General features: G+C 41.8%; 3 protein-coding genes and 2 long non-coding RNA genes across 5 annotated transcripts; 3 read left to right on the forward strand and 2 right to left on the reverse strand.

Annotated features, from left to right (window-relative positions):
* Positions 1 to 18,595: 18,595 nt before the first annotated feature.
* Positions 18,596 to 19,552, reverse strand: LOC133214969 (E3 ubiquitin-protein ligase ZNRF2-like). The gene has a single exon (XM_061358504.1). The coding sequence runs from the start codon at positions 19,549 to 19,551 to the stop codon at positions 18,973 to 18,975; it is 579 nt and encodes a 192-aa protein (XP_061214488.1). The 5' UTR covers position 19,552; the 3' UTR covers positions 18,596 to 18,972.
* A 4,502-nt stretch (positions 19,553 to 24,054) lies between these two features.
* On the forward strand, positions 24,055 to 45,694 carry CRTAP (cartilage associated protein). Its single transcript, XM_061358436.1, has 7 exons — positions 24,055 to 24,712; positions 28,427 to 28,576; positions 29,164 to 29,335; positions 31,422 to 31,550; positions 33,076 to 33,221; positions 35,969 to 36,052; positions 44,972 to 45,694. The coding sequence occupies exons 1-7, from the start codon at positions 24,251 to 24,253 to the stop codon at positions 45,029 to 45,031; spliced, it is 1,203 nt and encodes a 400-aa protein (XP_061214420.1). The 5' UTR covers positions 24,055 to 24,250; the 3' UTR covers positions 45,032 to 45,694.
* Positions 45,695 to 52,477: 6,783 nt separating this feature from the next.
* Positions 52,478 to 63,706, forward strand: LOC133214958 (uncharacterized). Its single transcript, XR_009726283.1, has 3 exons — positions 52,478 to 53,007; positions 60,425 to 60,539; positions 63,397 to 63,706. It is a non-coding gene; the product is annotated as an uncharacterized LOC133214958 (long non-coding RNA).
* On the reverse strand, positions 53,726 to 90,311 carry SUSD5 (sushi domain containing 5). The gene is made up of 5 exons (XM_061358435.1): positions 90,071 to 90,311; positions 81,832 to 82,009; positions 70,994 to 71,112; positions 64,247 to 64,435; positions 53,726 to 55,211 (listed from the first exon to the last, which is right to left on the reverse strand). Exons 1-5 carry the CDS (start codon positions 90,294 to 90,296, stop codon positions 53,932 to 53,934), a joined length of 1,992 nt encoding a protein of 663 aa, XP_061214419.1. The 5' UTR covers positions 90,297 to 90,311; the 3' UTR covers positions 53,726 to 53,931.
* Positions 90,312 to 92,563: 2,252 nt separating this feature from the next.
* LOC133214970 (uncharacterized) lies at positions 92,564 to 103,778 on the forward strand. Its single transcript, XR_009726289.1, has 3 exons — positions 92,564 to 93,968; positions 101,767 to 101,926; positions 103,278 to 103,778. It is a non-coding gene; the product is annotated as an uncharacterized LOC133214970 (long non-coding RNA).
* The last annotated feature ends 202 nt before the right edge of the window (positions 103,779 to 103,980 follow it).

Genomic DNA, 103,980 nt, shown 5'->3' on the forward strand with positions numbered 1-103,980 from the left:
AGCCTTTCCTGCATTATTATACACTATTTTTTTTCCTCTCTTCAGCTCTCAAAATAGCAGTCCTCCACAGAGGGCACCTATTTCTTAATTCTGCAGGGAAACATCCAACCTACGGACTAATGTTCTGCCATTCACTTGAAACTGCTGATAGCAGAGTAAGTATGTTTGCTTGTTTAGGTCTGTTGGGGTTTCTTTTCCTTTCTTTGTCCCCCAAGTAAAGGTATGACTTATGACTAAGGCCTGAGCTTAGCAGAAAAGTCCAGGCTGGAAAACATCATTCGTCCTGAGAATAAAGGGATTTTGTTTAAGGATTAACACTGTAAAAGTACTGACATCTCTGCTTATCATAAAGCAGCCTTTTGTTTTTAAATGTAAACTTCAGTTAGGAGAAGTTCACTCTGCACTGACCCCTCTATTCTTCCAACTTGAAAAGTATTTACCTTAGTGTAAGGACTGTTGCAGAAATGGGGCAAAGGGTTACAAAACGCCACTTCAGAAAGGTGCACACTGGAGTTAGATCACTCAATCTTTCAGTATTAACATACTTAAGTGTTTAACAGGAATTATGTATAGATTTCTATTAAAAAAAGTAAGAGCAGTTTCTTAAGTCTGAATGATACACCTTCATGTACTAAAATGACTAGTTTTGCAAAAGCTCCTATTTCTAAGACAGAACCTTTTAATCACATCTGGGGAGGCACCGTAGTGAAGAGAGCATGCAAAGTGCTAATAAGAGGAATAATAAAGATGAGATATCAACCGGTTAAGAGAAAGAACTGAACCCATAAAGAAATAACCTCCCAGCCAAGTCTTAACTATTGTCAGTAAAAGCTGAAGAAAATCAAGCTATTGACTTACATGCTTTAAACATATCAATCATGACAGTTTCATCTATATTTATGTTCTTTTGCCTCTATTAAGAGAGTACAGAGCACACGGATCATATTCTGCAAATTCTAATAGAACATCCGTAAGTCAGAAACAAGCCAAACTTTCAGATGACATGCCACATCATTCCTGCCACAGCAACTAAGTCAGCAATGTACTTCTTGCTTTTTCGTGGTTAAACTGCCACTGTTTGAACAGTTAAGACATATTTTGTGTTTCACTCACATTTTAAGTGACCTTTGTAGAAAACACACAGTAGCATTAGCTGGTTTTTACTGTTCACAACTGCTGCATTGATCTATCAGTTAAATTCTTGAGGAAATTGATTAGTTGCTCATTTTAAACACCAATGCTTGTAAGAGAAACATCCTATTTTCATTAACCGAAGCCTTACCTCATGAGACTCTACTGCAGATCCCAAACACAAGTGACCAAGCAGTTAAAACGTAAATAATAAAATAATACTAATATAAGTAATAAAATGCTCAGAAAAATAACAATAAATTTCTCTGGTTTGAAGGAAGAAAGCTCTCTAGAACAGTTCCTGAAGGCAGCATAAAGGATGCTGAAGCTTGAGCCTACAAGCCTCTCAGCTTATGTACGCGTTCATCCCTTCATCTTCCTTATGTCTCCTGGCAGCGCTACCTCCTTTGCTCTTGCTGTCTCTTCCTGCCTGTGAGTCAGCTGGTGGGGACCAGCCTAAGCAAGCAGGACTCTGAGCTTTCCCAGTGGGAAATTCCACAGCATGGCCACCAACAAAGGAGTGAGATTAAGCCAAGTATAAGTCATCAGCTCTGGTGAAAAGACAGAATTATTCAAGTTCTTCTATAGTAATCTCTATCAGTGTTAAAGACAGAGGAGAAATAAGCCACAGGCATGTAAAGGACAACCTCTGCCTCCCAGCTTTGTCATTTTATCAAGTAACTTTAAAACAAATAAATAAATAGATAATAAATAAATAAATTTGTATTTAGCTACATTTTCAGAAACTCCTAAAAACAGCTCCCAAAGGATGCCTGACATTCCCTTTGATCATCACAAAAGTACACCTCCTCTTTCTAGTGGAGACCTTGCCATACCTGCCCTTTGCAGCAGTTGTATCACATCAGAAATCAGCAAACTGGGAGATGTGCCAAAAAGAGAAACGTGCTTTTTTTTTGTTTTTTCCCTTGAGAAACAGCAATAGTCAATACAATTCCTGGCTTTGTGCAGCGAGAATGCCATTGAAACATCTAAACTTATGCCTTTGCTTTCCCGAACGGTGTAGACATTGTACCATTTGTTCTCTTAATCCGATAACCTACAACAACAGTTTCTCAGCAGAGCAACAGAAGACTAACAGCTGTCTAATCTTTCAGAGAGAGATTCCAGCTCTGGGTTGAAACATGAGTGAGTAAATGCTGAACAACCTCAGAAGACCATAGCCTGGCATGCTCTCTGTCTGATGCTTTCCACACAACATGGTGGACCAGACTGAAACCCCATTCTTGGTGTAAAACCAGTCTGTACCTAAAACTGTATCAAAATTGTCCAGAAGATGGTCTAAGATTAAAAAGCCAAACCCCCCTAAACCCCAAACCAAAACAGATGCAGTTGGAAGGGTTATGTCATATGCATGAGAATATAAATATTTTACACATGAGAATATGTTTTTAGGTCAACATGAAAATCACCCTTCTTCACTACTGCGGCGTTAGGACAATTTCTACTGACATCAGAGACATCCAAAAACTACTGAAAATTAAGCTCGTCATTAAGGGAGTTCATTGCACTTAACATCTGCACAATAACTTCCAGAGAGAAAAGTACAATTTGCAAGTCCTTCATCAGGTTTCTACCTGCAACAAAATTCATTTTAGACGCACTAAATCCTGAGACAGACTAAACCTGTCACTCAGTTAAACTAGAACCATACAGTGACAGCTTCAAGGGAAGAAAAGTTCATTTAGGCCCTTAGAAAAATAAACCAAGTGTTTCAGATGCATTTATGTCATTTCAGCATGTTACCTGACATATAGCATAGGTGGGATTATAAATCCTGCAGTATGCTATTGTTGCTCTTGTCCTAGCCTGGCATCTCAAAGTTGAGGGTGGTACCACACAGTAAATAAAGCAGCAAAACTTTGGGAATATATTCAAAGTACTAAAAAAGGACAGTCTTCTAATCGATTATATTCCAAAAAGGACAAGTATACACAAATCTGAGTCTTTAAAACAAATTTAGACAAAACTTCTAATCTCAAATGTATTACTAGGGACAGCTACAAAGCAAACATATTAATAGGGACAGCTACAGAGCTTTTTCTTTTTTTAAGGAGAAACAACTTGTACATAAGAATTTCATAAAAGATACAGGAACATCTTCTAAAGTACCAGTTATGACAACTTTTATTATCAATTCTTATTCCCTCAGGGACAGTATTACAGAAGGAAACTGGAAGTGAGGCAACAACAAAACCCCCACCTTTCATAAAGCTATTAGCTTTTGTCTTGCACTGGCTGATCTGTTCAAGTAGGTCTTAAATTCATTTAAATGTAAATGTACATGGCAGGTTCCATCCCCAACCGTGTCCAAACAAATTCCATCCCCATCCAAGCAAATATGAATCTTATTTTGTTCACTTCCCAATCTCTGTATGTTTCTGTAACTACTGAGGGACCAAACCGTTCTTATACCAAACCTAAGAGATCAGGATACCAGAGAAGTAACTTTCAGAATGTGACTTCAATAAAAGCCTTTGATGTATAAATAAAACCATGCTATATATCATCCCTGCAATGAAGCAAGTTTAAGGGGAAGGTAAAAGAAAGTGGAATGCAACCCTGGAAGTTACCCAACAGCTTGCCACAGTTCCCAGATATACAGCAGAGATCCAACCTAAGCAAAGCAAAGTTACCCATAAGTTAGGGACAACTGATTTGGAAACACAGCTTGTCCAGGATGCTGAGGAAGCTCTAATAGTAATACTGTTTAATGATGTTATTTCCTATTTTCATTTAGAAGTTGAAATTCATGTACTCCAACAACTGAAATAGCAAAACCAGGTTGGTTTTTTTCTGTTTTCCACCTGAAATTCACTTTATTTCTTCTAGGAGGGAGTAGCAAACTGAATGAAGCTGCCCACATTCTTACATAAGCTAGTGTAATGGTATGGTAGGATACCAAAAGGTCTTCAGCATAAAAAGGGAATAATGTTTATTTATGATTCCCACTCTTAAGGAAAATCCTGCAAGACATTTCTGAAAGCTAACAGTACGGAGGAAAAAAAGCACACAGTATCTTAAATAAACTGCATGTAACAACAGGGATAAAAATATTCAGACCACACAGCTCTCTGCAGCATAAGAAGAAAAAGGCCACAGAAGTATTTACAAATCCTGTTTTCACACTTGAATCAAAGTATTAGTGTGTTTTCTATCTTGGCTTTGAAAGCCATTAAGTGATATTAACTATTTACTTGTTTTGTTGGTTTTCCTCCAGAGAAAAGATGGATCTGCTCTTGTTACTTCAGCATTACTGATGCAAAACTACCCCTTTTCAAAAGTAAATCTGTCAGAATACCATCTTCTAGATTGTAACCTTTTGTCAAGAAAAAAACCAATATTATGTCTAAAGGTTAATCTTGCAGTGAACCTCCTACTGCTCAAGACGTCTTTCTAATACTAACTCAAAACATAACAGAAGTTTCTCCAGGTTTTTAGATATTTAAGGTCAAACATTTTCATCATCTAATTTTAAAAAGTGGTGTCACCTAGTGTCAAAGAAAACTGAACAGACAGTGTGATAACAGAACGTATCTGTATAATCTGCTTTTAATTCTACTTCCACTTACTGGAAGGAACCAAGCAGGGAAGTCCACTTGAAACTACAAGGCTAACAAGATTTTTAGCAGAAAATGACAGCTAGCTCCCAACAGTCCTTAAACCAAGGGAAAAACAGCAGAGATGAAATAAAGAACAAGGAAGCTAGCTTACCAATGTTGGGGAAAGCTGTGACACAAAAAAAGAACCTATTTTCTAGGATAAAAATAAAAGGGAGTAGATGAAGACTGAATTTCTGAAACCCAAATAATATTAAAAATTGAAAAGCACACACAGGAACTGTGGGTAGATGAGTCAGACGGTGCTACAAAAAGCCTTCTGAAAAAGTCTATCTGGTCTACTCAAGGCTGTCAAAGCTGCTGTGTACCACAAGGAATTGGGGCAAATGAGGGCCTATCACAAACTCTTGCTCTTTTCAGTATAACCCAGTAGCCCAAGCAGAAAGCTTTGGGCCAGCATGAAACTTCCTATTCTTGAAAGGTACCTTGGTTAATCTCCTGGATAAGAACCCAGCGCATCTCATCCCAACGGCACCTGGCAGGAGCAGCCGCCTGGAAGAGGCCTCATTTGAGCTGTCCAGGGTGCAGGTGCTGAACAGGTCCCTGCCCTGGCAGAGTCTTGCCTGGGGCTTGGGGTTCTCCTCTTTTTGGCTTCTGAAGAGTGTGCATTAAACCCTGAACGATTTATCCTTGATTATTAGGCTCTTGTTAATCCTGTTATTAAGTGCAGTTAGCCAAATATCACAGCAATGACACAAATAGATATATTAATACATTAAGTCTGTCTTCTGCAGCCAGGCCAGATTCAAGCCCTTTTAATAGTTTTTACTCTTGGTCTTCAGGCAAGATTCATAGCCTAAAGACACAAAGATACTAATTTCAGTTTGTGCAAACAAACAAAAAAGACCAACAAAAAAAATCAAAATCAAAACAACAAAACAACATCTAGCTGAAATCCCTGTTTGTACAGCACTAGTGCCAATTTGCATACACAGTCACAATTGTACTTCTATTTGCGATATGGAAAGGTTTTTCACAACCCAGTCAAATGCGTTGAGTTTTAAAGAATAGTTGCAGCTGGCTTTCTTGTTCATTTGGGAAGAAGCAGCTTCCAGATTATTATCTAACACAAACAGTAATACCAAACAAACATGAGTCTGTTTTTAAGGAATCCTGTTATCAATCTATCCTCCTGAATCTGGCTCAGCAGAAACAGCACCATAAGTTTTCTAAGGCAGTTACTTTATTGTTAAGTATTGTCTGCTTCAGTACCATCCTGGTCCTTTATTGCCATACTCATCTAATAAATTAGAGCTCTCTACAAGCCTGATTGAAAGTAAGTGGATATAAAACCTGAGAGATGCTAAACCATTAAGAGTGCAATAAATGCCCTTTCAGTTACATTTCAAGCTACATAACACTGCTGAAATTGTACATAATAGCTATAGAGTCAAGTACAATTTAAAAAGAAAAACAAGTCCTTTTGGAAATTTCTGCATTCAAAATTGGAAATCAGTTGTGAAACAGTAATTTGCTTATTAGGAAGTTCTCCAATACTAAAATTAGTTGTCAATATAAAATATCCAAGGAAATAGAAGTATTTCCATTAAGAAAGAATAAACAGATAAATAAGTAAATAGATTAACAGTTGTTTTCCAACACATCGTGTGAGAAAGGAAAATGCAGTGTTTAAGTGTTGAATACAACAATAACTGACTGTAAGAGCTGACAAAGCATCTTTTCTCTATACTTACCCCTCTACGAACAAGTAATTGTGGTGATATTCCTAATCCTCAGTTACAGGGTTCAACTGTTGTACCACTCCTTCCAGGGTTAGGAAAGCACCATTAAGATTAGCCTGCAGGTTAAGAGTTCCTGCAGAGGGCTATAAATCTAACAGTTTGAAGATATGAGTACTGAGATTACAGAAAGAGCTCCTTTCCTTCAGCAGACGAAGGAATCCTTGTCAGTAATATATGACAGCTCCTGACAAACAGCATTATGCTTTTCAAAGCACATCTGTGAGTATACCAAAAGATCTGCACACATGGCTCATTGATTTGAGTAAAGCTACCCTCATAGTGTTGCAGCTGTACCAGTAGCTTAAAAAGGTTCTACCTACATTTAATAATAACATACCTACGTTTATCATCACTGCCTGAAGGAGCACAGTATGTTAGAGAGAAACTACAGTAGGGGAAATAAATGCAAGAAAACCAAGGTACTGATGTGAAGCTTTTCTTCCTTTCCTATTTCTATACAAAATTTCATGTTTGAAATTGAATGACAAGTGTGTAATTTTGTAAATCTACAAATCTGTAGGGCATAAAGAGAAAACTGACAGGATCAGAATATTAACATTCACGTTCCATGCTTTAATGCTGTATGTACAGCACATTTACCCAGTTAGATCTTCAAGGAATAAACTAAATACATTTTCACTTGTGTGCACTTCAAAACACCTCTAACGAAAAGGAAAAATTACATCACAATTTTCAAGTTTGGGGAAATGCCAGTTAGAAAAAGTGGAGACAAAGAAATACCTAAAAATAGATACCCTAAGATAAAGAATTTAACCAAAATGGCCTCTATTCTCTTTGTATAAAGCTAATTATCTGTTTTACTGTGTTTCTCTTCAGTGTTACTCCATTAACAGCACAGATATAACTATTGCTAGATAAAACTAGGATAACTAAACTAAAATCCAAATGTAATACCCCAAATTATGTCCTCCTAGGAAGAGAAAAACATCCTAAAAAAAGACACAAAAAAAGGAGTATTTTTAAGAGCCAGGTGAATCAGTATTCCTATAGATATTTTTGTTTCCAATAGCACTTCAGTTACTAATACTGGTGTTGTGAGCAAGGTAACTCATACCCACTGAAAACAGCAAGAAGGCAGAAGAAAAAAAGGACAGGCTCCCTATAATCTATGCAAGCACAGCTTTAGTGTATCACAGAATCACAGTTTAAAAGCTCGGAAAACCACTGTATCAGCACACATATCCACATTCCCTACAGTCTTTTCCCCCCTCCTCTCTCTGCCTTACAAATCTGGCATCCTTTCCAAGGATTTCCTTTCAAGTGAACATTTCCTGGGGGGCTGATATTTCACTCATTTTAACTTTGCATCTTTGTGGATAGTGTCAGGCCAGCCACATGCTGAATACAATCATTTGGTTTTAAAGGTACTTCAAAGAATGGTTGCATGCTACAGCTACCAAAGCTTTACAATTCAGAATAGGCTGTCATGGGAGGCAACTGTTAAACAGCCCAGAAACAGTCCAAATCCATGATGGAAAAAGGATGCTACACCCTTATTCACTACCACACTACACCTGCCATTTTCATTAGTTAACTAGCAAACAGTTGGTGGAATGGCAGAGATGGAAGGAACAACTGTGAGCAGCATAATACAAGAATCACTTCTCCAGTACACTTCAACAGGGATCCACTTCATTTTTGGATGCTTTCGGCTACTTCTGGCTTTGCTGCTAAGTACATGTTTTTCCATCAATAAAATGCCAGGACAACATACAAAATCGGCATGCCAGTATTTTCACCATTAGATTGAAATTCAGCAAAAATTGAGGTCACTACTATCGATCCACTATTAATATCATGCAACAGCCACATATAGGCAACTATTTTACAGATAAAGGCTGTTCAGAGTATTATTTTCCAAGAGCTGACAGAACTTACAGAAACTGATTCCTACCAACTTTTCTAGCACTACTAAAAGCAAAGGCTGCAGCAGAGGTCCTGGAAAGTTTTTGCTCTTAGAAAGTAAAATGTAAAAGGTCAAATATTTAGCCAGTCATCAACAATATCTTGATTAAAGATTACAGCTAGCCAATCCCTAAAAGAGAATCAATACTGGCCAGAATGCTTTTGGTAGCCACTCCATGACCTCAGAGCATTTCTTCTGAATAAAGTTTTAAAGCAAAATGTAAAATCATCCATTACATTTAAAAGGTTGGTTTACCTGCACATCTGTAGAAGGAAGTCATATCTACCCACCCACCCCACTAGAAGGAACTCCTGCCTTCCAGCTCCAAGACACAGAATGGTTTGGGTTGGAAGGGATCTTCAAGATCATCCAGTTCCAGCCTCCTGCTATAGGCAGGGAACACCTTCGACTAGACCAGGTTGCTCAAAGCCCTGTCCAACCCGGTTTTGAGCACTGCCAGGGATGGGGCATCCACAGCCTCCCTGGCCAACCTGTTCTAGTGCCTCAGCACCTCACAGTGAAGAATTTCTTTCTTACATCCCTCTTCCAGTTTAAAGCCATTCCCCTTTGATCTGTCACTGCATGGCCTTGTAAAAAGTCCCTTTCCAGATTTCTTGTAGGCTCCCTTCAGGCACTGGAGCTGCTCTGAGGTCTCCCCTTCAGGAGCCTTCTCTTCTCCAGGCTGACCCAGCCCAGCTCTCTCAGCCTGGCTTCAGAGCAGAGCTGCTCCAGCCCTCGCAGCATCTCCATGGCCTCCTCTGGACTCACTCAAGCAGGTCCACATCCCTCTTATGTTGGGGGCCCCAGAGCTGGACACAACACTTCAGATGGAGACTCATGAGGGCAAAGCAGGGGCAGAGAATCCCCTCCCTCAACCTGCTGGTGACGCAGCCCAGGACACGAGTGGTTTCTGGGCTGCAAGCACACACTGACAACTAATGGTGGGCTTTTTGTGAACCCAGCCTGTGGCTGTGCTTGGACTGCCCCAACCCAGGTGTTCATCATTCCCTTTTGACTTCATCAGCCGAGTACAGCTGTTGTCTTTACAACTGGAGAGGCACAGCAGAGACACAAAGGAGAACAACCTGGGCTGAATATGTCATTTCTTATGCTTGCACAACATAAAGCACACTGTTTGCATTAGCCTTCTTATTTCTTTGTTTGCAGCAGAACTAGCCCGACATTTCCAAGGAACATTTCCTCCACTCCCTAGTTTTATGCTGTCACTGGATCTTGGTCTTATCAAGTGTGTGAAATCCAAAGTTTATTTTAGCACAGGGCTTATTATGCTGGCAATGGAATCTGTATTTCCTCCAAACCAAAAGCTATTTCAGTATTGTATTTTACTTCAAAAGCATTTTAAACACTTTGGTTTTTCACATCCATGGTTACAAAGCCACCCAGTATTATCTGTCTTTGAAAACGTTATCACTTACAAACCACACAACTTCATGGATATGAGACATCTGGATACAAACTAATCCAAGGCTGAGCTTTAGCAAACATACAATTAAAGCTAACTGAAAGCTAATGTAATTCAGTCCTTCAGAAGTGAGGCAATGCCTATACACTTGTCATTTAGTATCTAAATGTTAGTCATCTAGTGTCCTAATGTTAGGACAGCTGAATTAGATATTTAAAGGGCGTTTCTTTGATAGCATGCAGCCCTTTACATATGTGAATTTCATGCTGTTTTCATTCATTTCATGCTGTTCTAGAAGATCATTTCTCTTCAGCCAGCAACTCTTTACTGCACATGTGGAGCAGGTACCTTATTTCTTTACACAGCACTTCAAAAATATGGAAGTAGTTTTACAGTTATATTTTATTATTTTGGAGTTGTAATTTGTTAATAGAATAACAAAGCCTTAACAGAATGTTGGGTCTTTTTTATGTTAAACTCAAAGAATCTACTCATCATATATTCAGAACTACTCCCAGTAAACAAGCATCTTATTCCGCATTGATCTGACTACCTCTAACAACCATACCCACCATGCCCATGGATAAGGGGGGGAATAAACCAAGCCACTCAAACCAAACCTAGCTGGCCATTATGGCTGTAAAATCACAATACTGAAAACTTAAAAAGCTCTACAATAAATTTGCCTAGCTAATCCCCTATTTGGGCACTTCACACCCAAACTCAGTAATACTACCTTTCAGGACACTTCATCAAAATCACCTCTGAAAATGAATCATGCTTATCCAGTTTGAGAGACTATAGGAGCTGTGAGTCACTCACTGCACGAGCACAATATGCCTTCCAATATTCAGAATGCAGATGTGTGATTTTAAGCTCATTCTTCCCAAAGGATAGCTAAACGCCCAAGAAAATAGACAGCAAATCCTCAAGTCTGGCATCTTAGGCTACTCCAGTCATCCCTGATGATGCAGCAAAGACAATGAGAAGAAAGGGGCCCGCCTCACTGTGAAAACAGTTAAATGACCAGAGAGAACTGCATTTTACTACTGTCACTGTTCTTTTTATTCTAAAGACCACCCACCATTATCTCTCTGAAATGGGCTCAACTGATGATGCTCTGCTCTATTTGGTAGGGTCACAACATTATTGCAAAACAGGCAACATTTCTTCTTGATACTGTAACTTCAATCCGTATTTGTGCTTAGGAATCAGAGAGGATTGATGCTCTTTGGTTCGTAAGAAGTATCACTCTTATTGCTCCTGATAGCTGCAGGAAGTCAGGATTCAAAAGTGACACGATTTTCAGGGAACTACCTAGGCTTCTTGGCAAGGAGATAGTTTATTTTGTAAGTTTTCTGAAACACTATCACCAGATTGCTCCAAATTTCATTATAAGAGAAATTTATTAAGATGCTCAAAATACCCTCTGTGTGGTCAGTCTGCAGAAAGCACCTCTAAGGAGACCTTTCTTTTGTTGCATATGGAACACTGAACCAGTTTTAAATTGCTTTCATGGAGGCCACAACTGTTAGAGTACACTGTGATAGGTTTTATTATAGCAGTACAGAAGAACTGCATTTAAGTTGTGCTCAGTGCAGTTCAGCAAGAACCCATCCTTCAGTTTTGTGTCAAATTCAGTAATCCAAGACAAGTACATCTGTATTTTAATAAGACATTAAAGAAAGGGTCCCTCTCCTTTTCGCATTAAGCTCTGGCAACTTAAAACAAAACCATGGTAAGTGCCATGGTAACTCCATTTCAACTCGAGCAAATTCATATACACTACACTTTGTGAAAAGAATTCCAGGAGAATCATAACTAAAGTTTCATTTTTTCCCCCAGAATACCCAAATAGCCTTTATGTATGTTCAGACAGAGTGTTAGTATTGACATAATGTAATTTACTAGTATTTATATTACTCCAGATGCTCAACTAACCTCTCATATCTAAAAACTCCACCTCCAATTTTTAAAACCATAATGAAATTACAGTATAAATCAATCTGACATAGGGACTAATTATGGTAGCGCTATTAGGAAGTGTTTTGGAACACCACTAGTTTTAAAAGCCATTTACAGTTGAAATATTGATAAATAATTGCTTTATATAAATGACACTTCATATGGAGAGCCAAATAAATCGTAACAGCTCATTTTTTCTCGCTATTACTCTTAGGTGAATTCATTATAAGTCACTAGAAGACACACAAAGTGCATGCCAGATGAGAACTCTGTATTTATAGCACACTAAGTCAGTCGGCAAACAGAATCTACTAAAAATATCCACAACGGTATGCAGCACACCCACCCTATGGGGACTATTCACAGGCTGTGGTGGTCTGATTTTTAGACAGGGCAGACAAGGAAGATGAAAACACCCAGGTAGGTCAGCTCCGGAAGATGACTAAAAGTAACAGCATCAAATCCCACACAAGATCTTGGCTTTCTGCTTGGCAGGCAGGCACACATCCTGAGCCCTACAAGATTTTCCTGCATGCTTCCTGATCTCTCTGGTCAATGGTATGCAATTTCCATGCAGAAGACAGAAGCATGTCCTGAGTTAAAGTGAGAACCAGCCTCATTCTTTCTATGGCTTACACTCCCCTTTTTGCAAGCATCAGAAATCAGAAGCCTAATGAACAGAGCTCTGGATGAACCTGGAGGAATCCTTATGAAAGTTACAATGATCATGTACACAGAGGAAAGGTGGCCTTGGGAACATAGGTACTTGTTTAGGAAGCATCTAACCAAATAGTAGACAGCAAAACCACCTTCCTGGGTACTTGAGAAATGCTCTTTTAGTTTTATTCAGGTAATTGTAGGTTTTATACTAGTTGTTTTCTTATGACTGATGAGATACATGTCTTTAAAGATAGTCCAAAATACAGCACTCGGAGCACTCAGAGGTTTTTCACTATGACTTTTCATAGGCTGAACATCTGCAAGAACACATTCCATTACCTCAGTAAATGAACATGATCTGTAGAAATGACCATATGTCTCTCCTGAAACTAATTAAACTATTAATGAGCAGTACAGACACTGCAGAAAAATCCTGAAAATAACACAAACTGGGTTCCTGCATCTGCAAATAGCAGGGAAAACCTACCCAAAAAATTTTATGGCATTACTCAGAACTGAAAATTGTCAAGCAAGGCTACGGCAGCAAATCAAGAACATTTTACACAAGGTTTTCCACGAGCAGCTGGCAAGAACAGGAGAGGAGAACGTACCCAAACAGATGGGTAGGCAGCGTGTTTCAAAAATAGCTTTGAATTTCTAGCAGTGACAAAAGGTTTTCTTTACAAGACAAAGAAATTACTTGGGAGGTTGGTGGAGACTAGTCTGCAATTATGAGAGAGAACATGAGGAGAGAAACACTGCCGGGGTATCAGGGTTGGATAGATATTCAGTAGACATTAGGGGAAGGCCTTTGTTTGAACTGGCACTGCAAAGGCTCAATTGGGTATTATCACTTTCTTGATAGCCAAAAGAAATATTTATATATGCCATTACAATTAGGCTGTTTCCTTTCCTTTAGGCCATTAACTATTTACTTTTCTCCCCTAAATGCAGTGCTGCCATTCTCATTATTTGGCTTCTCCTAATGAAGGAGGAAAAGAAAAAGAAGCCCTTCAGAGATCCTCTATAACTCACCTCAGTCCTTATTCCAGTGCGCCAAGCCTCTCATCACCACGGAGACCTATCTCCAACTGAAGGAAATGAAACACGGCTCCAGGGGCTTCACAAGCTCTACTGAAGATCCAAATAGTTCTTCAGCTTTTTTGTCCCAACACTTAACAGTTGAGACTAAAAGCACTCTCCTGAGTGAGCTGGAGCGGGACTTTTTGCTGTTGTTTCCTATCACCTCCTTAGGAGAGTTTACATCTGTTGCCAACCTGGAACTGTATGCTGCCCACTGCATGTATGCAGGAACAATAGAAGAGCCCACTGAATGCAGGAACAGTAAGACCCTGGAAAGGGATTGTATTGCTCAAACCCACCTGTCAGAACAGCTCTTCAAACTCCTTGTCAATAGATTTGTCCTCGGACTGCTTTCCTAGCACAGTGAATTTTTCAATCTGCATTTTGGCTAATGGAATGGGAAAACGTACCTTCAGAGTTAGCAAAAGTAACTCCTCTTTCACTTTGGAATCAATTCACTGATACAACTGAAGAGAAAAAGCATCTGTCTCCCCCCCAGTCTATAGTTACTGTGAAGTTACATGTACGCATGCAGACATGTCTATATTTCTACCAGCTTTCAGACTTGTCTCCATTTTAACCTTTTTCTACGATCAGCAAACTGCAGCCAGCCTCTCATTGTTACCGCTCTCCTTTTTCCAAAGTGGACAAACATGGATATGATTGTGTTTCACTGGTGCAGACAAGCAAATAGGAACAAATCAGGACACCAGCGAGAGCCTCTTAGCTTTCCCTGTTCTGCACCTTGTAAGACCTAGGAGTTGCAACAGCAAAACTATCTGAAAATGCACAGCAATAGCAGTGTTATCCTCACCTGCTGGAAAGGGTCCATTCCTCTAGAAAAAGACAGAATTTGTATGGAAAAATTACAGTTTTTATTAGACTAAAGCCTTACACCCTTTTCTCACATTCTGAATGATTAGGAAGTAACTTAGAGAAATATTTATTGTATCAAAGGTTCACTGGCCTTCCTCAAATACAAAAAGAAGTCCAACTGCCAGGAGGAAAAGATACATCAAGTGGTACCAAGGCAGCCAGGCAAAAACCGCAATAGCAACAAAAACAAGATGCAGCTTTCTAGGCAGCTGGAGACATGTCTAGAAAAGTTATTTTCTGACACTTCATGTCATTCTTCTTCTGATTCCTGCTCCTCACAATCCATCAAGAAGTTAAAGGTTATAACCTGAGGCTTTCGTGAACTTTCCTCTATAGAATGAAGCATTCATTCATTCATTGCTTCTACCAGCTAGTATTACAGACAGATGCTATTATAGCGTACCTATCAGGTTCTACCCGTACTGTGTTATGTACATTCAGCAGCTGACGATAAATCCTGCACTGTAAAGTACTTCATAAAAAGTCTTATTTGACTTAAGAACCTAACAAACTTCCTTCTCCTCATAAAGTTGCACAGACAGAACTTAATCTCCAAATCATTATTCCAAGTCTTGACAGAGGCCTGAGAGTTGTCAACAGTTATATCTGACAACACTATATATTTAAAACCCTGTTTATAAAATTGCATATGACTGTATAGAACACAAGCTGAGATTCTGTTTATGCCTGTATGGTCCCCGCTCAATTAACATGGTTGAAGAGCTCATCTGGGAATTTAAAAGAGTCAATATGTGACATTTCTGATCTCTTCAGTTGGATTTTTACATATCCTTCCCTAACAGACCTTTAAAGACAAGAAAGAAAAATATTTAAAGACTTTATTCTCGTCTTACAACAATGTTTCCAAGACAAGATTTACATTTGAACAGCAGAAGTGCAATTGTATCAGTCTTCAGTACAGAAAGTCCTCAGTATGGACCTCAGTATCTCCCTGTTGGAGAGGGTCCAGCGGAGGGCCATAGAAATGATCAGAGGGATGCAGCATCTCTGTTATGATGAACAGCTGAGAGAGTTGGGGTTGTTCAGCCTGGAAGCAGGCTCTGGGGAGACCTTACTGTGGCCTTTCAGAACTTAAATGGGGCCTGTAAGAAAGACGGGGACTTTTTAGCAGGGCATGTTGTGACAGGATGAGGGGTAATGGTTCTGAACTAAAAGAGGGAGATTGAAGCTGGATGCGAGGAAGAAATTCTGTACAATGAGGGTGATAAAATCCTGGCACTGGTTGCCCAGAAGAGGTGGTGGATGTGCCATCCCTGGAGATGTTCAAGGCCAGCCTGGATGTGGTTCTGGGCAACCTGATCTAGTTGAAGATGTCCCTCCCTGCTCACTGCAGGGGGTTGGACTAGATGACCTTCGAAGGTCTCTTCTAACCCAAACTATTCTATGACCCTATGAAGAACAAGCTGCATTGTAACTACAGCCATAGCTTTGCTGCAGTGCTCACAGTCTACACAGGAATCTTCATTGCCTAACAATACAATGGAAAAACTAACTGTGGATCTCAGAGCTAACTCTTCTACACGCTGTTCTTAACAGAAGGTAAGAATATTTATTTTGGGGCTGGGAGAGAGGGGAAGTCCCATTGACCAAAGAACAGAACAAGGAAGCTACTCATCAAAATTCCTGATAACAGTGTTATCACCTTAAAGGAAGCTGGAACTCAGCACTGCCTTGCAAGAAAGCGTCTGAGCATCACGTCACACGCGGGTTTGGCCTCTGCATCTGGGAGTGCCATAAGATCTTAGGGAATTTTGATCTCACTCTGCTTAATGCTCCAAGCCTATTCCAGGCATGCCTGCAGCAAGTTAAACACTTCTTTTTTGGTTCTAATAATTCAGTGAATCGAGCTTTCCCTGAGGTAAGACATAAGGTTACACTGCAGAATTTGGTCTGTTATATGTTGATCATAAAGGTGCACTAGCCTGAAGAACATCAGACCCTCACAGTCAGGAAGTTAGTACTGTTCCTGTTAAAGGAACATAGAAAATAACTGACCATGGTATTTCCAATACATTAACATATATGTTATATTCTTGTTCAAATGGCATAATAACAAGCACAGTATGGATATAAGTATGTTACATTGGAGAATTAATATTTATACACTTTGGCATGCAAAGCTGCTCTGCAAAAGTGACAATAGAGTGTAATTCACTAATGGCAAATTAATTACAGTCATTTAACAAATGCAACACCCATGTGTCACTGACTGATGAAGCCAAGTAGTTTGCCTAAAAGCATAAATAGTTGGAGATTCAGTTCAACTTATGTTCTTCTTAGTCTTTTTTATTTTAATTTTCATCAAATTGTTATGCTAATCCTCAAAATTCATTGCAGTAGATTCCAAGATAAAAAGAAACAATTCGGCTAATTTGCAAGTTACAAAACAAGGGAGGGGACTTCAAACATGCTTATGATACTCATGCCAGATACCACACCTAGACAAGCCTGAGCAAGTTGCCACCAGGACAAAAACAATGCTTCAAGTTATTTTTCACCATGCTGATGCTACAAATGGATGATCTCCTGTGGAGCTACTTGCTCCAAGCATCGAGTTATTGCAAGGAATCAAGAAAACACAAATGTAGACAAGTGCCTACATTCAATGTGATGTGGAGTACATGATTCAATGACAACACAGAATATTTAAATTGAAAGAAAGAATAGTATCTCAAGTGAGGCCTTCTTCACAGGTGTTGCGGTATCATGATTAAACAGCTATTCATCCCAACAAGAAACACTAAGTTTTTTAGAACAGAAGCAGCAAATAGATTCGTTACCATCTTGTGACTACATAAGGTTAGTGTACTTTCAAACTTACAACTCATATTCCTAACATACAGCATTCCTTACTTGTCAGTAGATGAAGGGAGGATACACTCTTTTCCTGCACTCAGAACTTTCCATCATTCCAGCCTCTATGCTCTTTAATATGCCAATCTCAGAGATTTGCAAAAGACAAAATGTAGTCTAGTACAGCAATCAGTAGATTATTACATGCCAAAGGAAAGTATGAGCAAATTCAGAGTTACTCTGAAGCAGGCTTCCTGCATCTGAATACACAGTTTCCTCGGTTATTGATTCCCAGCACCACATTTACATTTAATCCAGTCTCTCCTGGCAGCCAGGAAGGTTGCAAGACAACCTTTAAACAAGAAGAAAAGTTTCACCTTTGAGCAATAATTGGCTACATGTTTTAATGATTCCCTTGTGCTTAGCACAAACTGCACAGTACTCCATGATAGGGCATCCTTTCATCACTAGGAGAAAGGCATGCATCTTTCTTCCCCCACAAACTACCTTGATGGTATAATGAGCAACCTTGCAACAAAGCACTCCTACTGAGCAGCTTGGCACTATGAGAAGAGTTATGTTTTCTTAAGGGCAAATATTCCTTCATAATAAAAAGGTCTGAGAGCTTTCTGTTAATGTTCAACCACTGTGCTGAGGTTTAGATCTAGGAAGTAATAGCTATGCTGTCTTTAGGTCAATGCACCAACAACATACAGGTGGCAGACCCTGAGAACAGAAACTTTGGGCACCCTGTGGTGGCCAGATTGGAGAACTCTGCTTTGGCCAAGAGCAGGATGTGTAACAGAAAAGAATACCTAGCATGGTACAAGATTCAGAAACACAGGAGTTTTACATTGGCTTCCTCTTTCCTAAAAGGAGAGCTTTTGGAGAAGTTGGTTAGTATTTAGACAGGTTCTATTATCAAGAGAATGAATCCATTAAAAAGTCACCTTGCACCTTAATGTTTGGTTTACATAAGCAGCAATGAATGAGCAGTACTGAAAGCACCTTGAAAGCAGTTGGCAACTTACAGGCAGATTTTCAACTTCAAGGTAAAATGCAAGTGCTGCACCAGCCCTATTCATCTCAGTATCACATGAGACACAAAAAACTATGACAATTTGGTCCACTTTTACTACTCCTCTTACAGGGCCTCAGCTTCTCAGTTAATTCAGAGTTTAGCTGCCTCAAGAGCACATCCTTAAGCCTACACCGATATTGCAAACCTGTACTTTAACGGCACGGACAGCTATCCGGCTGTATTCATCTCTTATGAGGGAGACAAAGAAACTTACTTTAACTTCTGGTTTTCTTAAACAGCTTCAAAAACCGAGAACCCGAGACCTTACAAAGAGGAACAAGCATCAACCACATGTTACATCAGTACCTAAAGAGGGGTTTGGTCCGATTTTAGAATAAACGGCGGAGACACATGATCCAATTAAATTCCAATTATGTAAGTAGTAGGCATGAGTACTTACACAGGCACTGATTACAGCTATCAGAGTCTAAAGTCGCCTGCCGGAGAGACTCTGCTTCCTCTTCGCCGTCCCGACCGCACTACCGCGGGGCTCGTTTCATTGTTAACCCCCCCCATCTTTCACAGCTCTCGCTACAGACAATAGGAGACACTGCCCTGAAAACCCCATCTCCAAACCGTGACCCCTCTCCAGCGAGACTGGAAGAGCCGCCGCTCTCAACAGTGATGACTCATTACCCGTCCCATTGGGTAGGAAGGAGCCCCCCCCAACCATCACCACTCCCCGCCCGCCCGAGCCCCCACCCCGCGGGCAGCGAACCCCTCCCGGGATGGCGCTTACCTCCGAACAGGTGCGGCGAGAGGTGAGCGGGCAGCGAGCCGATTACCAGCCGGGGCCCGCCGGAGGAGCCGCTGCCGCCCCCCGCGGGCCGCTCCCGGCCGCCCTCCTCCGGGGTGCTGCTGACCGAGTCCTGCGAGCCGTAGGGGCCGCTGCTGTGGGGGATGTTGAAGGAGGACTGCGCGGCCCGGGCCCCGGAGGCGGTGGCCCCCCCTAAGGACCTGCTTCGGGGGGCCGACCCCGCGGCGGCACCCCCCGCCACTGCCGTCGCCGCTCCTCCTGCCGCCGCCGCTGTCGCGCCGCCGGGAGCGGCATGAGGCGCCGCCGCCAGGTGCGCGTACCGCCCGCCAGCGCCCGCCGAGCGCCCGCCGGTCCCGTTAGCGCCGCCGCCGCTGCTGGAGGAAGGTAAATCCCCGCCCGAGTACGCCCGGGTGCGGCCATTGGCGGCCGTGGGACTGCTTTGCTTCGCGCCCATGGTCCTGCCGCCGCCTGGCGCTGCCCGGTGCCCTTCGCCGCCGCCTTCCCCGCGGCTCCCGGGGGTGGTGGAAGTCCGGCCCCGGCGAGGGCGATCCGAGGCGCGAGTCGCGCCGGGGAAGGGGGAGAGGGTGGGCCGGGAAAAGGGAACGGGTCGCTTGGTGGGTCGGTGTCGAGAAGGGAGAGCCGCCCGCCGAGATCCGGCTCAGCTGGCGGCCCCGGCGCGGCCGCTGCTCGCGGGTCTGGGGCGCCACCATGAGCTGCTCGGGACGGTGCTGGCTCCCTCCGCGCTGCCGCTCGGCCCTGCTGCCGCTGCCGCGCCCGCCGCCGCCGTGACCGCCGCCGCCATCCTCCGCCGCCGAGCCCTGTGGGGGTCACCGGCGGCAGCAGCGCCGCCGAGGCCGCCCGCTCGCCCGCGGCGCGTCGTGCCTGTGCCGAGGGAGGCGGGAGGGGGCGGTCACCTCCCCGCAGCCGCTCCTCTATGTGTCGCCATACTGGGGGCGGCACCGGCGGGCGGGACGGGGAGCGGTTACGGCGGCAGTGGCCCCCGCCTCTCCCTCCCACCCCCCGTCGACCGGCGGGGAAGCGGGCCCGGCGCCTCAGCCCGCTTCTCACGCAAGGTGCGGGCCGAGGCCGCCGCTGGGGCCGTCAGCGGGGGGGCTGGTACCGGAGCGCGGGGCCGAGGAGAGAACCTGCCGGTAGCGGAGGGTGGGGTTCGGCTGCCTGCGGGGAAGGAAGCCCGCGGCGTGCCGAGGGTCTCCCCGACGCGGCAGGCGTTAGGCGGTAATGCCGGCGGGCCGGGCGAGTGGGGCGGCCTTTGAGGGCGGCCGTTGGCGGTGGCCGGAGGCGGCGGCCCGCGGGGCCGGGCTCAGAGCTGGGCCCCGCCAGGTGTGGGAGCAGAGCGGGCAGGGGCGGGTGACCGAGTGCGGGGCGCTGCACCCGAGGCGGCCCGTTCCCTCCTGGTTTGCTGTTGTAGCTTCAGCAGAGCGCCCGGATGCCCGGACTCCGCCTCGGGCGGGCCACGCCACGCTCCGGCTGAGGGCGAAGGGCCCAACCCGCCGCGCCCTGAGCCTAGGCTTGGCTGGGTGCCCCGTAAGGGTTGCTCACCCCCGCCGGGAGCTTTATCGTGTAGCTCGGGTTTAGCCCTGGAGGTTTGCTGTGAGTCTCGGTTCTCGTGGTGTATGTGGGGAAGAAGCTGGATGAGAAGAATGAAAATCTCTTACATCTTAAGGTTCGATGTAGGAGAACCCCGTAGACCTTAGTCTCTTAGAGAAAAACTCCCATTATTATTGATGAACGCTTTAGCCAAGGATTGACTAACACTGAATGGTTTGGGTAGGAAAGGACCTTTTAAGAGTTCATCCAGTTCCAACCCCCTTCCACTAGACCAGGTTGCTCAGTTTATATGAGCATGAGTTTATAGGAGCACAATTCCTACCATGGGTCATCTGAGGTAAACTGCTTTCGTGTATGGATTGTTGTCTGCTTTACCATAAAGCAGTGCTATACACCATCTTGGGACTCCCTGTCACACCATCTAGGTAGGGATTCCAACTACCTGCATGCCTGTGTCACTATGGCATAGTACCTGAGCTATTTTATAATTAATACAATGAAACAGATCAAAACCTTAATATATGAAGTATTACGTAACACTTGTACTAGACATACTGCATGTACATGCCATTTATTGCATCTATGTTACATGTATTTTGTATATGTAATGTACAACTAACATATGCGTATGGTGTCTTTGATACTCATGTACATACCTGAAGAGGTACAGAGGCCTCCCTTTCCCCCTCCTTTCACCATCTCCATTTTACAACTACATGTTCTTGCTTTCTGGCATCAGTGCAGCTCACAGTTCAATCTGGAGGAAGAGGTTCTGGGTATGGCAGAGGAGGTGGCGAGCCCTAACTCTTCATTCTGACACCGCTTTTCCAGAGAGCTGAGATGCTTTGTGAAGAATCTGAATCCCATATAGAGGATGCTGCTGTAAATGGTTTCAGTAAGAGGCAGAGATTCCACAGCTGTCTCATGAACAGCTTGGTCTTTTGTGTGCTGGGCAGACAGCTGGGGTTGATAATCTGCCGTCCCAGGCTATGCCATCCCCACTTGTGAATTATAAGCTGCAGTCCCTGCTACAAGTGGTGTGTACCCCACAGTAGACAAAGCATTAGCACTTTCTAGTTCAGTTTCCTACAGAAAGAAAATCGGTGTGAATATGCTGTCTGCTCTACCACGGATACTTTTGAAACCCTTGCCCAGCTTCAGCCAAATCTCTCAAGAGACACAGTATAGAAAATGAGTGAAGAATATGTAGAAAATAGAGATCCTATTAATATTCCCACAGAAGGGAAAGTTAACATAGGAATTCCTATCTTGCAGGATTCCAGGAATCCACATGGGCAAAGGATGTTGCAAACATGACTCATACTTTCTGCTGCTCACAGAATGCCTGTGGCATGCTCAGCCCTATCGGCTCAGGTTTAGAGGGCAGAATGCTCAGTTTTATGGAGTTTTTAAAGTTCCACTACTGAGTACTGGTGGAATTTGTCAGCTGCTAGAATAAACAGCATTTCTAACATAGTACATTGCTACACAATGCGACAGTACTTCCTGCAGTTTCCTTATACACTGGATCTAAGAGCTGAGCAGGTATTAAATACAGATTATATTTGACTGGGAATAACCCTTTATTACATTTAGGATTAAATGATAAAACTCAGGGGTGGGGAAGCCCTCAAGACATCCAGTTATTCAGTCTTAGAAAATTACCTTTAACAGAGTATCTGATTTTTTCAGAAGTCACAACAACAGGACAGCCTGCATTCCCTTCTCAGAGGTCGTGGCTATGCCCAGTGCAGTGTTTCTTTGGGGAATGGGGCTTCAGTTTTTGTTTTGCATATAGGGCACATATTTGCAGCTTTCTTATTATCATGTATGACTCTAAACAGGACATGTACCTCAAAGAACACCCACATCTTCTGAGAAGCAGTGTGACATGCTTCTGAGGGCTTTCTTCCCTCTGTCTTTCCCAGTTCCTCCTAAAAATGGTCCAACTGAAATTCTTCTGCCTGTGGAAATCCGCTTTCTATAGCCAACAGAACAGTTAGGTTTTCAAGATAACATTTCTTCTAACAAGTGACTGTCTACCAGCTGTTAAGTCTTGTAGAGGCAAGTTCCTGGCACTGTAACCTCCACCCATTTGTTCCTTAGTCCACTCCAGAAGTAATCTGCATAACAATTTCAGTTGCCTCCCCAGCAGAGAAAATAACCAGTGGCAAGAGGAAATGGTGCAGGGAGAATCAACCTGACCACATCTCCACAGATCTCAAGGCCTTAGTGGAAAGCACATAGTTCTATGTAAAAAAATCACTCCTATAGGCCTCTATGGACAAATGCTGTTATTACTCCTGTAAAAGCACATCTTGGGAGTCTTATTCAGACTTAAATAAGCACAAAATAACCTTGATCTTTGTCCAGGATAGTGGAAAAATAATGGTTTAGACTGGCCAATATTCAGTGCTCCTTGTTACAGGCTGCGATACCTCCAGTTCTGGTTTCACTACCTTGTCCATCAGCAAGGGAAAATAATGAACTTGTTTCTTGACCAGTTTCCTTGCAATACCAGCTGGCAGGTGTGCCCTAAGCATAGAGATTAGCTGTAAATCCGTAATAATCACACTGTAAATCACACATTCTGGAAAAGGAATGCTGATAAATGTGACAGGGGGTCTGAATTTTGGTCAGCAGTGAGATATGCAAACAGATCTGCCCGCCTGACCCCTTCTGTAGGGGCTTCTACAAGGAAGCTTCTAGAAGCTTCTCACAGGAGACACCCACAAGGCTCCGGTGCAGGCAGTGTCAGCTGGCTCCATGACAGACCTGCCACCAACCGAGGCCGAGCCCATCGGTGTGCAGAGCCGCAGCCCATGGGAAGGACTCACATTGAAGGAGTTTGTCAAGAACACCTCCTCAGAAAAGCAGCAGGCTGATGAGAAGCAGCACCTGTGGCAGGTGAGCCTGTGGAGGTCGACCCGTCACAAAATGGCTGGCGGGCTTGCTCCTGCCCTTGCCACCGCAGGATACCACACGTTCCAGCCAGCTCAGGCTGGGGGATTTGTGGCTCCTCAGGAGGAAACCATCCTCCTGCTCCCCACCCGCCACCTCGCACCTCTGATCCGCGGTGGAATCCGCATTTCCCAGCCCGCTGGCTCGCACCAGAGCTGCTCCCGCTGCCGACCGCGCCCCTGGCGCCACAGGGAAAAGGCGGGAGACCTGCGCCTCTTGTCACTCCTGCGGCCGGCTCCCAGCTCGGGTGCGAGAGGGCTTTCAAAGGAAGACAACGAAATCCAGGGCAAGGAGGAGAGGGAGAAAGAAACCCAGCGGGAAGGGACAGCAGCAAGCGGGTAATGGGGGCGGCCCCCCACCAGTAATAACTAGGGCCAGCCCTGCTTAGCTTCCAAGGTGGAGCACCTTAAAAGCGGCGCAGCTGCAATCTCCTCCCCGCCAGGAGGGGCGCCAGCGGCAGCCTTAAACCTCCCGCCTCGGTCCCGCTTCGCCCACCACCGGCTTCCCCGGCTGGGGCCGGGCTGACTTCCCCTGAGCCATCCCCCCGGCTCCTCCCCTGGTCCCGCCGCTCTCCCCTTCCTGCAGCGGAGACGTGGTGGCCGCCGGGCGGCCGGAGCGCAGTGATGTGGCTGTGGCTGGCGTTGGCGGCGCTGCTGGCGGCGGCGGGCGCGCAGTACGAGCGCTACAGCTTTCGCAGCTTCCCGCGGGACGAGCTCATGCCGCTCGAGTCTGCCTACCGCTACGGCCTGGACCAGTACAGCACTGAGAACTGGCCCGAGAGCGTCAATTACCTGGAGGTCAGCATGAGGCTCTACCGCCTGCTGCGCGACAGTGAGGCCTTCTGCCACCGCAACTGCAGCCACGCCGCCGGGCAGCCCCCCGCTCTTGCGGCCGAGCCCGCCGCTGCCTCCGGGGGAGCTCTGGCCGAGCTGCGCCTCCTGTCCGGGGTGCTGCGGCGGGCGCAGTGTCTGAGGCGCTGCAAGCAGGGGCTGCCTGCGTTCCGGCAGGCCCAGCCCGGCCGCGACCTCCTCGAGGACTTCCAGCGCCGAGAGCCCTACAAGTACCTGCAGTTCGCCTACTTCAAGGTGAGGCCCTGCCCTTCGTCCCTCCTCATCTCCTGTATGCTGTGTTTCTGCTCTGCCTGCATCTCCCTAGAGTCTTGCCTGGTGCTCTGCCACTCTCTAGCCAAACCAAGTAAGCCAAACGGGCTTGGCAGTGTCGCGGTGGAGTGGGGGGGGACAGTGTGGACTGTCCATGCATAGCCTTATTGGATGTGGATACCTCATACACCCACTCGTGGCAAAGCCCCTGGCCCATTACCTGGCACTCCAAGCAGTTGCTCTGGGGTGTAGCCTCATGCCCCATCACCTCTTCCACATCAGTTTAGCGGCCTCCCAGTCCCTTCCCTTCTGGGACTCTGCACTTCATAGTCTTCTAGGTATGTTTTCAAGCCCCTTTCTCCCATGCACCTCGTGTAACCCACCATGGGACCAGTGTTTGCGTTGTGTGCCCCTCTGCTTGCCACATGCTGCTATCCAGCTCACTCTTCACCAGTTTTTCCCCAACTCATTCACCACATCACCTAGATTAGCCCCTCCAGTTCTTCCCAGACCTGCACCCACTAAACCCTGCCTACTTGCCCTGTAGTTGTTTTTTTTCTATGCCTGCCCCTCTTACCTTTCCATCTGCCTTAGTTTTCAAACCTGTGAACCCTTTTTTAGACCTTTCATGTCACTGCTCTGCTACTGCAAGCACTCTTTGCTGCTTTCTGTCCCTCAGCATGTCCATCTTCCTCACTTGCTTCCTTCTGGTCCAGGTGTTTCAAGTGCAGCAACTCCCAGCCTGTGACACACAGATAACCAGGTGCCTGTAAACAACGGTTTTGCTAGAGCCACAGGAAGGAGTAAAGGGAAAACTGGCTGCTGAAGTGTGACACTAATGCTAGCACTGGAATGGTGTTTACTTTTTGCTTCAGGGTTAGCCAAGGCTGGGGATACACACCTCTTTTAACAGGTTTCATCCCGTTCTTCTAGCTACTTGTCATCCTCCTGTCCAGGATCTGATTAACAGTTCTGTCCCTTCTTCTCACCTTCCTCTCCTGTTTTCTAAATCAATGTCTGTCCCTCATGCAATCCCCTTAGGTACTGCAGTTACTCACATTTCAAATAAATGGGATTTCTGGGGAGGGAAGAAAACAAGCTGAGTTTTGCTTAGATTGTTTTCTTTCAGGCAATAGCTCCCAACTTATCCCAGTATACGTTACATAGGGTTGTATGCTTGTGCATTGTTTTTGAGATTGCTGCTTGAAAGCACTCATCTGCTTAACACTCATCATCTGTGTTTTACTGGTAGGAGTGCTGTTTTCTTGTTAAAATATTCAGGGTTTTTTTTCCAAATCACACAAACAGATGTAGAGAAATGTGCTCTCATAAAATAGAAACAATATCCACATGCACAGTATCACACCAGTGTCATCTGTGAGTTTGAAACCATCCGTAAGATCGTACGGAAGAACTTTATACATTAAGGCCTCTGCACACGTAGAAGGTATCAAATAGGGGACATTTCTCTTGAATAGTAGAGTGGGCAGGCACTCCTCCCATTCTCAAAGCCATATAGGGATACCAAAATGACATCAGCACAGATGTTTCCATTTCGTGTCTGTCTTTAAACCATTCATTCCCCTCTTGTGGCACGTACAAAGCTTGCAATTTATGGATCACAGTAAAAATCATTCCTACATCCTGTTTCTGGTACAGTTAAGTAACTGGTGGGTAGGAATGTGAGAGGGGAATGGGAGAAACACCTCCCTCTCCCTTTAAACTCTTTTTCCATCCCATTTGCAGGCTTGAGAGCTGCAGTTCCGTGGGTTTCCCCTTTAGCGTTAGTTGTTCATGTTGCCTTTCCTGCTAGGTTGCAGTTCAGGTCTGAACCATTAGCGCTCACTGGGGGAGTTCTTAATGGGCTTGCTAGAGCTAAACTGCTATGTACAAGGGATTTTTTCCTTGATGGTGGTTTTCTCAAGAAAAGAATATCCCTTTCTCAACCCCCTAGTCCCCCAGCAGGTTTCTGTAGTATAGAAAGAAAGAAGAGGGAAATGCTTTATGTCATTTTTTAGAGTGACCATGTGTTTATTGAGGTATGTTCCAGAGTGAAACTTTGCCACGTCTTGGATCCTGGGAGCAGATCTTTGTATGCTGCTGCTTGCTCCTCTGGAGGGAGCTTTCTTGTAGTCACGGAGTTCACTTAGGAACGTGTTTCTGCACAACTTTTCTTTTTTGTAGTGGTGAAAATTGAAACCGAGAGCAAATTGCGGACTAAGCAAAACTGGGAGGCTTGTCAGCATACTGACAAGCAGGGTTAAAGCATAAAGCACAAGTGAAACCTGGTGTTTGACGAAAGTGCAGCTGAGATTTCCCATTGGGTTTAGCACTGTCTGGGATGACTGGAAGCACATAGTTTTGGGAGAGCCAGGAAGGGCAGCTGGCAGAGCTCCAGCGCTGGGAGGGACACTCATAGCGGCACCGCAGCAAGAGCTCATGTTAGGGTTGAAGTCGTTTCTTTCTGGTAGTTGTCTTTCAAGTTTCTTTCTGAAATGAAAGGGCACCTTTTATGGATGAAGACAGAAAGAAGGATGCACATGTATGCTTGTGATTCTTGCTCATGGTTTATACATACACTTCCAAAAGCTATTTTAGATGTGAGGTAGAACTCTGTATCACCTGCATCTCAGTGTGCTGAATTGCTTGATGTGGATCTTAGCTTGTAAGGGAAAAGGTTTTAACATTTCACAAATATTTAAGAGTTTTACTTCCTCACTCTTTCCAAATATGGGCATATGTACTATATAGTTTATAAAAATGTGTATCTATATGTAAACTAAAAAAATATAAATGCATGCACACAGAAGTACATACACATTTGGCACATGCAGTTGTAAGTAAGGAATGCATACTTCACAGAGTATTTCTAATGGGGTTTAAAAATGAGTACAGGAAATCACATTAGGACTCAATTATTGAGCAAGTCCCTGCTGTTTGCTCTAACTTTGTAACACCATCAGGAAGATAGATTACTGTAGTATTGTCTTGCGTGCCACTGGGCCAGTAAGCAATGTAAACATGGTAAAAACATGGTAAGTGATTACTCCTAGCCAGTATCCAGAGCTTAGCATCAGTAATTGCTGTGAGAGAAATCCCACACAGGACAAACAATCTAATGTGCCTTGTCAGCTTCCCTGTCATCTTTTAGCCTATTGACAGCATCCTGCAGCTCAGCCCCTGCTGTAGGAGGACCCCTGCAAGGGTGCATTGAGCCTCAAGAGACCAGTGGCAGCACCTACTGCACCCTGAGCTCTGCGCTGCAGCCTCCCCTCTTGTCAGTTCTGTCTGGTGCCACCACTGGGGCAGCTAGAGCAGAGCTCCCAGACCGGGCCCTGGTCCTGAGGCGAGTGCTCGCCATCCTGCTTGCCTGCCTGTATGAGCTGCCACGCCATGTCCTGTTCGCTGCACTCTTGGTCGCTCACGCTCCTTGGGCCGGGTTTTTACCCGCTGATAAGTTCATACAAATACACATGTTCACACAAAATGTTCATAGTGATGCAGCTAGGAGTAAAACAGGAAAAATTACATCAGTTTTACTGTACTGTTGCATCTGCTGAGACTGGTTTCAGTAGAAGTAAGTTTGGGAATACAGAGGCTGCAGGAAAGTTCATTGACAGAAACTTGGAAACTTTGAACTGTTTTTTTCCAATTAACCTTTTTTCCCCTGCCTTCCCTTCTCTCCCCATCCCTGTTTAGGCTAATAATCTTCCAAAAGCAATTGCAGCAGCTCACACATTTCTTCTGAAGCATCCAGACGATGAAATGATGCAAAGAAATATGGCCTACTATAAGAGCATACCTGATGCTGAGGAGCATATTAAAGACTTGGAGACAAAACCTTATGAGGTATGCTTTTTTATTCAGAGTCTGGTCTTTTGGAACTGTTCAGTTACTCCTCTTACTGTGTGAGATTCAAGAATATTTGCTCATGTGTTCTTAGTTCCTACTCTCCCTCTTCCTGTCTTCTCCATCATCTCTGCTCTGCCTGCTTGATGCAGTCAGTAATTCTCACTTCTCACACTTTTCACTGTTTCATAAATGAGTCATAGTGATTCATAGATAGTGGCACACCTGGAGGTCACTACTGGAGCTAAGCAGGGGCGTAGTTACTCAAATGTGGTAAAGTGGCAAAGCTTAAAATAAGCTGCACATTTGGTGTTAAATATTCAACTGAAAATGTCTGTCAAAACCTGTGCTTTAGATTCACACTCTTACTGCTGTCCAACAGGCTTTTATTTTGATCTGAAATAGAATTATGTACTCTGCTCTCTAGAAATACCTGGTAAAAGCTATTAATGTCTATATTGTCCTCACATTAATCAGATAACAGCTTCTATAGTAATTCAGACATACAGACACATTCTGTATTTGAATTTACACACCGATTTCCACAGATCAGTTACTTCTGGTTCTCATTCCTGTCAATTTTCCAGAATCTTTTTGTCAGGGCTGTGAGAGCATACAATGGTGACAACTGGAGAACATCTATCTCAGACATGGAACTGGCTCTTCCAGATTTCTTCAAAGCCTATGATGACTGTACAGCAGCCTGTGAAGGTTCCCGAGAGATCAAGGATTTTAAAGACTTCTATCTTTCCATTGCAGGTGAGCAGTTAGGTAATAATAAGGGAAGATGTCCCAAAGGTGCACTTCAGTTTATCTGTAGGATTGACTACCAGAGTCCGCTTTCTCCGTTTGCAGTGTGAAATGCACATGCTACACCATGCTCAGTTTGGGCCAACATGAGTTTATTAGATTCACTGAAAACTGCTTGAATTCTGGTTTGCTCTTTCCAGTAGGATAAAGGAGGGCTCTCAGCAAATCAGAATGGAGAGCTTTTACTTTAACATGGAAATTGAAGAGTGTGTCAGAATAACAGATGTGTAAGTAGTCAGAACTACTCCATCCAGGTAGCAACAGTTATCCAGACAGGTCTCTTGACAAACATTTCAGTGTCAGTTTGGCACCTTTGAGGCTCAGCGGTTAGCCTGCCTTCAAAATCTGCTTTGTGTTTTGTGTGTCACTGATCAGATGTATCTGCTTTCTCATAAACGTGACAAATTTCTGTTGCCTGTTTTTTCATCTTTTCCACAGCAGAGTTTTGTTAGCAGTTAAGATTTCTTTTTTCTTTAGTATGTAGATTAAAAAAATCAATTGCTTTGCAAAGGAAAAGAGATACCACCTTTTTTGATTGCTGTCAAATTGACACATACTCATTTCCTATGCTCTTCTGTATCAAAAGAAACAATTTCTTCAGTGTTCTGGGCTCAGTGTTGCTGTCAACATTGTGTGGAGAATGCTGGCATGCTTTATCAACAAACTTAAAAACATGAAAAATGCAACAGAATTCTGCTTTGCCAGAAGGAAAACCAGCCCAACTTTTTGTCCTAAAGCCATCAGATGTGTTGCTGAAGGAAGATTTGTGAAATACATAGATGCATAGATGTGAAGTGCAAGAGCAGTGCCACAGTTTCTTAGTGTGGAATTGGTACCTATCAGTACAGCTGACCTGGAACAGCTATTGCTGGCTGTTCCTTAAGCCATGCTTTACTCTTGGGCCAAGCAGACAGGTGCCTGAAACAGTAGATAAGGAGTGAAGGTCCAATCACATGTGGTAAAGCATGAAACACAGGCCTTCTTTCCCAGTGGTTCAGAGCCCTGACATCAGGATGACTCCAAAGCCAACAGTGTCCATGCTTACCTGTGATTGGCACTTGCTGTCATACTTCCTCTTCCTCCTTGGAAGGGAAGGACAATTCCCAGCAATAGTGGTGAGAAGGAAAAGTAGGAGATGCTGTGTGATGTCAGCATGGGCATACGCATACATTTCAAGTATTTTGTTCTTGACATGGGAAAATTCACATTTACTTGCACTGCCTGGGCAGAGCTGTGCTCTTGCTCCGGGGAGATGCATTCTGCCTTTGAGGCTTTTAATGCAGAAGAAGATGCAGCAAGAAAAGCTAACCAGAAGTATTTGGTGCTTGCACTAGGTACGTGTTTATCCCTGAGCAATGAGTTCTGTTTGGAAGCCAGCTGTTCTCATTGCATGGGATCACTTCACTGAGGGACTTGTGTTTCTAGCTTTATGTACTGGCTAGAATTGAATACTACTCTGTTTTGGGATTCCACTGTTCTTGTAAAAAATGGGCCTGGTAATTTCATGTTGCCAGTTTAGCTGGCTTCAGCATTCTTCGTGTTAGGAATTGTCAGAGGTAAAAACAGGGGAAAGGCCCTTTGCTGTTCTTTTGCTTTGGTCAGAGACTTGCCACATAAGCTTAGATAACTTGGTTTCACCTGCCCAATGTGGCTGACAGGGAAACTAAAGCTTTAAAATACTTTTGTTTGGTGGTATTGCCTAATGTGATCTGTCCTGAAACTGCTCGAAACTCTTTGTTGGCAGCCACAGACTGCCTGTAGGTGTCAGTGTAACCTAACTGCTAGGGCTCTGGAACTGCTGCTTTGGATCGTTTCAAGTCCAGACTGCCCAGATTTTTATGGAAGAGCTAAGTACCAGTGCTTGATACGTACCTCAGATGGAGCTGTAGATGCTCAGTAGTTCCAGGCAGCAAGATCCAGCTGCATAGAACCCAGGAGAGCATTATAAGGTGAAAAGTTAATGGGTACCTCGTGGGAGGGTTTATAATGATTCACTGTGCTCTGTTCACATCCTGTGTTATTTTCTTCCTTTCAGATCATTATATTGAAGTTCTTGCATGCAAAGTGCAGTGCGAGAGCAATCTGACACCCATTATTGGAGGCTTTGTTGTTGAGAAATTTGTGGCCACCATGTACCATTACTTACAGTTTGCTTATTATAAATGTAAGTAGTGATTTAATGTGCTGAAATAACATTGGGATGATGTGGGCAATTTCCATTCATAATTTTTTCCTCTAGTTATAATGCTTTACAATGTAAATAGTAGCCTTCAGAACCTGCATTTTAACCTGTTCTGGGACAGAAAGTCTTGAGTTGCTTGGCATCTTTTTCTCCCTCTATAACTGTAGTTAACAGACACGGGAGGGAGATAAACCTGATGTTTAGAGCCCATGGTCATAAAATTCTCCATGACAAAATAAATTGCTGAATGTAAGTCCCATAAGGATTTTGTCCAGGTCAGGCCCCCCTGTTTTAAGTTATGCATGGTTGTGGCTGGTCTCTGCTTGGGTGCTGGAAAAATGAGGTGGTCACAGTAAACGTCGTCTGATCCATTAGTACCATTTGTTCTTTATATGGTAAGTACTGCCAGCACAAGTTCTTTACACTTGTGTGTAAGTTTATATGAGCTTTTATCATTTTGTGTAAATGATAAATGCTCATATAAATTATAAACGTTCATAGTATGTATTTTAGATGTTTAAATGGTGCACCAATTCTTCTGCCTGTTTGAAGGAACTCAAGACATCTTAGGGTAGAGAGTGCCAGCCACTTCCATTGGAACATGTGCAGTGAAACAGACTGATTTTGTACATCTGTGTACAAAAATCGCATGGTTTGAGCCAAAAAGCCATAGGGGTCAAGCTGTCAAGCCTACGTGGTTTCTAAGCAGCTGAATGTATAGCTCTAGCATATTTTTTCTTAGGCTTATAACTTACTCAGAGAAAAGAAAGATTGTGATTCAAGGCAACACATTTAACATAACACGCTTCATTCTATTCAATAAATACTCAATTTTCAATTTACTATTCATCATTTCTTCCACAGAGAAACCTAGAGGGTATTTCATACCATTCTCTTCTCCCTAGTGGATTCTTATAGTCCCATTAAAAGGAGGCTTATGGGGCTACATGGGTTTTGAGCAAAAGTGGACCGCTTCACAGAAATTGTAGTGTTCTGGTGCTCAGTGATAACATACTTGATAGTGAAGTAACTCAGTGAATTTTGCAGTTTCTTGAGGGGCTACTTGCACTGTAAAGGACACATGTAGCACTTGCAGCTACTCCTGCAGGCTCCAGCATCAAAGGGAAGACACATTCAGCCATGTAGCATCAAGTTCTTCTGCTTATGTTGTTTGACTGCACATTTTACACATCCACTCTTCCATCTTTGTCAGTTCTTGTACAATGAAGTGGGTTGTTTTTTTTTGCTGGGGGGGTGGTGGAATATTTGGTTAGGATTTTCATAGAAAACCATCAGTTAAGTCCCTCATTTTGAATAACGTTTCAGAGCATGAAAATAATGTATCCTTTCTGGGAAGCAATTTTGTTGTGTTTTTTTTTTATATGCAGCTGGTGAGGAGATAGAAAATGGGTTCTATTTCCATCTGAGTTTTTCAGAGCTTGGATAATAGTAGGAATTTGGTCATTTACCTTAGCTGACTTTTCGTGTGTGTGTGTTTATTAATTAGCTAATGACATGAAGAATGCAGCTGCTTGTGCTGCTAGTTACCTTCTGTTTGACCAGAAAGATGAAGTAATGAAACAGAACATGGTCTACTATCAGTACCACAAAGACAAATGGGGACTTAAAGAGGAGGATTTTCAGCCCAGATCGGTAGGTGAATTAATCAATTTGCCTTCTAGACACATTCAGATGTTTTCCTGATGCTCAGTGGGTCAGAGGTTGGGAAAGTGGGAGTTATCTCTTGGTTCTGGAGTTAAGCACATGTTGTTTTATTAAAACTGCATAGAAAGTTGTACACAAAGATGTACTGTGTGATGTAGACAGTGAATGTCATAGTCTTTTGTGTTGGCATATATTACAGTAGGGTATATTATGCTGACAAGTAAATTCACAGTGGTACTTGTCTGACACATGCATATGTATATCTTTATCTACCTTGATGATTGAACCAGCTGCTCCCCAAAATTACAGATTGCTCCAGTAACATTCAGGCTTTTGGGTATCACTTCTTATTTGCCAACATGCCCACTTGCTTCTTATTTCAGGTTCTTTTGGTGTTGAAATGGTGTCTGGATACAGTAACCCCAGCTAAACTTACTTTCCACTTACTTTAGAACATAGTTAGGTGGATGAGGACGGAAAAAGGTCCAGGACCGTACTGCATCTAATTATCTCAGCTGGAATACTTGCTGCAAAGAGTCCACAGTAAACATCAGGCCAACCAGCAATGACTGTTATCTCTACATCCTTGCTTTATGTGTCTTTCTAGACTTGTATGTAACAACTTGCTAGATATGAGTGTGATTCTGAATTTATCTGATAAACCCCATATATTAAGATTCCATATAGTCCTAATTAAAACTACTATTCACTTTTTATGTGTGGAATATATGTAACCAGATTTTATAAACTGAATTGGGATTATACATAAAAGAAAATATTTTCCATGGCTTAAGGAGCAGCATTTGAGACTGCACAATTATTTTCTTATTTCACAATAAGATATGTAGGATATCATCAAGTGAAATATAGAGCTCTAGCTTCATGGCTGGCAACTGAACAGTGCCATTTTCAAATCAGGGTGTATTTAGCCCAACATACATTCATTCTTTTCCTGTAACTTGCAACTGGACTGAAATTCTTAATCCATCTTTCAGCACAGAAGAGAAAAATGCAATATAATGATGTGATCTAGATTTGCAAAATTATTCTAAAAACGGGTTTCCATGCTAGTCTTAAATTTCCATGCCCAAGGAAGTTTTACCGATAAAACTACTTTGCTGTGTTTCTGGACTCTGACAATCAAACTGGATTTTCTCATTACTAGGATTTATGTCATACAACTGAATTAACTGCTTTGTGACACCTGAGTGACTCGTTAGACATCAGTGGCGTGTGCTGACATAGTCATTAGCCATACATGTTCTTATAGCATGACTTCTCTATGGAAGAGTCATTTAAGTTAACCTAGCTGAAACAACAGCGAGCATCCCGCTGGGTAACATTCCAGTTGCCCTTCCGGTATTGCTTCTTCAGGCACCTCAGTCACTGAGATCTGCATTGGGCCAGAGGCCCTTGATTCTTAACGCTGTGTTGAACTCAGTACACACGTGCAGTGCTTAGGTGACTGACTTTATCTTTAGCAGCACTGCAGAGCAGCTCACATATGCACCTGATAAGTTGCACTGATTTGATAATGCTCCTTCCTCTCAGGCCAGGAAACTGAAGTCAGAAATACCACTGCATTTGAGTTAAATGGGTTTTATTTGTGGACAACTGTTATGTCCAGCACACCTATCTGCACACTGGAAACCCAGGTCTGCCTTGCAGGGCCAGCTGAGACGGAAGAAAGCAAAAATGCATTTGGTTCTTTCAGGCAGCAGCAGTGAGTCCGAGTTCAGAGCTGAAAGGGACCACTCCTTTGTCACTGCTTTTGGGACAAAACTGTGCTTTATAGCTGTATTGGAGACAATGTTTGGCAGGGGTGGGAGTAAGAGGTAGCAAAGTATAAAACTGCAGGCCACAGACAGATTTGGCATACATGTACAGATAGGGCAGAACAAGGGCCTTACATGTTAACTCTGAATGTTTCATTGATAACTTCTCAGGAGCTGAGGACTACAGATTGTTTTTAAATATAAAATATTAAATGCACACAGCTGTATTTTCTTCTGTATTGATCCATGGAACTAAGAACAGAAGTTGCTTGCTACGCAAATCACTTGTCATGAAAACCATAATGCCTCTGGTTTATTTTCACAGTGGTAACGGAGTGACAGCAGCATTTGGCTCTGACACTAAGCTTCACATGTTCTTGTGAAAGAGGAAGTTTACTGTTTTCCTTCCCAAAAAGAGTTAAAGGGGATGATCAAAGTAGATTACTGTTGGTATTCACAAATATGAGAGTAGGTGACTGAGCTAAACAGACAGGTCGGTGACCATACAGAATTTCCCTAGCCCAGAATCAGGCTGGGGTCAGCCATTATCATGCAAAATAGCTTAGTGTCTTTTTCTCAGAAATGCCTGCTGCCATATGCCAGAGCACAGGGAGACAGAAGCTTTCTCACATCCAAAGCCTGCTGGAACGCAGGCACAGGCTGCTGCTCCGCTCTGGCAGTCTCATTCCTTATCCTCAGACTTGCCAATGCTTTGAAACGTGAGAAAGAGGAGAGTGCTTTGTTCTTCTGACACTGATGGAGCTTGTGCTTTGAAAGGTCCACAGAAGACACTGGATACACTGCTTGCTGTTTTACTGTTTCCTTTAACAAACATTATAACCCCCCCTGGAGCTACCTTCTACTACGTCTGGGTCTGACTTTGCTGGGGTACCTTCAGGTGACATGTGATGGCGCTCCCCTGTCTTGCTACCCTAACATGGAAATTCTGTTTTTTGACAGGAGGCTGTTCGATATCACAACATAACCACACTCCAGTTGGAAATGTATGACTTTGCAAAGGAACATCTGATGGATGATGATGAGGTGAGTTTTCTAGAAAGGAAATCGTGGTCAAAAACCAGTAATCACATTAAAGTGAAGATGATACATAGATGGAATCTAAGGATTTAGGTACTATGGAAAAATCTTCTTGTAACCATGACCATTTTAGCATGATTTTTTTCTTTTGTAAATGGAATATAAGAAGCAAACCAGAACATCACATAGAGTTTAAAAAAATCTGGATGGTATTAACACGAAGGTAAATGTAACGCATTGAGCCCACAAAACAAAAATCCACCTTGCAAACTATAACACAAGGGGGCAGAGAAGTAGTGTGTATATATATTTTTTAATATATATTATATATATATTTAAACCTAATGTATTTTCTGTCTTTGGGGGGGGTTATTTGGGTTTGGGTTTTTTTGGTTGTTTCTGTCTGAAATGTTGTTTAAATTAGATTTAGAGATCCTTATAGTTTTGTCCAGAAGTAATCACCTAAATCTTAATCTTTGTCAAAAGGAAATCTTGACATCTGTTGGTTCTGTGTTTTGTTTTTTTTTCCTGCACAGTAACATTTTGCTCACCCAGTCTTGCTTCTAGAATGTTTGGAATTCCTGGGCAGATAACATAAAATTACTACTATTACTATTGTTACTATTGTTTTTTAGCAAGGAAAGTAGTTGAATTTTTGAGAGGGCATATCTTTGTCTCCCACAGCTGAAATGAAAATGTGGAGGCTTTGGATTGCCTTTTGTTTTGCTTTGTTTTCAGAATCATTCATTTAAAGGTTTGAAAAGACTCTTCAAATGATGGAATAGTTCGTTGTTGGCACTGGTGAAGAGCTATGCTCAGTTTGGCATGGGGCAGGGTACTTGTAATGATCACACCTGAGCTCTTTTTTAGTTAGAAAAGAGAAAGCTGGTTTATGTTAAAAAATGAAATCACCTTTGCAATTTTTATGTTATCCAGCACATAGGGAGACATAATATTTTATAACACAAAAGTAATAACATGTCTGTGCTGGCTTCAGTATGCTAGTGACCTGAAAACAAGTCTATACATAAGATTCCTTTGCAAGGTTACCAGACTTGAGGAAGACTTTCCATTGTGATAAAATTGTGAAAGACAGTTTAAAAAGCTTGTTATAAGGGTAAGTTTAGATGAGGACTGGTCTGTACAGATTTTCATCTGGGTGTGAAATACTTGAGCACTTTCTATATTCCCTTGTTGGTTTGTGCTTTGCCCATTATGTTGGACGTAAACGTAATTTGTAGTTCTTCTCTCATATCTGTTGCTTCAGAAGGCAGTGATGAGTAGTTAACGAAGTGGAGAAGCAGTCTGTTGTGAAGGCTTTCCCCATATGTTCTTAGAAGGACGATAGAAACAATCTTCAGCCTCAAGTACTGTGTTTTATATAGAATATATACTATTCTATATAAACAAGGAGTTATTTGCTGGCATTCGTTCCTGTAGCCAGTTTCACTGGTGCAGTTATAAATGACATTGCAATCTGCAGGAGGGAAGTACAGTGGAAACCTCAGTTAGACTTTTGGGGAAGTGACATTACACTGGATTAATTATTTGGGTTAAATAACCAAAATTATTGGGTCTGGTAGTGCCACAGATATCCCTACCCCACACTCTCATCATAATAGGAAAGTTAGCATTCTCCTCTCCCAAGGGAAAGCTTCTGTGCCCTCCCTTACTAGGGCTGAAGAACCTGGGAGGGATGGAGACTGTCCATGCCTCTGGCTTAGCTCTGGCTTTTGATAGTGAACTCATAAATCCCTGGCTACCAGAACTTGTCTTTGGCTGCAGGAGCCTTCCAGGGAGTCCAGACAGCAGGAATAGCACAAAGGTAAAAGTGCTACCTTCCAGTTTCTGCTGTATGGGCAGGACCTGGTAGCAGAAGTGGAATTTCTTGTTAATATTTCTTCTGGCACAGATGGAAAAGCTTATTCCGTTGGAATGCTGAAAACCGAAAAACCCAGATAAGGTGTTACAGTAAAAGCTTTATTAAAAGTTGTTAAGGATGAAGGCAACCTCTCTTTTTAATACACTGTTTATTTAAACCATGTGCATCTCTGGCTGTAGACCATACCTTTTGTGTGTCTCTGTGGTCCATGTTTGCTGTCTGTGAAGTTGCTTGTGGGCCAACAAGCCCATAAAATAATCTGCAGAAGAAAATAAATTGAGTGAAAATTGAGTGAAATTTGAGTGAAAATTGAGTGAAGCAAAAGGATTCATGTGGCAAAAAGGGTCTCTTCCTATGTGAATGTCATCATTCCCAAGTGGAGAATCTCACTTTGTTCAGACTTCTCAGTGCTCCCATATCATCCATGTGGCTTTTTAAATCCAATTAGCAAAGTGAGTGAGAACATGTGGCTTCTTCCAGTAATACATGGCAGTAATTGCAAAGGCTGGAACATGCAGTAATGATTTTTGCATGTGTCACTACAAGAAATACTGTCCCATTCATGTTACTTTATTAATGTTTTTCCACAAGGAAATGAAAAACTCCAGTTCAAGCATTTAACACAGCAGAGGTGACAGAGAGCATTAGTGCCAACTAGCTACAAATTACTTTTAAGACTTCAGAGTAATTATTATTAAATATCCTTACAGTTTTCCACTGTGAAGTTGAAAGAACATTACACAGAGTTGTCATCTTAGTTGGCCATGGCTTGTTAAGCTTTTGGATTCCTGTTCAGATGTGTAATTCACAAAGGCTCTAATAGATACAACTCCTGGTATTGCACAGATTTAAATAGCAAACGGAAATGCTGTTAAGAGCCAGATACTCAGCTAGTGTAGATATAACTTCAGCACTGCACTAATTGTATGAGACATGCTTCTGGCCCATAAAATCAGTGCTTTTGAGGACTTTTTTTTATTTTCAGGGGTAGCTACTTAGCTGTTCTAAATTGGATAAGAACCACAAGTATTTGGCTGAGATGTGCCTACAATGTGATTTTTCTTTCAGTACTTGATCAGTAGGTGAAAAACTGTTGGCAGCTTTGACCCACTTTATTTGCCATCTTGTTCTTTTTATTTGTATGTGATGTGTGTATCCATTTGTACAGTAGCTGAAATTCAGATGCTCCATTCTTGAGCGCGATGCGAAGGAAAGTTAAGCATTGAACTAATGTGACTGCTGGAAGGAGAACATGTGGAATAACATCAAAGCATGAGGGCCCAGTAGGCTACTTATAGCAAATAATGATCTGAATTCAACCTATTTTTCTGCTTGGGAATCACTAACACCATATTTTCAGCTTTATTAACTCATTTTTTTGCATACATTCAGATGATCTATACAAGTGTGCTTGTAATGGCAAGTTGTAACTGCAGACATGTAAACCCTGCCCTGCCTGCAATCTCAGACCAGCGCAGCTCCAATAGCACCACTACACTGAGAAGAGCTGGTGGCAGCCATTTCAGAGAGGGTTGGCAGCTAAGTGGCATTGTTATGGTCCTTGTTCAACATAAGGTTCTTTAGAGAAAGAAGGTGTTTTTTCTGTCATCATTTGCTAGTGGAGGTACTGCCTACATGGCTGGCCCTGCAGAACCTTCCTGCTTTCCCGTCTTGCTTCTTTACCGTTGGGTTTGTATCCTGGTCAAAGGTGTTCCTTCCATTTAAACCACCTTCCATGGGAAGCTGGCTCCATGATTGGGCTTAAATGGCAGGATGTCCCTAAGTTGTGACATTAGGAGGAATTTTTTACCTGCCCAGTTTTTCTTAAGCTTCTGCATGCAGCGTAAAGCAGGCAAGAGAGAGTAAATGGAGCTCAGAAACAAAGCCACTAGAAGGCTTCTGTTTTCAGTGCAGCGGGAGCAGTGTTGAAGTTGCTTTGAAACGGGGCTGACTCATGTTTTATAGGCATTATAAAAATGTTAAGAGGAAAGCGTATTTATTGGATTACTATAAAATACTATTGTAATAACTGCAGTGTGCTGCAGTCTCAGAGTGTATGGGAAGAGAGCAGTTACATGTTCAGACTGTATCCATAAAAATGAAATGGAAAAATATTTGAGAAAGCAGTTGACATACATGTAAAGAACAAATAAGCTCTTTTAATATTGAAGAAAACCTAAAAGCATGTGGCAGTGGGGCGCTGTGGACTAGGTATCTGAAAAATAAACAGGTTAAGGGCCAAATAATTTCTGTGCACAAAGAATTGAGGGATTTTTTTCTCCCTTTGCTAGAATGCAAGGAATGTCCAGCATGGTCTGTACTGCTCTTGGAAGATCTGGGAAGGCTTTGAGGTGGTTACAGTGAACTCTCATGTTTTAACTGAAGGTTAGATCAAGGAACTTTTTCTTAGTCGAAGGCTGAATAAACCTTTCAGGCTGAGCCATCTGTTGACACATGCCTTACGGTTATCCCAAAATAATGTGTGTGTCCCCAAAATATCACTGGCCAGAGGACTGTGGGGTGTGCACTTTATAAGCTCTACTGAGGCTTAGGGAGCACATACTCTCCATAGTTGCCCACATCAACCCTTTGTCTTCCCTCTTGCAGACGGGCTATTCCTCTTTGAACAAAATCTGTTGATTTTCATAATCTAACTCTTTGCCACTACTCCCATGAGTTATTCACATTAGTCCCTGGGACAGTTACAAGACAATTACTCATTAGTTACAGGGCAGCCCTGACCTCTCCTCATACATGTTACCCCTGCAGCCCTTTCCCCTACCACTGTCTTTTCACCCATGGCCCAATACATAAGGGAATCAAATCTGTTACTGTTGAACAACTTTCCAGTGACTAAGATCTTCCAATTGTAGCCAGATTTTAGTTTTTGCTGTGAAGGACAGCTGGGGGACATTTTGTGGGATGAATGTTCTCCTTCTAGATCATAAGGAAACAAAGATCCAGCCAGTTCTTGCTCTGTTTGTTGTCTCCCAAGGTACAGTTTGTTCAATGAGCTGGGATAAAGGCTGCTTCTTACTCATCCACTGATAATCACACATGGAGGGATGTCCATAGTAATACTTTTCTGTAGAATTTAATTAATTCTAGAACACTATTGTTTTAATATTTTCTGCTATTTCCCTATAAGTTTTTTTTTTTCCCCCATAAGTTTTCCAGTTCACCCTGAGAAAGGACAAGGACCCATGAATGATTGATGTTTTCTATGTAGAAAACAGTGCTTAGTCTTCCCAACTAACAGCAAAGCATCTGATCTGCCAGTACAGCTGCTAGTGCTTGCAACTGTATCTAAATGCTGCCATCAAAAGAAGAGTTGGTGCTGGACTGTCAGGCTCAAGTGGGCTATAACTGAGCCATGTGTTGGTAGCTTTTCCTCTTTGCTACTTATTTTAATAGCTGGCTAGGAGTCTCCAAAGTACAGAGGTTTCTTCTAAAAGGTTGTGTTTTGTGTGTGTGCATGCAGCATTTAACATTGCATAAGGAAGGGCTGGCAACAACTCCTGGCCCACTGTGTACCATGGTCTTGGATGCTCAGCTTGCAGTAGTAAGTGAGGACTTCTGCATTTTTCATCCTTTTAGCGCTTACTTTTTCAAGTGCTATAGCTTCATTTAATACACAGCTTCACTGGTACACCCGTATCAGTAGCCTGGGTTAGCTTATTCAGCATTGATCAAGAACTGTGTTTTAAAATCATACTTCATCATGAACCACCTACTCACTTACCCTCTGTAAAACCTGCTGGAATGACTTAACTGTGGTACAAAACTTGTTCTTTCTGTTTGTGCTCTGTTTAGCTGTTAATCTAAGCCAAGGCTGCTCAGTTTGCGTATCTGGCAGATAATTAGAGGCCCCAGTTGATCAGATCAGCTTCTCTGGTTCTTCCTACCACTCACACCAGTCTGGGAGCATTCCCCTTCTGCTGTTCGTTACCATGCCTCCCATATTTCAGGCTGTACCTGTCCCATCTTTCCCCATACATCCTTGCTGCGTCACTCCCACTTCCTTGGACTGGGAGAGAGAAGAAAAGGTGGGTAGCACAGAGAAGGGAGGTCATGGGGTGCTGGCAGAGCTGCTGTACCTGTAGCATGTACCCAGCTTCCAGTGAAAACCAGGAGGTGAAGACTGTGGACGGAGAGCCAGCTTGCTGATGAGGATGTGCTTCGCTGCAGCTGACCAGGCAGTCCCCACGTGCACACCGTTGTTGGCTGCCTATCTATCAGGCATGTACTGGGCTGGTGGCAAACCCTTCTCTTCCCCCAGCTTAGTCAGACTTCCCATACTGATTTACTAGCTACTGCCCAGACAGCTGCGTCATGCTTTGGGCCATATATTGCTCAACTCTGATTTACATCAGCACTGTGTCTGAGCAGCATATTTATGTAAGCTGCATTACTGGTGGTGGCTGTTGTCCTGTGTGGTAGCTGCAGCAACTGCATGTAAAATTTGATGTCCTTCCTATTAAGATAGGTAGGAGCCAAATAGCATTCCAGATAACGGGAGGAAATAATATCAGAGAATTATTTTGGGCTCCAGATCCGCAGGCCAGCATGAAGTTTATTAGATATCAGTGGGCAGGAGTGAACACCTTGGTAAACTCAGTCGTGCAGAATGCCTGATGCGGTGTCAAGTGAGCGCTAATGGGGCAAGGACAGTTGGTCGGTTTGGTCATAGCTGCTAGTGTGACAATGTGATCAGCTCTTCTGATATAGCCCTAGCACCTTTCATTAGGTTGCCAGCCGCACTGTGGACAACTTGCAATGTTTTACATTCTGGCTGAATGCACAGGCAAAAGTATTTTAACTGCAGGTTTTGCTTGTCTTTAACCTGGAGTTTTTGCCTTCTCAAATATAACCAGCATCCAGGCAATTACTCAGTTGCATTACAGCGTATTTTCTGTATGTATATTGTTTGGGCAGCTGTTTTTGTATGTTTGCCATATTTTAACCTCTCTTACTCCCCAGTATTTCTTGTTAGAGCACAACAGCTTCTGATATCCTTTCCCTCAGAGATCATTTTCAGGCTCTAGAGGTTTCAGAATTCAGTCAATTTTTAAGTATCCTTTTCCATTTAAAACATGGGCTTCTTACATGTTTCTGGATGTGAAAACTTACTAGAATTAAAAAACCTGAATTCTGTTTGCGATCTGTGCCTCCTGAAATACCCTATCTTACTGATTAATGTGGCAATAATGTGAATTGAATGAAGATTCCATATGGTTGAGTTACCAAAGATACGATATTGAAATCCCCATTGTCTTCCTTATACTTCCTTATTCTGGATCATCTAGTCAGATGTTTGTGCCTTTCACCCTGCCTTTCAGACTCTTTATTTTTTAAGGGTTGTCTTTGCACGTAGAACAAGGGCAAAAATCCTTCTTATTGTCTGTTATTCTTTCATTAAACTGTGATCCTGAGGTGTAAAGCAGTTAGTCTGAACCTAGATCTGGGACTCCTGCAGCAGACACCTGTATTCGCAGTCTCCTAACTCTCTTCAGAGTTAATGGGACCTGCCTGTCTGTAGTCCTTCAAGAGGCACACAAATGCTTGTGCCCAGTTTTAGGAGCTGTGCTATAAAACTGGACCAGAAGTTCCCTGTGCCTCTGTTTTCGTATCTTCCAACTGCTTGTATAGTGAGTGTTGGACCTAGTGGCTATTTTCTTCATGTCCATTTGTGAAGTGGTTTTGAGTTCTTTCCACGATCGGGCTCCTTGGGCAATCAAAATACTTCAAACAAAGGAAAACGTGCAGAAATGTCAAATTTCTGTTTTCCAATTGCCAGATTTCCTGCAACCAGTAAGACAAGTAGGGAATATGAAAGTGCTGGCATTTTTTCCCCATGGTTTTTATTGAATCGGATACTTAGATGTTCTGAACAAATTCAAAGCAAAAAGAAATTGCCATCTTTCAGGACTTGCTGTAACCACTTCATAAGCTGCAAAAACTCAGCAGTCTTTTGAGATGGAGCTGTGAAGCAGGGCACAAGAGCAGCAGTTATTTCAGACAGCTTGCCTCCCACTTTTATTTTTGCTTGCTTGGTTCTCATTATTTCTCTCCGTGCTAATCATGCTTCTGAAAAATGTGATGTTAGTGTTTTTAATCGCCATGACCATGATCCATTTGCTGTATAAAAAAAATAGACAATTCTCTGTTTCCTTGTATTGTTTTTACTGACAAGGGTTTTAATGCCCTTTCCTTACCAGAATAGAAAGAAAACTAACATTTTGGGTGTCTAACTACGTATCTGGAAGGTGCTGTCTTCCTAAGGAATACCTTTCTAGGCAAAAACATGCTGTAGCAATGACTGTAGCTCAGTTGACAGAGCAGTAAATTCCAGCTGGTGGGGTTGTATCATCCAAAGTACTCAGGCTTGACTGTAGTCATTTGGCTATGGTATAGGACATAGAACTACATAAGGAGTAGTTTAAAGTCAGATTGTTGTGTTGGTATCCTCTATTACCAGAGTGGAGCTAGTAAATACAATATTTTTCTGGTCTCAATCTATATCCAACATACCTGTTTCCAATGTGGAAGATATTCTGGTGTCTCTGGTTCTTTACATTTTTGTTTCAGGACATAAATGGTTAGAGCAGACAGATGCAAATTAGAGTTACAGTTCTACAAAGCAATTCAGCTTTGAATTTTGAAGCTTTCTAAAATCCTTTAATCTTTTATGGTATTTTAACGATTTCCCAATTTAACAGGTACTTTAAACATTTCCTCTTTTACTTTCTGAGTTTGAGAATTTCATTGTCTGTTTAAATACCTGAAAAAGTACAAGGGGATTTATTGTGAGTGTAACATTTCCTTCTTTTAAGATCTGTATGTCACTGCAAGTATTTGTGCTATACCTCTGTGGGCCATTTACCTGCATTTTACAGGCTTGTTGTGCTGGCTGCTGGATGAAGTGTGTTAAAAAATACTTAGAAACATTATTACAGTTTATGCTTTGGTTAAAATAGTTAAAGGTTTTCGCTGGTTTTGCAGCACATGGTTAACCTGTTCCTGTTAAATTTAATCCTTTCTAGGGTGAAGTTGTGGAATTCCTTGATGAGCTGCTAGAAGTAGAGGAAAAGAAGGAATCCTGATGAGTGAAATCACTATGAAGTACTTTATGAAAGTGAAGATTCACCATTGCTCCTTACTATTGTTTTTGGTCACCTGTAGTTCCAATTAGATATACCTCAAAGCTGCTCCTTTAAGCTCCACCTTACATCACAAGATCCACTCCTGAAAGATCACTTCCATACTGCACTGACTCTTCTGTGAGCGTGGCTTTTCACTGTGCATTTACAGAATTGGTGCATATGGGTTTTCCCCCTGAGCTTTCTTCCCATCACACAAACACAACAGAACTGACTGTATTTTCCAGGATAACACTAAGGTGCCTTATTTCAGTGATGTTCTACTGAGTTGTAACAGCACAGCTAAATTCCAAAGAACTTGTGGCAGGTTAGGAACCAGGGAAGACATAACAGTTCCTCTTGACTTTCTGAGCTATGCATTGTATTATTTATATATGTCTTTTTCTATGATGAAGAGTAAAGGGATACTGAATCCCAGTGCACCTGAGAGACATTGAGATACATTTACATAGCCAAAATAAGTTAACAAGGCACAACCAGTGATCTTGTATGAATTGCTTGAAGAATTCTGTATGCGGTGTTGCTCTTAAGAACTAAATTAAATTCCATGATGTGAAACTGAGGTCACTTAGAACTGAATAATAAAGAATTCCTTTTTCCTATGAATTCTTACTCTTTCTGTTGAAACAGCTTGTGGCTCCTGTGTGAAGTGGGGCCAGTCTTGTGTAAAATAATGGTGCTCAATGTATTTAGCATTCTTTTCCATAGAAAACAGTTTGCTTTTTTTTTGTTTTTCAGCCTGGTGGGACTGTCTGCGCAGTTCTCATCCAAAAGTAAGTACAGGTGGAGACTGAGGCAATTGAAGTGGAATACTTAGGCATTTGTATGTGAATTCCTGACATTTTTATTAACTATATGGTGGAGCCTAATACAGAACTATTTTGAATTCCCCAAAGATACTGTATTAGAGATGAGTAGTGAATTGGTGCAAAAGACTACTGAAGAGCAGAAATCCTGTTGACATAAGAGGAGGATCCAGGATTTCATCACTTGCTTTCCCCTTTCTTTTTTAAGGATCAAGTCCTGCAAGTGGCTTCATCCTGCTTACATCAAAGGGAGACAAGAGCATTCAGTGCTCCTCTGACTGAATCCTACTTCAGCAGAATGGAAGTGAGTTGCAAAACAAAAACCTGCTTTAGGGAGTAAAAGAGGCAAAACATGATCTGTACGACCTTGCTGAGTTGCTGCTGCTGTAGCTTATATATGTTGTGGAAGCATAGTGTCTACACTACTGAGTATCCGCAGAGAATAAGGGGGAATCTACAGGATCAGGTTTAGGTCTTCCAGCCCATGACAGCAATGAATAATTTTAATATGTTAGAAGTTGTGTATGAAAGGTGTTTGGAAAACCAGATTGGTTTTTAGCTGCTTTAATATAAATCCCAGTTCGCACACTGATGTGAATGGGCAGGCCGTTTTATTCTCAGGCTGAAAATCCATCAAGAGCCTTTTAACTTCAGGAGATTTACCCAGCTCCACTTGTGGTAACAAAACCAGAATCTGGCTTGCCCTGTGCCTTAATACAGAGTGAGTATCAGATTTCCTGGAGCTTTTCGTTCCACATAATATTAGCACTCCATTTATTGTAATTTTATGTAAGAATTTAACTTTGCTTTTCAAACATAACAAGCAGTTGATCATAACCTATCACATCCCCATGCAATACATGTATAGTAATACCCAGCTGGGGTAGCTTCTCCAGTTTGTCCCTAGTTTTCTGTTGTTGGAGGAGTGTTTGTGCTCAAGGGAGAGGTTGGTGCTCTGGAGGACTCTTACCCTCCTGCTTTCACAGAATCACAGGTTTCCAGGCTGCATAGGACAACTCCAGATTTTCCCCTCAGAAACCCAACTGTTTATGTTAAGGTCATATGCCCAAATAACTTCATCTTTAATACTCTTAACGTCCGAATCTAGAAATCCTGCCATTAAAGGGCATGGAGCTGGTTGGAGGTGGATGTATCTGTCTACACTGCCTTTATATTACAACGTTTTCCATTTACTTTTTTCTTATCACCATTTACCAAGCTGACTTAGGAGCTCTGCCAAGCACTGACTATTGTCTGTTTCTGTGGTGTCTCGGCTCTTGTGTGCTGTCTGTAGGTACTGCATTGCAAAACCTTAAAGACTCCTAAGAGAGGTGCCTGTAATGCAAGCTCCTAAGGTTTTCCATATCTATGCATCGTGGATGGAAATAATGTGTGCAAAAAGCTTATGATCAGATTCTGCCTGTTGGTGAAGCAAATGGCATAGACTACAGTAGGTACGCGATAACAGAAAATCAATTCTCTTAGGTTTGCCACCCAGAATTACTTCTTTCCTGTTAAAGAACCCCCTTTCCCTCTCCAGCACTAATTATTGAAGACTGCTGTGATATTTTTAAAGAACAAAGTATGTGGTAAAATAGTGTAACATTTTCATTCCACCGGTAAAATACTGAGCACCAGAATCAACCTCTTTTGTGATTCATTTAACTTCAATGAGTTACACTGGGGAGACATTTAGTGCCCATGAACCCTAATTTTTTCTCTTCATCAAACAGTTATTCAGCCATTGCAAGTCTCTTGGGTATTATCAATTTTCAGGTAAGCTTGTGATTCTGTCTTTAAGGCTTCCTTAGCTGATCTGTTTTCGTGTTCAGCCGTTTCCTCAGCTCTTGACCTTACAGCTAAAATCCCCTGCCATTGTGCCTGTTCAGGTGGGGATTTCATGATTGACTAGGGTGTCCATTAGCCAGTGATTTGTTTTTCTCAAGCCTACATTAGGTAAGCCTGATGTCCTTTACCATTCCACTTAAACTGAGAAGGCAGCCTATACTCTCGTGGCCTCCTGAAATGGCACCGTGATCCCTTTTTCATTTTGTTCAAGTGTCTGTGGATTTTTTCTGGCTTTTTTAATTTCCACTACACATGGTCCCAAGCCAGTTCAATCTTAATAAGTACAAGTTGTTCTCAAACCCTTCTTCTTTTCTAATGAGAAATAGCTCCTCTCCCAGTTCCTCGGTATTTATTGTGGCTTTTTTCAGCATTCTCAGGTTCTTTTAACTGATTTTTCTTTTGCTGCTGCTATTGTTAGAAGCCAACATTTACATGTGACTGCAATAAATCAGTGTCTTCCACTTCTCTGATCTGCCAGCTCTTCTTGGGAGGCTACAGGAGCATAGTTCTTGCCTCTCTTCTGCCACCCCAAATTCTCTCAGTTGTGAGTTGCCTGCTTCAGATGTTAGCAGCATCTGCAAAACCTGAGGAGATGTTCAGGTTTTGTCTCATTTCTCTTTTTTATAAGGCTTACAGTGTGATGCTGATGCTCAGGGAAGTGTCATTTTGTTGAAGCCAGTGTTTGTGTGACTTAGTTGAACGCAGCGTAGGTGGCATGTGTCTGCTGACCCTGGGCTGACCAATTCATACTGATCTCGGTAGTAGTGTTGCTTGTTACAGAGCCATACAGTTAATTTTCTTAGTAATTGCTCACATTTCCAGTAACAATGCTGGCTCCCTGGGTAGCTGATTTTGGCTTTTGATCCTCTGGCAGATGGCTAGCACAAGGGCCTGCACGCAATACAAGTCCAGTGCTTGGCCTCTTGATGGATGGGGTCCTGTGTGATGGGGAACTGCTGGAAAGCTGAAGGTCAAACTGAGTCAGAAATGCTGGTGCAGAGCTGGGTATTTGGTTATGTGAAAATCTTGACTGCTGCCTGTCAGGACAATCTTTTTTATGCAAGAACCAAAGCTTGGTCAAGGGAAGAGATTCACAGCTGGGAAATCAGTGTATCTGACAGACTGCCAAGTATACAGTCTTTCTCAAAGTAATACCTGCTCTTACTGATAGTAACTTTTCATGTATTACCAGATTCTTGCCTAATTCATCCTCATAAACACAAATATTGATTAAAAAAGGAAGAAGGGTGGTGGGTGATTTTTTCTCCCCAAAGTTTTAATTCTGTTCCCATAAAACAGCAATATAGGCTCCATACTTCAGTGTCTTGTCAATTCCAATAGCCAGTGAAGTCAGCTATGAAACCCAAATGCCTTTAGAATTATCAATTCTGGCAAATTCAGTGGGAATTTGAGTGTCTTGCTGGGCCCTTTCATTGCAGCAAATCTGCAAGCAGACCTTCACTGCTACTGTTGACAAGGCATGAGTAAAAAAGCAGATTGAAACTGCTCCATTTTCCAGAGCCCTACTCCTTTAGAATGCTAGGATATAAGCTCAAAACATACTTGGATGCTGTTCTCAATTCACCTGGAAAGCCCATCCGACCAAGGGGTGCCACTTCTTCCTACTTGCCGGAGTAAGTCAAGGTAGAATTAAAGGTGGGTCTCCCCAAGACAAGTAGTCCCCTCAAAATCCTATTGCATGTCCTGCTTTACGATGCTTTTTCTCAATAGACTGTTGCCAATAATACCCACTGTGTATCTTTGCTATGAATTATTGGTCTATATTGATAATGAACCAGACTCAGATAATCTTTGTTTTTAGAGTCTTCACGAAAAATGGTTTAAATAGCATGCAAATTGTACAGCTCTGGAAACGGAGTTGTGATTAGGCAAAGATTTGTTGGATTATAGAAGTACAAGTGTTTATTATGGCTGGTATTGAGAATAAACAGTTGCCTGCATATGCCTGCTACTATGGAAATATGTTTTTAAGTTCTAATGTGAGCTGTAAACCAAAGCTACTTCAGTTAAAAAAATTCAATACTTAAACTGTGGGGAGAGGTAGTCAGTGCCAGAGAAAACATTCCCATTTAATAATGTTTGAACATAGAGCTGTGATGCAGTTTGTAGCAAGGCAGTGAGAAAAAGCCACAACTAATCCTTCATTGCAGCTGTCTGAACTTTTGGTTGTCTGCCACGCTTTAAACAGCGACTTCTTTTTTCTGGCGACTCAAGACCTGAATGACCTAGTGTGGAGAGTTGAAGCTATATGAAATAAAGAAGGTAAGTAAGAAACAGCCATAGCAAGTTGGGTTGCACACCCCAGCAAATCAGGGGTTTGTGTCCTGAGTCCTTTCCAGTGCCTAGGAAAAACATTAAATAGATACCTTTTTATTTATTTACTTTTGGCAAGGAAATATTCCATGGTTTTAGACACCCATCCCTCCTCCCTCCCCTCTTCCCTCTCCTTAGAGTATCGATGAGCTATGGAAACTACCTTCTGCAGAGAGTTCTGAAGTTTTGAGTTTATAAATGCTAACCTTATCTGTAGAAAAGCTTTCTAAGTTGAGTTTTCTTTGATTGCTTTTAACCTTTTTCTTCCCTTTGGTGTGCATCATGGGTAGGCCTTCTAAGCAGCCTGAAGGAACTTTTCCCCTGATTAATTCTGTTGCAAAGGAATGGAACTTGCTTGCTTTCAAGTAGAAATATGGGGGTCAGAGGTGTAACTTTATGTGACTACTAGCTTTGAAGGAAACAATTGGGGGTTTCTGCCTTTTCCCCTTCTTACTGTCTGAAATCTTGCTCTTATTTATTCGAAGGGATTAAACATTTAAGCATTATCCTGAGCTAGTGGTAACCCTGTAGCGGTAAACCCTGTAGCTTTATAACTCAATTCATTTTTTGTTGCAAGTGATTTTTCCAGTGGTCCTCTTTCTGATCTTTCACAGTGACGTATTATGTCATATCATTGCATTGCAAATTGTTGGGTATAAAAAAAGTAAATTCTTTCCACTGAAGAAAAAAAATTATGCTGGCTTTTATGCCTATGGCAACAGATGCCCAACATAACAGTTTTTGAGGTAAAGTATGTAAAAAAGCAGCACAGCACAATAAACCCTCTATTGTCATCTAGCTGGCAAATGCAAGGGCAAGCACAGAAACTGAGGGTATTTTAGCCCAAGAATTTACATGGAATAAAATCCATGATCCCACAGTTTCTGTACACCTATTGGCTGCAAGGGCTTGAACCCCCAAACACTGCAAGTAGCTTCAGTGGTACAACTCACAGTGAATTCTCAGCCTGCCTGACAACAAATCTATGCAAGGCTCTGCCCAGACACAGCAAACCGCCTGATCTGTATGAAATGGGGTCTTATTTAATAGGTAGTTGCTAATACAGGAAAGGAAGAGAAAGAGATCATATGTCAGTCTAAACACCAGTGAGCCATTCTAGCCAGCCTCTTGTAATATGTGGCTTTCCTGGAAGAGGATGATACATAACTTCTGTATCACAGAGCAGCAGGTCAATGTCTTAATGAACGGATTTCACCATCACAAAATCACTCCCAGTATTTTCCCCTTTCCTTTTCCTAATTTCAGCCCATAGCTGGCCCTTTCAGCTCTTAATTCCTTTAATAAGTGACTCATCCCCTACTGTATTTTGACCTTATCTTCAGATTTTACTGTACTGTAACATTCACCATCCCTACTGTCCTTGATTAGCCAAGTTTCACACACAAAAGGAGATCTAAGTCAGATGTATCATTCGTGGGCTGTTTACCCCCATCTGTTTATTAGTTTCCCCAAACTCCCTGAATCATTCTGTTAATGTGAAAACCGTGAGTACAAACAGATGCTGCTCCAAAAGGGGGTAGATGGTATTCTGAAGCAGAACCATCCTGGCAGCCTAAGATGAACACTTTTCAGCTATATCTTAAACTGTCTCCTACAAGACTTATCCAAATGACAGACCTGTCTTTCCTTCATAAACATGTAGGCAAACTGGATGATTTTCACAAGAACATACACAAATGCTTACTTTCCCTTTTTTGTACTTTGATCTTTATTTAAATACCTCCAAAGCATTATATTAATGTACATTTTCTGCTGGTTCGTGAATAACAATTATTTCTAAGCCTCAAATAAGGTCCCTGTACAATTTGTGGGTTTAATTCTATTTTGAGCCTCGTTTTCACATGTTCAGTTCTTGAGCCAAAGAGCATTGACTTCTCATTTTGAATGATGCTATGCAGAGCTGTAACACATACTTGTATCTTTCAGTTAAACAGTATTTGTAATGGCTGTCCCCAGGTTTATTTTTCAGCATGTTCCCATAAGATTACAGATGGTATGTTTTAGTTGAGTTAATCTCTATAAAGTTGCATAGTGTGAAATCCATTGGTTTTTTGGATTTATTTAAATGTTACTGCATAAAAAAATAGTTTACAACAGAAATCCCAGGTTATTTCATAGTCTAGAATGCATTAAAAGCATAAAGTCGTGCATATGGCAGAGAACACAATATTTACAGATTTGTACAGTTTCTGTCCTTTATTTACTGTGGCTCTTGCCACTCTTACCACTCTGAGGTCAAATTCTCCATATGGCCATCATCTAAAAATGCTCTCTTTTCCTTAGCAGCACTGAGACTGATGCCTGTGTGTATGACGGGCCCAATTCTGCACTCCACTTCATAAAGTCTACCTTCCATGGAGTTTAAGATGGTTACCAGCACAGGTCAACTCCCCCCAGTCACCTTTTCTCACTCCAGTATTTTGGTGTGTTGAACTACCGGCATATTTTGGCTAAGGCTGTGCAATAGAGTGGCAAATGAATTTATTTCTGACCTGCAGGTTATTCACTTGCCAGTCTTTCTCCTGTTCATTCAGAAAGGTAAGGAAGAGCATTTCATACGAAACTCACCAGAACTATGTTAAGGGATTCTAGAAAACATCCTCTTCTCTCTCACTGTTTATTTTCAGGACTCTTGGGACATGCTGTTGGAAAAGCCTCTCTGTTTTTACACCAACACCCAGTCTAAAAGTCAAGTGTTTGCATTTATTAACTGGATGCAATTTCTCTCTTTCCCAGGTTTGCTTTATCTTTAAAACCACAACAAGCAGCATTCAAAATGGATACCCATGTCCCACAGCCAGTGTCCACCCCAGGCACCCCTCCAGCTGATGTAAGAGCAGAATGGAGAAAATCAGTCCTTCCACAGAGTTCACATGGCAGAAGTGTTCTGCATGGCTTCAGCTGTCAGAGGTACAACCAGCTGTGAGTTCAGTGTCCTGGTCAGTCAGTATTGTGTTCAGAAAAGCAGCTGACTTTATATAGGGTGTCCCTGGAAAGTGCTTCGTCACTGGCTCTGTAATAAGAGGCTATTCATTATAACACCTGGAATCAAAGGTGCTCTAATTCCTGTTGGTACTCAAGGAAGAATGGCACTTACTGCATTCTCTGAGTTCCAGGGAGACATCGTGATTCCTATAAAAAGATTAGTATAAGAATGGTACTTCTTCACTAAGGCTAAAATAACACCTTCCAGAAAACTAGTGTGATGATCCAACACTTGTGGCTTGTTAAGTTCACAACATTGAAGAAAAGTACCTTAGTAATCATTGCAGTACTGTCCGTTAAAGTACGGTAGCAAATGGTTTTCCATTTTAAGACACATCAGGTAATAATTTGTTATGATGGTTTATCCTGACCAGCTTGGGCAGGTTCTAAGAAAGGAACACCACCAAATGTATGGTCCCTCCAAAAACATCTTTCTCCCCTCCTTCCCTCTTTCTTTCCTTCTTCCGCTGAGAATAGACCAAGAAGGCCTGACCAGCCCTGCCATTACATTATAACCAGGTAACACAGAAATTAATCAATTAATTTATTATTAATAGGAGCAAAATGTAAAAGCGGAACAAACTGTAGATGTACTACCAAGCACATGGTGTCCTGTTGATACCTCCAGAAGACTCCTGTGATAAAAACATACAGATTCTTTAGCTCTTGAAAGGTCGAATGTGTTAAACTGATTTCAAAAGGATGAAATCTTTTCTATGTTCTTTTAGCATTCTTTTTTTCCTTCTGCTTTCTGCACTGCTGGATTTTAGCATCCATGAGTCGTGTGATCCTTCTAGCATCAGTATGTTTTCCTTCCAGTTCCTGGCATCTCTGCCCAAAGGCCCCTGGTTAGACTTTCTGCATTTCAATGTGCTGGTGGTGGTAGTGGTGGTAGCAGTGATGCCTGGGTTGACACCTTCCATTGAGTTTATAGACAGAATTTTTCTGCTGCCGTTTTTTGAAGAACCACACAGCCAGTACAGCTGCAACCAGTAACAAACAGAGAAGAATCACAATTACTGCTATGATTGCACCCTTACTGGACCTGGGACAATCCTCTGCCTCACACGGATCAGAAGTGGGGACGGGCTTTTCTCCAAGGCCCTGGGTGAGATTTTCTTGCTCAGCTAATTCCTGGGATGATGTGTCAGTAATGATATCTGGAGCTGGTGCAGTGGTTGCTATTTGTGCAGGGTAGGTGGTTGCTTCTTTTGGTTCTGCGTATGGAGTGTGATCAGAGGGGCTGACCATCACAGAGGTTTCTGACATGGATGTTTTTAAGCTGGTCATGTCAAACAGCATTGTTGTACCAGGCTCCTGAGTCACAGTTTCCAGAGATGTAGTTGCATGGTCCCATACAGTATCATCATAACCTCTGCTCGTGCTTAAGTTCTCCAGACCACTCACTGATGTAAGTAGCACTGGTGTCTCTTTGGTCCCTTCATCGTCTGCTTTTGTTGTTGCTGCCACAATCGGTGTTAAACCTTCCTCTGGAGCTGGGCTGCCATTGCCTGATTTTCTTACTTCAGCATGATTTGGTTGGTCAGTTGTGAGGACAACGTCATCTTCAGTTCCCATTGAACCATCAACTTTATCCCCTTCCTCTTCATCATCCTCTACCACTTCTTGCGTTACTGGATAGCCATCTAACCATGATTCATCAGTGATGGCAACTGCATCTATCTCTGCCTTTGTATCATTAGTTGTGAGAATGGGTCCAATGGGGAAATCCTCACTGTCGTAAAACATTTTGGCACCAGGTTCATCATAGGGTGCCTTCACTCCAATGTGGTTATCACCTTCAGAAAGCTGTGCTTTAGTGGAGTCATCTGTCTCTTTCTCTGATTCAGGCTCACTGAAAGCCTCTGATGGAAACCAAAACAAGTTTTTTTGGCTTAGGAGTGACACAGGGGATTCAGTTGGTGCCCTGCTTCCTTTTTCAGAAGTGTCTGTGTCCTGAGTAACACCTTTGGTACTTCCAATGCTTTCCTCTGAGCTTTTACTGAAGGAGAGCTGGTCTTGCTCCTGCTCTGTTTCCTCTTTGCCATTGATGTGTTCATTCTCAACAACGGGTATTGATCTGTCATCAGGAAAGTTATCTTCATAGTCAATGTGCGCCTCGGTTTCATCTAGAAACATTGAAAAAATCCAACACAAAAGACAACACTTAATTTCTCCAGAAGAGCACTGGGTTCATTCGTTACAAGAAGCCAAGAAGAAAGGTGCAATGAGGAGTGACTTCTAGACAGTAATTTTCATTCCATGTGAGCTCTTCAGAGCTGCCCAAGGAAGACCCCACCACCAGAGCTGATACTGAGTTTTGCTTATCTTTATCTGAAGGAAAGACGATGCACCCATGACTGCAAGGATAGAAAACTCCAGCACTTAAAGCCTAATGCCTAGAGATCAAGATAACATCATCTGCAGTCAACTTTCAGCTTCCAATTTTAAGAAACTTCATGTTACCAAAAAGGAAAGAGGAGAAAAAAAAACCAAAAACAAACTGGCAAACCCCCCCCCAAAACCTGAATGCAGCAGAGAGGCAGATTAATCTTAAAGTCTGAGTTTGATTTAGAAATACTCCCTATGCCTCACCAGACTTAACCACTCATAGCAAAATAGATTTAACTCAGAGTGTGAAACTGAAGGTTTGAATTTGAATGAGATAATGCACTGTAATTTATATTTCTTTCACTCCTCTAAAAGACCTTAGCTCAATGAAAAATTTTCCAAACCAGACAGGGTGGTTGATTTTCAGCTCACACAAGTTTTACTCCATAGAAGGTTGATGTAATTGCTGAGATTTATGCTGGCATTACAGGCCCTAGAAAATAGCGCCTTAGGATGTGGAAAATGAAACAGATGAATCATGGTGAGAATTTTTCTTTTCAAGAGAGTGTTTAACCTTTCATGAAGATGGTGAAGCAATAGACCTGGCATGACACGGAAACAAGAAATTAATAGGCAAAGCTGTATTACAAATCAGTGCATTCATAAAACCTTATCTTTTTTTGCCTTTTTACACTCCACCAACTTTGAATCACATTTTCATCTGGGGCCCACCTCAGTTTCCGAATGAGTCACATTCTCCTTGGAGACTGCTTCCCAGACTGCTGGCAGAGCCACATTTGGTCTGCTCTTAAGAAAGATTAGAAACGTTGTCAAACCAGTCTGACCAAAACCACTCAGTAGTGATACAGCTCACACCAGCTTGCTTTTTGCCAGAACAGCTTAAGCCAGGTGCCCGAACAGAATGAGTATTAGCAAAAGGTATTTTTCTTGGAATAGCATCCGGGTCTACCAGAAACCAAAGCAGTTACGCTGAGGAAACCAAAATGTGTGAGTTAATACCTCTGTGAAAGCTATCATGTTGGAGAACGGGATGTTCTCAGTAGGTCCTCTCAGCTCACAGCATGGGTGTAGGGTGAAACTTGTGCAAGGTACAACAGTACCAACAGCAGACTTCTCTCCTGCCTGGTTCTGCTGTCCTTATCTGCTTGTGTAATCCTCTAGATCCTCTCCATCCTTTCCAAAGCAGGAAAAAAACTTCATCTGGTGCAAAACCAACTTAACAGACAGGGGAATCCATCTCTTAGAAAGGAAACCTTCCTGGTAGAACTCTCACTTCTCTAATTCATCCTAAAATCTTTTCCAACATAATTTCAGGCTTTCATTACTGACTGGAGGGTCCCTCTGAATACCAAAACATTTTAGCAACATATTTTTGAAGCTCTGTGTGGCACTGGCCATCACTATGTAGCACTTACAATACCTGTAAAATGCTAGTCTCTCTTTGTCCCTTGTCTCATTTTCACTAAAGAATTTTTCTAATGGCATTCTCTTTGCATGGAAATGGTGCTTCAAGCTGTTTTGTCCTCTTATGCTAAAAGCTGGTATCTGGCATGCCTGCTTCACTGAAGTCCAGTGTCTCCTAGGACAACCTATAGAATATATATGTGCATTGGAACATTGTAATAGGAGAACTCACTATTTACCAGCTGTGATGGTCATGTTTTCCTTTTCTGAGATGACTCTTCAGCCATGTTTGTCTTCACCTGTACCTCTAGTTTTGCTACTCATTTACTTTTCAGACTACTACAGCAAGCCAGCTGAGAATGAAACAATGATTTTTACATTACGGCATTCTAGTGCATGCAGACACGTCCGTGAACAAAAATTACATTCATATGCTTGGGTTATTTCCTCCAGACAGTATTCTTTAGTTAGCAGTGTGAATGGGCAGCTAGTATTCATCTTATTTACCTGTATGAATCATTAGTGAATGCTTAATAACTGTAGTAAGATGGGGTTTATAGAATTTGAAGCTCTTTCCCTTTAGTGCTTCTCCTGCCATGTGCTTTTAGCCCTTCAGATGAAAGTCCTATGGAGGCACATCAGGAAAGAGAATGTGCTTCTAGGAAAACACAAGCCCTCAGTCTATCAGAACATATTGTTTGCTGAACCATCAATCAAATCTCCATCAAACCTGCTGTCTTTGGGCCTGATCCTGCATGTATAGAAATGAATTGGTGCTTTCTTAATGTTCAGCTGAGAAAAGAAAAAGCCCATTGTAGTCTAAAGAGAGCCCGAGATTGGAGCTCATTATGCACTGCTTGTCACTGCATAAGGGAGGCTTGTTCCTTCTGACAATCAGATTATGGCCCAAGTTGTAAAGCTGCTATAATGTATTTTCATACGCAATCTCCTGTATTTGTATAGTTTATAGCAAAGACTATCAACATAACTAATGTTTGTGTATGGGATGGCAGAATGAAAGCAACTATTGAGCTCTCTAACCATCAAAGGAAATACAGACCCCCTGAGTCTGAAGCTTTGATTTATATGATCCTGAATTGACTTACCCAGTAATAATACTCTATTCTTTCTTCTGGGCCTCCGACCTTCAGATAGGGTCTGGACTTAGTATTTAGTGATTCTGTGTTAGCATGAGAATATCTGAAGTCAGCCATGATCCAGAACAGATTGCACAACTTTTGCACTTCTTTTTGCTCACCTCCTCAGCACTTACCTGAGCTTTCCAGCTCCCTGAATTTTAGTCTCAGTACTGAAGAGCCACAACCAAACTAGATTCAGCTCCACCTCTTATCCAGATAGTTGTAATCTATACTTACATAGTTTTTAAAACTGCTAGCAACTGGTTTAAAAGTGTTTGCATCTTCTTTCCTATCCAGGCAGGTCTGTTTTTAAGAAGAGCCAGCACTGAAATGAATTAGTCCAAGACCAAAATCTTCCTATATTTGGTCATCGTTACATCTTACCCCTACCCTCCTCTGACAGACTCAAGGATCAGGGAGTTTTGCTCCACTGTCTGAGGGATTACTGAGGCTGAAGTGAGCATTTTACAGCAACACAAGCTGAAATGGGACTCTACCGAAAACGTGAAATTCAATTAAAAGATGAAATCCTTTTCATTTAGCCTTGTCTTTTCTGGGAAGCATCCAGTCCTTAAAGAGCTTTCATCTCCTTCAACTTTTGATCCTAATGTGAAAACAGTGACCAAACATAGACACAGGCAAAACCAAAGAAAGAGCCTGGTTTTCCACACTCTAGGATCAATTTAATTTTTCTTCTAGATAGCATATTGGCATCCCAGCTGTATTTTGAGTGTTGCTATTTTGGACAGCCATAAAGTGCACTGCATATTTTGAGGATGTATTTTTGGAGTACAGGAAATTGAAACTTGATTCTATGTAGACCATCATCATAAACATTTCTACTGTATAAACCCAGCTTTATTCTAAGAATCTCAAAGTAGTTACAGTGAACATTAACAAGAGGACATGTGTCTGAAAGGGTAGGAAGGAAAAGAGCATACAGACCAATTTGCCTAAGATCAGAGTTGTCAACTAGAGCATCTTGAAGAATTATCCATTTGACTTGGATCACACTTCTCTCAAACCAGCCAGGGTACGCTAGACAGAAATTGTTTTGCCTTTAGTCTTTTGCAACAGCTGCAAGAAGGATGACTTTTTATTGTAGGAAAAGCCTGCTAATGTAAATAAATAACCCATCATCCTTTTTAAAAGTAATTCCATTTGGCAGAATGAGTCCATGCCTGATCAATACCTTCCATTAATCTAATACAACCACTCAGTGACAGACCTAAAAGAGAACCAAAGTTTGTCATAACAATAGTTTTGACGAGTCATGGACATGTTTTGTTCTGATTTTATTTGTCTGTCACAGCTTTTCCTTTGCACTCCCAGACAAAAACAAAACAAAACAGCCCCAAATAAGATTGGAAGCCAGAGACATTTTGCTTTCCTCTGCCCATTAAGAAAATAGAAGGAAAAGAACTAAGTGGTGCTGGCTGGTCATGCTTACAGAGCACATGAATGTGAATCAACACTTCCTCAGGACTCAGAAAGCAATGTTTGAAGCAGTGAGAATAGTTGAACCCACCAGAGGTGGTCAAAGTCAGCCGAATCCTCCTCACACTGAAATCAGAAGTCTGGTGCTCAGTGTGGAAGTCAGACCAGCTCTGAACACACTAGACAATCATCCAAGTGTTGACACTGGACAGATTCTTTAGGTGCGAAGCAGATATGACCTCTCCTGCCACAAGCTTATAGCTGGAAAAACCCAGAGCAGCCAAGGGAGGAGAAATATGAGACATTCCTCTTAGGCAGTTTTAGAGCAATGACATGATTTCCCAGCCACCTAATCCACCTTCTCTTTGAAGCAGCAAACTGTCAAGGACTCAGCCTAATGCAATACAGCCCTGCCCTCCCTACTGAAATGTTCGTATTAATGCTTCTGATAGTGAACCTATGGTTCATTTTGGGAAAGACAAAAACAAAACACATTTAGCAATGGTCACTTTGGTCTCTGTGCCTGCAGGACAGCTGCAGCATGGCATGTCTACATCTGCTTTCAGACCTTACTACAGTGCTCATCTTCAGAATGTATTTTGTGAAACAAATGCGTTCTTTCCACAGAAAATAAACTACAAAACCCACCTATTTCCCTGTTCCCTGCTTAAGGTTGCTTTGTTGGGTTGAATATCCCTGTGTTTTCAGCTGGAACACAGTGTCTTTTCATGACCAGAAACTGCAGGAAAGACTAACTGTACAGAACCACTTTTTTCCTTAAAAAGCATCTTGATTAAAAATTACCATCCATCTCCTGGTGTGTGCAATGCACAGTAAAGCCATTTGTAATGTACTGTTTTCTTAATTTCTTACGTACTTTACTGTATCCAGAATCCACTTAATACAATCCTGAAATGATTTTGTTCAGTTATGCCCACAGCCATGTTTTTCCACATATTTTGGATTATATGTTTATTGATGCATGATATATGTTTTCATTTAATTTACAGATTTACTAGCTGTATGGTTGTACACTTACATCCTGAGTGCCAGAATGGACTGTATCTCTTCTAACTGGATCAAACCAGAGAGGAAATATGATCATAAAGCTACTTCAAAGAACATGTAAGTGCTGTATTTAGACTCTGCTATGATGATAGCTCTTTGACACTGTATTTGCTCCAGGTGAGCAACTGGGAATGTAGTGCAGGCATAATAAGAAGACAAATAAGAGAAAAGCCCAGTTATTGCTGTTTAGTCTGATAAGCTGCTTGGACAGCTGGGCATTATAATGTGACAGTTACCAAGTAGTACAGTAATACACATCTGTAACATCTGCAAATCTCAGGCAGCTTTATGAAGCTTTATCACTCTTTCATGGATGAGGTGGAGTAAGCAGCAGAGAGCAGTATAGTGACTTGCCCCATCTCAGAGGCAGTGCAAGATGCAGGAACAGGACTTGTTCTTTTAATCCTATGGGAGGGGTTTTCTCCCCCTGTCCAATTGTGTTGGTGTAAGAGCATTGAGACCACTTCACATTTCCAGTTGCTCACCTGGCGCAGATGCAGAAGGAGGGATCTGCATCACCTCAGCAGCCTCTAAACATAGTACTTAAATGTTCATTGAAGTGGCTTTGCCACCATTTTCGTTCTAATGTTAGCCAGTTAGGACAGAAATGGCCCTCCCTGCCAACAGGGATATAAATTGTCCTGTCATTACCCATCATAATAGGGAAGTTACTCTTTTGCCTCAAAGCACTTAAAAAGCAGCGTGTGTGCTGACTTCTGGAGTACTTAAGTAGTAATTATTCTGCTTTCTCCTGTGACCCTAAAATAACTGTTAACCGTAAGTCAGGTTTCTTTTAATTAAACTCCCTTTTTTGTTCTTTTTCACTGAATTCTTGCTTCTTTAAAAGTAATGAAACCCAGTATCACAAATATCAGTCTTCTGTAAAACCTTTCTTAAAGAATTGTGATCAGGAGGCTTGAATAGCTAATTATTAATTGAACACATATTGTGGTTTCTGTCCCATATCTTATCTTTAAAGTGTTTGAGAAACATTAACCAAAGGAAGCCCCTCGACTTGAAGTCTACATTTAAATAATCCAGAAAGAAAACTCATAATCCACAATATTCCGTCTGCTCCCAAGTTCCAGCATTGATGTTTGTGATTTTACAGCCACATTTCCCTATTTCTTCTAAAAATATTATCCTCTCCCCTGCGGCTGTGTGAAAGGCTCAGGCAAAACAGGGGGAAATAGACTATTTATCCAGGGAAAACAGTGAAACACACACAACTTAAATAGCCTGATTCTTTCCCTTCCTTATTTTGGTGTCATACAGTTTTATTTCTATGTGTGATAAAGTCAGCATTTTCACTAACCTCAGTGAAGGAAAAAGAAGTACCAGTTTGGTGCAGATTATAGGAGATTCAGACCCAGTGGGTTATCAGATGTAGATACTCTTTTCCTTCTCTCCCTCCATGTTCCTCCTTCACTCCCTGCAGTATTTCACTTAATCATCTGAACTGCTGTTTGTAAGAACAGTTCTGGAAGATGAAACAGTTCAGAAAGATGTTGGAATTTATTTGTTTTTATTTCATATCTCTATACCATTCTGATGGGTTTGAATATCTGGTTCCCTGGTACACAGACATGACCCATTTCTACTAAGAACAAGTTTGACCTTTTCTCATGGTTATGTCTGCTGGTATATATTCATGAGTAAAAATAGCTCCTTGTAAGCCCCTGGGCATTAAGGAATACATAGGTTCTGAAATAGATATGCTAACTCGAGCCCATATAGATAGCTCAGCTACCCGACAGCTGCCCATTCCTTTGCTGAAGATTAAGCTGCTTTGCCAGAAATATCATCTTAAAGGTGTGAGATCTCTCTGGAAAAAAACCCACCATAACATACTCTGATGACTGTTCTTGAATACTGGAAAGAGTCTGAGCTTTATGCATAGAGCAGGGTAACATGAGAAAGAGAATGAGAAAGCAGAATTCAGATTGCATCCATGTCTGAACTCATGGTACTATTTACCTTCTGTTTAAACAAAGGGAAAGTTCAGATCATTGCACAATTGAAGTAACATAAAAGTGGCTTTTCTTGAAGGTTTAAATCAAGGAAATGTCACTAGTACAGCTTCCCATAGCTTTTACATTATGTTCTTGTTTGTTTGGGGTGTTTTTAGTCAAAGCCTGATTCCTTCAGTCAAGTTATTTGGTAAGAAAATCCACTGTCGTTCCTTTTAATGGAGTAAATATCTGGGCAGCTGCTGTTGTGTTTGTAGACAAAACTCCTGCAAGCATGGGTCAAGATACAAATTTGCCTTTTTATAGGGGCAAATTAAAGAAGAATATTTGTTTTTTCTTTATTTTTAACTTTTCCATCTAGCTGCTTAGCTCTAACCCAAGTGTTTCTGCCACTGTCACAGATTTCCATAGCACAGGCAGCTCTGTTAACATACACAGATCTCTAATTTTCCTGACCTACCAAAAGGAAGTGGTATTTACCATATGTGTATGGCCAGAAGCTCAAAAATACTAAAGCAACTAGGAGGAAAGGGCTAGTAAAAGCTCAGATTAGCCGAACTAGCTTCTTACAAGCCAGTGGAAAAAGGGGCTTAAAAGATGGGCAGCTATTGTATTACCCATTTTGCATCCCAAATAAAAATTCAAGAACACCTAAAGGATGGCCAGCTCAACTCAACCTAGAAAATGTAAAAAAGCAGAAGGAGTTGCATATGGGTCTGCTGTGCCCTTGAGAAGTATTGACCCTTCTCTTCATGGGGCCACAGTACTACCGTGGCATCTTGTTTATTCTGTAAGGAGCATGCTATCTCAGGGGCCTCAGCATGTACCATCACATAAAGATGTACGGGTGCTGAAATCATGGGCAACATGTCTATGGTAAGGAAAGATGTTTATTATGTGCATGCCTACAAACTTACACTGACTTTTCTCTGTTCTTGCTCTAGGTTCCCAAAGGTGAGAGCAAACACCACATTTTCATTTCAGCAGCCTGCTCTGTAGCAACTCTGTGGCTTCATGTGAAAATAAACATAGCAGAAGATAGACAAAACCTGCATTGTGCACTGTATCTGGTAAGCAGTGTCTTTGGCTCTCTGATGCTGCCAGGGAGCAGCTTTTGACCCCTGCTTGGAAGAAAATACCTCTGGCATTTCTTGTACCATCAGTAGGAATCCCTTACCTTAAGTAAACTAAGTAAGTACATAGAAAAGTTATAAACCTCACCCAGTAGTAGAATGAGCACACACAAGGTTATAAATAACTGATCTCCAGAAAGGGGCTGATTCTGATATTAAATACACAGGTGAAGGATCTTCCTAAAGCATATTTTCTAGTAATTAGAAGTTGTGTTCGGTACTAAAGAAAAAGAGCACTTGGGGGGGAAAAGAAGGAAGATAGTGGGCTGGAAGGCAGGAGCAGAATGCTAACGCTGGGATAAGACTCAGTGAATCCCTGAAATGGGGTTAGCAGATGCAGATAAAATAAATATGGCATAAAAAATCTGATTGTTATTTTTTTTATACTTTCAGTGGCTCCTGCTACCCAGAAAAAAAGAACTTTATGCACATGTGAGTATGACTACATTATTCTCTCCTGTGGTTTACTAGAGATGTCTGCCAGCAGGGCTGGAAGAGCCCTGTTGAGCCAGTTAAGACATTGATGCTGCAGTCACCAAGAGCTTCACTGGGGCTTAATGTGCCCAGGAGAGGCACACCTGTATGCCTGAAACCATCTCTGCTGGGTGGATGGGAGGCTGTGACCTCCTGGAGGGATGCTGCATGTGCTGGGTGAGCTTACCTTTAACACAGGCCTGAACCTGCCCGTACCACTCCCCGCAGCTATTGCAGAGCAGCGTGAACGCCGTCTCCTTGTTGCCCATGATGTACCCCTGGGCGCAAACATACAGCAGCTCGTCCCCCATTTCAAAGCCAGTGTGGCCATGCAGGATGGTGTGGGGGAAGGATGGTGGGTCCCCGCAGGGCTTGTCTGGAAGGTAAAAAGAAATGAGATTGTACAGACCTTGCAAAAGTCGTTAAATGCAGTGCTAACAGCGGTGCTGAAAGAGTTACACCAAGGACAAACTTATGCGTGTCCACGGAACTCATACATCTCATCTGATTCATGCCCTCATCCCCCTTCATAACTGTTTTCAGCTGTAATTGTGTAGTGATAACTGTGATGTTAGTGATGTGTAACTGCAATGCACCTAGAGGGCCTTTGTTTCCAGCAAGTTAGCTCAGGATGTTAAGGTACAGCTGTCTTCTCTGCTTGCTTCTACAAAGGCTAAAAAAGGCTTGGGTATGCTGGGACTGGAAAGCAAAAGTTTGGACACAAGTCATTTTTCTTAACTGCAGAATTGCTTATGGAGTTGTTTATGGAAGTGTTTAAGGCTGGCACTTTAATGCAAGCAGGCAGAGGCTCAGCAATGACCCAGCCTCCCGTCACAGAAAGGAAAGTTCAGGTGGTCACCAGCCAGTTTTCAGACTATTCCTTCTAGGCTTTCACAAAATGAAAGGTTTCTTCCCTGATGCTCAAATTCCCCCAATTTTAGGTTAGAGACACCCTAGAATAAATGGTGACGTGTGCTCTTCAACAACACCCAGAGGTAACACAGCTCTGCTCTCTGTGAGAAGATGAAGAGCTAAATATTTCAGGGTATAAAATCTAATGAGGTGTTTGATAATATTTATGCTGATAGCACTAAAAGCCAGGAAGCCAAAATTGCTATGAACAATAACAACTGATCTGGGTTTTTTGTTGCATGAAAGAATTGCAGAGAGGAGGCAGACAGAAAACTGCTAAGCCCAGTGTAAACTGGATTTTATCTCTTTTTTCAGGTTTGAACAATCTTGGCTATTGTTAAAAAGGTGGGTCAAGATCTAAAGAACCTCTAAGCACTAGGGTTTCTCTTCACTTAAAGGTCTTTCTCTCTTAGAGGTGCTTTTCAAGAGGTGTTTGTCATGCCCCCCTTTCCTCCAGATTTTTTACGGTCTCTTTTGCAATAGACATCTCTTGGTTACAAAAAAACCAAAACAAGAAAACCTGTAACACAAGAACACAATTTTACTTAAAAACCCAATGGATGAAGTGTGCAGTGTTAGTACAAATAAACACTTCTGTATTCTTTCTCAAATCTGATTTTCCCCAGTGGTTCTAGAGCCCTTATTGACTGTGGAAGAAAAACCAACCACTCCACTTGCCAAAGTAACTGAAGATTCCAACCCTGCTTCTGTCCAGATACAGAACAACCAAAAGTGAAAAGGCTAATAGGTAATAGCTCAGGAGTTCTCATAATTACACGGGATAGGAAAACTTAGGTCTGTGTTCTAGCATTGATCTTTCCTGTTGAAACAGTTGGCCTTGTTACAAAAACCTATTTACTTCCTTGGCTAAGCAACTATTATGTTCCTTGGAAAGACTTTTGCTTGGAAGCTGAAAAAATGATCTCCAAGAGCATGCTCCTAAACATGCAGAAGGAGAAACGTCTTCAGAGAGCACCCGTGCTACTTTGCTAAAGTCTGCTTTTAAGACAGCATCAGCACAAGATGTTAGAAACAACATTTCCATTGACACCAGTTCATGTCCAGGGTTTTCCATGGGCAGTAGTTTTGACAGTAAAGCTTTTTTCCAGTCTACTCACTGCAAAAGCTCAGGCTTTCCTGCTTTTGCCCCAGGGACACTCTGCAAGATTCTTGTGAGCCCCGGCTGCAGCTTTTCCCATCATCTACTCACTTCAGACCCAGGCATAGGTAGATCCATGTTTATTTGGAAATACGATGTATTTACGTTGCCGGTTGTTTGCCTTGTAGTGCAATGAAAATCCTACGATAAACATCCCTGCTCTGTGAAAGTCCTTTTGGATCAGGCTTTTGGAAATTGTCTGCTAGGTCTTGCTGACCACTTCTCAGCCAGGTATGCTGAAAAACATCTGCCACTAATTGAAAGGATACGCTACCAAAGTCAAAGCTTTGAAGTGTGTTCTCCGTAATGTACACATACATATATATACTGTCTAACACCTTCAGAAGTTAGTGGGAGTTATGCACACACACACACTGACAGAAAAAACAAGCTCTTGAGGCTACACAAAGCTCAGTTTATGTACAGTCGTACGGAGGCTTGGCATTCAAGGAAGTGAGGAGCAGTTAGCAGCTAATGCCTTTCCTGTGAACTGGTGGGATGAATACAGATTGATGGGGATGAAAGGAGTGAAAAAATACTGCTTCATAGTAGAGCATACTTCATTTATGTAGCTGCAACCATCAGTACAAATGGAAGCCATGTATCTGCTCTGAGGGAAGTCTTGATCCCAAAGCTGCATAGGATAATTATACATCAGAGGGTTTCTTATCTGCAAAGCCTTGCTTCTTAATCATATGGCCAGATGAAGCAGAACAGAACCGTTAAATTAGTTAAGAATGGCAAACACTTTCAGAAAGAGCATTGTAACCTACCAGGAAAGAAGAAAGCTGAAGGGAGCTTTACTGTAAAAGCTAGCAAGAGATGTGGTAACAGAGAATTATGAGATACTGAAAGAGAGATCTGACTAATGTGTGGATAGATAGAAAGAAAAGCAGAGATTTCAAAGGTGTTAATGGGTGGACACTCTGTGGAGGACTTTTGACTCTCTCATATGAGACTTTGTTAGGTCTCATCATTGCTGTAGAGCATGTTGAGTGACAGCTTGGACAAACAGAAGTGAAAGCTGGTACCCTGCAAAGACATACTGAAGTTCCTGCATCCATTTTGCTGCTGTCCTCATCTGTGTAAGATGTAAAGGAATTTTCTGGGCTGCAGCATCTTATGGCTCCTTGTCCTGCTGCAGCCTCAGTTGCTATGACAGTTCCTGCTCAGCCTTTTGCCAGACCTGTTCTTTCTGGTACAGGTACAGCAGTAACACTGGGACAGCAGCTCATCAAACTGAGCCACTCCTGTGGTCAGGCTTCAGGATTTGGTCTGCAGCCTTTGTACTGGGAGCTGGCAAAGCATCGGCTTGTTTGGAGCAACAGCCTCTGCTCAGTGCTTTCTTCCCTTACTGCTGAAAAAGGCAAACTGAAATACATACATAAGCCATCAAAGTGATGGGTGGCTGGAGCCAGCAGTCATTTAACAAAGTCTGATTTGCATTTACGCTCTACACACTACAACTCACTGCCTGTTTAGTTTTTCTATGGTGGCAGCAAATCAAAGCCTTATGGAACTGAGATCTTACTTGTTGCCTGTAAATATCAGTGGGTCACTGAAAGAAAGAACCAGGAGAATGTGGGAGCTATTAACAAAGAGATCTTTCCTTTGTTGCATTTAAAAAGCAATAGAAGAAAGGGAACCAAGAGGATTATACACATATGAAGTTGAATGGCTTGTGGTCCTACAAAAAAAAGAAGATTCATAGGGAAAATTCCAACTTTCTGTTTTTCTTGCTTTATCTCTTTTATACCTCAGGGCATTTTCTTATGAGCTTTGATAGAAAATAAATACACACTCTGTGTGCCAGATCTGACTTACTTGGTGATACTCAATTTTCAGAATAGGCAGAATCTGATGTATTTTTAGGTATTTTTTTGCACTCAAGGCTAAGAGAGAAGCTTTCTGATCTCAGCAGATCCTGGGCTGCTGGAGAATTGTCTTCCTGACCCTGATGTCTGCATAGAACAGTTGTTTACAAGAAACTAAGAAGACAAATGTCTCTGGACTGCGAAACCCATGGCTATACTCACAGCATTCATGAAACATTGCAGCTACATCTTTCCCTGTCAAACATAACTCTCACTACCAATTCCCTGTCAAACATAACTAATAGCATCAAAGACTTCTGTGATTCATCTGTGGGTTCAGAACAAAATCCATTCCAGAAGCACAAAAAAAGGTATCTGCCTCTCTTTGGGATTCTTACTTGTAAAAGCCTGATTCTGTAAGCACACCCAGAGCTTTTGCTAGCATCTGACCAATGTCCTGGCTATTGAGGCATACCAAGGTGTATGCTTATGCAATTCGGCTGAACACATTAATGCACTAAATGTTAATTGATTAAAGATTAATTACAAATCAAGGCCTAAGAAGGCAGTTCAAGACGCCTTTCGCACAACTCTAAGAACTAGCTGTTCAAGACAGAATTGAGAAGAGCTGCTATCATCAGCTCAGTTTCTGAAGAAGACTGATGTGTCTGGCCTCAATGTGCCTGTTTGTCTGAGCCTTTGGCTGATCTTAGCCAAGTCTGGCCAAGGCAAAGCTGCTGAGTGCTTGCTCATTTTGATGATTTAAAAGAGGAAAGAGCCCCAGCAAGGCATCTTTTCCATTGGGGTGGGCATAAGTAGGACTCAGCCCTTACCCCTCCCCAAAAGCAGAGCTGGCTAGACAGGCAGCGTTGCACACGAATGGACAAAGCAGCATATTCGTAGCTTTAAGGCAGCCATGCCCAGACCCAGCAAGGAGCTGAGAGTGCCCTGAAGGCAGGAAGATGATGGGTGGAGGGTAAGAAATACTGGAGAAGGAACTAGATCAGTTTCATATAGGACTGCAGATTATTGGTTGGATGAATATGGAAGAAATGAAAGGGATTGCTGTTACTGTGAATGGGGACAGAGGTCTCAGTATAAGGAACCTGGGATTTATCACGTTCGGCAGGGCAAGCCATCTTGCTGTTTGTACTTGATTTCAATACACAGGTCTTAACACTAATATATTACTGTGTTATAATTGAATTTGTATCAGTTTAAAGCAATGTCCATTTTTCTAAAAGAAAAAAGCATACTGGAGAGGTTTCAAGTAAGAAACCACTCACTGATCATAACTTAGACATGTAGCTATCAGCCTCATGTAGAGAACAGCAAAGCAAATGTGCTGTCCGAGGCTGTGATGCAGAGTTTGCTGCTTCTTACTGAATACTTCCCAAAACTACAAGCTGCATCCCTGAGGTGGAGGGTGTTCTCTCAGTCAGCTGCTTTGTGCTGGCTTGTGTTCCTGTGTATTACACTTGCAGGTTAAAGCTATTTCCCTCCTGGATTTCGCTCTTTTCATACCTGCTACAATCTAGGCTTTGCCACACAACTTTGCTTTAGCCTTTCTATTCAAACATCAATGATGCATCCACAGTTTTTTAAATCAGAGGGCACCTTATTGTCATCAGAAATGTTTCAGTGTGTGAGGACTGTTTGGGGAGAGCATTGGCATGATCATCTCATTCTGTCATATCAGGAAACTCCCTGCCTTGTACAAAATAAGTTGTTCAAAATGGTCTCTCCTTTGCGAATGATCCAAATTTTCCCCTGCCACAAGCAGTATCCAAATGCAAAGGGCAAAGACAATTCCTTTCCCAAGATCCAGCATCTACGTGTAAGCTCAGACGCAGCAGGTGGGGACAGAAAGGGGAGCACAAGGGCACAACGGGACAATAGTGGCCAGAGCAATGATTTCAGCATCTCACAGCTGTCCCACCCACTGCAAGGTTCTTCTTGAGGGGGGGGATGATGACAAAAGAGAGATTCGAAGGAAGACAATGAGAGAGTTCTGCAGATGTTTACAGGGAGCTGCTCCTACATGTGAGGAGCTGCATGGAAGGAAACACAACGATGCTTGTGTGACAGCACTAGCAACGGGGTGATGGAGCTGGCATCGCTCATAGCAGCACGGAGCCTGGAGCTGATAGCACGAGGTTTACTTTAGAGGATGGTCAAACCCTGACATTTTGGAATGGCTGGGTGCACATCAAATAATGCATCACCTCTGCCACATTTCACTTAAATCATATTTTCATTCCTGCTGCTGCCACTGACTACCAAAGGCCATCCTGTGTGGTGAACTTACTGTTTCTCAGTAAATGTCATCTGCTTGCCCCTGCTTTCCTTGAAAACTAGATATGAAACTTTACTGCCAACAGCAATGTATTTCAGGGGTTCCCAAACTTTTTTACACAATCCTGCCTACCAGCAGCAATTTACTTTTGGCCTTGAGAATCCATCTTTGCTTGCGGATTCTGGCATTTGAATATCGAAATGTTTAAGCATCAGCATAAATTGGAAATAACTTGGTTTTCAGACTCATCCGTGACATACCAGAGTCCCCTGTGGGCTGGTCCACACTTGTTGACAGAAAAAAACCCAAACCAAACCCAAACTGAAATGAAGGCAATGAAGTTATTTTTATATAAATGTTGTATACTGATAGGTATGCAACAGTGTGGTGTTTTGCAGTTGAGAGTCAGCTGAGCTACGTTCATTTACGTGCTCAGTATGGGAGATGCTTCAGACATCTCTGTTACATTGGTGCCAGATATATTCCTTTCTATAAAGTTCTGTGAACACCAAAATGGGTTCTTCCAGATCAGTAGTGCTGTTTGAACTTGCTAACTGCAGCAAAGACAAATGATAATGCAATTTGTTTTCTGCAACCAATGTCTTTGCAGCAGTTGGCTCACTTAGTGGGTGACTATAAAGATTTATTCCTTAACATTCTCTCTTTGCTTCTCAGCAGTAGAAAAATCTAAGGCAAAATCTGTTGCAAGACAGCAATGACTGTGCATTATTTCAATAGTATATCAGTGCTGACCTTCATCCTTTACACAAAAAGCATCATAATGGTCATTCACAAAGGGATCGGTTTCAATTTTAACATCAATGGCTTTCACGCTCTGCTGTTTGCTGCTCGTCTTTCTGCATATAATTGTCCTAAAATAAAGAAGAAGAAGAAAAAAAAGTAATCAGAAATCTTCTGGAGCTGTACATGCAGGTGACATTTGGAGATCTTTTATCACAGTAGTCAGGCTTCTGCCTCAGCTGAACTGTTTAAGAGTTGTCACAAAAGGCATGAGTGTGGGAAGAGCTATGAAAAACACTAAAGGAAAATTAGAAGTAATTTAAAAAACATCTGCTGAAGATCAGTTCAAGGCATAGGAAGCAATAAAGTGTGTTTATCTTATCATATTCTATGATTCTATATTCTCTAATACTTCTAAGCATCAGATGAAGTCCCAGAGTATTTTAGGTCGCATTCTGCTCTCACATTCCAGCAATACAAATTGCCACCAATGGCACCTGGATAAAAATGAATAAAAACCTAAAGGTTTGATCCAAAAGATTATAAATCATTAGCATTTTACATCAAAAGACCATTAAGTTTGCATATGGAACTGCTCAAAAGCTAACACACGCAAGCTCAGAGAATTCATCTTGAGTTCTTGGAAGAAAAACTGCTTATTTTTTTTGACAGTAATTTCCAACCTTTGTGTAAACCCCATTACTCCTGGTTTGGTGCTCAGCAATACCTAATCCATCCTGCTGCCCTTTGTAGGCTTGAACAAAGGTAATAGATCTCTATTTCATTTTACAACTCCATAGACGCTAAAAGTGAAGGAAGCAATTCGTAATTATGTCTTCTCTCAGCTGTGCTGGCTGCTTAAACCTAACAAATAGAAGACAGATTGTTGTAGAAAACACTGCTTTTACTGTTACACTGAAGGTTACAAAGGCTGGGAAAGCAAATTTAGCCCAAATTTTTGCAGCTGGATATTAACGGTGTGGGGGTTTATTTTTTGTGGACAGCAGGTTTGTAGAAGCATTGCAGGGTCAGCTATTCTGGTGAAAGCAAGACAAAAATGCTTTCTACAGAGGAATCCTTCCAGTGGAAGAAATCTATCATTGTGCATTGTGCAATGGCTGAGGTAATTTTGCTGTCAGTTCCACACTCAGTTTGGGGAATAAAATCAGTGTTGCCCATTCACTGACCGTGGAAAAGATCCAGTGGAAGCCCAGTATTTGATCATGTACTTAAATACTGTGTCACAACTGATTTACACAAGTGGGCTGAATTATGACTGTACAGACCATCTTCCTTCTGGCATGTGTTAACATTTGAACAGTTAAATACACAACTTTCATGTTCTTTTAGTGTAAACAAACAAAAGCAACATGAAACAAGCCATATGATGGTGGTCGCACGTATGTGCCAGAATGGTTCCTACCACGCTTCTGCTCTGGCAAACAACATGATGACATCCCCTACTGAAAGCTCCTTTATGATTTCAAATCATAAGTTTCTTTTGTAAGGAAAACACCCCTTGATTTTTTTTTGGGGGGGGCTGATTGTTTGAAGAACAGTATTGTCCATACAGGTTTAAAATTAAGTCCTTTCAGAATTTAATGCGTTTAAAGCCTGAGTCCTCTAAGTCAGTAGTAATCAGGCACCTGGACAAAAGTGACTTGATTCAATCAGTTCAGATGAAGGGGAGAATCAGGCCATCAAGTACAAAGTTTTGTATGTATTCTCATGTCATTGCACTAGGTCTCACAGGGCCAAAGTGAATGAAACAGCTTTGCCTCCTTTCAAAAAGTTACTAACCAACTTTAACCTTGCCAGTTACTCACTTAGGCACTTGGATCAGTTATGCCTTGCAGCACTGGGTAGACACATAACTGACAGGTCTTCAAGGCTCATACCTTTCGTCTGTATGTACTGAAGACTTCAGTCTCTTTTAAGAAACAAACACTAACAGAGATTGTTGCCATCATGTACTTCTGGTCTCTGAAAATCAGCCCGCATTCCCTCCTGTGCTCAATCAAGGGAGCCACATCTGAAACTCTTACCATGAATTTTCTGATTTGTAATTCAAATTTCAACACAATTTATTTTGCTTCTCTCCAAAGCACTGTCATTTCTGTATCATTTCTTCAGTAGGCTAAAAAAGTTATCTGGGGGTGATATATCTTTACTATAGTCAGGTCATCTCCAAAACAGGATACGTAGCTCACATGTATGATTGTGTATCTGAAAAGCAAGTTTTTCTTACTTTTTTATCCCAAGTATTGCAAGTTTGTAATTGATGGGATATACTGATTAGTGTATTAATTTTAAGAGCATTTTTTAGCTGCTATCCAATGAGACCAAACTTGCATAGAAGCATAGAATAGTTAGGGTTGAAAAGGACCTTACGATCATCCAGTTCCAACCCCCTGCCAAACATAGGTTTGTCTTACATACAATTTTATCCTTACACATAAATAAAGGCTGTAAATGACATTGTTTTAAAATGTATTTCTCACTAAACCAAGTCTCCTGTGATGAGAGAAATCATGTCTTCTAAAATAATAGAAAAAATACAGTCTGTTTAATGTCTCTCATTCCTCCTTTTTGCCAGTGTTTTCCTACTACAAGCTCAGTCTTGCAAGCTTTAAACATCTTCAGGAAGCTGTTATTACTGCTGCTGAAAGGAGCTTCAAGAGTGCTCAGCATTTCTGAGTAGTGGGTGTAAGCATCAGACCTGCAATGGCACTGGCATAGGAATAATCTCTTTGCAGTCACTAGCACTCCAGGTATGACTCAAAATATACAATAGTAGTCTCTTTTCTTTGAGTTGGGGGGGGGAGTGGGTATGATTTACCCTAATCCTATAGCGCTAGGTTTTTGTCTGTAATTACAGACTAAATACATAGGTACAGCTTTGTCTCAGTTCTAAAACATAGGTTCTGATGCTTTTAAGTTTCTTACATTTTTCATCTGAGGACTGGAAAAAGGCTATCAGTTCAGAATTCAACATCTTTGAACATTTCTTCAGCAGCAATGTTGCCATGCTGAAATAAGAAACAAAACACCTGCTCTTTCTAGCACCCTCCTGAGTGTTTGGGGAAATACATTGCCTGGTTTGTTTCTTTCCTATCCTGAATAGTTGCACTGGGGTATGCATCACAGTTATTCCTGTTATGGTTGCTTTCATGTAATAATTGAACTTAAACAGACTTGCTCATTACTCAGCAAACATTGTGTTGCTTAGAGCAACGTAATGCATGATTTTGTACCCTGTATTTAAGAAACGGATGCAATTTCATTTTTTCTTCTAAGGAGATCTCTCATGGAAGTAGACATGCTCAGAAGAACCATACCGAGTTCAGACTGTTGGCCATCCATAATAATCCTCTATATTTAATACGCATCTGCATGAAACATGAAACGTCTATGCATCCCGGAAAATGACTCTTCACAATCTCAGTGTAGAAATCAGACTAACTATCGCTACAGACTGTGTAAGTACCATATACTATCATTAAGGCAAAAATATAGTGGGGTAAGAAGGGGTTTTAGTGGTGTTGGCAACAGCCACTGCTTTCTGATGGAAAGGGGGAGAGTGTCTGATGGTGTCTCCTTTGGTTCCTTGAAAAGCCAAGGCAAAAAGTACTGAGAATCTTCTCAGTCCACTGCCACCCAGCCTAAGAGAACAACCTGCTCCATGATGCCTCCTCTCATGTGAGTAAACACAGAACCTCAGCTTAATTCCTGCCGTATGATATGATTCATCCAGCTAAGAACAATTAACAGTCCTTCTGTACCTACCCCAAAAGAAAGATCAAAGGTTGGCTATACTGATCATTGTTTTCCTGTACCCTGGCTCACGTATTGCATTGCTCGTGTTCACACACGATGAGCAAAGGTAATACATAGCGCAAGAAGGTACGAACCAGACTTCCCAGGAGCCTTCAGCTTACTCTTGCACTGGTTAAATTGTTTCTAATATATTATGTAACCAATGAGTAATAGGTAAATTTTGCACTTGTAATTCTTCCGTTCAAAGGAGGAAATAGCAGAAAAGCTGGCAGGAATGGCAGTTATTTCACAATATACCATAATATGTCATTATGTAATATATATTATTAAATATATCATAATGATACATCAAGCCATGGTAATGACCTAATTTTATATATTGCATATGTGCATGTATCATAAAGATATATACACTAAACACACCATATATATATATATAAATCATAATTTTCTTTTTGGTAGTATCCACTGGTACTTCTACTTTCTAAAATAATTATATAGCAATTTTATAATACTTGTAAACTTTTCTGCAAACCCAAGTTAAAACATATGGAGTTGACAGCTGAGTTTATGTGACATGGTGTGATCCATCAGCACAGAAACCAGTATGTGGGACTGGGATGTTTAGTTGCCACTACTTTATCTGCCAGTTCATCGTAAGTTTTGTAGTCTGAGTCAATAAATACACTGAGTCAGAGTGGTCTTATGACATTTATTCATAGCAGTATTAACTTGCATATGAATATATTCAACTCAGAACATCATCAACAATGTGTTAGCTGAGGCACTGTGAAAGTCTGGTTCACAACATAATATAACAAACCTTCCCCTAGTTAGAAAGGTAAAAGCTTCATCACTTTTCTTAGTCACAATAAATCTTTAGCATCCTGTGCTGATTTTTTTCCTGGGTCAACTTTACCACTTGTGTTTCAGTAACTAGGTAGGAGAAAAAGAAAGCAGGAGTCTGGAAGCCAAACGAGAGGATTTTTATTCTTAGTCTTTCCCTTCTATAGTCTGGGAAACTGCAAATTATAAAGCTGGCTCTGATGAGGAAAAACATATAAATGACATGTTCACAATCACCAAAGGGAAGAAAATTTCCCTGAAAAGTCATGAAGGGGAGCACAGGTGAGCTTTGGAAAGTCCATTGACTGGGAACTATAGAGGCTAATTTTGGCTGGATGTGACCCAAAGAAAGCAGCTGCTAAGTGTGACATGAAGACATTCCAACAGCAATACTGCCACTGGAAATGTCAAAAGGAGGTCTTACCAAGGCAGAACCAATATCCTTTAGAGTCTTAAAAATATACACCAAAATGCAGCCTTTTGTGCTTAAAATTTTACATATGACTACTGAAATAGTAAGGCCTCTGTTCATTAAATAAATATGTCCCATTCATGCAGATTTTCATACTGTAGCCTAGTATGGAAGATTTTATATAGCCATCTTACTATAATACTGCTGTGTACATATAATTTGAGCATTCTTAGTTCATGTAGAGGAGAATCGTGTTGCTTCCTGGCCTGGACTAGTTGGGTGCTCAAAGACATGTCAAGTGTCACTAGAAAGTTGGTTTTACCCAGTTTCGTTTTATGGGCTCCAGTTTAATTTATGGCTTTCATCAGAGATGTTACTGATTAGTTACCAAGGGCTTAATAAAACCCCCAAAATACTTGCTGAATGCTATTAGTTTACAAAGAAACTCAATTCTTAGACAAAAGGCTTTCAGATAGGACAAAACATTAGAGAGATTCTTTAAAAGGACAAAATATGTGGAGTTCTTTTGACAGTTAGAAAATAAACCTCATTAGAACTAAGTGGCAAGTTAAAATCCTGGCGTTAGTCACTCGTTTGCATGTGCTAAGAGAAAGTCTTTCTTAACCCCTTTCTGTCTTCATTCTGTGAGGCTAAACAAAGTGATCACCTTCAGTCATTGCTGATGAGAGAGGAGCTTTCTTGGACTGATCCTAGTCTGAACTCATACCTTCTGAGCTTGGATGCCCAGAATTACATTGTACTGGTGCAGGAGGTGTCTCATCAGTGCCTTGTTCAAGTCCTTCAGTACTGCCCCTCTCTCCTGGAGGAGCTGCTGGATGTCTGCCTTTTCCAACTGAACTGCTAGTTTAAGGAAGAAATTCCTATTAGTATATACAATACTTCATATATGATTATTCCTGTTAGTATATATAATACTTCATATAATACTGTTACATTGAACCCCGTTCTGTTATTCCATCTTTGAAGTCAGGCTTACCTTCCTGTTCAATACTGTGGTTTTCCTTGGTCTTAACAAGGAGTTCTAGCATTAACTGATCTCACTAGCATACCCCTACCTTTTGTGCCAAAGTTTGCCAAAGTTTTGCTAAAGCCCTCAAAGTTTGTTAAAAAACCCTCTTCCAGTAAAAATACAATTTGAAAGTATGAGTCCCAGCTAAGAAATGGCTACTCTACAGTTTACAGATGGTCTTTTGGGTGCTTGTCCTAGAAAATACATCAGAAACGTATTTTCAGTTCTTGGGTTTTGTGTTTCACAAGGGCCATGGCTGTCATACTTTGCCCATGCTGTCTTCCCAGGTTGTGTCAAGACAAGATTCACATCCCCTGCAAATCTGATGCAAAGTGGCTTGTGTCCACATTGCTCAGTGGTATCATTCCTTGGAGCAAACTGGCCATGTCTGTACAGTAAATTTAAGGTTCTTGACTGACCTTCATGTAGAAACCCATATTCCTGAAACACTTTGGGGTTTTTTCTGTATGAGACTTTCTGCAACGATTGACAGGAACCAGTGAGAAGGCAGAGTCATCTTCTAGCAGGGCATGACACTGTGTGGGCTGTGGGACCGGAGTTTGTGATGTGAAAGCATTTCGGAGTGCAAGACCTCCTCAGACATTTTCATAAGCCATTTTAGCATTTTGAATTGGACCACATCCTGTTAGCTGTGTCTGGATTTTTCTCTTGAAGGGAATTAATTGACTTGCCTCATACACATGTCTGGGAGCAAATTCATATGCATTATCATCAGGCAGCAGACCACAGCCTTGATATAAAACAGAGAACTCGCCAAACTGACATATCATTAGGACTGCTTCTCTGCAAGTAAGCAAGTGGGCCTGTTATAGCATGTACACCTGGACAGACTTCATGGGGGCCACAGATCCAAGGGTTTGCACACACAGATGAGAGGACTGGCAAGGGTTAGTGACTTGGATTGTTGTTTCCTTGGATTTTCCTTGGATTCATTCCTTGGATATTTCTGTTTTCTTTCCCAAGAAATGTGCTGTTATTACCCTACTGCCAGGTGCTTGGCAAGTCCCACGCAGTAGGCAGAAAAAGAAATAGGTAGTCTTGTGAGATGTCATTTCTGAGTCTTATTATTACATTTCCCACTGGTGTCATCTGCAGTGAGGGCCTCGTTGTGTTTGACACTGTAGGAGCATTCAATAGGATTCAGTGCAAAACCTAAAGAACTAACAAAAGGAAGGAAAAATAAAGATGAAGTAATTTTCCTAGCAGCAAACATCTGGTCTGTGGTCAGCCAAGAAAGGAACTCCAGTCTTCTGACTCCCACAGCAAGGCTTATTCTAGCTGACTGCTTGCTTACTCCAGAGTTATCCCCTCCGAAATAAATCCTCCAGGGACTGGGTAGGAACCAGCCCAGGGCAATTTCATACAAAGGAATGGGTTGACAGCCCTGCAGGAGATCTATCACAGAACAGAAAGGCTATGAAGAGTTTCAAGCCCCTTAAGGAAGGGATACATGACTTCATTCTTTTGTAGACAAATAAGCAGTGGGAAAAAGCATTTCAGTCCTAGGAAAGTGATGGGGATTCGTAAATATGCTATGAATATCTCAATGCAAGCTGTTGATTACAGTTGTTGATTACAATTTCTAAAACAAATAGCTGCTTTCTAACATTCTGTGCACAGAATATTAAATCATATGAAAAATTGGGTCATGTTCATTTTGCAAATCTCAAAACCCCCAGAAATGAACAGAAGACCCTATGAGATCTGCTGCCCAGTGCCGGAGGACTTGACACAAGGTTTCCCAGTACAATATCTGAATTCAAAAGATAGCAGAGAACTCTGCCACCTTTTTTCATTTAGATTCTGGCAAATCTCTTGCTGGTTTGACTGACTCACTTGTCTGACATGCAAATAAGTCCTAAGAATGTGATTTTTAGTATAAATAGCTATTAGGGCTCATCTGACAAGCGAGACCTGCCATTAATGACACTTCATTTCCTGGAATGTAACAATGAGTTATGCTTTATAAGTTACACGTCAGGACTGACTTGTAAATGGTGTTCTTCTGGGCTGCTGGAAGAAGTTATCCCATATCCTCTTACCCCTATTGACTTGTCAGTGGCTCTTCTTTACAAGTTCCCAAGCCCTTGGACCTGTCAGCAACCTCCTGTACAAACAGCCCTGAACCTTGCATTGGGTTGGTCTGAACAACTGGAAGTGGAAGGCAAAGCCCTTATGCCTGTGAAAGAGGTTCTGTCCCAGGCTGCTCAAACCACAAACCCACCCAGTTTATTGTCTCTTTGGATTGGCTAGCAGGGTTCTATTTATTTAAGCAATTTCCATCCTACTGAATCATATTTGTTGAGACCTGATGCTTGGGGTAGCCCAGTTCGCAGGGACTGAAATAAGTTAGAGAGGTCAACATGAGCATCCCACCAGCAGATTGCTGTCTGCTTCCACCAGCACCACTCTCTGCAGGATGATGCTTTTTAACACCCTAACTATTAGCTGTGTGCCCACCCTGTTCAATTCTAACTTAAAACAGAGAAGAGATGAGCACCTCTGCCAGCTAAGGAGGCAACACTCACTGCAGTGGGTCAGTAAGAAGTATGTTGGAGTGAGCTGGGCAACACAACATCATTGGATCCAACAGAGGATGTCCCATTATAACCTCAAAATCTTTGCATACTTACAAATAGACCCATATTTACATACAAGTCATCAGAAATTTGACAGTCACCCAAACTGGGCTGGTTCTTCAGAACAGATTCTCTTCTTTGCCCATACAAGAGGTATAGCCCAGAGAGCAGGCGGTATAAACATGATCACACTGACTGTCCAACTGAGGCACAGTGATGTGTCAGGAGAAACTCTCATGGGCTTCCAGGCCCTAATTTGGCTGTAAAAATAATAATAATGACAAAACAGCCAACAGTGATGGATGTATTTACTATAAGTGGGATTGTATTTATTCACTAGAACCATAAAATAGCCATCAGAAGTGAACAAATCACTGACTTGTGCTGGAAAATTGATCCAGGGGTAAAAAAGCCCTTCCGTCTCTGCTAGAGCTCTTGTTCCGTTTTAAGTCTTATGTCAGCAAATCTGCAACACTGTAATGAATTCGCTCACATAACTTGTTTGTGTTTACTTCTACTGCCAATGTCTAATCCATTTTTCCTCAGGGGAAAGATTAAGATACTTTCCAGGCATCAAACAAATAAACCAAACTGCATTCTTCCTGAAATTAGGAACTCCTTTTATCATGTTCCCTCCTATTCATCTCCTTTCTGATGTACACGGTCCAAGAGGATATGGGGGAATACTAGACTAAAGCTCTGTGATCTGCACTGGATGCCAGTCAGCCGCTGGGAAGAACCCAAGGTTTTAGATTCAACCTGAACAGTCCTAAACAGTTTTGGACCTGGCAGACGTGGGGAGGTCACTCCTCACTGGAAGATGTGGAGGTTCATCAATATAAATAACACCAAGTGTGCCCAGGAAGAGTCCTTTGGCTTGGGAATAATTTTCAGTACTTCTGTATCTTTCTGAGCTTGACTTCTCTGCAACTGGCTTAGGGAAAAACAGGCTTAGGGTTTAGATCACCAATCTTACACCCTGAGGGATTCCTGGTTTGGTTTAATGACCAAAGGTACGTACAAATACATGTTCAAATATAGTTTTGAAATATAGAAATAGTTTTTCACCTGGGATAACAAAAAAAAAGGATCTCTGAAACTTGTTGGGTTTGCTTGGTGGTGTTTAAATATCATCTTTCATTAACAGCAGCAATTTTCTGTCCTTTGGAAACTTTATCACTAAAAATATGTGAACAACAATGCTTGCTTAAATAACTGATAACTGCCACAAAATCCAATCATACAGTAAAGTTCAGGAACTTGGAAAGAGTGTCTTGGTAAAACAAAACCTTATCACCATTGAACATGGACAGAGATTAGATATTGCCCTCTAACTCATGGGAACTTGGTACAGCATCTCAAGGGGAAGAAAGGCTGTGGCTGGTAAGCCTTCTGAAGAAAAAAATCCAAGAGAGAAGGGTATTCAGATCTACTCATGCTTCTTCTGGGCAATTCCTGTATGGTCCCAGCTTCAGTGACACAAGACATTCCTGCCAAACCTCAGCTCCTCCATTTGCTGTTTGTTTCATTTTTCATTTAATTTCCTGTGGTTTGGTCTCTTTCTTTGTCAAATCTGAAGCCTATCAATGTGTTCCTGACGTGTGCTATGAAGACTTCAACTTTGGAGGAGACGAGCACCTCAACTGATAGAGTTCAGCACATTGAGTGACAGTATCAGTTCCCTGGTGAGCTTCCTCCACAACCTTTCTACCACATGTGCGTTATCATAGCCAAGTACATCTAAAGTCATACCTATCTGAACATGCCTATTGTCTGGTCAGACATGTGTAAATGCCTGTGACAGATACATGGTTTCCATGAGAAGTGCAGTCTGCTGAGCTTCTTATGGAGTAGGAAGTAACTGAGTCAGTGGGGGCACTGACACTAACTCCAGCACTGTGCCCTTCAGCCTGCAAGCTCCTTTACGGCTCAGCACCCCACTGCAGGCCAGGTGAAAAGGAACCACAACAACATAATTCAGACAGAAAGAGAATGAGAAAATTGCTTTAGATGTGGGAAACGTGTGAGAGACTGATACATATTTGTGTCCCTGCAATATTAGCTGTACAAAATGGATTCTGGGGAGAGAGTGGCTTATTTAGCTCTATGGCATGGTGCTTGAACAGTCAGTGTTCAATGTTCTTAGTGAAGGAGGGCTCAGGAGGGGTTAGGCTGTTGTCCTTACCCAGCAGAGCCACCGTCGAGCCATCCCGTGGAGCAGCCAGCGAAAGAACAGTCCAGAACAGCCCTTTTCAGTTCTTCTGCAGTTGCTAAGCGAGCATTCAGGTCAACGCAAGCTTTCTTGGCTTCAGCTAAATCCAGACCCTGAGAGTTGTTCTTGGACTCAAGTGCAAACACTTTCCCTGCAGCACCAAGAAAGGACATGTCATGGCATTGTACCCATCTCATATTCAACAGAAGTATTGCAGATTATTACCAAATGAAGCTTTTTGGCTTTTTACTGAGTTCATTTTAATGAGCATCCTACTTCTTGGAATGAATGATTTTATCAAGACTGTGTAAGTACCTTTGTCTTAACTTTTCTCTTGGTTTTGTTCAACAGGAGAGCAACTATCGCTAAGCCCCTATACATTCCTATCTCATGTGAGAAATTAGTCTTGCCTCTATAGGTCTGTGCTCAAGATCTGGAGAGAGAAAGCATGGCACTACCTCATATGCACACTTATAGTCAAAACCAGAACCTCTCCTTTAGGCTATAACCCTGGAATTCATTACTAAGCATTTTACAGTTACATTTCTAACAACTACATCTATGAATTAAGTACAAATCTAAAAGGCAGTATTGCAATGCAGGCTTCCATGTCAGAAACAGATTGATACCTATTCTCTAAAATCTAAATGATGTAATTCTATGGCAACTTGTGCCTAAATGACACCGCAAAGACCCTTTGTTTTCATATCTTTCTGGAAAGACAGATTTTCTTTTTTTTCTTAATGGAAGTCTTTTTTGAATGAGGAGGAGAACATACGTACCAAAACTCTTTCTTGTGTTACTTGTATTTTTAGTTCAGTTTATTTTACTTTAACACTGAAAGCTGTAAGGGTGAAAGTCGGAGGTTTTGGCAAACGGGAACAGGGCAGTTGGGGTTTTGGCAATGAAGCTTGAGAAGTTATTGGGTTGTGGAATAAACACATTAGCTAGATGTCTTCAGAAAAGGAAATACATCAAGTTTACAGTGCTGATGCTTAAATGGCTGTATCTTCTTTCTGAAGATAGCATCCCTCAGAATACCTTCCAAATTGCAAAGGTACAGATTGAGGCTGCTTGCAGGTGCAGGAAGACAACTTTTAAACACTGTTCTGTCAGTAAATGCCTGGAAACACTTATGTCTTGTTTCAAAAGTAGATTAGTGGTAGTGGGTATATGAATGCATAGCTTCCAGCACATAGCAAGTGTTAACTATGTAGCTAACTTTACACTCATAGGATATATTGACCAGTATCATGAATCCCTCAGACTGATTCAGCTTGATTCTGTACCAAGTGTCACTCCTACCACATATTATTACAACAAATTAATAAATCTGAATCGAATCCTAAATACAGGGAACTGACACAGCTCTGTCCCTGACAGCTTTCTGCTCCCACCTGTGCACAGTTTAACCCACTTGAACGATCACAGTCCTTACTGTGAAGTTCTTTTAAGTTAACATGTCATTTGCATTTACATTATCTGCTTAACACAGATTGGTCCTGAAGATTCCTACTTCAGTGGGAATTCCGTGCCATACTGTAGGAAGTTGTCCTGGCTTGGACAGATAGCAATTTAAATAAGCATTCAAGCAGTGATGAGAAGGAACAGAAATCCAGAGTGAATTTCTCAGGGAGTTAACAGTAGCTGAACAAGGAATTGCAACCCAGAAGCACAGATGGGTGCCCTGACCACAGGACTACATTGTCTCTTGATTCTCAACGATAAATAAAACCACAAACTGTAAGTAGGACAGGAGAGTTTACATAGAGCAGTTAGAAAAAAGCAAGCCTCTAAAGTCCCGAGTACCAAAATAGCAGGATTCTTTGCAAAATGTCCTAAATAATGCATGTGCAACTAACAAAGGCTGCTGTTTCCAAATCAATGAATAGATGGAGTAAAGTACTCATGGTGTAGGCAGAAAGATAATACAAGCAGAAATATGATGCTTTTAAACAACCATTCTTAAGTTATGGAACAACTTCTGTTTGTGAAGGTAAGCAGGGATGCAGGGTAATCCTTTACTGAGGCTTTGTCATATAAAAACTTGTCCACACGTTCCACATTTCACCATTTGACTGTCAGGATTGAGATGCATCATCAAAAAGATACAGGGCAAGTTTGTGTAGCATCTGACTTTGATCATAAATGTTACCTTGACATGGCAGTAACCCTGATTTTCCACCTATCAGTATTTCAGAGAGAAGGCTGTAAAAAAAGGAAAATCCTTAATGATTGAGTTCCATCTAGATAGAAGAAATTAAGGTAATCGTTTAGTGTTTGTACTAGTAAATAACAATTACATTTTTAGGAGATTTTAGCTAGCCAGGAGTGAGATTGAGATTCCTTAACTACTGTTCTGTGTTTGCCAGCACTTAAGATAAATTACTTTTCTACTAGAAACGACAAAGATACTGATTCAAAACAGAGTTTTGTCCTTCAAAACGATATCTGGGATGTCCACATTATGTAGACATATGGGTTTTAGGGTAAGCTAGGAAGGACTAGGAAGGACTGGGAAAATTACAGTGGACTGCTTTATAGGAAATTCTGGTTAGCCAGAAGCGGATGATGAAGGCTGACCTGCTTACCAGAGCAACCTGAGAATCTTCTTCAAAGCTTTAGATGCTCAGTGGCTATCTGCCCAGTTTTAAGCTGTGTCATCCGGTGTTGCCTCGTTTCTTACTTAGAATCAGTTCACTTACTGGACACTTGACCAGCGGAATAGCTGGATCCCTGTATCCTGAGCTGTGTCACATTACAGAGCGGCATTTACAGGGAGAAAATAAAGGAGACATGCTAGCACAGTAAAAGGAAGAACATATAAGTACATCAAACTAGGAAATCCCCTTAAATAAATAGGACTGTAACACTGGAACTGAATCTGCATCGTACAGTGGCATGGCTAACATGCTTGAGGTATTAATGTACTGAATTTTTCTCACTTCCTATCACAAAAGTGCTGTCATTTTCAATCTGGAGATCTAAGGATCTTTGTTAAATATTTGTGTAATTTTTATTACTGCTAGTTCTAATGAAAGGGTTTAAAAATATATCACATACTTGATATCACAGTCATTTTGGGTACTAGCTCTTTCCAGCACATTATGCCCTTTCTCTCTAGCACATTATGGCAGTGTGGAGTAGTTGAAATCAGTTTTCACTGTGAGATAGCATCAAGAAATGTATTGTCATTCTGTTTTAAATATGCAGTTTTAAATAGGAGACTGTTCCATATTTCTGTAAGGCACAGGAGGAAGGATCATGTCTTTGTACTTATTTGTGTGAAGAACATAGTATGCCTTTGGTTGTGGTACCTTTAAAAAGCCACCATGTTTGAGCTCACTTCCAACTCTCTCCCTTCCTTTTTATCCCATAACATGTTTCCCATAATGTGAGGATGGGGCAGGTGCTGTGGAAATTTGTTCCCAAAATGCACTTTTCTGAAGCCTTCTTAAATAAAGCCAGTCCCTTTGGTTTCAAGATCAAGCTAAAAATCCATGCAAAGAGAGACATCTTGAGCTCAGCAGGTTCAGAATGAAAAGTGTCTTGGTTATAGTAAGTTTCTTCAGGTTTCCCTTTGAAAACAGTAGAAAAGTTTTAACTTCCATGGTAAGACATAAATGGTGAAACACAGTTCTTCCAGCTGTTAATTAACAGCTGGATTCATAGCTCTGAAGAGAAATGCACGCTTGAAATGAGTCTTTCTTTAATAAGTAGCCTGTATTATATCTCTGGCCTCTACCACCACCTGATCACTATTATTACAAGATATTTATTCTATTTTTATAAATATATATTTTAAATACTTCTATTATTGTTTGGCACTAAAACTTTGTAATAACGTCCTAGGTGAACACAGCTTTTGCTTAACCCCAGTTTATTCTGATTGAAAACATAGAAGCACAGACCTCAGGGCTTTTATCACCTTGTTTAATTCCTGCATAACCAGGCTGTAGATTTCCCCCAGTAATTCCACCACTGAGTCCAAAACCTCACAGTTGAACTAGAGCGTGTCTTTTCAAAAGGCATCCAGTCATGATTCAATGACTCCAAGTAGCGGAGAATTTACAGCATGCTTTGTAGCAACTGTTCCAATGGTTCATGACTTTCACTCCGCCTTACTTCCAGTTTCAAATCCTGCAAAACTCAGCTTCTAACAACTGGACCTTTTGAGACCAAAGAGCTTTCCACTATCAGATACATGGAAACGCAAAAAAGGGACTCGTCAAGAATGAAAGCAGTGCAAGCCCTGTTTGTTCATACTTTCAGGAGTCTTAGTGGAATTAGCAGAATTTTCTCTGTTACCAAGACAACAGAATTTGGCTGATTTATTCTACTACAGTAACAGATACAACAAGAAATTCTCCTGCAGCATCCAGGCACTGTTCAAAGCTCACTGAAATGAGTTCAAAGTTCTTCATGTCTTTGTCAGGATTTGCATCATGCTTGAAGAGACAGAAAACTGCATAGCCAAATACACTTTGACATAGAAATGTCTCCACAAGTAATAGAGAATGAAAGCACTTTAAAAGGCACGGCCATTGTGCTGGTCTCATGACATGATACTAGATCAAAGTACAGAACCTGATCAGTTCTATCTGAACTGATAGATAATAAATGTGGTGAAAGATGGGCAAATGAGGAGCCTAATTTATTTTTACTTAAATGTTAAAAACTTCCAGTTGAGGAAAAAGAGAGCAGAGGAAGGGCAGCTCACTCCTGTGCTTCAAGAGCAATATAATCTTCATTTCAATGGCTGTGTGTATCAAAAGCCTTGATTGTAATAGTAATTTCCAGTAAATCTGTACAATTACAAGCAGGGATTCGGATAATTACCAGTTCTGCTGCTCATTCATGAATGTGGAGTTTATTGCTGTGAGAGACTAAAGTAATGGTGTCATATTTGATTCAAAGTACTGAAAATATCATCAGGAAAACAGCAAAACTGGGAGGTGACCTTTTAGCTCCTCCTCAGCTAAATGCAGGTTGACCTTAAACTTTAGTTTTACTTCATGCTTTAGGATCAGGTAGTTGGGATTGCTTACATGTTTGGTTTTGCATCATAAAAGAATACATGCTATTTGCAGGTGGGAGCCTCCAGTCCTTACACACCTGCTGCTCAAATGCAAGTGTCCAGACAGGAGAAGTACACTTTTTTCTTCTTCCTTACCAGAAAAGGTGCAAAGCAAGCTAAAGGAAAGAGTATAGTAGGATTTTTTGCTTATCTTTGACATCAGACATGTTTGGTTCTAGCTCAGAAGTATGTACCTCAGATCCTCACCTAATTGTGCCTAGCTTTCTGCATTCAGGAGCCTTCCGTTTGCAACCTCTGCAGTCACTCTATATGGTCACTACCAGTTGACTCCCTTGATCTGTACATCTACCATAGAGCCCAAATTCAGGCAACCGACCAACTGCACTTTGGAACAACGAGTGAAGTTTGCAATTAGCACATTTATTCAAATCAAGAGTGTCTTAATAAGGCAGATAAAGGGCTATCATTCTCTCCTGACATGCTAAGTCTCAGAGCAAGTACTCTGCAGAAGCATGTGGTTCACACTTATGGGTATTTTATTAGCAGCTGTGAAAAGACAAAAGAGTGAGTCAAAAGTGCAAGAAGGAAGCAGATGATTCTTCTGTAGGACACAAGAAGCTGCATCCTTGTTCTCCTATTCCAGTGCAAATGCAAAGGATTTAAAAAGCCTGCATTTGCATGGGTGTAATTGAGACCCATCACGATAACCTGTATTATCCTCCAGTAACTGCACTAACACTAATGGCACCCCATGGTATGTCAGAGCAAGAACAAGCCCTTGAGAAGCCTTCTGTCCATCTGACCCCAACCTAAATAGCTATAAGCAAGCACATTTCAATGGTAAAAAACCTGAAAAATGAAACAAAGCCACCTTTTATTTCGGTGTTTACCTTGGTTGGTCTTTACTTACGTTGATCTTTCTGGAGTCTGTGTGCACTACAGCAGTATGTGCATTAGTATGTGGCAAATACTAGGCAAAAGAGATCAATTAAGCTTTGAGGCTTTACATCTTCACTGGACCTTGATGGTCTGCAGTTTAATTGCCTGCTCTCTGTCATTATTTGTGTGTGAGATGATAATAAAGCTAAGTCTTCCTTAGGGATATACGCTGCAATCAGCTTCAGAGGTTTGCCTCTAACAGGGGCCAGTCTGAATTTCACAGGGTTTTTATGAGGTGAATTCAAAACCCCTTCAGCACATTGCAAAAAAGCCACTTAATTTCAGTTAAAACTAACAAATACACACATACATGTGTCACCCAGGATGGTCCTTTGGCACTTAAGATTTGTATGTATCAGAGTAGCACAATTGTCTTTTCACCTACAACTTGAGCAAAGGAGAAGGTGGTTTCCTGTCTGGATCAGGTCAGAATCTGTTCTAAAAGAACACATTAGCCCTGTTTCATACTCTCAGATCTTAAACATGTAAAGTACACATAGTGGGAAATTTTGAAGTTCACATAATGTTCTCTTCTGTATCAATGTGTAATAAGCCAGGTAGTTTATAGGACAGTGTTACAGCTGTCTGCTGGAATATTAATCTTAGGAAAACACACTGAAGAGCACGTTAATGAGGACTTGCACATTTTTCACATTGATACTTAAATGAAAATGGAAAACACACTATTATAGTGAGGATCTACAACTGTAATATACTTCAGAGATTCTAACCCTTGCTTATAATCCCTGAACCATTCAATATGAACAAACTGTTGAATGACAACTAAAAACTGTCATGAACTCCGACATAAGGCAATCTCCAACATACTTTTTCCCTTTCTCTTTTAGGGGATGGCTGTTTAGGAGCCAAGAATATACCATTAATCCTATAGAAGCAATACAGATTGGTCTGTGCTCTTGAAAAGGTAAGGGAATTCTTCAGATGTAACATTATTAGCAAGAGAAATTACTTATTCCTGTCCTGTCCCTACCTGTGTTCAGTGGAGAGCACTCCTTCATGGGTATGCATTGCTTTTTAGTTCATTTCAGAGGCATTTTGCTAGGGAAGGAGGATTTCCTAAGAGCAGAGTCATAGTTTTGCCTCCTGCAACACAGGACAGTTGCCTGACCCATTCATTTCGCTTTATTCTTAATGAAAAGCAATTTTCTCCACATTTACAAGACAGGGTTCTGTTTTATAATGGGTATTTTAAGCAAGGTGGTAGCAACATACAGGCGAGATTCACTTTCCCCCTTTCCTTTGCCATACTTTCTCATCAGCTGACATAAATTTAGGTTAAAGAGGAAAAAAAGAGGGCATTACATTGCCCCATAATGTTTAAGATCTCTGGACTAATGCAGCAGGCACAGACGGTAAAGGATTAGTGCGTTGAAGTAAAAACACCCTGAGACCAGGCATAAATCTATCGCAGCTGTGAGAGTGGAGAAGAAGTGGCCATTCAGCATTGCTCTCCCAGGGAAAAACACAGTTGTCTCAAAGAGAAGCTGTGTTTTTGCTGAGGCAAGTTGGTCATCATTACTACAGCCTCAATGATTAAAAGGCTACTGGAAACTTGCAGCTATTCAGGATTATTGTCAAGGCTAAGGTCCCGTTTCAGAGTAACCGGTAGCTGGTGCTTCAACCACATCCATGTCCTGATCGCATCCCTCGGCAGTGGAGTGCAGATGAAACTCATGTGCAGAAAGGTGAGCAGTCACCTTCAGCGTGCGTGGTACTGAGCACAAAAGGCTACAAAAGCCCTTCACTTTTTGTCTTCCCTCCTCAAGTACCTGCCTGTATAAATCGATGTTGGGGGGCATCTGAAGCGGGCAGATAGGGAAGTGCTTTGGGGAAAACATACTTTTAATTATAAAGAGAGCTCTCCTAAAACATAGCTGAGTCTTCTAATTTGTGTTCTGGCTTTGCCCCATTATTCTTATTTCCTCTGGAAAAGTTCACTCTCCTGTCGTTTTGTTGTAATAAAATAATCTTATCCTTCTGGGATCTTATTTCCTTTCTCTGCTTAACCCCAGGGTATTTGCAGAGTCTTGAAATGCTCTGAATCAGACATTTCCTAACCCAAACTTGGGCGTGTATTTAAGTTTCTTATGAAAAAAAAAAAAAAGAAGTTTGGGTTTGTTGGTTTGGGGTTTTTTTCTATGCAATAACACGTTTCAACAGACAGCTCTCATTCCAGCCACAGCAACCCCAGCCCGCACTGAATGGGGAACTCACCATCAGCCTGAACAGAGATGATCTGAAGGATGAAGAAGGCAGATCCCACGCCCTGGAGAAAGGTGAGAGAGAAGCTCTGAGAGCCTGAAGCCATTGCCCTGCTTGCGGAGCCCTCAGCCGCAGGAGGTTGGCTGCCAAAGCTTTTCCTCTCTCCTCCTCTGCACTTTCGCAGCGGGGTCTGCGGTGATGATTCCAAGGAGCACTTTCCCTCGGCAGGAGCCTGCATCTTGGGTGTGCGCTGAAGGCGGGAGGGGTGGAAAAAGAAAGAGGGAGGGAGAGAGGAATCCTTGGCTTGGCTGATGTGAAGGGGAGGGGAAGGTTGGGGGGGGGGGGCAGGTCCAGACAGCAGGGTTTGGGGAGAGGCTTTATCCAGCCTAGTCTGCAGGGCAGTGCATGCAGAGAGCTGGTGTGAAAAGTCACATCGCCCTGTTAGTGAATACCTAATGGAGCACGGTGTGAGCAATGTAAAAGGCAGGAGGGAGTGAAGAGGGGCTGGGGGGGAAGGACAGGAAACCTCTGGCTGAGAGAAGGGCAACTAGGTAGCTGATGCTGGTACATGGTGAGTTTGTGGGTTTAGCTGTGCGTCTCTGGAGGGATGGGTTCAGATGTGGGGAGTGTTTTCTCTCTACAACATGAATCAGGCAGTGCTGCTGCTGAGGGCTGTAGGTCAGGGCTCCTGCGGTGAGAGTCTTCAGGTAAAGGGGACAAATGGCATGGGACCATGGTATCTGAGCCTCCCTGAAGATCAGGATTGGGATGGGATAATCCTGCTGTTTCAGATCCCAGGTTCAGGATGGGTATAAGGAGCTGGAGGTTGAAATGGGAGTCTGTCAGCTCGTCTCTGTCAACACTCCTGGACAAGCTGAATGGTGCTGGTCAAATCTGAACGCTCTGAAAGCAGCTGATGAAAGGAGTTTCCAACTCCCACTAGCACTTAACAGCACTGACATCTGTCCCTTGTTCTCATTCATCCTATATTTGTCCCAACGCAACTCAAAACAAACCCCCAGAATAAGAGGAAACATCCCGGTAGTGATGCCAGGGTTTATTTCGCTGAATAAATAAACGGAATAGTTTTGTGTTGCTGTTGGAACGGAGCAGGACCCAGCAATGCTGTTTGCATGTTCCCATCCGATTCTGCTTTTATTTCAGCTTCTTAACATTTTTTCCCTTCGAAATTTGAAGCTGGGGATAAAAAGAAAAAAAAAGGAATAAAAATGCTAAATCTGCTCGAAATCCTGAGCCACCAGAACAGGAGTGAGGAGCTGACCCTCCTCACTGCACATGACAAGGTGCTGGTAGGCAGCTGCAGGCATCTTCTGATAAGAATGGACCTGCCCAGTGTTGGTTTCAGCCTGACTGAAGCTCAGGAACTTCTGTATCTGATGCTGAAAGAAGCAAGTAACACCACAGTACTAGAAGCTTTAGAAATACTTGTTTGACTAATTTGGGCAGATAATGCTCTGATCCTGTCGGCTTTCAAAGGATCACAGCTTCCTCCCCTGTCTTTATGCCCACTGTACGTGCTGAGAGCTTTCAGAGTGGTAGCTTTGAGTTTTCTGTTTTGCCAGAGAACAGGGATGGAGCAGGTTTCTTTACACTGCCTTGCCAGCCTGATTGGTAAGGAACACCTCCCGAATTAGAAGGATGGGCAGTTCCTTACTGACTCCATCCTTAATGTGAGACAGTTGATGTAACCATGTAAGCGCATTTCATTCCAAGGGAAACTGTATGCTCTGTACAACAGAAATTAACATGCAACATGACAGAAAAGGCAAGGGAAAATGGTAGCATTCTTTTAATCTGTGTTTCTTTCACTGGTGGAATATCTAATGGTGTAAACCACAGTTTTAACCCCCAATATACCAATAATTCCACCCCTATTTTAACAAGCCATGGTCACAAAATGATGAGAGAAGATTATGAATCTGCACACTTAGAGAGACAGCAAAGAGATGCTGTGAAACTGAGTAATTACCACAAGACACACAGACATTAACAGAGATTTGATGTGACCACAGCAATAGCTCCAGGTTTCCTTGACACTTGTCATAGGGCTGATGACTTTGTTGGCCCCTCGCTGTCCTCATGAGCTTGGACAAAGCAGCTGGAGGAAAGGACAGCATCTTCCTGACTTCCACCTAAAATTCCAAAGGTCTGTTGGATTAGTTTTGCTATAATTGGATCATTTCCTTGTGTTGATATATGTGAAAGGCATGTTGCCACTCTGGCTCCTGTCTTGGAAAATCTCAGCTTGTATTCTTGAGCAGAGCATCTTACTGATTTTAAAGAATTCCAACAGGCCACAGGATCGTTTCCTTGTTGAAGGCATGAACAGTTCGTGGAATAATCTGGCTCCTTCTTGTCATCCCATCTCCACCATAGAGTAAGTCTGTAAGGTAAGGACACTTAACAGTTATTAACCTCTGGAAGGTAAGTACCTCACTGCCACACAGTTGTCCTTCTGATCTAATAAAAAATCCCTGCTCCTAATGCGTTTTGGAAGGTTTACATAAAGCTGGTTAGGTTTTGTATGGAAATGATGCACACATTGTTTTTTCTTGAAATCAAGATTAATCAGTCAAAAATCCTGCCTTTAAGGTTTGGGCTTCTTGGAACCAAAAGCTCAAAATGAGATCTGGAAGTTAAGATGGTTAGGAACAGATACAAGCTTTTGCTCAGAACCTCTGGCATTCACAGCACAACAGTAGCACACTGGTCAAACTATTCAGTGTATGATGTACAATGCATTATGACACGTTACAAAAGATGGATTGTACGTGCATCTTTACACAGCTCTGAGATTGTGCCTTCCCTGGGAGGAGAGAATGTGCCAACAGTGATATGTTATAGAACAGTGCTTCACTATATGCAAACTTTTACACAGAGAGTAAAACATGTGAAGGCAGTGGGCCATAAAGTATGTACACACACATAGGAATGCACACACACAAAGCACTCAAGTGCTGTGAAGCACACAATAATAGGGCATCTAGTACCTGAAGACCATCTATATACCTCTACATCTGGAATATGTCATTCACATTAGAGTGAATTTTTCAGTACTAAATAAAACACTTAAAGGAAATATAAGTGAACAAAGACACATTTGAAAATAGGAACATGTGTATTTACAATAGAGATTATTGTATTTGGTCTCTTCATAGCTACTTTGAGGAATATTCACTTTCTGCCATTAAAAATTCATGTACTATAAACATTATAGATGCAAGGGCTCCAATTGTGCAAATTCTAGCACATGATCTTAAGCCTTTGCAAGATAGGTTTAGGATCCTAAGGCCTTGAGCAAATAGACACTCTCAGAAACATTTGCAATCTCAAGCAAAGCAGGGAATATGCTGGCAGATTTGTTCAAGTGCTGCAGCAGGCAAAGAATCTGGTCTTTGAGGAATGCTGGAAAGTCATAGGAAAGGTCACTTTTCATATCGGAATAAAGCACAATAGAAATACATCTTCTGTTCAGTAAAGGGTACCTCTCTGTCACTAAAGCATGAATGCCGTTTGTTTCTCTGCATAATGCAATAGCTTCATATGATGACAGTCTGCATAATTTAGCTTACAGAAATTAATTTAAATGAAATACAGGCTTTAGGTTTAATTCGCATCCTAAATCTTAGTTGTTTTTTTTCTTTTTTAAAGAGATCTACATTAATATGTGATGAAGGTGGTGATTAAATTGCTGTAACCAGCGTGATTATTAGAATTTATCATATAGTCTGGAGCTTCTGAAGTACTGTCTCCAAAAGAAGTAGAAAAGAGATAAACACAGAAATAACTGAGGCATACAGCTACGTGCCATACACTCCGCTGCAGAGGCTGTGCAAGATGATGGCTCTACTGGATACCTCCAAAACCCATTGTGGTGATCCATACCCAGGTATGAGTTATCATATCCAAGCTTTTAGATAGCTGTTGATACACGTAAATGTCATGAAACAGTTGACTCTCTACAGGCCAGACAAACTGATGATGGCTCTCCCTAGACACAGTGTTGAGAACGGTGTAAACTGAGAGAATTTGGATTCTACAGCTTGCTAATGCTTTTGCACAACCTCTTCAGACTCCCTTCACATATAGATGGAGATAACTGTAACCAACTTTACATGCCATTCTGATATACTCTTAGTAAATCGACCTAAGTTTCTTTATAGATACCTTTGTAGTGCCATGGCATTATTATGGGGGATGACAGCTTTCCTGAAGTCTGTGACTTGAACTGCTGCTAGAAACAGGACACAAAGAATTATGGTTCGGCTTGCCAAGCACCATGTAAAGGAATCTGAAATACCTAACAGACAATACAGCATTTACATACAAGCACTGCAATGACTGACACCTCCTAAAGGGTATGGAGACTGTGTGACTGAAAGGCAGGCAGGAACCCTGGGTAGTACTGTACACCTATTGTGTTCAGGGATAGTACACCTACTGTACACTTGGATCCAAACTTATTCTGCAGCTGTATCCAAGCTACTAACCCCCAAAAGCCAACTGGAGAAGGGAAAGCAAAAAAGAGGGAGAGAAAGATTTCTTTGTTTGTAAAGAGGGAATTATTAAGTAACAGGAAAAGAGACAAACATTTTTCAGTGTCTGGCAGCCTGCAACAGCCGACTCACTGCAGGGAACGTTCTCTTTTATTTATACAGAGTGTTTGCACCTAATTAAAGGAAAAGGTAGAAACGTGCAGCACTACCTGGAAGTAATTCAGGGAGCTGACAGGGGAAATGAAGGAAAAGGCATATGCGCCACTTTGTGGGTGGTGTGTCTAACACAGGGACCTGTGTCCCAGCGCTGCTGACCCTGAGAAAGAGCGATTCTTACATCACATTAGGTGTCAGGTGTTGTCATAGGACAGGCCACAACTCATATAAATCATTGTAAAATCATATAAATCAGTGTGAAAATCACACTTCACTTCTTGAAGACGGAGCAGTCTCAAGATAAGCATGAAGGTGGCTGGCCATGCAACAGCAGCCACAGTATGAGTGATGCACAAAATTAACTTCCTTCTTTTTCCTGACCAACAGAGGTAAACCAAATGCCTGCCTGGCTTTGATCGGTGGTATCTGACCAAGGGGAAAGCAATAACTTTTCCTTTCTTCTTTTCCTGCAAGCTTGCAGCAGTTTAATGGGTGAAAATTATGTAGCAGTGTAAAAAAAGTGCTCCAGTTTTGCAATAGGGTTTGTCTTTGGTCCCTGTGGGCACCTGTAAAAGTCTGGGTAGGGACAGAATCTAATACCTTGCCTCAATTCCCACCTTCAGCCTTCAGACAAGCCACTCCTGTTCCAGTTTCACCCTCCTTTTCTCACACCCTCTAACCTTCACCAGCCATGGTCTTCAGTTAGATGCAAGAGAGCAGTTAAATTCAAGGTTACCTACATCTACTTAGGTGGTACGTGCTGTCTGCCTCAGGCTGAGGCTGTGACTCATCTCCCTTGGCACCAGCCAGAGGAAAGACAGTCCCTTTCTACAGATTTTACTGATGCTAGGAGCCTCCTCTGAAGCAGTGTCCACACAAACACCCATACCTGCATCAGTGTGGTGCCATACTGCAGGTGATGCTCTGAGATATACGTCACTGGACACACAGAGCCAACATGGGCCAGCAAGCAACAGCTGAACTCCAGCATTTATCACAGATTCCAAGACTTTCTCTATCCACTCCCATCTTCAGTCCCTCCAGACACCCATGATTCCCATTGCACAGAGACCCAGGAATACTACAGGGCCAGAGCACCCATGGCAGGAAGAGTTTGGCTCCAGCAAATTGATAAGCTCCAGCAGCTCAGCTTTGCTTTCCAAAGGCACAGGTCTAGTTCTCCCTTTTGCAAACAGAACCTTGCGAATACGGGAGAAGGAGGTGTGCAGAAACCCTGAAGTGGCATCTCTCAGAGCTGCAAATGCTCCCAAGCAGGACTGTGGGAAGTACACAAAGCCATGTCTGTAGTGTTTGTCATGCTTCCAGCATTGCAATTAATGTGCCATTTATTTTACTAGTCACCTCATATTTTGACTTTTGTGTCTCAGCCTCCTAAAAGTTTAACTCCATAATAATGTATGTTCCCTGGTCCCTAAGGCACCCTGAATTTCTCATTAGCTGTTAGCTCTGCCCTCTAGTGCTGTGTGCGACACAACTGGATGCTGTGTTACAGACCCATGGCTTTGGATAAAGCCCAGCTGGTGTTTAAAAGCTGAGTGGTCAGATGCTAAACGGCCCAAAATCTACATATTGACTCAGTTTGCTTGACATCTTAGTGCACAGACCTCTGAAATACAGCCCACCTAAACCTCAGCATTTCACAATACCAAATGGGTCAACAAGTTTATGGCATGCTTATGTGGCTATACCTGTGACTTGATCCACTCCACAGGTTCTCAGCTGCTGGGGATGTGACCAAGAGCAAATCCTTTATCTCAGTGCCTGTAGTTCAAGGTCAAGGTGGAACAAAGGCTGGGCCAAACAGAGCACAGGGCTCTGCTGAAGCAAAAGGTTTTTACGGCAGGCTGTCACAGTAAACAGACATGATATGCCAAAATCAGCATGTGGGAGCTAAGATGCTCAGTTCCACTCTCCTCAAATACCTGCATATCTTGCAGAGAGAGATGAAAGAGATCCAGCTGTGAAAGCTAAGTGTGCTAACTGGAGGAAGGGAAAACAGGGAGTGTGGAAGTGTATTTCCTTCCCAAGTATGAATGAGCATCTGTGACCAGAAAGCCTCAAAGCTTCTTCATCGTTTACCTTTCTCATATGCTCTATTGTCTTACTAAAAAGTTAGAGTGACCTTAGTAATGGCATGCTTGGCATCTTAGCTCCAAGATGCTCAGTTCCACTCTCCTCAAGTACCTGCACACCTTGGAGGGAGGTGTGAAAGAGGTCCAACTGTGAAAGCTGCTGAGTGATGTACTAGGACTTTATTCAAAGATCCTTGGAGGAATTAGCATGAGAGAGAGTAGATTGGAAAGGCTAATGTGGATGCAGATGGTACCAAACCACTGAGGGAGCCTGGGGCACTGATGCCTGGAGAGAAGGAGAATAGAAGAGAAAGATCAAGCTCTTCAGGTCTTTGCCTGGGGCAGCCTAATTCCTGTTTTCTCAGTCGTTCCCCCACACACACCCCTGCCCACTGTGGCTTCCCATCTTTTCAGGAAAGATGTTTTATCAGGTTTTTTCTCAAACTCTTCTGCATCTTCTCTCCAACTCTTTAGTTTGTGAGACTTGTGCGGTCACTCAGCTTTTCCAGCAGGAAGAAGGTTGAAGAAGTAGGGCCAGATTTGCTGGACAGACACAGGGCCAAGAGAAGTGCAGTTGACTCAAAGCCAATGTCAGGGTCCTCTGCCAGGTGATGGTATGAGCAGGGGGCAGTTGTCTTGGGCTCTATGATGATACTGAGAACATGGTTTCAAAGAAGATCAAATACCTAAGCAACTTACAACAGCAGACCTACCTGCCACCAGTTTTACAGTGACCAGGTTACACTTTGGGAACACCAGCTTGCATCTTCTCCTTCTCAGTGCAGTGCTCCAGTTTCTGTCAGGGAAAGTGGATACACAATATTCAAACCATAATCACTGGCCAGATAACCATCCACAACATCTAAAGTTCCACCCTTACAGTAAGTCCAGTTGTCAGGAGCTGATTAACACTGAAAGAGCTGTTAAAGTGTGCCCTACAAGCCATAGGGACAACTGGGGTTGGGCAACAACCTAATTTGTGTACCAAACTCAGTAACTGGTTTTAACAGTCTGTGAGTCAGCCCCTTGAACTGGTCAGCTCTTGCAAACAGGTTTGAGTTGAAGTTTGTAATTGGTGTATCCACAAATGTAAGGCTCCTACTGACATTGCAACCATCATGTTTCATTGCCCATGACACAAATAGCAGTGGGCTATTGTTGGCTAAAAAATACATGTGTGCTGTTAATGTTAATTTTAAGCTGACATGAAAACACACACTCTTAGCAGGGGAAGTAGCCAGGATATTTTTATATTAAAATATTTATTCAAAAAAAGAAAAGAAGTATTCTCCCTCATTTGGAAAAGAAAACCAACACTGTGTGTCCTCAAAGAACTGATCATTTTAGCTCTATAAGCAAATCTGTAGTAACTCTGGATACCTGGGCCAGTCCAGGGGTTGAATATTGCTCTTGAGGAGATTACTCATTGTATTTTGAATATAGAAGTCATATATTTCATTTTCAAATGAAATCAAACCGTGCCCTGGAGTTCGGAACATCTGCAGTTTGTAACTGCACAAAGAGGCTGGTAGAACTGAATCCAAACAGCAGCTTTTTGTGAGTACGTGCATGCGTGCATGCACACGCACACACGGGTGTGCTTGTGCGGGTCTATGAGACAGAGGCAGGGAAAGAACGAAAGAGAAGTGTTTTCCTTGCTCCTTCATTTTTGCAGCTCAGGACCTGGCACTAGGTGATTTCCAGGCACAGATCTAACGTTGCAGACCTCATCATATGCTGATACCTCCACAATTAGGTTTGTAGCTAAAGCTTCCCACTTGGAGAACTTTTTTCTGTGCATCTTACGAGCACGTGATGTGTTTCAGTAAATGTCTGATAAAGATGCTCTAAAGCATGAAATGAGGCTAGAATTAAAGCTCAGTATTTGGAAAGAAAAAACATTATGGAATAGGAAAGTCATTCTTGAAGGTAACTGTAACCAGTATTTAATAGTACAATAAATATTATCTGATTTCAGTAGCTGAGGCACTGCTGACCAAGCTACTTTATTAAAAGCTTACTTGAAATCAGCAATGTATTTACTGACCAGTGGATAGTGCCTAAAATAAGACCTGCTCATTCTGTTTCAGTCTATGATTATAGAGTATTTACCAATCCATCTTTTATCTTTATCTTACTGGTTTTTTGTGGTGTCTTTCAGTTTCTTTGTTGTTCTTGTGGAGCATATAGTTACTAATAAGACAAGCAGTCTTCAGGAAGGAGAGGTGGATGCATGGGAGCTTTGCAGATGAATGCGAGTCCAAATATTCTGTGCCTCTGATTGTAATAGAGAGAGGTTTATTGTTTTAGTGTTTCAACATTCTTTATTAGTCAGGGTTGTACCACTAGAACATTCTTGGCTTTCCATCCAAGTCACAATATTGCTGCTTCTATGGTTCTCCTTAGACTTCTCTGGTTTCTTGTTCAGCCCTCAGTGAGAATCCTTCCATCCAGGTGGAGTGTATAAGGAACCTCTTATTTTGGGCTTTGCATTTGAAATCTGAGGGATAAAAATTCCTGATGTTTACCCTAGATTAAATATGACTCACCAACTAAGTATAGCAGAGGTAAATCCAGCCTCCTGACCTATGTACATAACTTACTGATGCCTCTTTGTTCCACGGGGACACAGGATGCACAGAATGGCTAAACAGGGAACTAAACATGATGCATCTATTTCACAAGCTGTAAGAAAGAGTAGATGAATGTTATAGCCAGAATTCTTGCAAATTCACTGACAGATTTAAAAGGAGATGGGAGGCAGTTCAATGTACATTGAGTAGGACAACTTGGATTTGGGGAGTAGAGAGAAAAACATCTAAAAGTCTAATAAAAGAAGAATGAAAAGACAATTCTACATCAACTGATAGGGATAGGAATGCTACAAGAGACACACCAGCAAAAAATATACAGAGGGATAAAATTGGAAGAAATTCTAAAAATGAGAACTTTGAAGAAATATCCAGAATTCAGTGTGTTTTGCTGAACTACTCTTTCAAGCCTTCTGAAAGCCAGACACCACGTATAGTCAAGCTATAGAAGAGTAGACAGAGCCCTCAGCAGAGATATATACCTGCTAGAGGAAACAAATCTTGCAGGTTTCATTTCAGACCTAAGAACTTAAAGAGTGTTCCCCCAACCCAACCCTCAAAGATCTCTGCATTTCAAGTTAACTTGGCCCTCCAGAAGACACATATAAGCAGAACAACATGAGTGTGCAACATTTCAAAGCTTGAGAACACCTAGTCTCCAGAGGTCCACATGCTGACCATTTGCTTAGGCAGGGCTAATCCTTGGTTAAATACTGGCACAGCTTCAAATAATTAATTACAGATACAGAGCTATTTATGGTGCTGATAGCTTCCAGAGCCTCAGAGCAGCTGCTGTACTGAAAGGGTACATATATGCAGGATGATGTTTCCTCTTTGCTTTGCTTTGCTCTCTCTCTTTCTCTATGTCTGTGAACACTGCCAGCCTTCCACTTCATCTCTCTTTCCACCCTTGTTTTCCTTTGTTTTCTATTTCATCTATTAAGTTGCTGCCCCTCCTACCCTAATTCCTAACTAAAAACTTCTCATGTCTTTATTCATACTAATTTGTTCACTTTCTTACTTCTGTCATTCCATGCTTACCTATGAAAAATAAAACCAAAGATGAAGGGAACAAGATGAAGGATTGTGACTCTAGTGGGTTATTGCACATCTCATGCTGTTTGGTACTTGAAGCCTTAGCATAGGGCTGGGGCTTGACTTGAGAAATAGCAATTTCTAGTTGGAAAAGAGAAAGCAGCCTTCTAGCACACGTGGTTTCTGAGAAAACATTATCTGAGCATACCCTGAAGGCTCGGAAACCAAAGGCAAATAAAAGGAACCTCAGATTGATTCTTTTTAAGCCAGAAGGCAAATAAAAAGGAACTCCAAATTGATTATTTTTAAGCCACCCTCATCACATATGAGTTTGGAACACCTAGCACTGGCAACACTGCAACGCAGATCAAGTGGAGGATTTGCCAAAACTCAATCTGAGCTTCCTCCATCCATTTGCTTCCTCTTCTACTCTTACCTATTTATTAGCACAGGATTTCTAAAGACTGACCATTTAAACCTATCACCTACAAATTAGCAAACCAGCAGTGTGCACCCTGAAAACTGGAGAAAAGAAGCAGCAGTGACTGAAACAAGGAATAGAGGGATTTTGGGAACGCTGTGCTTCCTCCCTTCTCAATTCCTAAATGAGGATGGGTGCTGATTTTGGCTCTGAAACCAACATGCTCTTCCAGCTCATTTCTAGGGCACATGGCCTCGTGTGGCCACAGATAGCAAATGATGACAAAAACGAGCAGTACTGTGACAGTGCAGGCAAGTGGTGAACATGATTTGTTCTCAGGTTCCCAAGGGTGAGAAGGGCACATGCTAAGCCAAAACACCGTCTTCCTCCTGGGTCTGGAGGGGATTTGGTTTCCTCCAATTTGCTTTGATTTGCTTTTAACAACCATGCCTCAGAAATGGCCTAGCTTAAATGAGAAACTTCTCCTAATTGTGATGTACAAAAAGTGTTTAACTCTCATCTTCTATTTTGTTTTGTTAGGAGAGGGAGCAGCGGCATCAAAAAATGAGTTGCAAGTGTTCCCTGTTCTTAGTTGTTTCCTTCTGTTTGTGCAGCTCAGGTGTCTGGCACCCTGGTAGGTGTCATGGTATTTTTTGTCTGATTAACAGGCTGCAAAACACACAACATGCTCCTCTCTGTGCAGCTTCTACCTGATTTTTCAGTCATTTTCAGGCATGGATCCATCCATTCCACTCGAAGCTGATCTAAAGCTCAGAAATCAGAAAGAGCAAAATGCATACAGGAAATAGCATACAATGAAGAAAACCAGCTATTTACAATTACAGAGACTGGGTTTTTCCAAGAAGTTCTGATTTGTGTATTCTTCTGCCCACAGTGTTTCAGTGTCTGCGCTGGATATTTTGATGGATCTGAACTGGAATGACGTTCAACACAGAAGAGACAGAAACAAGTGCAGAAACCTTGGCAGTGCTGCTGTTGGCTGTTTGCTGGTGGTGAGGATATGGAGACTAATCAACAGTGTAGCTCAGCACACGGTGAGTTAGGGCTTAATTCCTGAGAATAAGCCATGGAAAGGATTCAGCAATCCCTGTCCAAACTGAGCCTAACACGAGAGATTTATGGGTGTATCATAGCGATGCATGCCCGCTGTGAACATATGTATGTTGTGAGGAAGCTGAATGTTTCTGAAGTCTCAGCAATACTAAGAGAATATAGATGGAGGTCCACCTTTCCAGAAGTGCATGAAGCTCTTTCTACATGTTAACATCACCCTGTTCCTCCTCTATGTGCATGCACACCTATCCCCCTCCTGAACCTTCTTGTTGTTTTCAAGCTTTCATGTTACTGGGTAAACGGGGATAAAATGGAGTCTAAACTTATCCCCTGCCTCTTTAGGTGAAATGCACAGGAAGGTGCTTAAAATCAGCAACAGTATCTGAGGCTGAATGGTGCATTTAGGAGCTGCAGCATCTTTTTGAAAGTCAGAGGGTCTCAGATAGAGCCAAACTGTTTGAAAAATTCCTGACTGTAATGCTCATTTGTCCAGTTCATAAATCTGCCTTTCCATTCTTCAAAGTGCCAAAAAGCTATCTAGCCAGACATCCAGCTTTTATAAGACAGTCTAACAAGCTGTCTGGCTCAATTAGTTGAACTCTGATGGTGCTCCAGGTTTTCAGTCAGTAGACCACTTTGTAAGGAAAATATCTACTTGCAGACCCTGTTCCTTTCTAGTAATGGTGGCTTAATCTACCACATTATAGTTCTAAAACATTTTATTCAATGAACCACAAGAAAAAGCTCTGCCATCCATCCACACACCGCAATTTCAGCTCCTCAGTTCCTCTGCCTTGTTTTCTTGGCCTTCTTCACTGTAAATGGTGGAAGTGATACTCTGTATGGGCTGGTTGTGCATAACATGATGTGAAAAGTAGAGAAGCTGCGTACTTGGTTATGACTGAGGGATTCTGAGTACAAAAGTACCCTTTGGGATTTCTTCAGCCTGAGCTCACTCTGTTCTGGATAATCCCCTAACAGGCTGTTCTATATGACTGCAGATGTAAGTGGTCTCACAGAAGCAGGGCTTGATATTACCAGGTTAGACTGTATATGGTTATATCCAATTGCTGTTTCCATTATAACTTCTAGTGAAAAGATGGTGTGGCTCAGTGAAACAGAAACAGTCCTCATCAAAGCACAGTTGGGGCTTTTAATCAATGAAGAGTAAAATAGCCACCAGAGTTACAGTTTTGTTGTGATGCCAATTCCTATATTACAATGCTTAAGAAAGTAACTGTTTTCCCCTCTAACTGCCCAACTAACCTAATTCTTCAAGTTTTACCCTTGGCAGTCAGCATATATACAGAGCAGTTTCTTTTCACCTGACAGATGCACAGAGGCATTCTCACCTTTCTGTGTTTCTACTGTTGGCCACTACTGGCTTCAGCAACATTCCCCCCAGTGCTCCCAAGAGCTTTGGTGATCCCTCACTAGTGATGTAGGCATCAGTAAGGCAGCCACACAGACAAGACTTTAAGGAAAATCCAACCAGAGACCTGAAAAACTGAAGACTCAAAATGAGTTGCTCCCACCAATTTTCATGCACGGTTTTCCTTTTTTCATGTTGGCCAAGCAAAACTTATTCAAATATGCTCTGTTAATCTGACTGAAAATTGACAGTGATAAAACTCTGTATTGCAACACAGAAAATAGGTAAATACACAATGGGAATGCAGTGCTAATAGAGCTTATATGCTTTTTGGATTTACTGCGCTTCAGCAAGCAAATTCAGCAAACCCATATTTTTGTCTGTGCTTAGTTTCTGGATTCTGACCAACCTCTAGCAATACCAAATGAATCCAGTTAAGATGCTACTTCTGTATACTACACGGTTAACTGCACACAAAATTTTCATCTAAGTGCTGAAGGCACAACACAACTCCTTATCATACTGTATGAAGCAAGTATCAGAGAAGAAAAGCTATTTTTAAACTAGTCTCACTGTCTTCAGCACGTTTTAGAGCAGCTCTTATTTTCATAAACTTCACAAGTTCATATGCTATTTTTATGAGAGATAATAATCAGGATCATG

The sequence above is a fragment of the Neopsephotus bourkii genome, unplaced genomic scaffold, assembly GCF_033783945.1.
Source record: "Neopsephotus bourkii isolate Nb327-2 ecotype Australia unplaced genomic scaffold, CSIRO-AGI_Nbou_v1 NB_942, whole genome shotgun sequence".
In the NCBI taxonomy this organism is placed as follows: Eukaryota; Metazoa; Chordata; class Aves; order Psittaciformes; family Psittacidae; genus Neopsephotus; species Neopsephotus bourkii.

Coding starts and splice junctions, on each gene's coding strand:
- LOC133214969 (XM_061358504.1), bottom strand. CDS start 19,551: ATGGGCGCGAAGCAAAGCAGTCCCACGGCCGCCAATGGCCGCACCCGG.
- CRTAP (XM_061358436.1), top strand. CDS start 24,251: ATGTGGCTGTGGCTGGCGTTGGCGGCGCTGCTGGCGGCGGCGGGCGCG. Junction 24,713..28,426: donor TGCAGTTCGCCTACTTCAAG/GTGAGGCCCTGC, acceptor ATCCCTGTTTAG/GCTAATAATCTTCCAAAAGC. Junction 28,577..29,163: donor TGGAGACAAAACCTTATGAG/GTATGCTTTTTT, acceptor TCAATTTTCCAG/AATCTTTTTGTCAGGGCTGT.
- SUSD5 (XM_061358435.1), bottom strand. CDS start 90,296: ATGCAGGCTCCTGCCGAGGGAAAGTGCTCCTTGGAATCATCACCGCAG. Junction 82,010..90,070: donor CATCTCTGTTCAGGCTGATG/GTGAGTTCCCCA, acceptor TTGGTGCTGCAG/GGAAAGTGTTTGCACTTGAG. Junction 55,212..64,246: donor GGTTCAGGCCTGTGTTAAAG/GTAAGCTCACCC, acceptor CAATGTTTCTAG/ATGAAACCGAGGCGCACATT.